Below are 142,603 nucleotides of genomic sequence, written 5' to 3'. Positions count from 1 at the left end.
TTATTATTATTATTTCTTGTTTACACAGTCAGACAGGTGTTATTGACTGGTTTGTTTTATCCAGACATCGAGTCCTTCCCAAGGACCTGGGATGCCAGAATTTTATTGTCGATCGTTATAGATATCGTCGCAGAATATAGGCTGTTCCCAGTAAAGCTGCTTTTTGTAATTGGCTGATGGTGATTTCTGTGGCCCCAATGGTGTTGAGGTGCTCTTCAAGGTCTTTTGGAACTGCACCCAGGGCGCCAATTACCACTAGGATTATTTCTGTCTTTTTCTGCCACAGCCTTTCAATTTCAGTTTGTAGATCTTTGTATTTTATTATTTTTTCTATTTCTTTTTCTTCTATTCTGCTATCCCCTGGTATTGCTATGTCGATTATTTTCACTTGTTTTTCTTTCTTCTCGACTACAGTGATATCTGGTGTATTGTGTGGCAGATGTTTGTCTGTTTGTAGTCGGAAGTCCCATAATATTTTTACATCTTCATTTTCTTCAACTTTTTCAATTTGATGGTCCCACCAATCTTTGGCTACAGGTAGCTTGTATTTTTTGCAGATGTTCCAGTGTATAATCCCTGCTACCTTGTCATGCCTTTGTTTGTAGTCAGTCTGTGCGATCTTCTTACAACAGCTGATCAGGTGGTCCACTGTTTCATCTGCTTCTTTACAAAGGCGGCACTTGGTGTTTGTTGTGGATTTTTCGACTTTGGCTCTTATTGCATTTGTTCTTAGTGCCTGTTCTTGTGCAGCCAGTATTAAACCCTCTGTTTCTTTCTTCAAGTTGCCATTCTTAAGCCATTGCCAGGTCTTGCTGATGTCTGATTTTCCACGTATATTGTGTAAATATTGACCATGCAGGGGCTTATTTCTCCATTTTTCTGCTCGGTTCTTGACTTGTTCTTTCTTGTAGGCCTGTTTTGTTTCATTGGTGTTGAATAGTTGTGCGTTCTTGACCATTTGAAGTGCATCTTCTTCACTGTCCCTTATATATTCTTCAAGGTCTTTTTTCTCCTCCTCTACTGTTTGATGGACTTGCAGCATTCCTCTTCCACCTGAGCTGCGAGGGAGGTAGAGCCTATCTCCATCACTGTGGGGGTGCAGAGCACGATTGATGGTCATGATTTTCCTGGTCTTACGATCTAGCGTCTCCAGCTCTGCCTGGGTCCAGTCTATCATTCCTGTAGTGTATCTAATAACAGGTATAGCCCAGGTGTTTATGGCTTGTATGATGTTCCCGCCATTGAGTATGGACCTGAGGATTTTTCTGACTCTCCTGATGTATTCACTTCCCATTTTTCTTTTAACTTCAGTGTGTGCGATGTTATCAGCCTGGAGAATGCCCAAGTATTTGTAAGGTTCTTTCTCTTCCAGCTTCTTGATCTTGCTTCTATTGGGCAGTTCTATTCCTTCTGTTTTTCTTATTTTCCCTCTGTTCATTATTAATGCAGCACACTTGTCTAGTCCAAACTCCATTGCTATATCGCTACTGAATATACGGACAGTGTTTAGCAGTGATTCGATTTCTGACTGGGACTTTCCATACAGCTTCAGATCGTCCATGTAAAGCAGATGGTTGATTTTACTGGATGTTTTAGATGTTTGGTATCTGAGGCTTGTTTTGTTTAGTATTTGTGAAAGTGGGGTCATGGCGATTACAAACAATAGAGGGGATAGTGAGTCCCCTTGGAAAATGCCTCTTCTAATGCTAACCTGTCCAAGTGCCTCGCCGTTGATTGTTAACTGTGTACTCCACATGCTCATTGCTTTTTAAATAAATATCTGAATGTTTTTGCTGACACCAGTTGTTTCTAAACATTTTAGTATCCATGTGTGAGGCAATGAATCGAAGGCTTTCTTGTAGTCAATCCATGCAACACTTAGATTGGTTTTTCTTCTCTTGCAGTTTTCTAAGATCATTTTGTCAATCAGCAGCTGGTCTTTTGTGCCTCTGGTGTTCGGGCAATTTCCTTTCTGTTCAACTGGAAGCTGTTTGTTAGTTAATAAGTGTTGCATCACTTCATCTGCTATTATTCCAGTTAATAATTTGAACATGGTTGGCAGGCAGGTTATCGGTCTATCATTACTTGGAACTGCACCTTTTGCTGGGTCTTTCATGATGAGATGAGTTTTCCCAGTTGTTAGCCATTGTTCAATATCACCTCCTTGCAAAATGTGATTGAACTGTTTTGATAGTTGTTTATGAAGGCTTGTTAGGTGTTTAAGCCAGAAGCCATGCAGTTCATCGTCGCATGGCGCAGTCCAATTTTTAAATTTCTTTGCTCTTTCACTGATTAATTCTGGTGTTATTATTAGATCTTGCATTTGTTGGTTACATTTTTTGACTTCTTTCATCCAGCCTGCTTTTTTATTGTAATCTATTGGATTGTCCCATAATTTCCGCCAGAATCGCACTGTTTCTTCTTTATTTGGCGTTTCTACATTTCTTGCAGTTTCTCCTTCTATGCTTTGGTAGAAACGTCTCTGATTCGACAGGAATTGGAGATTCTGCCTGTGTTGTGTAATTCTGGCTTCATATCTGCTAATCTTCTTTGACACTGCTGTTATTTGCTGCTTTATTATTTCCAGGACTTCTCTCATTTTCCTTGAATCTAGGTGGTATTTTTGGATCAGATACTGTTTGGTGTTTTCATTCTTCAGCTTCTTGTCTGTCATATCTTTCAATTTACTAGCATCTAATCTAAGCCTGGAGATTTTATTTTCTAATCAAATCTTCCATTTAGGTGATGTACTGCTTTCTTTTTTTACAGGTCCACTGATCTTTGAGCTCTTGTGTTGTTATTGTTGCTGCACTGTACATGAGTTGGTTTGTTTCTTGCAAATTATTGGTTGTTATTTCTGCAAGTGCAGCATTGACATCTTTTAATGCCTGAGCAAGTTGTTTTTTGGCAACTGTTTTTAGAGCGGGAAGTCGAACCCTGGTGGTTGTTTGCTTCATGTGCTCAGTTATTTTTTGCTTTAGTTCTTGTTGCTTTCCTGTTAAATGGCATTTGGGTTTTTGAGGTGAAGGCAAAGGGGAGGTTGCCTGGTTTTAATTTTAAAACAGTTCAGCAACGGTGATATCCTCTATTTCCAACACCTCCTCCATCTGCGCCTGAGCAACTGCTTCAGTTGGTGGTAATTCTTCTTCCATATCTTGAGCCTGTGTTGCTCTTTGCAGTTCTTCCAGCTCAACTCCTGTGAATACTTTATTTCTTATTCTGAATCTTTTCTGGTCTGCTAGCCTTTGTTCTGTTATTTCTGTATCTGGATGCTTCTCTTTCCAAATTTGGTACATTCTTTTTAAATAACCTCTTCTAGTTGGACTAGACTTGTAATAGCACATCATTATTTCCTTCTTGGCATTTTTTGTATTTTTTTTTGGTTAAGCGACGTTTCTTCCAGTAGCTTTGCTGTCTCCAGCCCTGGTTGCTCAACTGAAGATCCTGAGTCCTGTAGCCCACTTGCCACCAGATGTCCAGGGACTATAGCACCTGGCGCGGTCCTTGTTGACCCGGGCGATGACCATTCCGGTATAGATTTATTAAAGTTACGTCTCACCATATTGTTGATGGGAGAGGCACTCTTTGTCTGGCTCCTCTGGTGAGACCTGTCTTGTAATAATAATAATTATTATTATTTTTAATAATTAATAATAATAATGGTATTATTATTATTATTATTATTATTATTATTATTATTATTAACATTTATATCCTGCTCTTCCTCCAAGGAGCCCAAAGCAGTTTACTACATACTTAAGTTTCTCTTCACAACAACCCTGTGAAGTAGGTTAGGCTGAGGGAGAAGCGACTGGCCCAGAGTCACCCAGCTAGTATCATGGCTGAATGGGGATTTGAACTCAAGTCTCCCCGGTCCTAGTCCAGCACTCTAACCACTACACCACACTGGCTCTTCCGATAGCCTTTGAAGTACCCCTAGGGGTACTTGTACCCCCTGTTGGGAACCCCAATCTATCTCAATATTGTCTGTTCTGTCTGGCAGTGGCACTCCAGAGTTTCAGGCAAGAGTTTTCCCCAGCTCTCCCTGTAGATGCCAGGGATTGAACCTGGGACCTTCAGCATCTGTAAGCAGATACTCTACCACTGAAATACAGCCCCATCCCTAACACAGTCCAAGGGACAATAAAATGCTCCTTTAGGGAATCAAGTTTGAAAACTGCATGCAGAAGGTTCCACATTCCCTCCCTGGCAGCATCTCCAAGCCAGGACAAGATTATTATTAATATTTTTTTAGGACAAGATTTTAGGACAAAATTTTTTATTTTATTTTTTAGGACAAGATTTTTTTATTGAACCAACAAACTACGAATGCATATGAAACCCTTGCCTGTAAACTTGGAAAAGCTGCTGCCAGTCTGTGTGGACAATACTGAGCTAGATGGACCAAGGGCCTGACTCAATATAGAGCAGCTTCTGATGTTCCTAAGTTCCTATATTCACAGTGAAGTCCTAAGTGCTTTGAAACGGAGGGGGGAAATATTTAAAACTGAAAACCTGGACATTTTTGATGGAACTGTGAGTCTGGATTTGCTTAAAATGGCAAGAGGGTGGTGGACATTAGGAAGCCAGGAAGGCAGTCTAAATAAATATCATAGGATTTGTCTTACACATAGTCTTACACAATGCTTGCTTGTGGTAAAACTTGTTTTTGTTTTTAAAAAAGCATGTGGTTTCTGCATAGAATAAATGTGTGGTTTTTTTCCTGGGGAAGAGCATGAGCAATACCCTGCTAACTAGGCAAAGAGGCACCTTTTAACGTGGTGATTCTCTTTATTTAGCAGGGGGAGAGTAACTGGCCCTATCCATCCCCAGCACAGCATCCCTCCAGTGACTTTTGCTGGTGTCTATCTTATGTTTCTTTTTAGAGTGTTAGCCCTTCGGGAACAGGGATCCATCTTATTTAGTTATTTATTATTCCTCTGTGTAAACCACCCTGAGCCATTTTTGAAAGGGTGGTATAAAAATCAAATGAATGAATGAATGAATGAATGAATGAAATCTTACTTGCAATCTGAATAGGGGGAGGCGGTCTACAATTCTGAAAATGATGCTAATGCACCAAACTGGCCACGTGGGAAGCTTCGGGGCAGAGAGCGTCCAAGGCAGGAGCGTTCTTAAATTCTTCTTAAATTTGGATTCCCACAAGTTGTTTGAGAAGGAGAGCTGGTCTTGCGGTACTAAGCATCATCATCATCATCATCATCTATTCAACTAGCACTTTGCAGAGTTGTAATAAAGGCCTTGTGAAAGATATTTAGATGCCATGAAGTGTCTATACCTACAGAGATTAGAATAGTTTGGACAATTGTTTTCCCCGTGACACTCTGTGGATGCAAAAGCTGGATTTTTAAGAAGCAAGATAGAAAAAGTATTGACACTTTTGAACTTTGGTGCTAGAGAAGACTTTTGAGGATACCATGGACAGCCAGGAAAATAAACAAATGGATCACAGAACAAACCAATCCAGAATTTTCACTCAAGGCAGAAATGACCAGGCTCAAACTATCATACTTTGGACACATTATGCGAAAACCCAGCTCCCTTGAGAAGTCCATAATGCTGGGGAAAGCTGAAGGCAAGAGAAGAAAATGGCCAGCAGCAAGGTGGATGGACCTGATCACGACAGCAATGGATGCACCACTGAGAGACCTTAAAGGCCATGTTGAAGACAGATCATCCTGGAGAGAATCTATATATGTGGTCGCTAAGAGTCGACACAGACTTGACAGCACTTAATCAATCAATCAATCAATCAATCAATCAATCAATCAGGGAGAGAGAGGGGGATATGTCTCCATCATCTCTCTAGGAGGAAACAAAGAAGATTGACTCACCACAGGAGGTACCTGAGGAGTCAAAGCAGGGTTCATAGAGTAGAGGCAAGCAGGGACAGGTGAGGAGACCCTGACTAGCTCCCTCTGATCCCAATGCCCCTAGTTGCCATTAGGTTAGTTGGTGCAAAAGGTCGATGCACTGGAACTCCATCTCCAACACGTATAGACAATAGTGAGCTAAGCAGACCAATGGTCCGGCTTGGTATAAGACAGCTTCCTATGTTCCTATGTACAACTCCCATAGAATCACAGGATCATAGAATGTCAGAGTTGGAAGGTACCTTAGAGTTCTTCATTCCCCTACTCCGTGCAGGAAACTGCTACAGCAGCTCGGACAGATGCCTGTCCAGCCTCTGTTTGAAAACCTCCAGCAAAGGAAAGCCTACCACTGCATGAGGGAGACTGCTTCGCTGTCGAACAGCTCTTACAATTAAGAAATTCTTCCTAATGCCTAGCCTAAATCTGCTTCCTTGCCATTTCAACCCATGGATTCTAGTAGCCCAGCCCTAAGGAGCAACAGAGAACCAGTCTGTTCCTTCTTCTATAAGGCCATGGTGGCCAGGGATGTTGTAGTTCAGTATCATCTGGAGACCCAAATATGAGGACCCCTGACCTTCGAATGATGAGTTAGTGTTCTAGCATACAGTCGAGATGTGCAACGAAACCAGACCACACCCTTGTGCAGCAACTATAATGTGCCAAGGGAAGGCAGGTAGTTTGCGTAAGAGAAAACACACTCAGAATTGATCATTTCTACAGTCCTTTTTAGTGCTTCACAATGGATATAACATTGCTCCTCTTCCGTTTCTGTTGTGAAATGTCATGATGCATCTCTTGAACTCCTCCCTCCTCCTTCCATGATCTTCTGGGTATTTGAAGACCATCTTTCCAGGCCTTCACAACTCTAGTCCTGCCCCCAGTAGAAACATAGGAAGTTGCCTTATACCAAGTCAGACCCTGGGTCCGCCTGGCTCAGAACTTTCTGGCACAATATTGTCTATTCTGACTGGAAGCAGCTCTCCAAGGTCACAGGCAGCTTTTCTCTGTTGCCCCCGAGGACTGGATTAGAAATTGGATTAAAAATTCCATGGGGTGAAATTGCAAGGAAGCAGATTTAGGAGACGACAGGGATCAAACCTGGGACCTTCTGCGAGCAAAGCAGATGCAATTCCAGCTCCGTGATTTCCAGCTCTCTGCTCTTAACTGATCGTGGTGCGGGTGGGGGCCAGTTCTCTCCTGCGTCTGCTTCCCTCTTCACTGTTCTAGCTATGTTTCTCAGGAAGACGGTTCCCAGAAGCAGTTTAACCCAGGCTGCTCGTCTGCAGCGCAGGCATCCCTATGGATCACAGTGCTGCTGGCCCGCCTAACCCCACTTTGAAGCCTGGCCTTTAGACAAAGTTTAGGGTGCGAGCGTGCCCTTTTGAGCGTGCCCAAAGTTTAGGGTGCGAGCGTGCCCATAGCACCCGTCTCAGAAGAGAGGAGAGCTGGTCTTGTGGTAGCAAGCGTTTCTTCCCCCCTTAGCTGAGCAGTGTCTGCCTTGGTTTCATTTGAATGGGAGATTAGACGTGTGAGCACTATAAGAGATTCCCCATCAGGGGATGGAGCCGCTCTGGGAAGAGCATCTAGGTTCCAGGTTCCCTCCCTGGCAGCATCTCCAAGATAGGACTGAGAGAGATTCCTGCCTGCAACCTTGGAGAAGCTGCTGCCAGTCTGTGTAGGCAATACTGAGCTAGATGGACCTCATTGGCGGCAAACCTTAAGTGGGCTCCTCTGGAGTGATCCAAGCCAATTGTCTGAGTGAGTGCTTCCAAGCAAGAGGCATTTGCATGGACCTGTAGCAGTGTAGCAGCGTCTCCCTCAGCCAAGAGGTGAGCTTGGGAGTCTGTGGGCACAAACGCTCCAAGAGAGACGAGAAGAAAAGAGGAACTCAGACACGACGGTATGTTTTGAACAAAAGGGGCAACTTTATTAATATACTTAAATAGGTTACAAGTCGTCACTTAACTTTCTAACTAAAGGAAACAAAACAGGACAGAATAGAGTAGGCAAAAAAACTTTCCATCTTGGCCAATCTGTTGGAAAGCCAAAAATTCCTACTCGGCCCCCAACAGGGCGACCAGCAAAGCCCATTCTGTCCCTGGGAGGGAGGGGGAGGGAGGAAGGGAAGGAGGGAAGGGAGGAAGCCCAGGGTCACACGGAACAAGGGAATAGCAGGGCAAACAAAATTGGGGGGAGTCCCAGCCAGCCCCCACCCACCCCACTGCTCCTTGCAGGCATGTTCACTTGGTCTCCTCTTCTGGGGCGGATCGACTCCTCCAGCCTCCCAGCAGCAGCACATGCCTGCAAGAAGCACAAAGCAGCGTCAGTGGGGTTGCCCTGCTCCTCCTCCCTTTCCACTCTGGCAGCCCAGCAAGCAGGGATCGGGCAGTGGGGTGGGGGTTGATGGGGGGGCAAGCCAGAGAATTCGGGCTCCCCACTGTGCAGCCACAGCATGGAGCAGGAGGGAGAGGAGGATTCTCTGGCCTGCCACCGGGCAGCACCAGGGGGCGCTGCTGGGGCTGCAGGGGGCCCCCAGAGTCTCCCAGGCTCCTCTGCTGCTGCACCGGTTTGGGAGGAAGGAGGAGGGAGCGGAGGGGGGAGTGAGGCGTGGCTGCGGGAGTGGAGGGGGGGAGGAGCACACCCTCGGCAGGGGAGGGGGCCGATGCCTGGATGGGGCTTCCCCTGCCAGGGGAAGCCAGGCCGCTGGGGAAGGGGAGAAAGGTGGAAGGAGGAGGGGGCGCTCCTTGGCCAGCTGGTGGGAGGCAGTGACCTTGCCCTCCTGCTGGGGCCACACAGCCTCCCCGGACCCAAGGGAAGCCCAAGAATGGTTCCAAAGGGCCACTTGGGGGCAGGGTGGTCCTGTAGCCTCCTCCCACAGCCTGCCAGCAGAAGCAAGGGGAGGGGCTTCTGCACCCCAGAGGCGGGGCTTCCTTGGGCCAGGGGAGTGGAGCCTGCTTCCCCCTCACTCCTCAGACAGAACTGCACTTCCCTGCTGGATGTCTTCTTGTGGACAGATCTTGTGTCCACGCGGTTGGAGGAGGTCTTCTGGGAGGCCCCTGCGCTGCATGGTCTTTCCTGAACCTCCCTTCAGCTGCTGATCTTCAAGGGGAGAGCACGGGGCTGTTGTTCCTGGAAAGAGAGAAGGACATTGGTTCAGAGATGGGGGGTCTTCTCACACTCTCCCCCATGACACCACCAAGCACCAGGGACTCCTGGCAGAATATCTCTGTCCTCATTTCCCAGAGGGAAGAGAGATCTTTCCTCTTTCCCTTTGGCTACTGGTACAACCAGACACAAGGGCCGAAGATGGCATTCCAACACGAGGGAGGGTTGCCCAGATTCCTGCCCACCCTTCCTGCAGCCCCAGCCCCCTCCCTAACCATCGGGGCCCCTTCAAGTGAAGCCCTGCCTTGGTCTGCTCACCAGTCGGTCAGGTGGAGAGATCACCGTACTCTGGCGGGTGTCTCTTCTTCTTACAGCCCGCCCACAAGCGCCGAACGGCAGCCCGCAGCCCGTGCCGGGAGTGGAGGGAAAAGGCCTTCTTCACGATCTTCTCTGTCTTGCAGGCAACTCTCCCGACCTCGGGGTCATGGTCGCCAAGCAAGCTCTCCAGCGCTGGAGGGATGAAGGAGAAGGTTCAGAAATGGCATGAAGAGATCACCCCACCCTTGGCCAAGCCCCACCATTTCCACACCAAGAGGGCGCAAGTCCTGACTCTTTCTCCCCTGCACTCTGGGAAAGCCTACTGCTGAGCATCCCTGAGGATGCAAGCGGGACCTTCCATTTGAGGGGACAGGTGGCCCATTCCAGCTCTGTGGTCCCTAAATCTAGGCCTCTCCCCTCACAGAAACTTCCCCTTCCCACCCAGAAACCGGCACTTACCAGCATGGAAGGTCTCTATGTTCCCTTCAGTGAGGATGCTGCCCTTTTTGTGGACCAGGTGACCTAAAAAACAAGGGTGGAAGGAAATGGGACCACAGTTCAGGACACTGTGCATGGACAACCCGATCATTCAGGAGAGGAAATCCTCCCCTCTCTGCTCCCTCTGGGACTGACAGATTGAGCCATTCCTCCAGGGACTCTTATGTCACCTTGGGTGGAAATTAAGCCAAGAGACCTCGCTAACGCTCACTGGGCCAGTCCTCCTGGGGAGGGAACAGCTCCTGCCCCTCCACACCCTTCTGGCAGTGCCTTCCAAGAGAATGAACCTTTGCCCACCAAGACGACCCACTAAGGGAGACCCAAAAGTCCTGTTTCGCTTACCGATCAGCAGGGCAGCCGTTCTCCTCACTGAAGGCTGCTCGCTGCGGAAGAAGCCCAGGATCTTGGTGGCCTCCATCTCCACGGCGTCCTCTGTGCCGAGCTGCCGAATCTGGGATCAAGAGCAAAGACAAATCCCGAGTGAGCAAAGCATCGCCCAAAGGTCCTTGAGCCATTTGAGCCGAGGGACGGACAGGGAGGGGCTGCCCTTACCAGACGCTTGGCGATCTTGTGGAGCAGCTCCTGCAGGCTGTAAGAATCCCGCGCCAGCAGCTTGCCCTCCAGGTGCCATAGGAGGGCTTCCGCCAGGAGGCTCAGATTGTCCTTCGCAGCCTGCCAAAAGAAAGACCGGAATGGGAGTGAAAAATCCTCCCAAGGGATTCCAAGAAACCTCTTAGGGGGCTTCAAGGAGTAGGGCCTGGATAGGCCAAACCACAGCGGGACAGCTCGTGAATTCACCATCCCGTGAGGCTAACTCTGGGGCCTGCCACTGGGTGGCTGGACTTGGGGAAGCCTAAACACCTTCGTAGGGGTGGCAGGAAGAAGTGGGCTCTCACCTGTGCTACCTCCAGGTCCTCATCCTCCACATGCATCAGCACCGCGATGAGGGTCGTGATGTTCTCCTCTGTACCCTCATGATGGTGGTGGCGGTGCTGCAGGAGATCCAGGTGGGTCCTCATGGCTGCCCTTCGGATCTTAGCCTCCTCCTATAAAGAAGAACAGGGGTTGTTATTAGGGAGGAATTCCTCACCTCCATCACCATGCAGAAGAGCTTGCATGGGTCTCTAGGGGGTTTCTGGTTTCCCTTCTCCAACCCGTTCGGAACCTGCAGGTTGGCCGGCCCTCATAGAGCCGGGGCGGAGGGCTGGCATGTAAGTACTCACGTGGTGGAAGAGAGGGCGGCACAGGGCAGCCAGGACAGCATTCACCGTGGCCTGGTGTTCTGATGGACAGTGCCTCAGCCGCTCCATGAAGGCCAGGACCCCCAAAGTGGCATCCAGACTGGAGGTCCTGAGCCCTCCCAGGATCCCAGCACTAAAATCCTGGGGTTTCTTCGCCTAGGGAGGGAAAAGGTGGATCCTTGAGAACACATGCTAGTCTTCCCCCTGCTAAATGGACCACATAGCTGTCCATGTTTGATGCCGCTTGGCTTCCATCCAAGAGGGGTGAGAAGGCGGCATTGGAGCACGTGGGGAATCAGGGCTCCCACTGAGAGATGCATTCCCTTAAGGATTTCTCCTTCATCCTGTGGCAAGGGTTCCACAGGCTGAATCCTCCCAACTGGAAAAATCTTCCTGTCACACCTGGGAATGCCTAGGAGCACCAGCCTCAGGAAGGGCTCCCCAAAGAGAGGAGTCTCCATGTCTAGGGATGCTCCATGCCCAGGGATGTCACTCACCGCCTTCAGCTTTCCATAAATGTGGAGAAGACCCCTTTCGCTCAGGTAGCGGATGTTCTGGCTGGGGTGGACTAGCCACGCTACCAGGAGCATCCAGGTCTTCTCTAAGGCAGCAAAGTCTTGGTCTTTCAGGAGCAGCTAAAAGAGGGAAAGGAGCAGAAGACCCATCAGCCCCTGGGGCCAAACCCTCCTCTCAGGGAAGCCCAGCTGAGGAAAATGCTTCTCACCTCCACAAAGAAGGCCACCTCTGCAAGGGAATGCTCTTCTGGATCTTTATCGAGGCTGAAGAGGGAAGCCAGGTATGCCTTCAGCCTGGCCACTGTGGAGGATGGTGTCTGGAGGAGAGCCCTGCAACACACAAAGGCCCCTGCTGAGTCCTGGGCGGGAGGCCCAGAAAGAGCAGACCTGACCCAAACCACACCAGCCCCCAGGCCTCCTGAGGAATCTCCTATTCACTCCTACTTACCTCACCAAGAGGGCCACACCCTGGAGGCAGCTCTGCGGAGAGCACAGGGATTCCCAGCAGGTCTTCTCTGGGGTCACCTGTGCCACCCTCTCCAGCAGGGTTCGGACAATCTGCGCGGTCTCCCTGCAGAGAAGAGAAGGTTGCTGTCACCACCATGTCAAGGGTGGAGGCAGTGGACAAGGGAGGGACTCCTTGCGGGGTGGCGTAGTATCAAGGGTGGAGGGACTGAGTTGGACCATGGGAGGGAGACCACAGAGGTGAAGTGACTTTATCCACAGCTGGCTTTTTAACACTGCAGATGCATTTTAAGGCTCTCTGCAGAGCCAAGAGGGCTGCAAATTCTGGGCTCTCCTCTGTGTAGCTGAGGGAGGGGACCTCCGTGCCAGAGTCACCCCAACAGGCCAGAAATGCTGCTCACCCATCAGAGTGGGACATGGGAGAAATGACCCTAGCCTGTCCTCCCAGAGTGCTGGAAGGAAGACTTGCTGGCCCCGCTTTCCCCACCGCCATGACTTACTCAGGAGGCAGGTCTTGGCTGTCTCGGTTCCCGACTCCCTTGGTGGTGTTCTGCAGGCCGGTGAGGATCTTGTTGACCAGGCCCACCAGGAGTTCGGGGAACCTTTCCTCCACCTCACTGGCATACTCCACGCTACGGATGACGTCCCCAATCTTCTTTGTTGCTCTCCCCTGCGAAGAAGAGGAGGGTCAGGCCTCAGCACACAGTCCTAGGGACGGTTATGGGTCAGGAGAATCCCCAGGGCCAGGCCAGTGCCATGGGTGTCTGCACCCACATCTGGCCTGGAGGGTGCTGCCTTTGGCTCAGGGTGCATGAGGTCAACTGCAAGGGAAAGACATCCACAAGGGGAAAGGGCAAGTCCCCACCTCCCGTCTGAACAGTGACTGCCATCCAAGCCGCCATCTTGTGTAGTGCAGGAAAGGAGGGGCAGATGGCTGGAGTCAAGTCACCCTTGGTTTGCGCCCCTTACCTCTCCCAGATGGACCGAGGAGAACCAATCTGGGGCCAGCTGTCCTCTTCTTTCCTCTTCGCCGATGTTCCTGAGAGAGGAGAGGAGAGAGAAAAGCTTCTCAAAGAACTGTCCTGTTGGAGATGGCAGCCAGCTGAAGAAGTACACGGGCACCCAAGGAGATGCTAAGCAAAGATCTAGCCTCCCTTGGGAGGTGGCTGGCAGGGGAACTTCATCAGGCCAGAGATCTCCCAAGTCCAGCCTTTCGTTCCCCACTGAGAAGCCCTGGGAAGTGTTCAAAGGGGGCATCGAGACAGGAGCCCTCCCCTGCTCCTTCTCCCCAACACCCGCTCATGCCAACAGCATGGGGGTCTCAGAGCTCCCTCTGCTAACAGCCAGCAATAGACTTGCTGGTGTCTGTCTTGCACCTGCTGCCAATCGGCCTCCTTGGGTGAACTCCCCCTCCAGATTTCTCAGGGAGCAGGTAGGAGGAAACATCCCTCTATGGGGCTCAGACATGGGGGGGCTGCCCCTGTCCCCTGCAGCCTTCTGCTGGCTACGCTAAAATCCCCCCAGCTCCCTACTGGCTCCTCAGCTGAGACGAGGGTACCTACCTGGCCGAACTGGGGGTCAGCGGAGAGTCCCACACCTCGTCCTCGATGCTGCTGATGTCATGCATCGTATCGTCCTCGTCTGTAGAGGAGCACTGGGGAGGAGAGAGAAGAGAATCGGGAGCGTTTCAGGGCTTGCGTTGACCTTGCGAGGCTTCTGAGAGGAACCAAGCCCAAGGGACGGTTGGGAAGACATCCTGCTCTAAAATAAGACCTGCCTCTTGGTAGAAAAGGCATTTGGCATCTCAGCCCAGAAGAGCCTTTCACCACATTTTTGCCCTCTTTCCAATGCCTCAGCTGCATTTCCTCCCATCCCACCAATCACAATCCCTCCCATCCTGCAGCATCTAGAACTAGAACCATTCCATGTTCAGTCTCCTGCTGGGGAACAGGGCACTCACACACACACACACACACACACAAACACACAAACACAACCTAGAGCCCGTTCACATGAAAAAATCGATGATGAAATGGATCATTTCTCACCTCCGCGGAGGACGAGTCTTCAACCGTGTAGGTGTTCTTCATCATCTTCTTGATGAGCCACTTCTTTGGCTTCTGGACTCTGAGAGGAGAAAGGAGAGACATGGCATAAGAACAGCAATGCATGCCCTGTGGATCAAGTGAAAGACACGTGTAGCCCAGAACCCAACAGTGGACAGCCAGATGCCTATTTAGTTGTTTGTGAACCACTTGAGACCTGGTTACATGTGGCATTAAAGTGTGTTTATTCAGAGAGAGAGAGAGAGAGAGAGATCTCGAGATTCGGAGGTTCCTTGGCTGTCATGGGTAATAGTCTTCAACTGGCTTCTCCTCCATGAACATGTCTAATCAACCAAGGCTCCCAGGGAAGGTGATCCGCCTCTATGATCCCTGGAGCGGCCCTTCAGCTGAGAAAGGTACCTGGGGGAACTGGTGGCATAGTCCTCTTCCGACCCCTCTTCCTCCACGCTGGCATGTGGAGTCTCGGCCCCCGGGAAGGAAGAACTCTGTGAAGGAGAGAAGGGGGAGAAATGGTTGCTCTGGCCCTCGCATTGAGCTTCCTAGGCTTCAGCAGGGAAAAGGCCAGCCTGGCACCTTCCAGCGGTCATCACCGGGTGAGCTGAACGCAGGAAGTGGGCCGGAAGGGGATCGTCCCGTTCTGGACACAACTCTTCCTGCTTTCCTGATTTTCAGTTTTCTTAAAAACCACTTTGGAGCCCAGGCATGCTGGCTGGAGGCTGGCAGGAGAGATGGCAAAAGAGCTCCTCTCTCATGCCCGCCTTCCTCGCAATAAGGTCGGTCGGGCTGATTTCAGGCCTTCGCGCACTCATGCAAATGGCAGAGGGGAAAGGCATCAACTCCCCCCACCCCAAGACATGCTGCGCTCCCTCACTCAACTGGGGCCCCGATGGCTCTGGTGACTGGAAAAGACCACTTCCAGTCCACTTCATGCTTTCAGTCGGCTCCTTAGTGAGGACACTAAAGGCACGTGCAAAAACATGCCAAAACTGGGTCTCCTTTCCTCTTTCTTTCCCATTTCTTTCCCCTTTTTCATTTAGTTCATTTCTCATTGGTTTGGTTGAGTTTGCTTATTGTTTTGTATTTTTATTCATTCTTCATGTATTTGTCACTGTTTTTCAATGGTTGCCATTAAAGCAACAGGATGTTCCACCTTTAACTGTGAGATCTCGACCAGAAGTCAAGGCCATAGCCACCATCTCCTTGCGGCCATATTCTTTAATCCTATCACCCCCACCGTGCCACCATTGTGATGCAGTGTTGTTAAGGGCATGGCTATCCCTTTACCATAGCTTTAAGCAAACAACTGTCAGAAGATGGCCGCCCACCCGGCAGCATCAAAACTGGGGCCATTCCACATGCTCTCTACTCCTGGGCAACACGGGGGACCCACACGCCCAACCCACAGTTCTTCCGAGGGAGGGACTGGATGTTGAGGCTTCCTGACCTCTCCAAGGGATGGCTCTTGGTCAGCGGCGGTGTTTTGCAGCCTCCTCAACACGGTGCTTGGCCTCTGGACGCTAAGAAAAGAAAGAAAGAAGACACATGAGATCAGAACACGAGTGCTTAGAAAGAGCTCTGCTTGATGAGATGAATGAGGCATGCAGCCCAACACCCTGTTTCCAGGAGTGGACAGCCAGATGCCTGCAGGAAGCCCACGGGCTGGGCATGGAGACACCTGCCTCCATGGAAACAACCCTCCATGCTGCTCGGACCTTCTGTCCACCCTTGGCTTCTTGCTAAACTAACCACCTCCACCCCCCAAAAAACTTGCATGGGCTTCTAAGGAAGGTCCTCTACTTCCATGAGCGATGGAGCTGCCCCTCCAGGTGAGAAAAGAGTACCTTGGGGAACTGACAAAGCTCTCCACGTCCAGCTCCTGATCCCTAGTGCTGTCTTCTGGGATCTTGGCCTCTTGGATGTCAGGACTCTGCAAATGAGACAAAGGTTTCCTATGAGTGTACTCACTCTGATCTTCCTAGGGCCCAGGATTCGTAGGGAGTTTTCCCCCTGACATTTTCTTTGAGTTCATTTTTATTTCTTTAAATTATTTTGGTTTTTTTTTAAGACAAAAAAAAAATTATAAAAAAGAAACCATGTGTTCTAATTCTAACTGGTTGGGAGTGCCAGGGCACAGCCACCACATGCTTGTGGCCATTTGGTTTCGTCCTATGTCCAACCATGAACCTCCATTGTGATATGATCTACTGTGGTCAGCAAACTGGCCACCATCCTTCAAAAGGGCCATCAGAATCAGTTGGCTGCACTCTGGAGCTCTAGTCCAAAGACAGCATGACAGGTAGGTCTGTGAAATCTCTTTCTTTCCCTCCCCAAAACCAGCCATTAACAGAAACATCACTGCATGGGAGCTCCAGAATGGAATGCTAACTGCTTGTTGTCATTTCTTGTCATTTCTTCTGCATTCCTTTCATGGGGAATGGAAACCAAGAGGAACGGGACCTGCTGGCATCAATAGTTTGGCCCAGAGAGTCTTCTTGATCCCACCCCTTCATGTCCTCTTCTCTCCTCTCCCCAAGAAACAGGGTTAGCTCAGCCTTTCCAAAGGGAGAGACAAGGTGGGCCCCTGAGTCCGGAGTGAGGGCCATCCCTCCTGCTGTGGGCTGTTTTTACCTGAGGGGACCAGGATTGTCTCTCCAGAAATGCCTCTTCAGTCAAGAGACCTGGAGGATCTCTGCCAGGAAGACCCTCTCCTCTCCTGACCCGTCTCAGGGTCTTGGGAGCCGTTTGATGCCTCCAATCCAAAGCACACCAACCCAGAAAGGTGGCCATTGGAAGGAGAGGCAGAGGGTGGCAGAATCCTTCCCTAGCCACGACATTCCCACTGTAATCCTCTGGCCAACATGCAGCAGCTGGATTTCCTCCCCTTTCAGGATCTGACCCCCCTCTGTCTCCTGACGGTGGAGATGCAATCTCCCCTCACCCCTCCACCAGCCCATCCACAAAAGCGACTGGAATCGTTTCCTCACCTCACAAGACCATTCGGTGTCCACGGTCTGGAGAAACCATCCATCCTCCTCAACCGTGAAGACACTGCAGGAAGAAATACAATGGCCTGAGTACCTCGGAAGAGCCTTGCTGGATCAGACCAAAGATGCATCTGGCCCAGCACTCTGCTTCCAATAGGGGACAGCCATCCGGCAGGCCTCCAGGAAGCTATCCTCTGTGCCCTTCAAGCTAGCGGACATCACCACCACATCTTGGAAGAGTGAATGCTTCTACGCAGGGGCGTAACTACCATGAGGCCGGGGGAGGCCGTCGCCTCGGGGCCCCACTGCCTTGAGGGGCCCCCCAGAGACACCTCCCATGACTCCCCATTGCCCCCTGCCCAGCCCCAAGACCCTTCAGCCACTTGCCCTGTTTGCCCTCCCTCCTGCTGGTCCTCCTGGTCGGCCATCCAAGCAGCAGGCAAGCTGCTTTTCTCCCGGGCGCCTCTCAGCTGATCGGCGGCTGGGCGGGGCTTCCAGGGAGGCCTCCGTGTAGGCCTCCGTGAAGCCTGAATTCGAGTAGGCTGGCCAGCCCCAGGAAGAAGGCTGGCAGTCAGAGTGGCCACTCCAGTTCTCGGCAGCAGACCCTCTTCTTCCCAGGCCAGACAGCTCAGCCGTGGCCAGGTAGAATGTGGATTCCTTTTGGTGGTCACACCCCGCCCCCCGCCCCCTATATCCAGGTAGGGATCTGCTTGCCATAGGGCTTGGATGGGGGGTGGGGAGACTGAGAAGTCTCTGAATATTTCATGGAAGACTGATTGGAAAATCTGCTGGCTTAAAAAAACCTCTAAAAAGTCCTAGAAGTGGCTTGTTTCATGGCAGGAAATTACAAAAACTTCTGGAACAAATTTATTTATGTCTTCATTCATTCATTCATCAATACACTTCTGTTCAAATTGTTTTGCAACCCAGGTCTGAGTGAGAACTGAGACATGAGTGAGAACTGTGACGCATGTGTTGTGCTTTTATATTTTTCCCCCTTAGGGTCAATCTGGCCCACATGTGAATGCAGCACCTCCATTCCAGAGGAGATGTGTGTTAAAGGGCTTTCAAAGCCTCTTGTGAAAAACCTCCTGGAATCAAACTGGACTGAATTTGTTCAGAATTCTGAGAAAACAAACATAGGCTCACCCTGCATGGTTGAAAGTCTCCTTTGCTAATCTGCAGCAAGGGGCCCATTTGAATAATGAGTGTTTCTAGTGTGTTCTAGGCATTAAAAGTAGCACAAAGATATAGTATTCAATGTATATCACTATATATTGTGAAGTGTGTGTGTATTCAGTGAAATGTATTTCTTGGCAGCATACATATTTTGAAATATCAGACTTAAATCCTTGGAAGCCTGGGGTGTGTGGAAGCCCTGGACTTGGGGGGGGGGGCATTTTAAAATCTCTTCTCAGGGCCCACTCCAACCTTGCTACGCCCCTGAGCGCATTTGGGTCCGTTCTTAGAGCTCTACTTCGAAAACGGAGCACAATGCAGAGAGCTTCATGATTGAAAAGGGAGCTGCATCTGCTGTCCACAGAGCCACCACCGGGTATTACTTGCTGGCAGACTGGAAGTCGCTTAGATGAACTTCAAGCTCATATCCTTGGTTTTGTAAATACACCACATGAAAAAGGAATTTTTGACTTGGAAATAGTTGTGCCTGAAAGGTATCCATTTGAGCCTCCAAAGATGCACTTCCTGACTCCTTTTAAAAAAGGTTTTACTCCCATATAATTCTTCTCTTCTCATTTGCTCAATTTTGTACATCTGTTTTTTGTATGTTTTGAATGAGGACAGAAATGTAAGAATAAAAGCCCCCTGCTTACGGGGCAAAGAGGCACCTTTTTCTCTTTGTAAACCGCCCTGAGGCATTTTTGGAAGGGCAGTATAGAAATTGAATTATTATTATTATTATTATTATTATTATTATTATTAAAAAATTTCTCGGCAGGGGGGCCCATTTAAGAATCTTGTCTCAGGGCCCACTCCAACCTAGTTACGCTCCTGCTTCTACACAATGTATGAAGACATCGTTTTTGTCTGCCCTGCACCTCTTGCCAGTCAGCAGCACTGGATCCATCCCAGATCCAGGCTGGCAGGGGGACAGAAAACCTTCCCTACACAAAAGTTCAAGAAGAAACTCTACCTCCTCGGGGAACTGATGGCATGTGCATCTTCCAGGATCTCGTTCCCAGTGTTGACGGTCTGAATCCTGGAGCCCTCTGAGAATGACTTCTGTGGATGAGAATGGAGAGAGGAATGGGTGCTCTGGTGCCCACTTGACCTTTCCAGGGCATCTGGGGTCCAAACGTCAACCCCCCTTCAAGAGGTCCTTCTTAACAGAGGAGCTTAAAGCAGGAGGTGGCTCCTTAGCACCTCAAAACCGTGTCTACCAACGTGTAACTGGGCTCAGAGAGGAAACCAAACCCAAGAATCTACTGAACCTCAGAAACCAGCTTTCCGCTTATTCCTGGGCAGTCGGGTGAGATCATGGGTATTACACAACATTTGGAGTGGCAGGATCCCGAAGAAGAGTCAGGCCTCCTGCTACATGGGACACTATGGTTTCTTTAATGGTGCCTTTAATTAAGGAAAGCCTAGCTAAGTTCTTCTCTTTGCTGGGCAGAGCTATTGGCCACTTGATGCTGCAGACCCGTGTTTTGAGGCCCTTTTCAATGACACCAGAAAGGGGGCCATGTGGAGCCAAGAAGTGGCAGTGGGGGAAGAATGCACCATCTACCCCAAAGAAGACTTTCGCACTCTAGTTCCCCTCCAGACTGCTCCCTTCCTGGACGTGTTTTCTGCTTGGTAGTCCAGAACAAAATCAAAGTCTAGAACCCTGGGGGAGGGAGTGATTTGGGGCAGGAGAGCGGAATGAAGAAGCGAGGTTGGGAGACAGGTATACACACCCCTCTTCCCTCTCAGCACTTCCCATCCCAAAAGTTCCCATGATGCTTCCTCCATAGCGAGGGTCTCCAACCTTTGCCTGAGTCACTTGTAGTTGAGCCCGGATTGTCACTCATCCCACCCACCCAATTCACTGCTACTACCACTGCAAATATCAAGGCATATGGCTTTTCCAGACAAGTTCTCAAAGCATCCCTTCAACTTGCTAAGACAGGATCTCTACCACACGCCCTCTATTCTAGCTCGAAATGGGGTCTCTCCCACCCCCTCCCAGCCCTGCCATGTACAGACTGGGTTTTCATCCCTTACCAGTGACCATTTGCTCGTTTTGGCCACGGAGCACTCTTCATATATCTCCTGTGGCTGGAAGTCACTGAGAGGGGAAAAGGACAAAAGACACAAGTGAGTGAGTGAGTGTGTCAAAGGAACCCAGAGTAGCCAGTTTCCAGCAGTGGGCAGGGGTGCAGGCAAGAACCCTCCAAGCTCCTTGCAACATAAAGGTGACTTTCTTTATTTTATTTTATTTTATTTTATTATTTATATACCCTCCCCGCTCTCCACAACATAAAGGGCTTTCTTTCTTTCTTTCTTTCGTTCCTGATTCATTCATTCATTGGATTTATATATATTTATATAGTGCCTAATTTAAAAACCTCTAAAACAGCTCAGCTCCCTTGGTTGGGGTTTGGAGAGCGGCTACTGGTCAGAGTAGAGCAATGGTCTGACTCAGCATCACCTGTTCCGAGGGGCTGCCACGACCCCCTCCTCTGCCCCCCAGAGGGGCTTCCACTGTTCCCCTCCCAGTTGCTCCCTTTGCCCTGCAACCACTCAAGGAGGCACCAGCAGATCCAGCCCTGAAGGAGCAGCCAGCCACACCCTGGCTCTAGTCTCCTTCTCCCGCTCTGGGTGGCTGCAGGGCTCACCTGGAATCCAGGGCCTGAGAAATAGTGGGCCAGGAACACCAGCCCATGGAGCCCCACAGCCCTTCAGTCCTCAGAGAGCAGACTAGGGGACCGATCCCCCCACCCCACCCATCCTCATTTAAAACCCTAGGGAGCAAAATGTGCACGAGAACCCTCCCTGGCCTCATGTGCCTGAACCCCTGGATCATCTCCCAGAACCCAGCTAGCTCAGACGGATCGGCTCTTCTCCTTTGGAACTCCCTTTGCCTGCCCCTGCTCTCATTCCTTTCTGTCTTTCCCACATTCCAATAGTCAGAACTTAGACTGGGTGCCTCTTGCAAACTGGAACCTCTTGCGGGGTTGGGCTTATTAATGTTGGGGGTCATGACTTCTATGGCAGAGTATTCAGGAGCTAATTCACTCCCATAACAGCAGAAGTCAACAGGTTCTCCGGGGCAACAGCTTGTCCATGATAAGCAGGGAGATTCACACAAGGTTAAACTAATCTGCTTTATTCAGAAGTAGATGCTGAGAGGAAAAGACCTCTATCTGACTTCTGGCTACGTGTTGGTCAGAGAGAGACCTGTCGTGGTCATCAGGGTTACTGGTGCCAAAGGCCGATGGCATCTGGAGCTGGATCTCCAACAATGAAACCCTGGCAGGGGCCATGTTTCTTGAGAGGATCCTAAGTGGTCCTGAAATCCAAGGTGCCATAAATCAAGAATGGGCCCAGATAACCCAGGAGGAGCAGGAGGACGTACCTGAGAGGAGCCACAGGAGTTGCCTCATCAAGGCTGCCCACGCCGCGGAGTGAGGGGCATCCTTCTCCCATGTCCTGTCAAGGAGAGAGGAGAGCAGGATTGAGGATGGGCTGGGCCAGTTCACACCCACCGGGGTCATTCCTAAGCAGCCAGTGGGGACTCCCACCCTAGATTTCTCATCAAACCGCTTTGAGAACTTGGGTGGTCTTTCCCCCACATTGGACCTCTTTGGGGCAGGGTGGTGAACCCTCCCTCTAAACCCCCTGCCGGAGGCCATGTTCAGCGCTCCCACATGGCCCCAAATGGACCAAATTTGGCATGAGCCGCAGGGGAGACAGGTTGCTCTCCCCCTGCTAAATATCAGAGTATGACCACTTTGAAGGGGTCTCTTGGCTCAGTTAGCTGAACTCCCTGGGCCCCGTGGTTGGCATGGGGCACCACCAGCAGGCAGGGTTGCCAACTCTCTCACTAATCCTGCTCCTGTGACTTCAGCAGAAGGCTGGCATGCAGATATCAAGCTGGTGATGCATTTCCCATCTCTTTGGGCTAAGCTGGTCAAGCTTTTGCTCAGAGCAGAGGAGCCAGGCCACATCAAGAGGGGGCAATTCCCATCTTCCATAGAACCTGCGACTCCCCCTTGGCAGAAATGGCCCTTTCGGTCCTCCCTCCATCCCCCTCCTCAACATTTCATTTCTTTTACCGAAGAATGACCAGTGTTGTTTTCTTCACTCCCTCATATGGCCATCCTGCCCCTCTGAAGGGGGAAGCTGCAAGGATCTCGGAGAGACCAGGAACCCCTTCCCTTCCTCTGTGCAGGTGGCTCCACTCTGCAGTTCCTCTCTGGATGAGATCCTGGAGGAGGGAGGGGGCTGACGGGGCTCTGACCCATCGATGGGGGGCTGCTACTCCATGAAGACCCCGTGAAGATGGTCTGGGCCAGTCCCTTCCTGCACTACAAGGTCAGCCCAGAGGGGCCAGGACAGTCTCACTTCCTAAATGTCTCCACCTTGACCCAAATCCAACCCCTGGGGGTCTCCCCACCCCCACCCCCTTCATCGAGAGGGGGCAATTCCCATCCTCCACATAAGTGCCACTTGGCAGATCTTGCCATTTCTATCTTCCCTCCATCCTCCTCCACAACATTTCATTTCTTTTATATCCTACTTTTAGTTTAAAAATATCAAAGAGGCTTACAAGCAATAAAACTTGTATTATTTCATTCTAAGCTACTGAGGAAGAAGCCTTTCAAAACAAGGTCATCATCACCATCAATCCAAAGAGGGAGGGAGGGAGGGAGGGAGGGAGAGCGCCTCTCTGCAGGGGTGTTGCTGGAGACTTAAAATTTTCCCGAGCCTGACCCCTTTTATTTATTTATTTATTTATATCATTTCATTTATATACCGCCCTTCCGAAATGGCTCAGGGCGGTTTACAATTAAAACAGAAAACATTAAAAACAATTAAAACAGAGATACAAATATTAATACCAATTTAAAACAACTTAAAAAACAATTAAACTATCAAAACAATTAAAACCCTGAAAACCAGGTATTAAAACAATTAAAACTGATTAAAAACCCTGAAAGGCCAGGCTCTCTTGAAGGACAGTAAAGAATCAAGATTACGAATTTCCCCTGGGAGTGCATTCCACAGTCCAGGAGCAGCTACAGAGAAGGCCCGCCTTTGAGTCGTCACCAAACGAACCGGTGACAACTGGAGATGGACCTCCCCAGATGACCTTAATGTGCGGTGGGGATCATATAAAAGAAGGCGCTCTCTAAAAGATCTTGGACCCAAGCCGTTCAGAGCTTTAAAGGTAATAACCAGAACTTTGTATTTTGCCCGGAAAAAAATTGGCAGCCAGTGTAACTGTTTTAAAACAGGCTTTTGAGCATCCAATCCAGGCATCTCCAGCTCCCAAGAATGACAAATATTTTTTAAAGCCACCTAATGGCGAAGCAGGGAAGCAACTTGCCTAGAGAGCAAGAGGCTGTTGGTTCGAATGCCTGCTGGTGTGTTTCCCAAACAATGGGAAACTCCTATATCGGGCAGCAGCAATCAAGGAAGGTGCTGAAAGGCCTCATCTCAGACTGCACAGGAGATGGCAATGGTCAACCCCTCCTGTATTCTAGCAAAGATAACCACAGGGCTCTGTGGGCACCAGGAGTCGACACTGACCAACAGCACAATCTTTCCTCTCCTTTAATATGGCCATCCTGCCCCACTGAAGTGGGAAGCTGCAGGGATCTCGGAGAGGCCAGGAGCTCCTTCCCTTCCTCTGTGCAGGTGGCTCCACTCTGCACTTCCTCTCTGGATGAGGTCCTGGAGGAGGGAGGGGGCTGACGGAGCTCTGACCCATCGATGGGGGGCTGCTGCTCCATAAAGACCCTGTGAAGATGGGCTGGGCCAGTCCCTTCCTGCCCACCAGGGTCAGCCCAAAGGGGCCAGGACAGTCTCACTTCCTAAATGTCTCCACCTTGACCCAAATCCAACCCCTGGGGGTCTCCCCCCACCCCCTTCAACAAGAGGGGGCAATTCCCATCCTCCACAGAACCTGCAACTCCCACTTGGCAGAATTCGCCATTTCTATACTCCTTCCTCAGCCCCCCCCCCCACATTCCATTAAATTGATATCTTCCTTTTAATTTAAAAATAATGAAGTGGCTAACAAACAATAGAACTCATATAATCTCATGCAAAGCTACAGAAGAAGAAGCCTTCCAAAAATGGAGGTCATCACCATCTATCCAAAGAGGAAGAGAGAGGGGGAGCCTCGCTGCAGGGGTGTTGCTGGATGCTGAAAGTGCTCCCGAGTTTGGGCTCTTTTCACCATCCATTCCAGTCATGCTCAAATACCAAGAATGACCAGTGTTATGTTCTTCAAGTCCCTCATATGGCCATCCTGCCCCTCTGAAGGGGGAAGCTGCAGGGAGCACGGAGAGGCCAGGAACTCTTTCCCCTGTTCTGTGCGGGTGGCTCCACTTTGTGCTTTCTCGCTGGAAGAGGTCCTGGAGGAGGGAGGGGGCTGGCGGAGCTCTGAGCCATCCATGGGGGGGCTGGTGCTCCATGAAGACCTTGTGAAGGTGTGCTGGGCCAGTGCGTTCACGCCCACCTTGTTCAGCCCAAAGGGGCCAGGACAGTGTTGCTTCCTAAATGTCTCCACCTGGACCCAAATCCAACCCCTCTGGGTCTCACCTGCCCCCACCAAACATTGAACCTATTTGGGGCAGGACAGTGGACACTCACTCTGGACTCCTTGCCCGAGGCCATTTTCTGCACTCCCTCACGGCCAAAATGGGACGGAAATTGGCCGTGAGCAGCAGGAGAGGCCAGAAAGTCTTCCTTTCAACGGTCGAGTCCAGAGAGTTTGATGGCAACAGTGGAACCTCCAGCCCCATCAGCATCCGTTGCAACCGGTAAACACACCCAGCCAGGGACTCCCCCCTCCAGCAACCGCCATGTTTGAATGTACACAAGGATGGTGGAACTCCCAGGCCCAGTGGTGGGCACGAGGAACCAGTAGGCTGGGTTGCCAACTCTTTACCTGCTCCTGCTCCTGTGACTTCAGCAGACACCTGACATGCAGGTCTTAAGCTGGTGAAGCAGTTTCCCATTTCTTTGGGCTAGGAATGGCTTCACCTGCTCAATCTGCTCAAGCTTTTGCTCAAAGCAGAGGAGCCAGGCTACATCAAGAGGGGGCAATTCTCATCCTCCACATAAGTGCCACTTGGCAGATCCTGCCATTTCTATCTTCCCTCCACCCCCCCGCCACCTCAACATTTCATTTCTTTTACCCAAGAAAGATCAGTGTTGTTTTCTTCACTCCCTAATATGGCCATCCTGCCCCTCTGAAGGGGGGAACTGCAGAGAGCTCAGAGAGGCCAGGAACCCCTTCCCTTCCTCTGTGCAGGTGGCTCCACTCTGCACGTTCCTCGCTGGATGTGGTCCTGGAGGAGGGAGGGGGCTGATGGAGCTCTGAGCCATCCATGGAGGGCTGCTGCTCCATGAGGACACCGTGAAGGTGAACTGGGCCACTCCCTTCCTGCCCTACAAGGTCAGCCCAGAGGGGCCAGGACAGTGTCGCTTCCTAAATGTCTCCACCTGGACCCAAATCCAACCCCTGGGGGTCTCCCCCGCCCAAAAAACATTGAAACCATTTGGGGCAGGGCGGTGGACACTCACTCTGGACTCCTTGCCTGAGGCCATGTTCTGCGCTCCCTTCACGATCCAAATTGGACGGAAATTTGCTGTTAGCAGCAGGAGAGGCCAGAAAGTCTTCCTGCCAACGGTCGAGTCCAGAGAGACTGAAGGCAGCAGCGGAACCTCCAGCCCCATCAGGATCCGTCACGACCGGTAAACACTCCCGGCTTGGACCCCCCCCCCAGCAACCGCCATGTTTGAATGTACACAAGGATGGCGGAACTCCCATGCCCAATGCTGGCCACGAGGCACCAGCAAGCAGGGTTGCCAACTCTCTACCTGCTCCTGCTCTTATGCTTTTAGAGGAAACCTGGCATATAGAAATTAAACCGATGAAGATTTCCCCATCTCTTCATTTCCATTGCAGCAAAAGCTTCATCTGCTTAATTTTGGACTGTCAAGCTCTTTTTCAAGGCACAGGAGCCAGGCTAGCAAAAAGGTTGGCAACCCTGCAGGAAAAAGACTGAAGTCCATCCCTGATCACACATGGAGGGGGACAACAGTGATGTGAATTTGGTTCGTCCCTGGGTCCGCCTTTTAGCCAATCAAACAGACACAGTGGGAATCTCTTTTGAGGTGTTTATTGCTACTGCAGATTAGCAAGGTATCCAGTGGGCTTTGTCTCTGCACTGAATACAAATTGGTTATAGGTGCATCTTACATTTATACAAACAATCTGAATGATGCTGACACCCTAGACATAGTATACGTGGCAATAAAGTGGTGTGCTAAGTATCTAGTACGCATGCGAATGATTCATTGTTCATCTGGTGATTACTCCTTATTTGGTTACATCCTGTTTTCTTAATTGTCGGCAAAGAACAGTGAGAATCCTGTGAGAATCAAGTTTCCTCAGATACAATTTAGTGGAGAGAGATAACGACGTTGATCATGAGAGGCCGTGATGGGCCTGAGCTGGGCTGGGGTTACTTTAAGTCAGACTGAGGTTTTCTAAGTAAAATGGAGTTACTTTGGTTTTCTAAAAGACATCAATTCCCCCCTGAAACACTGGATCATCCTGAACCTTCAGGATATATGGGCTTGTAAAGGTACAGCTGTATGTATGGGTCTTACATTATGGCAAGGTTGAAAGGTTCTCATAAACATTTGGATTCAAGCTAGAATGCATTATAAGCAGCAACATGTGATTATCAATAAAAGGAAAATACATACTATAATTAGAATTATCTTCTTTGCCCATAAATCAATAGGCTCTCCATATTAGTTAAATGAAAGTCCTAACTGTTTGGAAATATTAATAATAGCTCTTTCTAACACATAAACTCCTAATCTTGGAAATATAGTTCTGTGTTTTGTGTAGCTAAAGGATTTGGGACATATAGGTGCTGAATGGGCTGTACATATGGCAATAAAACTAGATACATAGCATATAATATCCTAGAGCTACAAACATAATTAGTATAATTCTGATTTGATATAGATAAAAAGTTTTAGACATAGCAGCAAGGTTTACATATAAAGATCATATAACTTATAGCAAGCAACATTGTTTTTATCCCAAATAGTATCAATAACAGTCTTGCATTGTGGAACCAGGTGCTTATGGTGATTAATGGATTATCAGCTTGTGGAAAGCGATAGCAATGACAAGTCATGAACAATCACTTTGCTTAAATACAAGTGTCTACAAACTTAGCAGGTAAATCTTGGGCTAGCTTAATGTCTTAGAGCACAAAGGGACCAGTAACTTGGGGATAGGTGCAGACTTGCAGGTAAATGCTCTGGGAAATGACCGGAGAGCAAGCATGTGAGGTCCATGTCCTTATAGCACAGGAGATAACAAGGTTTTCAACATAATGATAGCACATAGTCACTACAAGAAAGTAATATAAGAAAGTGGTGTAAATCATCAACTCCCACCCCCCTTAGTGTCCTCTAGAGTCTGTCATGGCCAAAAAGGAAGCCATGGAGAGCTTTAGAACTGTGATCTGGCTGCTCACAGTTTCAGTGGCAATTGTCTGCACAAGGAAACACCATCCCCATGATGGCCAGCACTTCTGTGATCAGCAGCATGTATGACCCCCTGAATATAAATATTTGTAGTAGTTGTAGTAGCAGCAGCAGCAGTATAGTATATAAATGTGCTAAAATAAATAAATAAATATGTATGTAATATTTATATTAAACATATGAAAATAACAAAATATGAAATATGAGAAAGAAAGAAAGAAAGAAAGAAAGAAAGAAAGAAAGAAAGAAAGAAAGAAAGAATTAGTTTGTGAGGAGATACAGTGATGAGGAAGCCACTTAATTGTGCAGCAGAGAAATGACTTGATTATCAAGCCAGAGTTTGGCGGTTCAAATCCCCGCAGGTATGTTTTCCCAATATAGGAAGATGCTGAAAGGCATCATCTCATACTTCAGAGGAGGCAATGGTCAACCCCTCCTGTATTCTACCCAAGACAACCACAGGGCTCTGTGGTCACCGGGAGTCAAAACCGACTTCACGGCACACTTTGCCTTTACAGTGATGAGGACAAGTTTCCAGAGGATAGAAAGCAGGGGTGTGAGAGCTGGCTGGGTTCAAGCCGGCTTGGCTTGACAGGTCCAGGGTCAAACTTGGCTGGTCTTGTGTGTTCAAATGGGCACAAAACGGCCGGGATGGGTCCACTCAAATCCAGTTCAAATTTGAACCAAGCCTGCATAACTCGTTTTGTGTACATCCCTAGTAGAAAGTTTGAAAACAACAGTTTATGGAGAGGAAAGGCATAGACAGGTGATGATTCAGCACTTTAATCAGATTCCCTCCTCCTAGTTCTTACGTGACTGTGTGAGAGTGAGACCTGCATGTAGAGAGACTGATCTGCCACTGCCATGTCTAGTTTGGCTCCCAGTCAGACCATTGGTCCAGCTAGCCCAGAACTCCCTGCTCTGACTGGCAGCGGCTCTCCAAGATCCCAGGGGATGGGGCCGTAGCTCAGTGCTACAGTATATGCAGAAGGTCCCAAGTTCTGTCCCTGGCAGCATCTCCAGAGAGAGCTGAGAAAGACTCCTGCCTGCAACCTTGAAGAGCCGCTGCCAGTCAGTGTAGCTAGATGGACCAATGGTCTCACCTGGTATAAGGCAGCTTCCTATGTTCCCAGTCCACTAGGCGGTCACCATGCATCTCATCATGTAGCATCTAGGGCAGTGGTTCCCCAACCAGGGTTCCTCCAGATGTTGCTGAACTACAACTCCCATCACCCCCCAGCCACAATAAATTGTAGCTGGGAATGTCCACTGGTCTAGGGAAGGTACTAAAACAAATGACAGGGAATGCCCACTGAAACGCCCTGGTTCCCTCCAAATGGCCATGGGAATGCATGGGATTTCCGAATGGCCGTTGGGAACCACTGCATTCCAGAGGGCATTCCCTGTCATTTGTTTTAGGATGCCCTGACAGTAGCTCACCATAGGACTTGCACACTGACGGTCCCAGGTTCAATCCCTGGAAACAGCTTCCTGTTGGAGTTCCAGTATATCGACCTTCTGCACTGACTATACTAATGACCATTAGGGGAATTGGGAGTAGAGGTAGCTAGTGAGGGTCTCCTTACCTGTCCCTGCTTGCCTCTACTCTATGGCCCCTGCCTTGACTCCTCAGGTACTTCCTGTGCTGCGTCAGTACTCTTCCTTTCCTCCTAGAGAGAAGATGGAAACATCTCTCCCTCCCTCCCTCCCTCTTCATTACGTGGCTGATAGATAGGATAGGTCTTTCCTATCTCAAAAGTACCTAACCAATAAACCCATTTAGTTTAGATTGCACGACAATCTCCATGTGTATTCTTAAGGTAACTGCAACAGCGAAACTCTGCCCTACTCTGGAGTAACTGGAGTGGGCAGCTGCCTCGTGGTGCTTTGCTAAATAATTAGAAACTCTTAACACTCCCAGCACGGCTGGGAAAGGATCGTGCCTGAAACCTGGGAGAGCCACTGCCGGTGGAGTGAGCCAGAGACCTTCTCCACGCAAAGCCTGTGCTCGTCCGCTGAGCAAAGGGCTTGCTGACTTGCTGTATCAGGATGCGGCTCAGAGGCAGGTGAGGACGCTGAGGTGGACATGAGTCAGTCAAAGGCCGGGGCTGGGCCAAAGGTAACAGCCGCTTCCTCGAGTGACCCAGAAAGCCAGCTGAGTGCAAGAGAGCAAGAATTCGTCATGTGAGGTCATGGCAGTGATGAAACCAAGCACAGAGCAAGAGTAAGGAGGGTGTGGGGCCTGAGCTAATCCATCAGCCAGGCCCACCCATTTTGGCCATCAGCCTGGCTCTGTGGTTGCCAGGAGTCAACTCTGACTTGACAAGGGCGCAACCAAAGATTTGCTACCCCAGGGACAAGAGTAAGGGGGCTTGGTGGGGAGGAAAGCTTCATTCCGTTTTTTACCTTTAAAAAATATTGCTGTGCAGAGGCAGAGGCTCCGTCCACCTCCTAAACCATCACAGGAGGTGAGGTCGGGCACTGGAGGATGGCGGGGAGAGAGCTCTATATTCAAGCCCCCTTGCAAATGACACAGAGTGGCTGATGAAATTGCTGGTCTTGTAGGAGGAGAGCTGGTCTGGTGGTAGCAAGCATGACGTGTCCCCTGAGCTAAGCAGGGTCTGCCCTGGTTGCATATGAATGGGAGACTCGAAGTGTGAGCACTGGAAGAGATTCCCCTCAGGGGATGGAGCTGCTCTGGGAAGAGCATCTAGGTTCCAAGTTCCCTCTCTGGCTTCTTCAAGATAGGGCTGAGAAAGATTCCTGCCTGCAACCTTGGAGAAGCCACTGCCAGTCTGTGAAGACAATACTGAGCTAGATGGACCAGTAGTCTGACTCAGTAGAAGGCAACTTTCTATGTTTCTGTGTTCAGTGTTTCTCTTCCATAGGATCCTATGGGGTTTGGGTTGTACCCTTGTACTTGTACCCTTAGCTAAGCAGGAGTGTGAGAATTGTAAGATATTCCCCTCAGAGGATAGAGCTGCTCTGGGAAGAGTATCTAGGTTCCAAGTTCCCTCCCTGGCAGCATGCTCGGGCTGCTTGTTGTTGTTGTTGTTGTTGCCTGAGTGCACACAGAGATGGGTGCCTAGAGCGCCCGTCTCAGAGGAGAGGAGAGCTGGTCTTGTGGTAGCAAGCGTGTCTTCCCCCCTTAGCTGAGCAGTGTCTGCCTTGGTTTCATTTGAATGGGAGATTAGACGTGTGAGCACTATAAGAGATTCCCCATCAGGGGATGGAGCCGCTCTGGGAAGAGTATCTAGGTTCCAAGTTCCCTCCCTGGCAGCATCTCCAAGATAGGGCTGAGAGAGATTTCTGCCTGCAACCTTGGAGAAGCTGCTGCCAATCTCCTGTGATAGTTTAGGAGGCGGGTGAAGCCTCTGCTGCTACACAGCATCATTTTTAAAGGTTGGGGGGGGGAGAATTAAGTTCCCCTCCAAGATGCTTCTCCCCAAGATTTGGTGCCATAGGCAGTTGGCCTATACTGCCTATGCGGTAACCCACCATTGGGCACAACTTTACTTCACCATCTCAGGGGACAAATGCTCCTAGTGATCCCCCTGAGATGAAGAATGGGTGATGGTATTGCTGCACTGACACCTTTCTCTGTCTCAGCATCACCCTGCTTCTTTATCCCTACCCCCAAACCCTCAGGGTAAAATTGCACTCATTTCTGCACGGAGCAAAGGGTCAAGGTAACAATGAACAACGTGTTGTCCTCTCTCCATGGAGTGGACTTTGGAGGACAGTCCTGCCCATTTCCATTTCCAATCCTCTAAGAACATTGATGAAATTTTGAATGAGCTTTTGTGTTTTTAAAAAACTTCTAAAAACTTTCAGAACTCCATTGCAAATGTGGCCACAGCAGGCTCAATGGTCAGGACAATCAAAGCATGAGCACACACTGGTGGAGAGCTGGTCTTGTGGTAGCAATCATGATTTGTCCCCTTTGCTAAGCAGGGTCTATCCTGGTTTTCATTTGGATGGGAGACTACATGTGAGCATTGTAGGATTTGGGGGCCGCTCTGGGAAGAGCATCTGCATGCTTGCATGCAAAAGGTTCCAAGTTCCCTCTGTAGCTTCTCCAAGACAGGACTGAGAGAGACTCCTGCCTGCAATCTTGGGGAAGCCACTGCCAATCTGGGTAGACAATACTGAGCTAGATGGACCAATGATCTGACTCGGTAGAAAGCAGCTTCCTATGTCCCTATGAAAGCTAAAGTCATGCAATGCTATTACCTATTTTCCTTCTCTAGACCTTGTCCAAAATCTCAATGAGCATTCGCCCCCGCCCCTAGATATTCAGTGGGCAAACATGGTCCTCCAGCTTCTATTGAACTACAACTCCCATCATTCCCAGCCACAATGTATTGTAGCTGGTGGAGCTGGGAGTTGTAGTTCAACAACAGCTGGAGGACCGAGTCTGCTTAGCCCAATCCCAGACGGTACCAATCACCCCAGCCAGCTCATGTACTAATACAGGAGATTGGTGATCATCAGAACTCTCAATGGTTTATTTTTATTTTTATTTTTAAGCAGCTCTGAGAGCTCCAATTTTGATCAAAAGGCAGCATTGGGTGTTGTGCATTCTGCTGTCCCACTCTTTTGAACCAGGAGGTGGTGCTCTTAGATCCAGCTTTCTTGTGTAGGGTTAGGCAGTGGCCGTAGCCAGGGTGCTTTCCAGATTAGGCCCTGCAATGGGGTCACATCGTATCGCAGAAGTTGGTTGCCACACTTCCTGTGTTGTGATACCACCGTCCCTACGTGGACAGCAGGGTGCCATTCACATTTCCAATGCCTTGTTTCAAATTTAATCACTATGCTATAGTGCTATGGAGTTGCATATCCAGTGTTAAAAAGGTGCTGTTTTTTCGGGTTGTTAGTTTCCGTGAGCCTGCTCCCCCTGCTGTTTACATTTTGAATGCGACTTGCCTGGACGGAGGCATTTTGCTGCTGTTGAGCAGCTAGCCTGGAAAGCGCCCAGGAGTGCCTTTGGGTTGCCAGCTGCAGCCTTTCTTGGAAAAAGAAGATCCAACCACAATTGTTAGATATGATTGAATTGTGTAGTGACTCTGTAGATAGGTTTCACTCTAATGGGGTATGTTGAATCTGCCAAACTGTTGTATCTGCTATCTTTACTTGGTATGTTTGTTGCTCCAGGAAAATGCTTTGTTAAGAGCTCTGTGTCTGCCTGGAGTTGTGAATACTACACAATGAGGTGATTCACACAATCAAAAACTGTGTCCTACCCAGGATTAGGAGCTGTGTGTGCTCCCAATTTTCGGTTGTGTGGAAGCAGGGGAAGAGGAAAACTTGGGTAGCTATTCCTCCAACCTTGCTTCCACACAATCACTTCTATCCAGGTTTTCCCTGCTACTTTGCTTCCACACAACCGAAAACTGGGAGCACACACATTGCTCCCAAAACGGGGTAGAACACAGTTTTTGATTGTGTAAATGACCTCAAGATCTTGCAACCATGAGGCAGGTCTCACGATCAGTGAGACCCACTTTGTCCAGTGTAGCAGGGAGAGCAGGCTAAGCCCGCTCTCCCCACAGATGAGCAGGGCGGCAGCCCTGGGCAGCCGGATCGGCCGCCCACATGACTGCCAGTTCTGTGATGGAGCCGGGGGGACACGACTGGGATGATTGGGGGCCGTGCGGCCGCTGGAAGCTCCAGTATGCCCTGTGCGGGCATGCAGGGCATACTGGAGAGACCCCCGAGCCGGGAGGCTGCTTTTGAGCCTCCCGGTTGGGGGTCTCCTCATGAGTAGCCATGGTGCGGAGCTGCACCCCGGCTACTCATGATTTTAAAAACTGGGTTTGCGGAGCGCTGGCTACTTAAGCCGGCTAACCGCTTGTAAGCCACCAGGCTCGCCTGCGAGCTCGGTGGTTTACACGAGCAGCAAAAATCGGGCTAGGCTCTCCTCGCCCGATTTTTACTGCTCGTGGAAATAGCCCCCATCTTGTTTTATAGCTGCTCCCCTCATAAATACAAAGTCACCGTATGTTTGTTTAACTAAGCCTTTATTCCAGAAACAACTCCATTTTCGCTTCTCCTTCCTTCCCCTTTTCTTTCTCACCTCTTTTCTTTTTCACTCTCTACAGGATCTCCACTGGGACAAACGTCTGATCAACAAAAACACAATGGACTGCTAGATAGAATGTAACAAGCTTCTTCTGCCCTGGTCACAATCCTGCTAGACAACTGCAATGTATTCTACATGAGGTTACCTGCAACGGCTGCAATCAGATTGGTGTCCTGCATTTTTAAATTAAGATGCCAAAATATCCATGGCTGTATTAGCACACAATGAAATGCGCTCATTACAGTTGATATGAGTTCTGATCAAACTGGTTTTATGCCACATAGGCACGTGAGGGAGTCGGTCAGAAGAGTACTTAAGGAAGTATGCCGTTGTAATTCCTTTAGCCCTATTCACTGGATGTAAGCAAACCTCTTCATACATTAGAATAAATTACTCAAATAAACAGTCTCATTTGCAACTGATGGGACAGGTTTACTTGTGGGGCAGGTTTACAGAGAAAGTCTCCTTCCTGCAACCTTGGAGAAGCCACTGCCAGTCTGTGTGGACAGTACTGAGCTAGATGGACCAATGTTCTGATAGGCAGCTTCCTACCTTCCTAATTTCAATGGGAGTATCCAGTGCTAATTTTCTGGAGCCTGTCAGTCAGGCTGAGGGGAGGGATTTTCATTCATTCATTCATTCATTCATTCATTCATCTATCTCTATGTAAACCGCTTTGGAAACTTCAGTTGCAAAACAGTATATAAGTATCCGTTGTATTGTATTGTATTGAATAAGCTGAGCTCCAGCTCATAGCCAGCCAGTCAGGAGCAGAGGAGAAGGGTCTTCACCCTCCTCCTTCCCCTTCTGCAGCAGACACATCGCTGAGGATGTGTTGGGTTCAAGCCAACGATCCTCAGATGGGGATCAATAGTGCAGTTGCACCATAGGGGGGCAGGAGGGCTGTGAGTACCCCACCTTCAAGTGCCACTGGGATTCTAGTACCCTCGTTGGGAAGGAACCCCTGCTAGGGATGTGCACGGAACCGGGCAGGGGTGGTTCGAAGGCAGGGGGTGCACCTTTAAGGGTGGAGGAGGGTGCACTTACCCCTCCCTCCGCTTTCCCCCCCACCAGCGGTCCATTTTTTAAAAAGTGCATCGGGGTGGCAGCATACCTCTCCACTGCCCCATTGCCCCCTTTACCGGAAGTAACCAGAATGATCCAACATGCCTGTGCATGCCAGGCATGAGCGCGTGCACATCGCGTGCACATGCATGCCCGATGCACGCCCGTGCCCAACGCATGCAGGTGCATCGGATACTTCCGGTTACTTCTGGTAAAGGGGGCAACCGGGTGGCAGGAAGGTACGCTGCCAGCCCGATGGACTTTTTAAAAATGGAATGCCGGTGGGGGGAAAGTGGAGGGAGGGGTAAGTGCACCCTCCCCTGCCCTTGAAGATGCACCCCCCTGCCAGCAAACCGGCGAACCACTCGCAGTTCGAACCGGTTCGGAGGCTCATAAAGGGCCTCCGAACCAGTTCCGTGCACATCCCTAACCCTTGCTCTGTTCTGACCTTCAGATGAGTGAAGGTGAGACTGAAGGCAAAATCAGACCACCGTGATCCCACCCTTTCCTGCTCATGGAAACAATGTGTGGAAGGGATTAATCAGTTCAGTTCAGTTTCATTTATTATAATCACTGATCAGATCTACACATTTCAATCCAAACCCAAATAAAAAGGAGTAAATATTGGTACATAGACTGTGTAAACACTATTACATAAAAATAAAACAAAACAGAATGAAATGAAACAAACTAAAAAACCTAAATTAACCATTTCTAGCACACCATGTGCGGAACTTAATCGCAGCCATACACAAAATGGACACCTGATACGAGACATCATCGGTGTGTTTATCAGAGAGAAGTATATAAAACTCAACAGAATTGTTTGGGTATCAAGAAACAAGAGGAGTAAAATATCAAAAATGTAAATTGCAGTAAAAAGAACAACAGGGGGGAGAAATGTTACACGTTTACAATGCTGCCTTGAGGTACGTTTCACGAGCAGTTTCTCAGAAAGCACAGTTTTACTGACAGAGCATAACACAAGTCAGAACTTGCCTGGGAGACTTCAGAGAGGAGCATTGACCAATCAGCAATGCAGGAAATGTAGTTGATGTTTAATCCAACCTGGGACTTTTACACAAAGCAGGCTTTACCACGAGTTTACGGGGGGACTTTACTGCGAACTCGAAGTTTTCAAAAAAAACTGGCGCAAATAGTGGGGTTTTTTTAACCCTGGATATAAATCGGGCTACACTCTAATGTGCAGTGAAAAACCTGAATTGTGTGTGAACTGCTCCCTGATAACTCACAGGGACTTCAGGGTAAATCTAGCCGATATATGAATGCATCCCCTCCATTCCAGAGGAGATGCAAGTTAGAGGGCTTCAAAAGCCCCATGTGAAAAGCTTCCTGGTGACTCAAAGCCCAATCATGGCCCTGTCTAGTTTCAGGGGAGGAACATGAATAGAGGCCTTGGATGATTCATAAAAAGGTCATACAATGAAAATGCTAGAAGGGATCCAGTGAGAATCAGCCAGGCCTGGCTCTCTCCTGAGACAGAGTAAGTCCATTTGGGGCAGCAGCAGTAGTGGCCTTTCCTAACAAGCCAGGGGGCACCAAAGGAGACAGCTCGGGTCGTTCTTCTCTCTCTCCTCCCCCACCCGGGATCTGTGCTACTGCAGGCTGGTCAACCACGCATCTCTACCTGATGAATGGCCAGCCTGCAGGCAGCTGCCTCCTTTGGTGCCCCCTCTGGGCACTTTCCAGATTAGCCCCTGCAACAGGGTCACAACATACCTGCGAAGTGTGCTTCCCCACTTCCTGTGTTGCGACACCGCAGTCCCTACGCTGTCAGTAGGGTGCCGCTCACATTTCTGATGCCTTATTCTGGATTTTATCGCTGTAATTTAATGCAATAACGTTGTATGTCCTTTGCAAAAAAAAAAAAAAATAGCTGTAATTTTTCCATTTTAAGAGGGTCACAATTCTGTTTCGGCATTGTAAGTGGTGTGGTGAGGATGGTTACATCTGCGTGGATGGTGATTTATCAATATAAAGCTCCTTTCCGTTTTAGAAATTTATTTCTTTTCTTTTTTTCGATGGGGCTGTGAAGAACTTTACACCTTGATTTTTTTCTCCATGCGGTCTGCAAAAGAAAGCCAACGTTCTGGCAAGGCTGGAAATGTGCTCCCTACAGCAGCAGAAACGTGGAGACCGCCGGGGGCTGCCCTCCTCCTGCTTGGCCGTCCCATTGTTCCCGAAGGCAGCAGCCACAATAAGACGGTTTGTGCACAGAAGTCCCCCCCCCACTGTGAGCTTGCAAGCAAGTTCTGTGGCACAGCCTTCCCCGCCCCCCTCCCCGAGTGCATTTGCATCCCTTTTTCTCGCCCGTTTTTGCGCACAGTTCTAATAAAGCTAATAACAATAATAATGCTAAGGGGGGGGGCCCTCTTGCTTTACATGTGCCACAGCCAGAGAGAGAGAGAGAGAGGAAAGAAAGACGCATCCTTGGGGGCGAAGTTGAACCATGTGTGTGCTTGAACGTGTGAGTGTGTGCACATGCGTCTCTCTTTCAGAAAGCAAAAAGGAGATGCAAACTCCTCAACAGTGGATTGCAACTCTGCAGCTGCCAGTGCAGTTTCTTTTGGGGTGGGTGGGTTGCAGCACACAGTATGAACGGTTCCGCCTGGGGGGGGGGCATTGTTCCATGGACTATGCAACAAACGGCTTACACCATTTCTTTACGTTTCCAATGCGATTGTGCCAAGCCGAAGCATTTTACACCACCCCAACCACTGTAGAGCATGTAATCTGGAAAGCACCCTGGTTCATTCGGACAAGCCACTACTGGACAGCAGAGAGTGACTGGCCCAAACTCACCCTGTGCCATGGACCAGGACCTATTGCCACACCAGGTTGGTCTGTGGAGGGAGAGCTCTGAGGACAAGGTTCCTGGTTTCCAGGAGATACCTGCACAACCTGGGCGCTTTCCAGGTTAGCCGCTCAACAGTGGCACAATGCTTCCCTTCAGGCAAATCCCATTCAAAACGTAAATAGCAAAGCACCCAGCAGGGGGAGCAGTGTCATGCAAACGAACAACCCCAAAAAACAGCAACTTTTTTACGCTGGATATATAACATCACAGCACTAAATCGCAGCGATTCAATTCTAAACAAGGCATTGGAAATGTGAACGGCACCCTGCTGTCAGCGTAGGGACTGCGGTGTCGCAACACAGGAAGTGGGGAAGCACACTTCATAGATACACCGTGTCCCCATTGCAGGGTATAATCTGGAAAGCGCCCTGGCCCCAAAGCTACCCTCGGGGAACCTTCTGTATCCCCAGCCATATCTGGACCTATTGCTGAGAGTTCTGAGGATGAGGAAACTGAAGCGTCACCTTGCTCTGAGGACACCTCATTGCCCCTTTACTACAGTTCGGAGGAGTACGTTGACCCTCCTGCAGAGACTGATCCGTAGGAGTCTGCGATTAAGAAATAGGGCTCAGCCCTTTAACTAGCCATTGGGGCTATTCTCACAATCGGGAAGAATCGGGCTAGGAAAGCCTAGCCCGATTTTCCCCGATCGTAAGAACCACCGGCCTTGGCTGCGAGCCCGGTGGTTCTCCAGCAGGTAACCCGCTTTGGTGGCCCTCCTCTTAGCCCGGGTTTGCGGAGTGAGTGCTCCGCAAACCTGGGCTATCTGGCCGTGAGTAGCCACATGCAGCTCCGTGCTGTGGCTACTCACGAGGAGACCCCCAGAGGGGAGGCGAAAAGCCGCCTCCCGGCTCCGGGGTTCTCACCAGCATGCCCTGCGCGCTCACGCAGGGCATGCTGGAGCTTTCAGGGAGCGATCGGCCCCCGCTCCCCCCAGCCCCCGCCAGCTCCATCACGGAGCCGGCAATTGTGTGGGTGGCCGATCCAGCCGCCCAGGGCTGCTGCCCCGATCGTCTGTGGGGAGAGTGGGCTTAGCCCGCTCTCCCCGCAGTATAATCTAAAACGGGTCTCACTGATCATGAGACCCGCCTCATTGTCTCCGGGATTGTGGGTGGAGTCTAGGCTTATACCCAGCAGCAGGGCTATATAAGAGCTCAGTTTGCAGTATGAGTTGCTGAAGCAACCTGGTTGTACTTTGCTTGTCCAGGAGATTTATCAGACTTTACCGTGACTTAACTTTGGGAGGGTGTGGGTGTGCATTCACATGTTGGCCAGATTTGCCCCTAAGTCCATGAAATGTTTCAGAGAACACTTCACACATGATACGGGTTTTCCCCTCAATATTGGAACCTAGCCTGATTTATGTCTGGGGTTAAAAAAATCTTTTCTTTTTGCGTTGGAGTATCGGTTATGCCCTGAACTCACAGTAAAGCCTCGTGGTAAAGCCACGGAAAAGCCTGCTGTCTGAAAGGCCTCCTGGTTCCTGATCCTCAGCTCCCCTGAATATGCCCTTTGCTTGCTCCTGAGAAGTGCTGTGTATTGACGACAGGCCTTTGACCTCCTGCTCTGTTGACTGTGCTATACGTCTCCTCCTGAACTACAGGACCTGTGGGTCTTCTGAACTACAGAACCTCGCCCTGTGCAGAACATGATCCATGTCTGAAGATCAACCTAGACAAGATGATGTACATTTTCCACAACAGGGCAAGTAGCAGCCGTTTCCATTGGGAAGATGGCAGGGAGGGGTCAGTCAAGCTTCTTTTCCAGTGTTGGTGATCAGAATTCCTCTACAGCTGATTTCTTTAAATATGTAGAGACACCAGCCCTATTCAGTCATTATAAAAATGGTTAGAGATTGTAACTGGGGGGCGGGGGCAGAAGTGGGGTTCCCATTTAAAACTGCCAATGGTAAGGCATCATCTCTTGCTCTGAAGAACACTCTCTGGTGGTTGGGTAGAGAGAGTAACAATAAATCACTGGCTGGTTCCTGGCTGTGATTGCCAAGATGTCCTCTTGTAGTCTGCAGGATGATACCCAGGTCATTTTGATGCTCAATGTCCAAGATCCACGGTTTGAGAATCTTCTTGGCCTGATTCTATCCTAATAGTGACAGATATTTCTTTAGAATTCTTTAGAATTTAGATGCCAAGTGATGAGAGTTTTGCTAGCAGTGTTTGTATCCAGGAAGACTGAAACCTGTCGGCCAGTACAAGGGGAATCAGCCCCCAAGGGGAAAGTTGATCTTGAGACAGTAGTTGAAAATTGAAACTCATGCTTTGGATTCCACCCTTTGAAAACCCATTTCTACCTTAGTGCAGCATTAGAAATACATCTGGGAGCCCAGAATACAGCTCTTATAAACTTAGACTGGACAATCTGCAGTGTTCTGTAGTTGGAATAGTGGCCCAGTTGTTCACCGTACAGACATTGAGCCAGTGGTTTGGCAATGAACAGATTTAGTGCAGCAGAAATAACTTCTCCTTTGGAGCAGAAAAATATCAGAATGGCTGATGTACCTGTTGGGCAGTGTAATCCACATGGGCCTTCCATGACCCTGTGGCATGAAAAACCACACCCAAATATTTAAAACTGTTAACCTGTTCAATCCGATGGCCCTGGATTGACCAATTAAAATTCTTAGGCTTCTTGGCAAGGACCATCACCTTAGATTTCTGAAAATTAATAACCAGGTGGTTATCCTTACAGTAATTGGCCAGGAGCTTAAGAGCCCTCCTAAGATCTACTGGGGTTTGAGAGATAATAGCATCAGCATCCGCTTACAGCAAAATTGGGATTTTTACCCCCGCGATGTCTGGCAGATGTAACCCTGGATCTGAGAGATTTTTGGCTAAGGTGTTTATATGCAGGTTAAACAGAGAGGGTGCCAACCTGCACCCTTGTTTGACTCCTTTGCTGGAAGTTATTGGGTGTGAAAGTGAGCCTCGGGGTTACCTCTCACCCTGACGTTGGTGTTCTCATAAAGCTTTTGAATGAGAAGAAGTAATTGCCTATCAGTGTTGATATCCCTGAGTTTTCCCCACAACCTTGGCCTCGAAATTGAATCTAGCGCTGATTTGAAATCTACAAAGGCCACATACAAAGAGCACTTGGGCTTACGGCTATACTGGATGGCTTTAAGAGGGGTTTGGATAACTTCATGGAGGAGAGGTCTATCAACGGCTACTAGCTGGAGGGCTATACTATAGGCCACCTCCAGCCTCAGAGGCAGGATGCCTCTGAATACCAGTTGCAGTGGAGTAACAGCAGGAGAGAGGGCATGTCCTCACCTCCTGCCTGTAAGCTTCCAGCGGCATCTGATGGGCCACTGTGTGAATCAGGATGCTGGACTAGATGGGCCTTGGGCCTGATCCAGCAGGGCTGTTCTTATGTTCTCAATAAGATGGCGTAGCACTAAGGAATGATCCATAGTTGAGCGCCCCATTCTAAAACCAGCCTCTTCATCCCCCAAGATGTCTTCTTGATGGCACCACTGTGGCAAACCCGCCTAAGTAGCCACCCTTTAAAACAAGGTTAAGGGAGCGAGTGTTCCCTTAACCCTGTTTTTTAAATCGTCTGGCAGCTGCTGATGCTTCCAGCTGCAGATGCCAGACTGCGGGGAGCCCAGAGAGGCCTCATCCCCTAGGAAGCTGCTGTCTACTGAGACTATTGCCCCCCCCCCAGCTCAATATTGTCTACACTGCTTGGCAGCATCTCTCCAGGGTTTCATGTTGGGGTCTTTCCCAACCCTGCCTGGAGATGCTGCCAGGGATTGAACCAGGACCTCCCGCATGCTAAGCAGATGCTCTACCACTAAGCTACAGCAGCACCATTTCCAAGGAAGTTGCCTTCTACCAAATCAGGCCATTGGCCCATCTAGCTCAACACTGGCTGGCAGCAGTTCTCCAGGGTTTCAGGCAGAAGACTTTCCAAGCGTTACCTGAAGATGCCGTGGGTTGAACCTGGGACCTTCTGCATGTAAATCCAATGCTCTACCGCTAAGCTACAGCAATTGCCCCAACAATCTGCTCCCTGAGATGACTACGTCACCTTGCTTCATGGTGGGGCCGCCCCGTCCAAGCCACTAAGCCACACAGACTCTCCAATATTTTCAGCAGCGTGGTGAGTGACCCTTTGGATTTCTATACACTCCTGGCTTGATCCTTTAAAAGGGATTGATGGTCCCAAGTTCCAGTGGCAGGATTCAGACTGGTTCATCTTGATGTACCCCCCATGCTCGCTTAAATACATACATACCGGAAAGAACTAAGAGGACGAACAGCAGCAAGGTGGATGGACTCGATTACGCAGGGGCATAGCAAGGTTGGAGTGGGCCCAGAGACAAGATTTTAAAATGCCCCCCACTCACTGAAGCTCAGCTCATGAAGTAAAGAAATCTTAAAAGAAGCTGAACAGTGGTAACAAAAAGCATCTCTCTCTCTCTCTCTCCTATGTGCCACTATAGAACATCATCCTAAATTATATTTTAAAAGGTTTTGTAAATTGTGGATGATGCAAGTCATTTAATGCATTTCCCAGTCATGTGACTTGCCTCTGGGGGAGGGGGTCCCCAAGGCAGTGGGGCCCCAAACACTGTCTCCCCCTGCCCTATTAAAGTTACACCCCTGCGATTACGACAGCAGTGAATGCACCACTGAGAGACCTAAAAGGCCAAGTTGAAGGCAGATTATCCTGGAAAGAATCTATCTATGTGGTTGCTAAGAGTCGACACCGACTTGACGGCACTTATCAATCAGCAAGAACTAGAAATGTAAGCTTCGGAGGTGCATTTGCATGCATAGTGGTGGGGACATCACTTGCACCCCCCTAAAAAAAAAAAGAATCAGTGCAGGCTGGCATGCAAAATGAAATCTGAACAGACATTCTCAATCCATTGGCTGTTCTTTCTCTCTGCTTTGATCGATATTTTGCTACCAGGTCGGTATTAGGTAGGGCCTTCCTTCCATTGTTTAATTCTATGGCCAGCGGGTTATTAGCTGAACAAACAGGTGGGTGACTGAAGCAGTTGCTGCCCAAGGCGGAGAATTATGTTGGCTGTATGGCTAAAATTCTCTTCCAAGAGCTGAAATGCCTTAGTGATTAGTCCTGCTGCTAGCCTGAGTCCCCGGCTTTTGCCATTTAACCAAGCCTGGTCATTTGTCCTACTGACAGTAATGGGCTTTATTGGGTTACTATTTGTGAAGTTTGTTTTGATGCCTGCCAGAGGTTACTGCACTCTAGGGGTGTGCACGGAACCGCCAACTGCGGTCTGGCACTGGGGTGGGGTGGGGTCGCTTTAAGAGCGGTGGGAGGGTTTACTTACCCCTCCCGCCGCTTTCCCGCTTGCCACCGTAAACATACGAGTAATTGGGGCGGCAGGATACCTCCCTGCCGCCCCTTCCCCGACGTTACTTGCAAAACCTCCCAGGAGTGCATTGCGCGCTTGCGTGCACGTCACAGTGACGTTAAGCGCGCGCTCGTCTCTGTGACGTGCGTGCGGAGTGCACTCCTGGGAGGTTTTGCAAGTAACGTCGGGGAAGGGGCGGCCCAATTACTCGTATGTTTACAGCGGCAAGCGGGAAAGGGGTGGGAGGGGTAAGTAAATCCTCCCGCCACTCTTAAAGCGACCCCCCCAATCCAAACCACCCAGGTCTGGACTGGTCTGGACTGGTCCGGACCGGTCCGGAGGCCTTTTCAATGGCTTCCGGACCGGTCCGGGTCCATCCCTACTGCACTCCTGTGCACTCTTTCTAGGGAATCATGTTCCATCAAACTCCATGACTCTTACTTCTGATCAAATATTTATTTATTTATGTTTATGTTTATGAGTACCCAGAATGTTGGGAGGCAATATGCTAAATTATTGTAAACCGCTTAGAGAGCTTCCAGCTATAGAGCGGTATATAAATATAAGTGCTATTGCTATTGCTATTGCTATTGCTATTATTTATGTTTATTCACCAAACATTTGTCTCTGGGAGGTTAACATAAAACAATTAAAGCACATATAAAAGTTAAAACAAATCAACAATTTAAAATCAACCATAAAATTAAAACAGACATTTTTTTAAAAGCTGAGAAAGCTTTTCAATATGCTTAGGATCCTGCTTAGGAATATGCTTAGGATCTGGCAAGCAAAGTGTGTTACAGATATTTTTATCATAGTTTTTATATACACACATACACACACCATTATACAAGAGAGAGAAAAGGAATAGGGTCAAACAGCCCAATTCAGACACTATGCTGCATGAGTGTACAGATAGATGTCTGTACACTCGTACATGTGTTTGTGTGAATGGCTATACCTGAGTTCATTTTTAAAGTGAACCTGAATGCAGGCCCTTCAAATGCAGGGTACAGATTGGAAGTATACTGCTGTACCTGCAATCAACATAACATGTGAATGACTATACCTGTGTACAGATCTGTACCTGTGTACACTGCACACACGTTCTACAGTGTTGAACATAATGTGTGAATGAACCTATTATCACTACATTTCTTATTCCAATGGACCAAGGGCAGGCAAACTTTGGCCCAGGTGCCAAAGTGCAGACAACGTGATTTTGAGTGGCACTCACACTGACATCTGAGAGGAGGCTCCACCGCTGAATTTAGCAGGAGCCATTGTTGCAGGGGATTATGGGAGCTGTAGTCCAACAACATCTAGGGACCCCAGTTTGAGAGACCTCCTGTTCCATTGGGTTTCTTCTCCTAAGTTGGGAGTGCACACAGTTGCAGCTTGTGAAGGCTATGCAATGTGCTACAGGAAGTCCTCAGACTTATGAGACAATTGCTTCCTGAAAACTATGTCTTCAGTCACAGAACGTCTTAACTCAGAACCCATTTTTCAATAGGAATCAACGTTCTAAGGAGGGGAGTTGGTTCCTTAACCACGGTTACATACCTTATTTCCCCCACCCCGCCCCCCTGCTGCTGGCACAAAACAGCTACAATACAGGAGAAGGAGGAGAGCTGGTTTTGTGGTAGCAAGCACAAATGGTTCCCTTTGATAAGCAGGGTCCACCCTGGTTTGCATTTGGAAGGAAGACTACATGTAGTCTCTCCCAGACTACATGTGATCGGGCTGGGAGAGACTCCTGCCTGCAACCTTGGAGAAGCTGCTGCCAGTCTGTGTAGGCAATACTGAGCTAGAGGGACCAAGGGTCTGACTCGGTAGAAGGCAGCTTCCTCTGTTCCTATCTCCCAGCCTTGTGTTGTCTAGATGAGAGCAATGTGACAGTTTTAACCCCACCACAAAGTCTTAGCAAAGACACACAGCAAAGCCACCACAGGAGAAGAGGCTGGCCTTATTTCTTAGCAGACCTGGTTTAGGCACGAGGCAGAGAGAAGCAGATGTGCGGGCGACTTCCTTGCCCTGGCTTGCAAAGAGTCTTCCGTTCTTGCAGCCAGAAGGAAACTGCAAGTCGAGAGGACGAGACAGATCCGAGGCTGCCCACAGTAGCAGGGGATGTGGCAAGGAGGGTTTCCAGCAAGCCTGTTCCAGGAGAAGATGGGACATTTCTGCTGAGGAGTGGCTGAACTTTGGCCAGTCACTATCTTTGGCCAGTCACAGGGTGATGGTAGACTGACTTTGGACTAGACTGGTAGACTGACTTTGGTAGACTGACTTTGGCCAGTCACAGGGTGATGGTAGCCCTAGCAGAGCCAATAAGGATGAGAAACCCGTTCCCCAGTGCCCAGTTCCTTAAGGAGGGCAGAAACCCCTGCAGCGGAAAGGAGAGCAGCTAGAAAGCAACCGGAGTCTGGCATTCCATCCAAAAAGGAGGAGAGAGGCTTGATGATTTGCTATTCAAAAGCTTTTCCAGCTTCCCTGGGGGGAAAAGGTATCTTCATCATGAAAGCCCCATATTGATCTACCTTTATTTGCACACATTATTTATGCTGAAATTTTGCCTTGCCAAGTGGAAAGGCATTCATACAGATTCACCGTGTTGCTCTTGCCTGCCTCTTTTCTTTCTTCCCTCCTTCCCTCTGCTGTCTTTCTCAGCTAAAAATCGAGATTGCATGCTCCTTGGGACAGGGACCTGTCATTTGGCTCTGTGTAAAGTCCATCAATGGTACTTTATCAGTTGTTTGATTGTTCAGAGAGCGCTTCAGCTGTGTACTTCACACCATGATAGCAAAGTAATGCATGAAGCAGTGTTTAACATGTTGTTGGGAGTGTGTGTGTGTGTGTGTGTGTGTGTGTGAGAGAGAGAGAGAGAGAGAGAGAGAGAGAGAGAGAGAGGTGGTGCAACTGTGGGGAGTCCAGCCAGATTTAACTATTGAACAGAGAGGTGATAAAGCAGGTCAAGCCTTTCTGGAAGTCCTTTTGGAGACGGGACCATAGCTTAGCACAGAGAACATAGCTGCCTTTTGAGGGGAAGGAGGTGTGAAAGATCCAGAGATAGAGCATCTGCTTTGTATGCAGATGGTCCCAAGTTCCATCCCTGGCAGCATCTCCAGGTAGGGCTGGGAGAGACAGATTCCTGCCTGCAACCTCAAAGAGCCGCCGCCAGTCAGTGTTGACAGAACTGAGCTAGATGGACCAAGGGTCTGACTTGGTATAAAGCAGCTTCCTATGTTCCATGTTCTGCCCCTAGGTGCATGGGGCATTCTGCCCCAAAGCATGCCTTTTATACTAGTAGTAGTAGTAGTACTACTAGTAGTAATAGTAATAATGTGCTCCAGGACAGAGCTTTTACAATTAAAACAGTTTCTTGGCTCACATTAAATCCTTTATCCTGTGTAGGACACTCTCTTCTGCATCCCCTATGCCCCTTCCTCTCACAAGACCAAAAACCAGACGCGCACTCTTGCAATGTCCTTCTGCGTGGCGCTTTCCAGACTAGCTGCTCATCATCAGCAAAACGCCTCCGTTCAGGCAAGTTGCATTCGGAATGTAAACAGCAGGGGGAGCAGTCTCATGGAAACTAACCACCCAAAAAAACCAGGAACCTTTTGACGACGGATATACAATGTCCTAGCTCTATATCGCAGAAATTAAATTCGCAACAAGGCATTGGAAATGTGAACGGCACCCTGCTGTCCACGGAGGGATAGCAAGAGTGGCTATCTGGCTGGCTGGCTAGTTGTCTGGCAGCTGGATTTTTAATTTTAAGCCTCCTAGCCGCAGTGGAAGAGAACGTACTTAGGGGTCCAACAAATACTGCAAAAGAGGGGAATATTAAATGCAATTTGCTTGTATTTCGAGACCGACTGCAACTTCTGGCTTGTGTTGGGTTTGTCTCCTCAAAAGACAGCTCTGCATACAGTGCATCACAATTGTCTCTTCAGTGTGGATACTGCTGGTCAGGTTTGTTGCTGGCCCTGTTTGTTGCTGGCCCTGTTCCTAGTCTACACAGCAATCAGGTTGGGTGTTGTTGTTGTTTTGCTATTCTGCTTTGGTTTTTCCTGCTGTTACATAAGAACACAGGAAGCCGCCTTCTACCGAGTCAGACCTTTGGTCCACCTAATTTACTATTGTCTACACTGACTGGCAGCAGCTCTCCGAGGTTTCAGGCAGGAGTCTCCCCCAGATCTACCCCGAGAGATGCTGCCAAGGATTAAACCTAGGATCTCCAGCGCGCCAAGCGGATGCCCTGCCACTGAGCTAAATTCCCATCCTCATAGGATTTCTTACAGCTGACAGTGCCCATATCAGGGGTGTAGCTATGATGGATGGTTCAAAGGACCCAGCCCCCCCCAGCTCCTGAGGGCCCCCCAGCTCCACCCCTCCCTCTTTTCTTCATTATTTCCCTCATTCCAAGGCACCGTCAGAGAGAGGACCAAACACGGGCCCACCTCCCTTAGCTACGCCCCAGGCTCACATGTTGTCACCCATCCAAATGCAAACCAAGATGGACCCTGCTTAGCAAAGGGGATGACTCACACCCTGTGACGTGAAATGTGTCCTGGGTTCCAAACAGCTGACCTTCAAACAAACTTTAGGAAGACAATACAGCCTGTCGGTGAGTTAGGGACTTCCTGTAGTTACCGTACTTGTCTTAACAGAATAAGCAACGCCGTGGAAGGGAAGGAGAGTCGACATGTAATTCCCCCTTCCGCCAGTTCCCTTTCTCTAGGCCAACTTCTGCCTTCCCACCACCCTGAAAGAAGCTAAGGCTCAACAATAAATCAGGAGCAGCTCGTCCTAATGAGTCAGGGGGACACCCAAGGAGGCGGCTCAGGTTTCTCCTCTCTCTCCCACCCTGCCTGCTGCCTGTAGGCTGGACATCCATCAGGTAGAGCACCGTGGTTAGGAAATGCTTGGAAATGCTGGAACACAAGGTGGACACCAGCAGCAGCCGTCGGGAGGGGTGCCGTGCTGGGGTTGGATAGGGCCAGTTGCTCTGTCCAGGAGAGACGCCGGACCCATCCGTTGGGGCCAGCATCTTTAAGAAACTGCGAGGCGCGCCTGCTCAGAGGAGATCATCGCAAGCCCGTGACGTTTAGGCTTGCAACGATCTCTAAACTGCACGGGCGCGTCTGGCAGTTTCTTAAAGATGCAGGCCCCAACAGATGGGTCCAGCATCTCTCTTGGCTGCCGCCGGAGGAGGGGGGAGGGAGGACTGCTCCACTCCCCCCCCCCAGCCACAAGTATTGTTTTAAGCGGAGCTTTGGAGGGGCGGCCCCCCCAAAGGAGATTGGGGGGCCTCATACAGGGTGGCGGGAGGGGTGTCTCATGGCTGGGTGGTCCAGGCACCTGAATTACTTTGGTGCACCCCTGGGAGGGGCTGCTGAGCTCTTGGAGGCATAAAAAGGAGGGAGGTGCACCAGAGGGCCGGCAGACCGCCTCTAGGCGGCCACCAAAGCTGGCCACCAAAGGGGGCCAGCTTTTGGTGCCGGGCCTTCGGGGTGGGACTGAGGTCTAGGAGAAGGTTATATTAGGGTGGGGCTGGAGGTCTGGGCTAGAGTTTGCAGGAGGCTTTACACACAGGGTTTCTGCCCCGAATCTCCTTCAGTAGAGAGCGTGTGCATACACTCACTGGAGCAGGACCTTGCTCCTCTGCAATGCCAGGTCAGTTCAGAAGAAGACCGAAATCATCCACGACTTGATCATGGGTGAGGCAGGGAGCTGACCCGGCTTGTATAAGTCTATAACTGAGACTTGGCTGCGGGAGGAAAGGGGTCCAGTTGGGCCCAGCTTCTCCAATCAGATTACTCTGATGGGGAGCAGGTTAGGGGAAGTGGGTGGGGTGGGGTAGGGTGGGGTGGCTGTGGTCCATAAGAATACCATCTCCCTTACCAGAGCCGCTGTGAGACAGATGACTTATACCAAGTGTATATTTCTGAGGCTGGGAACTAGGGATAGACTGTTGGTGTACCGTCCACCCCGCTGCCCAACGGACTCCCTAACTGAGCTGATGGAACCAGTCACAGAGTTGGTGTTGGAGTCTCCCAGACTTTTGATGTTAGGCGACATCAGTATCCACTTTGGGGCTGGCTTGTCTGGTGCAGCTTGGGAGTTCATAGAGGCCATGAAATCGATGGGCCTATCCCAATTAATTTCAGGACCAACTCATGGTGCCGGAAACACACTCAATTTGGTCTTCTGTTGGGCTCCATCGTCAGGAGATCCTGTGGTTTCCCCATTGTTATGGACGGACCACTGCCTGCTTCACAGCCACAACCCACCCCTGCAGGGGTGGTGGACCTATTAGGATGGCCCACCCGAGAAGGCTGCTGGATCCAGTAGGATTCCAAAAAAGCCTTGGAGGGTTTTAATGTTGGTGCTGCCAGTGAGTCTGTCGAGGCCCTGGTGGGAACCTGGAATATGGAACTCACCAGGGCAAGAGACACGATTGCTCCTAAGCGTCCCTTCCAACCTGCTTCAAAAATGGCCCCTTGGTATACAGAGGAGTTGCGGGGGCTGAAGCATCAGAGTAGGTGTGACTGGAACACACACAAGTGGAGGAAAACCTGGCTCAAATTTGACAGGACACAGCACTGGATCCATTTGAAGGTTTATGTGATAGCGGTGCATGCGGCAAAAAACCAATTTTGGTCTGCATGAATTGTGCATGCAGATTTGCGTTCAGCAGAGCTATCCCAGGTTGTGAGGAGTTTAATTTCTGCTCTTTCTGTTTGGAATCAGTCCCCGGAGAATTTGTTCTGCTGTAAAGCTTTTAATGGGTTCTTTGCGGATAAAATCTCCTGTATTCTGGGCTGACTTGGACTCCACTATTTCTGCAAGGGTTATGAAGGGGGTGTTCAGCAATCCCTCTTGCAGTATTATGCTGGATCAGTTTCAATCTGTGATTTCTGAGGATGTGGACGAGCTGCTTCGGGCGGTGCGGCCTACCACCTGTTCTCTGGAACCTTGCCCGACTAACAGGAGGAGAGCTAGTTTTGTGGTAGCAAGCATGACTTGTCCCCTTAGCTAAGCAGGGTCCACCCTGGTTGCATATGAATGGGAGACTAGAAGTGTGAGCACTGTAAGAGATTCCCCTTAGGAGATGGGGCTGCTCTGGGAAGAGCATCTAGGTTCCAAGTTCCTTCCCTGGCATCTCCAAGATAGGGCTGAGAGATTCCTGACTACAACCTTGGAGATGCCGCTGCCAGTCTGTGTAGACAGTACTGAGCTGGATGGGCCAATGGCCTGACTCAGTATATGGCAGCTTCCTGTGTTCCTACAACTTGGCTGCTTCTATCTAGCAAGGAGATTGTTGGAGGTGGCCTCGTTAATATCATTCATGCATCGCTGAGGGAGTACCCCCTGTTTGGAGGAGGGGCAATAGATAGACCACTTCTTAAGAAACCTTCCCTGGATCCCTTAGCGATGGCTAGTTACAGGCCAGTCTCCAATCTCCCATGGTTGGGCAAGGTGACTGAGAGAGTGGTGGCCTACCAACTCCAGACAGTTTTGGAGAAAACGGATTATCTAGACCCATTTCAAACTGGCTTTAGAGCTGGCTATGGAGTTGAGAGGGCTCCATTCTGTCACCAATGCTTTTTAATATCGACATGAAACCGCTGGGTGAGATCATCAGATTTGGTGCAGGGTGTTATCAGGATGCTTGTCATCTATTTCTCCTTGTCATCACCACCAACACCATCATCAGGAAATGGCATTCATTCCCTAAATGCCTGCCTACAGGCAGTAATGGGGGGAGGTGCTCATTGTAGGCACTCAGAATCTGAAGGATGAGTTAGATCTTCCTGTCCTGGGTGAGGGTTACACTCCCGCAAAAGGAACAGGTATGCCGCTTGGGAGTACCCTTGGACCCAAGCCTCACCCTGGTATCTCAGGTGGAGGCTATGGCCAGGAGTGCCTTCCAACAGCTTTGGTTGATTCACCAGCTGCGTCCATTCCTTGAAGAGAACAATCTCAAAACAGTGGTGCATCAGCTGGTAACCTCCAGGCTTGACTATTGCAATGCGCTCTACGTGGGGCTGCCTTTGTACGCAGTTTGGAAACGTAAGTTAGTTCAAAAACCAGCAGCCAATCTCTCAAAAACCATTGCTTCTCTCCAACCATCAATTTTCTGCTAAACAAGCCTCAAACTAAACCTGCCTGCCTCTGGACCTAAGAGGGAGGGAGAGAGAAAGAGCATCCGAAGGCTGCCTGTTTGCTTAAGGAATCAAGTGGCCAGCTGGATCTTCGATTTTGACAGCCGATGATGATGGCGAGAGGGAAGCCTTCTTGGATTCAATTGGGACAGATGGGACATTCTCCTTTTGTGCTGACCCCCCCCCCAACGCCCCCCCCATGCTCCCAGCAAACGTGATGGTTGTTGGTCCCTGCATTAAACAGCATTCTGTGCAATGCCAGCTCCATCTGTGAGAGCCCTCTTTGACATTTCTTGCCCTGTCTCCAAGGAAGTAGCTTCGATAGTCTATAGAAGACCAGCTAAAAGACACCCCCCCCAACACACACACAGCTCTGGCGCTTGGGGGAGACTATCTGCATGGATGGATAGATAGATAGATAGATAGATAGATAGATAGATAGATAGATAGATAGATAGATAGATAGATAGATAGAACAAGGCTGCATAATCAACCAGAAACAAATCTGGAACTTCACCATTAGTTCCCTGAGATCATAGTTCTGGCAGTGAACTATAGAACTATATAAATTTAGTTTTATTTGTAACGATATATAGTTATAGATATAAATATAACTATATAGTAATAGATATAAATATAACTTTATAAATATTCACCATATTCATATTATTATTTATTTGATTTATATACCGCCCTTCCAAAATGGCTCAGGGCGGTTAGGGGATGTGATACATATAGGGGATGTGAGTGTGAGTGCACTATATATTGTGAAATGTGTAAACCAACCAACCAACCAATCAATCAGCGAGGGGCCCATTGTAAAACCTCGTCTCTGGGCCCACTCCAACCTTGTTATGATCCTGATTTTGCAGTGGCCACTTTGACGGAGCTGCTCCATTCCTTCCCATCCTGCCACGTGCGTTCTCACCAGAGTAGCTGCTTTCACTCCGTAGAAGGGAAAATATTATTATTATTATTATTATTATTATTATTATTATTATTATTATTATTATTATTATTTCTTGTTTACACAGTCAGACAGGTGTTATTGACTGGTTTGTTTTATCCAGACATCGAGTCCTTCCCAAGGACCTGGGATGCCAGAATTTTATTGTCAATCGTTATAGATATCGTCGCAGAATATAGGCTGTTCCCAGTAAAGCTGCTTTTTGTAATTGGCTGATGGTGATTTCTGTGGCCCCTATGGTGTTGAGGTGCTCTTCAAGGTCTTTTGGAACTGCACCCAGGGCGCCAATTACCTCTGGGATTATTTTGGTCTTTTTTATTATTTTTTTTTTCTATTTCTTTTTCTTCTATTCTGCTATCCCCTGGTATTGCTATGTCGATTATTTTCACTTGTTTTTCTTTCTTCTCAACTACAGTGATATGTATTGTGTATTGTGTGGCAGATGTTTGTCTGTTTGTAGTCGGAAGTCCCATAATATTTTTACATCTTCATTTTCTTCAACTTTTTCAATTTGATGGTCCCACCAATCTTTGGCTACAGGTAGCTTGTATTTTTTGCAGATGTTCCAGTGTATCATCCCTGCTACCTTGTCATGCCTTTGTTTGTAGTCAGTCTGTGCGATCTTCTTACAACAGCTGATCAGGTGGTCCACTGTTTCATCTGCTTCTTTACAAAGGCGGCACTTGCTGTTTGTTGTGGATTTTTCGACTTTGGCTCTTATTGCATTTGTTCTTAGTGCCTGTTCTTGTGCAGCCAGTATTAAACCCTCTGTTTCTTTCTTCAAGTTGCCATTCTTAAGCCATTGCCAGGTCTTGGTGATGTCTGATTTTCCACTTATATTGTGTAAATATTGACCATGCAGGGGCTTATTTCTCCATTTTTCTGCTCGGTTCTTGACTTGTTCTTTCTTGTAGGCCTGTTTTGTTTCATTGGTGTTGAATAGTTGTGCGTTCTTGACCATTTGAAGTGCATCTTCTTCACTGTCCCTTATATATTCTTCAAGGTCTCTTTTCTCCTCCTCTACTGTTTGATGGACTTGCAGCATTCCTCTTCCACTTGAGCTGCGAGGGAGGTAGAGCCTATCTACATCACTGTGGGGGTGCAGAGCACGATTGATGGTCATGATTTTCCTGGTCTTACAATCTAGTGTCTCTAGCTCTGCCTGGGTCCAGTCTATCATTCCTGCAGTGTATCTCATAACAGGTATAGCCCAGGTGTTTATGGCTTGTATGATGTTCCTGCCATTGAGTATGGACTTGAGGATTTTTCTGACTCTCCTGATGTATTCACTTCCCATTTTTGTTTTAACTTCAGCGTGTGCGATGTTATCAGCCTGGAGAATGCCCAAGTATTTGTAAGATTCTTTCTCTTCCAGGTTCTTGATCTTGCTTCTATTGGGCAGTTCTATTCCTTCTGTTTTTCTTATTTTCCCTCTGTTCATTATTAGTGCAGCACACTTGTCTAGTCCAAACTCCATTGCTATATCGCTACTGAATATACGGACAGTGCTTAGCAGTGATTCGATTTCTGACTGGGAATTTCCATACAGCTACAGATCGTCCATGTAAAGCAGATGGTTGATTTGACTGGATGTTTTAGATGTTTGGTATCTGAGGCTTGTTTTGTTTAGTATTTGTGAAAGTGGGGTCATGGCGATTACAAACAATAGAGGGGATAGTGAGTCCCCTTGGAAAATGCCTCTTCTAATGCTAACCTGTCCAAGTGCCTCACCATTGATTGTTAACTGTGTACTCCACATGCTCATTGCTTTTTAAATAAATATCTGAATGTTTTTGCTGACACCAGTTGTTTCTAAACATTTTAGTATCCATGTGTGAGGCAATGAATCGAAGGCTTTCTTGTAGTCAATCCATGCAACACTTAGATTGGTTTTTCTTCTCTTGCAGTTTTCTAAGATCATTTCGTCAATCAGCAGCTGGTCTTTTGTGCTTCTGGTGTTCGGGCAATTTCCTTTCTGTTCAACTGGAAGCTGTTTGTTAGTTAATAAGTGTTGCATCACTTCATCTGCTATTATTCCAGTTAATAATTTGAACATGGTTGGCAGGCAGGTTATCGGTCTATAATTACTTGGAACTGCACCTTTTGCTGGGTCTTTCATGAGATGAGTTTTCCCAGTTGTTAGCCATTGTTCAATATCACCTCCTTGCAAAATGTGATTGAACTGTTTTGATAGTTGTTTATGAAGGCTTGTTAGGTGTTTCAGCCTGAAGCCATGCAGTTCATCGTCGCCTGGCGCAGTCCAATTTTTAATTTTCTTTGCTCTTTCACTGATTAATTCTGGTGTTATTATTAGATCTTGCATTTGTTGGTTACATTTTTTGACCTCTTTCATCCTGCCTGCTTTTTTATTATAATCTATTGGATTGTCCCATAATTTCCGCCAGAATTGCACTGTTTCTTCTTTATTTGGCGTTTCTACTTTTCTTGCAGTTTCTCCTTCTATGCTTTGGTAGAAACGTCTCTGATTCGACTGGAATTGGAGATTCTGCCTGTGTTGTGTAATTCTGGCTTCATATCTGCTAATCTTCTTTGACACGGCTGTTATTTGCTGCTTTATTATTTCCAGGACTTCTCTCATTTTCCTTGAATCTAGGTGGTATTTTTGGATCAGATACTGTTTGGTGTTTTCATTCTTCAGCTTCTTGCCTGTCATATCTTTCAATTTACTAGCATCTGATCTAAGCCTGGAGATTGTATTTTCTAATCAAATCTTCCATTTAGGTGATGTACTGCTTTCTTTTTTGACAGGTCCACTGATCTTCTATCCGAGCTCTTGTGTTGTTATTGTTGCTGCACTGTACATGAGTTGGTTTGTTTCTTGCAAATTATTGGTTGTTATTTCTGCAAGTGCAGCATTGACATCTTTTAATGCCTGAGCAAGTTGTTTTTTGGCAACTGTTTTTAGAGCGGGAAGTCGAACCCTGGTGGTTGTTTGCTTCATGTGCTCAGTTATTTTTTGCTTTAGTTCTTGTTGCTTTCCTGTTAAACGGCATTTGGGTTTTTGAGGTGAAGGCAAAGGGGAGGTTGCCTGGTTTTGATTTTGAAACAGTTCAGCAATGGTGGTATCCTCTATTTCCAACACCTCCTCCATCTGCGCCTGAGCAACTGCTTCAGTTGGTGGTAATTCTTCTTCCATATCTTGAGCCTGTGTTGCTCTTTGCAGTTCTTCCAGCTCAACTCCTGTGAATACTTTATTTCTTATTCTGAATCTTCTCTGGTCTGCTAGCCTTTGTTCTGTTATTTCTGTATCTGGATGCTTCTCTTTCCAAATTTGGTACATTCTTTTTAAATAACCGCTTCTAGTTGGACCAGACTTGTAATAGCAGATCATTATTTCCTTGTTGGCATTTTTTGTATATTTTTTTCGGTTAAGCGACGTTTCTTCCAGTAGCTTTTCTGTCTCCAGCCCTGGTTGCTCAACTGAAGATCCTGAGTCCTGTAGCCCACTTGCCACCAGATGTCCAGGGACTATACCACCTGGAACGGTCCTTGTTGACCCAGGCGACGGCCAATCCGATATAGATTTATTAAAGTTATGTCTCACCATATTGTTGATAGGAGAGGTACTCTTTGTCTTGCTCCTCTGGTGAGATCTGTCTTGTAATAATAATAATAATAATTAATGATAATAATGATAATTTATTATTATTATTATTATTATTATTATTATTATTATTATTATCCTGCTCTTCCTCCAAGGAGCCCAAAGCACTGCACTACATACTTAAGTTTCTCTTCACAACATCCCTGTGAAGTAGGTTGGGCTGAGAGAGAAGCGACTGGCCCAGAGTCACCCAGCTCGTCTCCTGGCTGAATGGGGATTTGAACTCAAGTCTCCCTGGTCCTAGTCCAGCACTCTAACCACTACACCACGCTGGCTCTTCCGATAGCCTTTGAAGTACCCCTAGGGGTACTAGTACCCCCTGTTGGGAACCCCAATCTATCTCAATATTGTCTATTCTGTCTAGCAGTGGCACTCCAGAGTTTCAGGCAAGAGTTCTCCCCAGCTCTCCCTGTAGATGCCAGGGATTGAACCTGGGACCTTCAGCATCTTTAAGCAGATACTCTACCACTGAAATACAGCCCCATCCCTAACACAGTCCAAGGGACAATAAAATGCTCCTTTAGGGAATAATGTTTGAAAACTGCATGCAGAAGGTTCCACATTCCCTCCCTGGCAGCATCTCCAAGACAGGACAAGATCATAATTATTATTATTTTTTAGGACAAGATTTTAGGGCTGAGAGAAACCCTTGCCTGTAACCTTGGAAAAGCTGCTGCCAGTCTGTGTAGACAATACTGAGCTAGATGGACCAAGGGCCTGACTCAATATAGAGCAGCTTCCTATGTTCCTAAGTTCCTATATTCACAGTGAAGTCCTAAGTGTTTTGAAACGGAGGGGGGAAATGTTTAAAACTGAACACCTGGACATTTTTGATGAAACTGTGAGTCTAGATTTGCTTAAAATGGCAAGAGGGTGGTGGACAGTAGGAAGCCAGAAAGGCAGTCTAAATAAATATCATAGGATTTGTCTTACACATAGTCTTACACAATGCTTGCTTGTGGTAAAACTTGTTTTTGTTTTTAAAAAAGCATGTGGTTTCTGCATAGAATAAATGTGTGGTTTTTTCCCCTGGGGAAGAGCATGAGCAATACCCTGCTAACTAGGCAAAGAGGCACCTTTTAATGTGGTGATTCTCTTTATTTAGCAGGGGGAGAGTAAATGGCCCTCTCCATCCCCAGCACAGTACATCCAGTGACTTTTGCTGGTGTCTATCTTATGTTTCTTTTTAGATTGTGAGCCCTTCGGGGACAGGGATCCATCTTATTTAGCTAATTATTATTCCTCTGTGTATTATTCCTCTGCGTATTCCTCTGAGCCATTTTTGGAAGGGTGGTATAAAAATCAAATGAATGAATGAATGAATGAAATCTTACCTGCAATCTGAAGAGGGGGAGCCGACCCACAATTCTGAAAATGATGCTAACGCACCAAACTGGCCACATGGGAAGCTTCAGGGCAGAGAGCGTCCAAGGCAGGCGCGTTCTTAAATTCTTCTTAAATATGTATTCCCAGAAGTTGTTTGAGAAGGAGAGCTGGTCTTGCAGTACTAAGCATCATCATCATCATTATTCAACTAGCACTTGACAGAGTTGTAATGAAGGCCTTGGAAAAGATATTTAGATGCCATGACGTGTCGATACCTACAGAGATTAGAATAGTTTGGACAATGGTTCTCCCCGTGACACTCTGTGGATGGAAAAGCTGGATTTTTAAGAAGCAAGATAGAAAAAGTATTGACACTTTTGAACTTTGGTGCTAGAGAAGACTTTTGAGGATACCATGGACAGCCAGGAAAATAAACAAATGGATCACGGAACAAACCAATCCAGAATTTTCACTCAAGGCACAAATGACCAGGCTCAAACTATCATACTTTGGACACATTATGCGAAAACCCAGCTCCCTTGAGAAGTCCATAATGCTGGGGAAAGCTGAAGGCAAGAGAAGAGAATGGCCAGCAGCAAGTGGATGGACCTGATCACGACCGCAATGGATGCACCACTGAGAGACCTTAAAGGCCAAGTTGAAGACAGATCATCCTGGAGAGAATCTATCTATGTGGTCGCTAAAAGTCAACACTGACTTGGCAGCAGGGGTGTAACTATCGGGCGGGCAGGGAGGGCACGTGCCCCAGGCGCCACTTGGCAGGGGGCGCCAAAAAGTGCCCCCACCTATACCCTGCTTTCGACAATAAAAAATTTTTTGGTGATTTTATATTTTTTTATTTTTGCTCAGCAGGAAAAAAAAAAGACCTCTCTTTACGCCCCACAAAGAGCAGTCCCCCTCCACCCCTCCCGGCGCCCCCCCATTGCTCGGCTCCGGTGCTTGGCACCGCGGCACGGGCACCTAAAGGGCTGCTTCAGCGTCGGCAAGGACCTCTTCATCTCTTCTTTCTTTGTCATATCATCACTCCACTCACTGCCCGCCCCGCCCCCAGTCATGTGGTTTGGAAGACAAAAACAAGCAAGCAAGCAAACAAAAGCGCCAGAAATAAAGTTAACTTTATTCAAATTGCTGTTCGATCTGTTTCTGTTTCTGTTTGCTGTGTGCAGCTCTTGCCATCCCGGAGAAAAGAAAGGAAAAGAAGCAGATCTGTTTAGATGCTACCTCTTGTTAAGAAGGGTCAGTCATCCAGCGTCTGAATGGCAAGAAACCTTAAGAGCCTTTGCTTCGGGAGCAGAGAGGCTGTAACCGATTTGCCGAGTCTGCTGAGCTGCTCTGCCAAGCGGCTCTGCTGAGCACAGACAACACGCTTCCCAGATCTCTCTCTCTCTTTCTCCCAGGCTCGGGGTGTCTGGGTCCAACTGCAGTGCACAAACACACAGTCATTAGGCACAGCAAAGAAAGAGAGAAAGGAAAAGGCTCATTAACAAAACCAACCAACCAACAAACAAGGGGGATGGAATGGATTTACTGCATGCACTGCTGAGGTAAATCTTTCTTGGGGTCTTTCTTTTGCTTGGCGGTGGAGGCGGGGTGGGGTGGTGGAGAGACAAGAACAGCTCTGCTTATCTATGCCAATGTTTCCTAGAGATCTCTATCTTGTGTGTACTTTGCAAAAAAGTGTGTGCTTTGCAAAAGGGAGGGAGGCGGGGAGGTGTTGGAAATTCTCTGTGGTGAGATAATCCCTTTTTCAAAATAGCAGAGTGCACAGAGGCACAAACACAGTGGATTTAGTTAGGCATGCATGTGTGCTAAGAGTAAAGTAACTTGGAGCCAATTGCTAGTTTCAAATCAATATAAAAGGTATTTATTAAGGAACTCCATTCTAGATAGGAAAGTGAGGATTTAGGATCTCTAATCTATCTATCTAAATGGATGCAGATGGATTCACCATCTTCTCTGCACATATGGTGCAGGGCAAGAGACTTGCCATGTTGCAAGGTCAACAGCCAGGTAGCAAGAAAGAGAAGGAGGAAGGAAGTTGAATCCCCTAAGATTAGCAATCTACATTTCAAAGGGAGCGCATCAGAGCAGCGGGAAGTGATGACCAAATGTCTTTGACCTTCTAGCCCTCTGACTTACTAGTCTGTCCTCCACTGTCTGAGGCAAAGAGACAGCGCAAAGTCCTTTAACTTTCCAACAGGAGGAGGGTCTGCCACAGAGTAACCCGTAATTATGTAGCATCTCCTGTGCCGGGAGGATCCAATGACTTGTTGCTGTTTTAAACCAATAATGCACCATAACTCCTTCTGTCTCTTGGTTCTTGGATGAGAGGAGGAGTTTGAAGCTGCCATCAGAAGCTGGAAATGGTGAACAAACTTTATTTTAATAGCAGGACTTTCCTCCCCCACCCCCACCCCCTTTGTATTTCCCTTCCTTTCTCCCCGTGTCATTGGCTGGGATACTATTCTCCCCCCACTTGTCTTTAGGCCACTTTTTTTTCTTGCCGTGTGTGTGTGTTTTTGTGTGTGTGTGTGTGTTACCTGCACAAGGGGAAGAGAAGGTAATTTTGAAACGGCATTTGGGAATTGCTTCTCTTCTCAAACATTTGGATCTCACTTAAAAAATAAATCCATATAAACATCAGTTTGCTGGCAGCTTTGCCTGTTGAAATCTAAGCGTTATATACTGAGTGTCTTGGAAATATGATATGCAGTATGCCAGAGAGAGGAATACAGAGAAAAGTATTTAATTTTTTTTTAAAGGAGGGGGATGAGGTGAAGGAGACAAGAAATGAAGCTGCCTGCTTTCCAGTAAGTAATGGAGAAATCCCAGAAGCTGGGGCTAAATGTACTTGGTGATCAATACAGAAATGGCTCATTGTGAATAATTTAACTGCTTGGTGTAGTGAAAGTTTTGAAGCTAAAGGCAAAAGGGAGCTGGGGACTGGAGAAGGGGAAAAAATGAAATTCAATTAATCAACTAACTTTCTTAAGTAAGTTGACCGCCTTATTGAATATTGATGATATAATTATTTCTAGTGGGTTAGGGTAGTAATTTGTTAATTAAAAGATTAATGAGGTTGACTTGTATTTTTGATCTGATATTATGGTAAAGTTATCTGAAAGATGGGTAGCAGATGTTTGGACAGGGGTGCAATTTCGGTGCTTGCCCCAGGCGCTATTTTCCCTAGCCCAAGGCAAGCCGTCCCCCCACCAGCCTTCGGCAGGCAGAGGAATCCCATCTCCTCCTCCTCGTGTGTGTGTGTGTGTGTGTGTGTGTGTGTGTGTGTGTTTTCACCTCCACAGTTGCTTTCCCCAGCTGGGGGGGGGGCGGCGGCCGGGGGGCGCAATTTCAGTGCTTGCCCTGGGCGCCGTTTTCCCTAGTTACGCCTCTGCTTGACAGCACTTAATCAATCAATCAATCAATCAATCAGGGAGAGAGAGGGGGATATGTCTCCATCATCCCTCTAGGAGGAAACAAAGAAGGTTGACTCACCACAGGAGGTACCTGAGGAGTCAAAGCAGGGTTCATAGAGTAGAGGCAAGCAGGGACAGGTGAGGAGACCCTGACTAGCTCCCTCTGATCCCAATGCCCCTAGTTGCCATTAGGTGAGTTGGTGCAAAAGGTCGATGCACTGGAACTCCATCTCCAACACGTATAGACAATAGTGAGCTAAGCAGACCAATGGTCCGGCTTGGTATAAGACAGCTTCCTATGTTCCTATGTACAACTCCCATGGAATCACAGGATCATAGAATGTCAGAGTTGGAAGGTACCTTAGAGTTCTTCTGTCCCCTACTCCGTGGAGGAAACTGCTACAGCAGCTCTGACAGATGCCTGTCCAGCCTCTGTTTGAAAACCTCCAGCAAAGGAAAGCCTACCACTGCATGAGGGAGACTGCTTCGCTGTCGAACAGCTCTTACAATTATTTATTTGTTTATTTATAAATAAATCTTTATAAATCTTTATTACGGTCGTTGACCATCACAAGTTGTAAAACAGTAATACTATACAATAAATGCAATATAAAGAAAGTGTTGCAGTATTACGGAGATTAAAATTGATGTAGCATTAAGACTGAGGGGGAGGGAATCTAAAAATACAAAATTTTAAAACATGATATAAAACAGAAACAGAATAGATAAAATGCATGTAAGCTAAAAAGGACTCAGCCAAACACTTTGTTTCAGTCAAAAAGCAGTATAAAATCGGAACAAATTTAAAAGAGGGGATAATCAGCATTCTATGGGGTCCTGCTCAGCACAGAGTCACTGAAAATGCTAGTAAAATACTAGTGAAATAGATTAAAATAAAAGGGCAGCTTATTCCTGCTTATTGAACAATTACAACTCCAAACACAGCTCAGCTCCCAAACTGGGAGGCGATATACAATTCAGGGGCTCTATAAAGTGTTAGCATTGAATTAGCTACTTTTAAGCTGGCAATACCTATCCCCACATGCCCAGCTACAACTAGCCGAGATATGAGTACAAATTGCTCTGGCATTGTGTCGTTTATTTGTCCGTTTTTAGGCTCTTCCGAAAGCGAAGGGCTGCACTGCAAAATTTGGCTACCTGTCTAGTGGAAGAGGAATTACTTCCTTCCAGGAGCCTGGCAGTCATCTGAGGTAGATCGAGACCTGGGAATTTGACTGTCAGAGGGTGAATGAAATCCCGGCGCAGGTCTCTGTAGAGCAGGCATTCCAATAGTACATGGGTAACTGTTTCAACTTGACCCTCGCCGCATGGGCAAAGCCTCTCCCCATAGGGGATCCCTCTATATCGTCCCTCTAAAAGGGCTGAAGGCAAGGCATTACATCTTGCCAAGGTGAAAGCTTTTCTAAGAGGGGGCACCTCCAGGGCAGTAAGATAGGGTGCTGGGGCCAAGCAATACCTAACTGATTCCTGGCACTGAAAATCAGGTACCCTTGCCATGTCTGTCTGTCTCTCAATACCCTCAATTCTCTGTTTGATGGACTTCCTAGCTGTGTCCAAACTTTGCGTGAGCAGGGCGGACTGATCGAGGCCCAAAGAAGTCATCTTTTGGTTCAGTGAACGCTTCCAAGTCGACTGGTATGAGTCCGCTAAGACTAGGTGGCTCAGCCCTATTTCTGAGGAATGGACTCTCAGCCAATAAAACAGCGCCATTTGCCAACATCTGGCCTCAACTCTAACGAGGCCCGCCTCCAGTCTGAGCCTCACATTGGAGGTGCATTTAGGGGTTTGAAATAATGCTCTCAGAAACTTGGACTGCACCACTTCTAAGGGGAACAGATCTGTATAGGGACCCAGTTGGGCACCGTATAATAACTGTGCCAATGGTTTCGCCTGAAAAAGTTTTATGGCCGCGGGGATAAGATGCCCACCCCTGGATCTATAGAACTGCAGAATAGCTCGGGCGCTGTTTTGCGCGGCCTGGGCCACGTGCAAGGCATGGGCTCGTCTTGAACCAGATGAGTGAACAGCTACCCCCAAATATACAAAGTTTTGGACCTGCTCTATCCTTTGTCCATCAATTTTCCAGACCCGTCTCTTGGGTCTCCTAGCAAAGGAGAGCACCTTTGTTTTCTGGTAGTTGATACTCAGCTGTTCAGTCTTACAATAGACTGCCAGTGCCCCTAAGGCCCTCCTAAGCCCAACTGGGGTTCCAGCCAAAATGGCCGCTTATCTGCATACAGTAGCACTGAGATTCTTCTTCCAGCTAGCTTCGGGGGATGGAATTCACAACTATCTAGCTGGGTCACCATATCATTGATGTATAAATTAAACAGCAAGGGCGCCAGCACGCATCCTTGCCGGACCCCCTTTCCAATTGGAATAGCTCTAGTTAATCCTCCTTGTGGGTTGTATGGTGATGCGTGTAAAGCTCTAATTAGGGCTAAGAGTCGCCGATCAATAGAGGAAACTCTCAGTTTATCCCAGAGCCTGTCCCGAGGAATTGAATCAAAAGCGAACCTAAGATCGACAAAGGCAACATGCAAGGACTGAGCGTATTTCTGTGCTAGATGATGCAGAACAAAACAATGGCCTACAGTAGACCTCTCGTCTCTAAACCCCGCTTGCTCATCTGCGAGAATGTTGTCCTGAGCCATCCAGTCCCTCAGCTTCCCATAGAGATGTTTAGCATAAAGCTTACTAACTGTACTCAGAAGACTAATCGGCTGATAGTTGCCTGGGTCGCTTCTGCACCCCTTCTTGTAAATTGGTACAATGATGGCCAGGCCCCAGTCTTTCGGTATACACCCTGAGCTATCAATAGCAGTAAACAACGATGCAAGCACCGGCGCCCACCAGTCTATATTAGACAAGAACAGCTCTGGCGGGACCAAGTCCGCGCCAGGGGCCTTGCCAGGCTTCAATTGATGTATTCAGTCAGAGACTTCTGCTATGGAAACGGGCGGCCAGTCTGGTAGTGGCTCCTCATTGAAAATGAAGGGGCCTGAAAGGGTCCCTTCCTCCCAGAACAATTTTCGAAAATGCCTCTCCCAGAGCTCTGGATGTATGTGAGCATCAGGCGTTAGATGTCTTCCGAGGGGAATCCCTGCCACAGCTCGCCAGAAAAGGGACAGCTGTCTTGATTGAATTGAGTGCAATAACAGATCCCAGGAAGATTTCATATAGATTCGCTTTTTCTGTTTAATCAGCTGTTTATATTGCTTTTTCTGGAGCAATAGTTCTTGGGCTGATGTTGCAATAGGATCTAGCTTATAGGATTGGTATCTTTCTAAAAGATGGTGTCTGCACTCCACACACTCTTGGTCAAACCATGGTTTAGAAGGTCTCCATTGACCTTTGGGGGATTCGCGCTGTTTAGAAATGAGATGTTTCTGCAGTTCCAAGGTAATGGAGTTATAAACTTGTAAAGTTTGAACCGGGTCCAAGGGATCAAGCATATCTTGGCTCAACTTCTGTAAATGTTGCGACTGAAGAAGAGTGGAGATTGTCTGAGCCAGACACTGAGACCATCTGATACAACAGCAGTTTTCCTTTATCTTCATAGAAGGGACTGACTCCAGCTGTTTGAGGCCCGGCAGGTTTTGCAGGAGCAGAGTAACTGGATGGTGATCACTTTCCACTTGTGGGACCACCTCCAGACTAGGGGAGTACTGGGCCAGGCACCTCGAGATAATAAAATAGTCAATGACACTCGCTCTCCTCCCTGCCCAGAATGTCAACTCTGCCGGATGGTCATTATCTACTGAGCCATTTAAAACGAATAAGTCTAAGCCATAGGTCATTTGAGCCAAACAATATCCACTCAGATTTGAGACGTTATCCTTAGAGAGGCGCGGGTACGGGAGCACGTACTCTTCCCAAATAGGGGGACTTCTCTTATATCGTACATAAAGAAATTCATCACTGGGGCCCATTCTTGCGTTAAAGTCACCTCCCAAAATTATACTTGCATTGGGAGATTCCTCTGTAAGGGCAAGGATGTAACCTTCCAACTTTCCCCAAGTGTCCTTAATTTCCTGGGCCCTACCTTTCGGTGGGAGATATACATTGACTATCAGCACTACAGTCTGATTATGAGCAACTTCCACAGTCAGTGCTATGTTATCCAAAGAAGAAACCCATTTTGCTGAGGCCCATAGCTTGGTTGAAATAAAAGTCCCGAGTCCTCCGCTGGGTCTGCCCTTTTTCTTGCTCTTGGCAGCCGGTAAAGAAAATATGTAAAAGCCGTTAAGTACCGGGTCAGAGAGTGCCCAGGTTTCTTGCATCAATATGATGTCAAAACTGTCCAGAAAACTCAAACATGAAGGGTCCTTGGATCTAGCTTCCCAGCCCCCTACGTTCCAGGATACCAGAACAAGCCCGTGCTGGTCAGCCTCCCTTCAATGAGTGGATGGGGCCTCTTTGCCCCTGGAAATAAACTGGGTCAATGTTTCTTGGCCTGTTTCTAGGGAGGGGATCTCTTGCTTTTCCTGCGGGACCATTGGATTGATATCTATATGAGGAGCTGGAGTTTGTATTGGAACAATAAGGGTATTTGTGTTCATCGTAGCAACTTGGGATTCCAAGGAGGTGCTTTTAGTTGAAGAATCTGGGGTGTTAGGGCAATCTTGTCCTGACTTCAAAAGTGGCATAGCAGCTGCAAAGTGGGGATCAGCCAGTAAATTAAACCACCGATCTTTCTTAGGGGAAATTTCTGGCTGGTTAAATGCTTCTGCAAGGTGTGCCAAAAGTGGGAGATCTGTCTTAATTAGTTCCAGCTCATGCTGCAGGTCCACCCCCATCTGGCCCTGTGAAAAGGGCATGTAATTACTAGTCTTAATTGGTGAGGAGGAGAGAAAATCTATCTTTTTATCTAACCTCTCCTCAGACTTCCTCCAGGTAGGCTGGTTACTTGCAACAGTCAGCTCTTCTGTCATTGAGGAAGTGCTAATTACCAGAGGATTCGATTCGTTGGTTGTACCATTGATATCCTCTGTGAACTGCATGAAGAGGGAGTCAACTGAGTGAAATTCCATAGGCGAAAGTGATTTCAGGACATGAGGTACCGTCTCAACATAATTGCGATGCCCTTGTTCATTCGACTGCTCTGGTGTTTTCCTGAGAGGCTTTGGAATTAGAGGCTCCAAGATGGTGTTGGCAAAACAGCGATTAGGAAAAATCTCAAAGCCTTCAAGCCAAGATTTCCTTTGTAGAATCCTATTCGGGATCCAGGGCGAATAGAAGTCTAGCATAAGCCTACTTTGGAAATGGTTAGATGGTAGCCTCTCAAAGCGTTTAAGGTCAACATCTCTCAAACTGCAATTCAAGAGCTGACTTAAAGAACATCTGATAGAATAAAAATTATACCACTTATTGTAGTTTGCCCTGTTCAGATAAACTACAAGGGAGATGCGGTTTGGTTGCAATGTTCTGTTAACTGAACAGCTTCCTCCTGGAATCACATTGGAGTTGTAATAGGTCTGGTGAGTACCACAGCGATAGCCGCGCTTCTTATCCCCACTAATATCATTATCGGGCCTCCCCCTCTTAGTCTGCCCTTTATATAAATCATGCAGAAGCATCTTAACGGTATCCACTTTCCTCTCTAGTTGAGAGAGTCTATCGAATACCTCTTTAAGCGTTTCAGCTACCAGCTGACAAGATGATAGATCAGGAGGCTGTTGGAGCTGGAGCTTTTTTGTCTTGGTTTTGAAGGCCGATGATTTGCCCATCCCCTCATTGCGGTTAGGATACTGGGGGTTGTGGGAGGATGCTTGAAAAGGTCTCCGTTCCCTCCCCTTGGCATTCGGGGTAGGCTGCTCTATTGGGGTTAATATATCATTTCCTGTGCATAACAGCTTCTGGGAGACTCCATTTCTCACTGTAGTATGCTTAAGCTGTGTAAGATCTTGCTCTGGTGCACCTGGGAGCTGCGTATGACCCTGCACCACCTGCTTAATATTTAGAGAGCCTGGATCCAAAGAACTTAGGCTATCTGCAGTTGGCAAAAAGTGACGAATTGAAGCTTGTTTGCTTACTTGCTTTGAAGCTTGCTTTGCACGCTTGTTGGGCTCCGTGGTCGAATTACATGGACTGATTCTTGACCGCTTTCTTCCCATTGTAGCCAGCTGAGGTCTGACTCAAGCTGAGTCAACAAACACGGAAAGCAGGTGGGGGCTGCGGGCTCATATCTTCTGTTCCGAGTGCTGACCTTGAAATACTTTTGCTGACCAGCTCGGTGTTGGCAGTAAAAAGGAAGAAGTGCAGGGAGGAAAAAGAAAACCCAAACCTCAGAAGATTAAAACAAGGAAAGTAATGGAATTAAAAACTGACCTGAGAGGAGCTAAGAAGGATGCTGCCCTCCCTTCAGAAACCGAAACCGGAACCTTATTTATTGATTGATTTGATTTGATTTGATTTGATTTGAATTGATTTTTATACCGCCCTTCCGAAATGGCTCAGGGCGGTTTACAATTAAAACAGAAAACATTAAAAACAATTAAAACAGAGATATAAATATAATTACCAATTTTAAACAACTTAAAAAACAATTAAACTATCAAAACAATTAAAACCCTGAAAACCAGGTTAACATTAAAACAATTAAAAACTGATTAAAAACCCTGAAAGGCCAGGCCAAACAGATGGGTTTTAAGGGCTCTCTTGAAGGTCAGCAAAGAATCAAGATTACCAATTTCTGCTGGGAGTGCATTCCACAGTCCAGGAGCAGCTACAGAGAAGGCCCGCCTCTGAGTTGTCACCAAACGAACCGGTGACAACTGGAGACGGACCTCCCCAGATGACCTTAACGTGCGGTGGGGATCATGTAAAAGAAGGTGCTCTCTAAGATATCTTGGACCCAAGCCATTCAGGGCTTTAAAGGTAATAACCAGCACTTTGTATTTTGCCTGGAAACATATTGGCAGCCAATGTAACTGTTTCAAAACAGGCATCATATGGTCTCTCCGGGTTGCCCCAAAGACCAATCTGGCAGCCGCATTCTGAACTAACTGAAGTTTCCGGACTACATACAAAGGCAGAATTAAGAAATTCTTCCTAATGCCTAGCCTAAATCTGCTTCCTTGCCATTTCAACCCATGGATTCTAGTAGCCCAGCCCTCAGGAGCAACAGAGAACCAGTCTGTTCCTTCTTCTATAAGGCCATGGAGGCCAGGGATGTTGTAGTTCAGTATCATCTGGAGACCCAAATATGAGGACCCCTGACCTTAGAATGATGAGTTAGTGTTCTAGCATACAGTCGAGATGTGCAACGAAACCAGACCACACCCTTGTGCAGCAACTATAATGTGCCAAGGGAAGGCAGGTAGTTTGCGTAAGAGAAAACACACTCAGAATTGATCATTTCTACAGTCCTTTTTAGTGCTTCACAATGGATATCACATTGCTCCTCTTCCGTTTCTGTTGTGAAATGTCATGATGCATCTCTTGAACTCCTCCCTCCTCCTTCCATGATCTTCTGGGTATTTGAAGACCATCTTTCCAGGCCTTCACAACTCTGGTCCTGCCCCCAGTAGAAACATAGGAAGTTGCCTTATACCAAGTCAGACCCTGGGTCCGCCTGGCTCAGAACTTTCTGGCACAATATTGTCTATTCTGACTGGAAGCAGCTCTCCAAGGTCACAGGCAGCTTTTCTCTGTTGCCCCCGAGGACTGGATTAGAAATTGGATTAGAAATTCCATGGGGTGAAATTGCAAGGAAGCAGATTTAGGAGACGACAGGGATCAAACCTGGGACCTTCTGCGAGCAAAGCAGATGCAATTCCAGCTCCGTGATTTCCAGCTCTCTGCTCTTAACTGCTCGGGGTGCGGGTGGGGGGCAGTTCTCTCCTGCGTCTGCTTCCCTCTTCACTGTTCTAGCTATGTTTCTCAGGAAGACGGTTCCCAGAAGCAGTTTAACCCAGGCTGCTCGTCTGCAGCGCTGGCATCCCTATGGCTCACGGTGCTGCTGGCCCGCCTAACCCCACTTTGAAGCCCGGCCTTTAGACAAAGTTTAGGGTGCGAGCGTGCCCTTTACCCTGGCACTGGGATCAGATGGGTGCTCAGGCTGCTTGTTGCCTGAGTGCACACAGAGATGGGTGCCTAGAGCGCCCATCTCAGAGGAGAGGAGAGCTGGTCTTGTGGTAGCAAGCGTGTCTTCCCCCTTTAGCTGAGCAGTGTCTGCCTTGGTTTCATTTGAATGGGAGATTAGACGTGTGAGCACTATAAGAGATTCCCCATCAGGGGATGGAGCCGCTCTGGGAAGAGCATCTAGGTTCCAGGTTCCCTCCCTGGCAGCATCTCCAAGATAGGACTGAGAGAGATTCCTGCCTGCAACCTTGGAGAAGCTGCTGCCAGTCTGTGTAGGCAATACTGAGCTAGATGGACCAATGGTCTGACTGGCAGCTTCGTATGTTCCTATCCCCCAATGCACCACGCTCGACACACTATGCATTGTGGGATATCCAACGGCTGGGATGTGTCATCCCAGCCTCCAAAGATCCACACTGCTGGGAGCAGTGAGGATCATGTGAGCACATGGTAGTATACCTGAAGAAAAGCAGAAGAATCATCTGGAGGAAAGATGAGTTGGACTCTGCCTACTCCACTGCCCGCCCTCCGCATCCCAGCACTATCATGTGAATAGCCTCAGGGTCTTACTCCTAGTCAGCTCTAATTCCAGCTTTAGCGCCAACTTTAAACTCTTCCTCCAGCTTTCACTAACTTTCTGCTGCAGGCGAGCCTCCTTTTATTCTCTTCCCCCCCTCCAATTTTCCAAAACTAACCGATTTAAAATTTACTGCATGTGATGCTTTAAAAGAAAATTATTACAAAATGATGTATAGATGGTATCTGACACCCAAAAAATTGGCATTAATGTATAAAAATGTATCAAACAAATGTTGGAAGTGTGGACAGTCTGAAGGCACTTTTTTTCCTATGTGGTGGAGCTGTGGGAAGGCTAAAGCATATTGGGAGATGATATATAATGAGTTAAAGAAAATATTTAAAATGACATTTCCTAAGAGGCCAGAATCCTTCCTGCTGGGAATAATAGAAGGTGCAATTTCTACAACTAATTCAACGCTTTTTATGTATGCTTCGACGGCGGCTAGAATTATATATGCACAGAAATGGAAGAGTAATGAAGTGCCTTCAAAAGAAGATTGGCTGATAAAATTTTTGGAATATGCGGAGATGGCAAAACTTACAACACTAATAAGAAACCAAAATTTGGAATGCTTCAAAGAAGATTGGAAACCATTCTTGTTGTATCTAAAGAACTATTTTCCTACTATGGACTTTACAGCAGGGTTCGAAATTTAATTAAAAAAACCTGCAAGTTGGGTAGATTAGCTGTGTTTGTAAGGATTTAAATTTATGTTTTGAACTATTATTATAGCAAGGGTGAACTTTATAGCTGATGATTCACGAAGAGATGTGTGCGGGAAGTCCACTTTTGTCTATTCGTAATCAATGACATATTAATATTGTTAAAAATAATAAAAATTGAATTTGGAAAAAAAACCAAACCAACCAATCAAAATAAATGCGAGCTCCCCCCATTAAAAAAAAACACCAAACCAATCCAATCCAACCCTCTCCTCCCTCCAAAAACCAAACAGCAGGACTCTTTCCCCAACCAGACCAAACTGCCAAACGGGAGCTGTGAACTCTTGATCCCTGCCAGCTTCTTATTACAGAGCACAGGAAGGAAGCAAATACGCATTCAAAACAGAAATGTGAAGAGCACAAGAGGAGGTCAAGGCCTTGTTCCTGCACAAATGGCATTTCATACTTGGCAGGACTTTTTAATCACTGGAATGGAATCACATTTCATATTTGGCTGTATTGGAGGGAGTCAGTGTTGGTTTGTAAGCTTGCCAGGCCTTGCCAAGGCTGTGCTTTCCGGGCACTCGATTGGAAGGTGCAGCTTGCTCCCAGGATCCTGTGCTCAGCAAACCTCATTGGCGGCAAACCTCAAGTGGGCTCCTCTGGAGTGATCCAAGCCAATTGTCTGAGTGAGTGCTTCCAAGCAAGAGGCATTTGCATGGACCTGTAGCAGTGTAGCAGCATCTCCCTCAGCCAAGAGGTGAGCTTGGGAGTCTGTGGGCACAAACGCTCCAAGGGAGACGAGAAGAAAAGAGGAACTCAGAAACGATGGTATGGTTTTCAACAGAAGGGGCAACTTTATTAATATACTTAATTAGGATACAAGTCATCACTTAACTTTCTAACTAAAGGAAACAAAACAGGACAGAATGGAGTAGGCAAAAAAACTTTCCATCTCGGCCAATCTGTTGGAAAGCCAAAAATTCCTACTCGGCCCCCAACAGGGCGACCAGCAAAGCCCATTCTGCCCCTGGGAGGGAGGGGGAGGGTGGGAGGGAAGGAGGGAAGGGAGGAAGCCCAGGGTCACACAGAAGAAGGGAATGGCAGGGCAAACAAAATTGGGGGGAGTCCCAGCCAGCCCCCAACCCCACCCCACCCCCGCTCCTTGCAGGCACGTTCACTTGGTCTTCTCTTCTGGGGCGGATCGACTCCTCCAGCCGCCCAGCAGCAGCACAAGCCTGCAAGAAGCACAAAGCAGCGTCAGTGGGGTTGCCCTGCTCCTCCGCCCTTTCCACTCCGGCAGCCCAGCAAGTGGGGATTGGCCAGGGGGCTGGGGGTTGAGGGGGGGGCAAGCCAGAGAATTCTGCTTGACCTCGGGCTCCCCACTGTGCAGCCACAGCATGGAGCAGGAGGGAGAGGAGGATTCTCTGGCCTGCCACCGGGCAGCACCAGGGGGCGCTACTGGGGCTGCAGGGGGGCCCCAGAGTCTCCCAGGCTCCTCTGCTGCTGCACCGGTTTGGGAGGAAGGAGGAGGGAGCGGAGGGGGGAGTGAGGCGTGGCTGCGGGAGTGGAGGGGGGGAGGAGCACACCCTTGGCAGGGGAGGGGGCGGATGCCTGGATGGGGCTTCCCCTGCCAGGGGAAGCCAGGCCGCTGGGGAAGGGGAGAAAGGTGGAAGGAGGAGGGGGAGCTCCCTGGCCAGCTGGTGGGAATGGAGGGAGGCGGTGACCTTGCCCTCCTGCTGGGGCCACACAGCCTCCCCGGACCCAAGGGAAGCCCAAGAATGGTTCCAAAGGGCCACTTGGGGGCAGGGTGGTCCTGTAGCCTCCTCCCACAGCCTGCCAGCAGAAGCAAGGGGAGGGGCTTCCGCACCCCAGAGGCGGGGCTTCCTTGGGCCAGGGGAGTGGAGCCTGCTTCCCCCTCACTCCTCAGACAGAACTGCACTTCCCTGCTGGATGTCTTCTTGTGGACAGATCTTGTGTCCACGCGCTTGGAGGAGGTCTTCTGGGAGGCTCCTGCGCTGCACGGTCTTTCCTGCACCTCCCTTCAGCTGCTGATCTTCAAGGGGAGAGCACGGGGCTGTTGTTCCTGGAAAGAGAGAAGGACATTGGTTCAGAGATGGGAGGTCTTCTCACACTCTCCCCCATGACACCACCAAGCACCAGGGACTCCTGGCAGAATATCCGTGTCCTCATTTCCCAGAGGGAAGAGAGAGATTTCCTCTTTCCCTTTGGCTACTGGTACAACCAGCCACAAGGGCCGAAGTTGGCATTCCAACACGAGGGAGGGTTGCCCAGATTCCTGCCCACCCTTCCTGCAGCCCCAGCCCCCTCCCTAACCATCGGGGCCCCTTCAAGTGAAGCCCTGCCTTGGTCTGCTCACCAGTCGGTCAGGTGGAGAGATCACCGTACTCTGGCGGGTGTCTCTTCTTCTTACAGCCCGCCCACAAGCGCCGAACGGCAGCCCGCAGCCCGTGCCGGGAGTGGAGGGAAAAGGCCTTCTTCACGATCTTCTCTGTCTTGCAGGCAACTCTCCCGACCTCGGGGTCATGGTCGCCAAGCAAGCTCTCCAGCGCTGGAGGGATGAAGGAGAAGGTTCAGAAATGGCATGAAGAGATCACCCCACCCTTGGCCAAGCCCCACCATTTCCACACCAAGAGGGCGCAAGTCCTGACTCTTTCTCCCCTGCACTCTGGGAAAGCCTACTGCTGAGCATCCCTGAGGATGCAAGCGGGACCTTCCATTTGAGGGGACAGGTGGCCCATTCCAGCTCTGTGGTCCCTAAATCTAGGCCTCTCCCCTCACAGAAACTTCCCCTTCCCACCCAGAAACCGGCACTTACCAGCATGGAAGGTCTCTATGTTCCCTTCAGTGAGGATGCTGCCCTTTTTGTGGACCAGGTGACCTAAAAACAAGGGTGGAAGGAAATGAGACCACAGTTCAGGACCCTGCGCATGGACAGCCCACTTCCCATCATTCAGGAGAGGAAGTCCTCCCCTCTCTGCTCCCTCTGGGACTGACAGATTGAGCCATTCCTGCAGGGACTCTTACGTCACCTTGGAAGGAAATCAAACCAAGAGACCTCGCTAACGCTCACTGGGCCAGTCCTCCTGGGGAGGGAACAGCTCCTGCCCCTCCACACCCTTCTGGCAGTGCCTTCCAAGAGAATGAACCTTTGCCCACCAAGACGACCCACTAAGGGAGACCCCAAAGTCTTGTTTCGCTTACCGATCAGCAGGGCAGCCGTTCTCCTCACTGAAGGCTGCTCGCTGCGGAAGAAGCCCAGGATCTTGGTGGCCTCCATCTCCACGGCGATCTCTGTGCTGAGCTGCCGAATCTGGGATCAAGAGCAAAGACAAATCCCGAGTGAGCAAAGCATCGCCCAAAGGTCCTTGAGCCATTTGAGCCGAGGGACAGACAGGGAGGGGCTGCCCTTACCAGACGCTTGGCGATCTTGTGGAGCAGCTCCTGCAGGCTGTAAGAATCCCGCGCCAGCAGCTTGCCCTCCAGGTGCCATAGGAGGGATTCCGCCAGGAGGCTCAGATTGTCCTTCGCAGCCTGCCAAAAGAAAGACCGGAATTGGAGTGAAAAAGGCTGCCAAGGGATTCCAAGAAACCTCTTAGGGGGCTTCAAGGAGTAGGGCCTGGATGGGCCAAACCACAGCAGGACAGCTCATGGATTCACCACCCCGTGAGGCTAACTCTGGGGCCTGCCACTGGGTGGCTGGACTTGGGGAAGCCTAAACACCTTCATAGGGGTGGCAGGAAGAAGGGGGCCCTCACCTGTGCTACCTCCAGGTCTTCATCCTCCACATGCATCAGCACCGCGATGAGGGTCGTGATGTTCTCCTCTGTACCCTTGTGGTGGTGGTGGCGGTGCTGCAGGAGATCCAGGTGGGTCCTCATGGCTGCCCTTCGGATCTTAACCTCCTCCTACAAAGAAGAACAGGGCTTGTTATTAGGGAGGAATTCCTCACCTCCATAATTGATGAAGAGCTTGCATGGGTCTCTAGGGGGTGTCTGGTTTCCCTTCTCCAACCCAGTCAGAACCTGCAGGTTGGCCGGACCTCATAGAGCCGGGGCGGAGGGCTGGCGTGCAAGTACTCACGTGGTGGAAGAGAGGGCGGCACAGGGCAGCCAGGACAGCATTCACCGTGGCCTGGTGTTCTGATGGACAGTGCCTCAGCCGCTCCATGAAGGCCAGGACCCTCAAAGTGGCTTCCAGACTGGAGGTCCTGAGCCCTCCCAGGATCCCGGCACTAAAATCCTGGGGTTTCTTGGCCTAGGGTGGGAAAAGGTGGATCCTTGAAAACACATGCTAGTCCACCCGCTGCTAAACGCACCACAGAGCTGTCCGTGTTTGATGCTGCTTGGCCACCATGCACTGCCTTGGGGAGGAGATGACTCAAGCCATCCCAGAGGCACAAAGAGCGGGGAGAATGCGGCATTGGAGCACGTGGGGAAATCAGGCTCCTACTGAGAGATGCATTCCTGTGCCTTCCCTTAAGGATTTCTCCTTCGTCCTGTGGCAAGGGTTCCACAGACTGAATCCACCCAACTGGAGAAATCTCCCCATCACACCTGGGGATGCCTAGGAGCACCAGCCTCAGGAAGGGCTCCCCAAAGAGAGGAGTCTCCATGCCTAGGGATGCTCCATGCCCAGGGATGTCACTCACCGCCTTCAGGGTGCCATAAATTTGGAGAAGTCCCCTTTCGCTCAGGTAGCGGATGTTCTGGCTGGGGTGGACTAGCCACGCTACCAGGAGCGTCCAGGTCTTCTCTAAGGCAGCAAAGTCTTGGTCTTTCAGGAGCAGCTAAAAGAGGGAAAGGAGGAAAACATCCATCAGCCTCTGGGGCCAGACCCTTCTCTCAGAGAAGCCCACCCTGAGGAAGACGCTGCTTACCTCCACAAAGAAGGCCACCTCTGCGAGGGAATGCTCTTCTGGATCTTTGTCCAGGCTGAAGAGGGAAGCCAGGTATGCCTTCAGCCTGGCCACTGTGGAGGACCGTGTCTGGAGGAGAGCCCTGCAAAACACCAAAAGACCCTGCTGAGTCCTGGGCCGAAGGCCCAGAAAGAGCAGACCTGACCCAAACCACACCAGCCCCCAGGCCTCCTGAGAGATCTCCTATTCACTCCTACTTACCTCACCAAGAGGGCCACACCCTGGAGGCAGCTCTGCGTAGAGCACAGGGATTGCCAGCAGGTCTTCTCCGGGGTCACCTGTGCCACCCTCTCCAGCAGGGTTCGGACAATCTGCGCGGTCTCCCTGCAGAGAAGAGAAGGTTGCTGTCACCAAAGTGTGTGTCTCCTTGCGGGGTGGTGTAGTGTCAAGGGTGGATGGACTGTGTTGGACCATGGGAGGGAGACCACAGGGGTGAAGTGACTTTCCCCACAGCTGGTTTTTTAACACTGCAGACGCATTTTAAGGCTCTCTGCAGAGCCAAGAGGGCTGCAAATTCTGGGATCTCCCCTGTGGAGCTGAGGGAAGGGACCACCGTGCCAGAGTCACCCCAAGAGGCCAGAAATGCTCCTCACCCATCAGAGTGGGACATGGGAGAAATGACCCTAGCCTGTCCTCCCAGAGTGCTGGAAGGAGGACTTGCTGGCCCCGCTTTCCCCACCGCCATGACTTACTCAGGAGGCAGGTCTTGGCTGTCTCGGTTCCCGACTCCCGCGGTGGTGTTCTGCAGGCCGGTGAGGATCTTGTTGACCAGGCCCACCAGGAGTTCGGGGAACCTCTCCTCCACCTCACTGGCATACTCCACACACCGGACGACATCCCTGATCTTCTTTGTTGCTCTCCCCTGCGAAGAAGTGGAGGGTCAGGCCTCAGCACTCAGTCCGAGGGACGGTTATGGGTCAGGAGAATCCCCAGGGCCAGGCCAGTGCCATGCGTGTCTGCACCCACATCTTGGCCTGAAGGGTGCTGCCTCTGGCTCAGGGTGCATGAGGTCAACTGGAAGGGAAAGACATCCACAAGGGGAAAGGGCAAGTCCCCACCTCCCATGTGAACAGTGACTGCCATCCAAGCCGCCATCCTGTATAGTGAAAGAAAGGTGAGGCAGAGGGGTGGAGTCAAGTCACCCTTGGTTTGCACCCCTTACCTCTCCCAGATGGACCGAGGAGAACCAATCTGGGGCCAGCTGTCCTCTTCTTTCCTCTTCGCCGATGTTCCTGAGAGAGGAGAGGAGAGAGAAAAGCTTCTCAAAGAACTGTCCTGTTGGAGATGGCAGCCAGCTGAAGAAGAACACGGGCACCCAAAGAGATGCTAAGCAAAGATCTCGCCTCCCTTGGGAGGTGGCTGGCAGGGGAACTTCATCAGGCCAGAGATCTCCCAAGTCCAGCCTTTCGTTCCCCACTGAGAAGCCCTGGGAAGTGTTCAAAGGGGGCATCGAGACAGGAGCCCGCCCCTGCTCCTTCTCCCCAACACCCGCTCATGCCAACAGCATGGGGGTCTCAGAGCTCCCTCTGCTAACAGCCAGCAATAGACTTGCTGGTGTCTGTCTTGCACCTGCTGCCAATCGGCCTCCTTGGGTGAACTCCCCCTCCAGATTTCTCAGGGAGCAGGTAGGAGGAAACATCCCTCTATGGGGCTCAGACATGGGGAGCTGCCCCTGTCCCCTGCAGCCATCTGCTGGCTACGCTAAAAGCCCCCCAGCTCCCTACTGGCTCCTCAGCTGAGACGAGGGTACCTACCTGGCCGAAATGGGGGTCAGCGGAGAGTCCCACACCTCATCCTCGATGCTGCTGATGTCATGCATCGTGTCGTCCTCGTCCGTCGAAGAGCACTGGGGAGGAGAGAGAAGAGAAACGGGAGTGTTCCGGGGCTTGCATTGACCTTGCGAGGCTTCTGAGAGGAACCAAGCCCAAGGGACGGTTGGGAAGACATCCTGCTCTAAAATAAGACATGCCTCTTGGTAGAAAAGGCATTTGGCATCTCAGCCCAGAAGAGCCTTTCACCACATTTTTGCCCCCTTTAGAATGCCTCAGATGCATTTCCTCCCATCCCACCAATCACAATCCCTCCCATCCTGCAGCATCTAGAACTAGAACCATTCCATGTTCTGTCTCCTGCTGGGGAACAGGGCGCACACACACACACACACACACACACACACACACACACACACAACCTAGAACCCGTTCACATGAAAAAATGGATGATGAAATGGATCAGTTCTGACCTCCGCGGAGGACGAGTCTTCCACCGTGTAGGTGTTCTTCATCATCTTCTTGATGAGCCACTTCTTTGGCTTCTGGACTCTGAGAGGAGAAAGGAGAGACATGGCATAAGAACAGCAATGCATGCCCTGTGGATCAATTGAAAGACACGTGTAGCCCAGAACCCAACAGTGGACAGCCAGATGCCTATTTAGTTGTTTGTGAACCACTTGAGACCTGGTTACATGTGGCATTAAAGTGTGTTTATTCAGAGAGAGAAAGAGAGAGAGAGAGAGAGAGAGAGAGAGAGAGAGAGAGAGAGAGATTCGGAGGTTCCTTGGCTGTCATGGGTAATAGTCTTCAACTGGCTTCTCCTCCATGAACATGTCTAATCAACCAAGGCTCCCAGGGAAGGTGATCCACCTCTATGATCCCTGGAGCGGCCCTTCAGCTGAGAAAGGTACCTGGGGGAACTGGTGGCATAGTCCTCTTCCGACCCCTCTTCCTCCACGCTGGCATGTGGAGTCTCGGCCCCCGGGAAGGAAGAACTCTGTGAAGGAGAGAAGGGGGAGAAATGGTTGCTCTGGCCCTCGCATTGAGCTTCCTAGGCTTCAGCAGGGAAAAGGCCAGCCTGGCACCTTCCAGCGGTCAACACCGGGCGAGCTGAACGCAGGAAGTGGGCCGGAAGGGGATCGTCCCGTTCTGGACACAACTCTTCCCGCTTTCCTGATTTTCAGTTTTCTTAAAAACCACTTTGTAGCCCAGGCATGCTGGCTGGAGGCGGGTGGGAGAGATGGCAAAAGAGCTCTTCTCTCGTGCCCGCCTTCCTCACAATGAGGTCGGTCGGGCTGATTTCAGGCCTTCGCGCACTCATGCAAATGGCAGAGGGGAAAGGCATCAACTCCCCCCACCCCAAGACATGCTGCGCTCCCTCACTCAGCTGGGGCCCCGATGGCTCTGGTGACTGGAAAAGACCACTTCCAGTCCACTTTATGCTTTCAGTCGGCTCCTTAGTGGGGACACTAAAGGCACGTGCAAAAACATGCCAAAACTGGGTCTCCTTTCCTCTTTCTTTCCCATTTCTTTCCCCTTTTTCATTTAGTTCATTTCTGATTGGTTTGGTTTAGTTTGCTTATTGTTTTGTATTTTTATTCATTCTTCATTTATTTGTCACTTGTTTTCAATGGTTGCCATTAAAGCAACAGGATGTTCCACCTTTAACTGTGAGATCTCGACCAGAAGTCAAGGCCATAGCCACCATCTCCTTGCGGCCATCTTCTTTAATCCTATCACCCCCACGGTGCCACCATTGTGATGCAGTGTTGTTAAGGGCATGGCTGTCCCTTTACCATAGCTTTAAGCAAACAACTGTCAGAAGATGGCCGCCCACCCGGCAGCATCAAAAACTGGGGCCATTCCACATGCTCTCTACTCCTGGGCAACACGGGGGACCCACACGCCCAACCCACAGTTCTTCCAAGGGAGTTACTGGATGTTGAGGCTTCCTGACCTCTCCAAGGGATGGCTCTTGGTCAGCGGCGGTGTTTTGCAGCCTCCTCAACACGGTGCTTGGCCTCTGGACGCTAAGAAAAGAAAGAAAGAAGACACATGAGATCAGAACACGAGTGCTTAGAAAGAGCTCTGCTTGATGAGATGAATGAGGCATGCAGCCCAACACCCTGTTTCCAGGAGTGGACAGCCAGATGCCTGAAGGAAGCCCACGGGCTGGGCATGGAGACACCTGTCTCCATGGAAACAACCCTCCATGCTGCTTGGAGCTTCTCTCCACCCTTAGCTTCTTGCTAAACTAACCACCTCCACCCCCAAAAAAACTTGCATGGGCTCCTAAGGAAGGTACTCTACTTCCATGAGCCATGGAGCTGCCCCTCCAGGTGAGAAAAGAGTACCTCGGGGAACTGACAAAGCTCCCCACGTCCAGCTCCTGATCCCTAGTGTTGTCTTCTGGGATCTTGGCCTCTTGGATGTCAGGACTCTGCAAATGAGACAAAGGTTTCCAATGTGTGTACTCACTCTGATCTTCCTAGGGCCTAGGATTCGTAGCGAGTTTTTCCCCTGACATTTTCTTTGAGTTCATTTTTATTTCTTTAAATTATTTTGATTTTTTTTTTAAAGACAAAAAAACCTTATTAAAAAGCAACCATGTGTTCTAATTCTAACTGGTTGGGAGTGCCAGGGCACAGCCACCACATGCTTGTGGCCATTTGGTTTCATCCTATGTCCAACCATGAACCTCCATTGTGATATGATCTACTGTGTCATTTCTTGTCATTTTTTCTGCATTCCTTTCATGGGGAATGGAAACAAAGAGGAACGGGACCCACTGGCATCAATAGTTTGGCCCAGAGAGTCTTCTTGATCCCACCCCTTCATGTCCTCTTCTCTCCTCTCCCCAAGAAACAGGGTTAGCTCAGCCTTTCCAAAGGGAGAGACAAGGTGGGCCCCTGAGTCCGGAGTGAGGGCCATCCCTCCTGCTGTGGGCTGTTTTTACCTGAGGGGACCAGGATTGTCTCTACAGAAATGCCTCTTCAGTCAAGAGACCTGGAGGATCTCTGCCAGGAAGACCCTCTCCTCTCCTGACCCGTCTCAGGGTCTTGGGAGCCGTTTGATGCCTCAAATCCAAAGCACACCAACCCAGAAAGGTGGCCATTGGAAGGAGAGGCAGAGGGTTGCAGAATCCTTCCCTAGCCGCGACGTTCCCACTGTAATCCTCTGGCCAACATGCAGCAGCTGGATTTCCTCCCCTTTCAGGATCTGACCCCGCTCTGTCTCCTGACGGTGGAGATGCAATCTCCCCTCACTCCTCCACCAGCCCATCCACAAAAGCGACTGGAATTGTTTCCTTACCTCACAAGACCATTCGGTGTCCACAGTCTGGAGAAACCATCCATCCTCCTCAACCGTGAAGACACTGCAGGAAGAAATACAATGGCCTGAGTACCTCGGAAGAGCCTTGCTGGATCCGACCAAAGATGCATCTGGCCCAGCACTCTGCTTCCAATAGGGGACAGCCATCCGGCAGGCCTCCAGGAAGCTATCCTCTGTGCCCTTCAAGCTAGCGGACATCACCACCACATCTTGGAAGAGTGAATGCTTCTACGCAGGGGCGTAACTACCATGAGGCCGGGGGAGGCCGTCGCCTCGGGGCCCCACTGCCTTGAGGGGCCCCCCAGAGACACCTCCCATGACTCCCCATTGCCCCCTGCCCAGCCCCAAGACCCTTCAGCCACTTGCCCTGTTTGCCCTCCCTCCTGCTGGTCCTCCTGGTCGGCCATCCAAGCAGCAGGCAAGCTGCTTTTCTCCCGGGCGCCTCTCAGCTGATCGGCGGCTGGGCGGGGCTTCCAGGGAGGCCTCCGTGTAGGCCTCCGTGAAGCCTGAATTCGAGTAGGCTGGCCAGCCCCAGGAAGAAGGCTGGCAGTCAGAGTGGCCACTCCAGTTCTCTGCAGCAGACCCTCTTCTTCCCAGGCCAGACAGCTCAGCCGTGGCCAGGTAGAATGTGGATTCCTTTTGGTGGTCACACCCCGCCCCCCGCCCCCTATATCCAGGTAGGGATCTGCTTGCCATAGGGCTTGGATGGGGGGTGGGGAGACCGAGAAGTCTCTGAATATTTCATTGAAGACTGATTGGAAAATTAGCTGGCTTAAAAAAACCCTCTAAAAAGTCCTATAAGTGGCTTGTTTCATGGCAGGAAATTACAAAAACTTCTGGAACAAATTTATGTATTAATTAATTAATTAATTAATTAATTCATAAATACACTTCTGTTCAAGTTGTTTTGCAACCCAAGTCTGAGTGAGAACTGAGACATGAGTGAGAACTGTGACGCATGTGTTGTGCTTTTATGTTTTTTCCCCTTAGGGTCAATCTGGCCCACATGTGAATGCAGCACCTCCATTCCAGAGGAGATGTGTGTTAAAGGGCTTTCAAAGCCTGTTGTGAAAAACCTCCTGGAATCAAACTTGTCTAAATTTGTTCAGAATTCAGAGAAAACAAACATAGGCTCACCCTGCATGGTTGAAAGTCTCCTTTGCTAATCTGCAGCAAGGGGCCCATTTTAATAATTAGTGTTTCTAGTGTGTTCTAGGCATTAAAAGTAGCACAAATATATAGTATTCAATGTATATCACTATATATTGTGAAGTGTGTGTTTATTCAATGAAATGTATTTCTTGGCAGCATACATATTTTGAAATATCAGACTTAAATCCTTGGAAGCCTGGGGTGTGTGGAAGCCCTGGACTTGGGGGGGGGGCATTTTAAAATCTCTTCTCAGGGCCCACTCCAACCTTGCTACGCCCCTGAGCGCATTTGGCTCCGTTCTTAGAGCTCTACTTCGAAAACGGAGCACAATGCAGAGAGCTTCACGATTGAAAAGGGAGCTGCATCTGCTGTCCACAGAGCCACCACCGGGTATTACTTGCTGGCAGACTGGAAGTCGCTTAGATGAACTTCAAGCTCAAATCCTTGGTTTTGCAAATACACCACATGAAAAAGGAATTTTTGACTTGGAAATAGTTGTGCCTGAAAGGTATCCATTTGAGCCTCCAAAGATGCACTTCCTGACTCCTTTTGAAAAAGGTTTTACTCCCATATAATTCTTCTTTTCTCATTTGCTCAATTTTGTACATCTGTTTTTTGTATGTTTTGAATGAGGACAGAAATGTGAGAATAAAAGCCCCCTGCTTACGGGGCAAAGAGGCACCTTTTTCTCTTTGTAAACTGCCCTGAGGCATTTTTGGAAGGGCGGTATATAAATCGAATTATTATTATTATTATTATTATTATTATTATTATTATTATTATTATTATTATTATTAAAAATTTCTCGGCGGGGGGGCCCATTTAAGAATCTTGTCTCAGGGCCCACTCCAACCTAGTTACGCCCCTGCTTCTACACAATGTATGAAGACATCGTTTTTGTCTGCCCTGCACCTCTTGCCAGTCAGCGGCACTGGATCCATCCCAGATCCAGGCTGGCAGGGGGACAGAAAACCTTCCCTACACAAAAGTTCAAGAAGAAACTCTACCTCCTCGGGGAACTGATGGCATGTGCGTCTTCCAGGATCTCGTTCCCAGTGTTGACGGTCTGAATCCTGGAGCCATCCGAGAATGACTTCTGTGGATGAGAATGGAGAGAGGAATGGGTGCTCTGGTGCCCACTTGACCTTTCCAGGGCATCTGGGGTCCAAACGTCAACCCTCCTTCAAGAGGTCCTTCTTAACAGAGGAGCTTAAAGCAGGAGGTGGCTCCTTAGCACCTCAAAACCGTGTCTACCAACGTGTCACTGGGCTCAGAGAGGAAACCAAACCCAAGAATCTACTGAACCTCAGAAACCAGCTTTCCGCTTATTCCTGGGCAGTCGGGTGAGATCATGGGTATTACACAACATTTGGAGTGGCAGGATCCTGAAGAAGAGTCAGGCCTCCTGCTACATGGGACACTGTGGTTTCTTGAATGGTGCCTTTAATTAAGGAAAGCCTAGCTAAGTTCTTCTCTTTGCTGGGCAGAGCTATTGGCCACTTGATGCTGCAGACCCGTGTTTTGAGGCCCTTTTCAATGACACCAGAAAGGGGGCCATGAGGAGGCAAGAAGTGGCAGTGGGGGAAGAATGCACCATCTACCCCAAAGAAGACTTTCCCACTCTAGTTCCCCTCCAGACTGCTCCCTTCCTGGACGTGTTTTCTGCTTGGTAGTCCAGAACAAAATCAAAGTCTAGAACCCTGGGGGAGGGAGTGATTTGGGGCAGGAGAACGGAATGAAGAAGCGAGGTTGGAAGATAGGTAGACACACCCCTCTTCCCTCTCAGCACTTCCCATCCCAAAAGTTCCCATGATGCTTCCTCCATAGCGAGGGTCTCCAACCTTTGCCTGAGTCATTTATAGTTGGGCCCGGATTGTCACTCATCCCACCCACCCAATTCACTGCTACTACCACTGCAAAGATCGATGCATATGGCTTTTCCAGACAAGTTCTCAAAGCATCCCTTCAACTTGCTAAGACTGGATCTCTACCACACGCCCTCTATTCTAGCTCAAAATGGGGTCTCTCCCACCCCCTCCCAGCCCTGCCATGTACAGACTGGGTTTTCATCTCTTACCAGTGACCATTTGCTCGTTTTGGCTACGGAGCACTCTTCATATATCTCCTGTGGCTGGAAGTCACTGAGAGGGGAAAAGGACAAAAGACACAAGTGAGTGAGTGTGTCAAAGGAACCCAGAGTAGCCAGTTTCCAGCAGTGGGCAGGGGTGAAGGCAATAACCCTCCAAGCTCCTTGCAACATAAAGGTTACTTTCTTTATTTTATTTTATTTTATTTTATTTTATTTTTTTATTTATATACCCTCCCCGCTCTCCACAACAAAAAGGGCTTTCTTTCTTTCTTTCTTTCTTTCTTTCTTTCTTTCTTTCTTTCTTTCTTTCCTGATTCATTCATTCATTGGATTTATATATATTTTTATACTGCCTAATTTAAAAACCTCTAAAACAGCTCAGCTCCCTTGGTTGGGGTTTGGAGAGCGGCTACTGGTCAGAGTAGAGCAATGGTCTGACTCAGCATCACCTGTTCCGAGGGGCTGCCACGACCCCCTCCTCTGCCCCCCAGAGGGGCTTCCACTGTTCCCCTCCCAGTTGCTCCCTTTGCCCTGCAACCACTCAAGGAGGCACCAGCAGATCCAGCCCTGAAGGAGCAGCCAGCCACACCCTGGCTCTAGTCTCCTTCTCCCGCTCTGGGTGGCTGCAGGGCTCACCTGGAATCCAGGGCCTGAGAAATAGTGGGCCAGGCACACCAGCCCATGGAGCCCCACAGCCCTTCAGTCCTCAGAGAGCAGACTAGGGAACCGATCCCCCCACCCCACCCATCCTCATTTAAAACCCTAGGGAGCAAAATGTGCACGAGAACCCTCCCTGGCCTCCTGTGCCTGAACCCCTGGATCCTCTCCCAGAACCCAGCTAGCTCAGACGGATCGGCTCTTCTCCTTTGGAACTCCCTTTACCTGCCCCTGCTCTCATTCCTTTCTGTCTTCCCCACATTCCAATAGTCAGAACTTAGACTGGGTGCCTCTTGCAAACTGGGACCTCTTGGGGGTTGGGCTTATTAATGTTGGGGGTCATGACTTCTATGGCAGAGTATTCAGCAGCTATTTCACTCCCATTACAGCAGAAGTCAACAGGGTCTCCGGGGCAACAGCTTGTCCATGATAAGCAGGGAGATTCACACAAGGTTAAACTAATCTGCTTTATTCAGAAGAAGATGCTGAGAGGAAAAGACCTCTATCTGACTTCTGGCTACGTGTTGGTCAGAGAGAGACCTGTCGTGGTCATCAGGGTTACTGGTGCCAAAGGCCGATGGCATCTGGAGCTGGATCTCCAACAATGAAACCCTGGCAGGGGCCAGGTTTCTTGAGAGGATCCCAAGTGGTCCTGAAATCCAAGGTGCCATAAATCAAGAATGGGCCCAGATAACCCAGGAGGAGCAGGAGGACGTACCTGAGAGGAGCCACAGGAGTTGCCTCATCAAGGCTGCCCACTCCGCGTAGTGAGGGGCATCCTTCTCCCATGTCCTGTCAAGGAGAGAGGAGAGCAGGAGTGAGGATGGGCTGGGCCAGTTCACACCCACCGGGGTCATTCCTAAGCAGCCAGTGGGGACTCCCACCCTAGATTTCTCATCAAATTGCTTTGAGAACTTTGGTGTTCTTTCCCCACATTGGACCTCTTTGGGGCAGGGTGGCGAACCCTCCCTCTAAACCCCCTGCCGGAGGCCATGTTCAGCGCTCCCACATGGCCCCAAATGGACAAAATTTGGCGTGAGCCGCAGGGGAGACAGGTTGCTCTCCCCCTGCTAAATATCAGAGGATGACCACTTTGAAGGGGTCTCTTGGCTCAGTTAGCTGAATTCCCTGGGCCCCGTGGTTGGCATGGGGCACCACCAGCAGGCAGGGTTGCCAACTCTCTCACTTATCCTGCTCCTGTGACTTCAGCAGAAGGCTGGCATGCAGATATCAAGCTGGTGATGCATTTCCCATCTCTTTGGGCTAAGCTGGTCAAGCTTTTGCTCAGAGCAGAGGAGCCAGGCCACAGCAAGAGGGGGCAATTCCCATCTTCCATAGAACCTGTGACTCCCCCTTGGCAGAAATGTCCCTTTCGGACCTCCCTCCATCCCCCTCCTCAACATTTCATTTCTTTTACCGAAGAATGACCAGTGTTGTTTTCTTCACTCCCTCATATGGCCATCCTGCCCCTCTGAAGGGGGAAGCTGCAAGGATCTCGGAGAGACCAGGAACCCCTTCCCTTCCTCTGTGCAGGTGGCTCCACTCTGCAGTTCCTCTCTGGATGAGATCCTGGAGGAGGGAGGGGGCTGACGGGGCTCTGACCCATCGATGGGGGGCTGCTACTCCATGAAGACCCCGTGAAGATGGTCTGGGCCAGTCCCTTCCTGCCCTACAAGGTCAGCCCAGAGGGGCCACGACAATCTCACTTCCTAAATGTCTCCACCTTGACCCAAATCCAACCCCTGGGGGTCTCCCCACCCCCACCCCCTTCATCGAGAGGGGGCAATTCCCGTCCTCCACATAAGTGCCACTTGGCAGATCTTGCCATTTCTATCTTTCCTCCCTACTCCTCCACAACATTTCATTTCTTTTATATCCTACTTTTAGTTTAAAAATATCAAAGAGGCTTACAAGCAATAAAACTTGTATTATTTCATTCTAAGCTACTGAGGAAGAAGCCTTTCAAAACAAGGTCATCATCACCATCAATCCAAAGAGGGCGGGAGGGAGGGAGGGATCTAGGGAGGGAGAGTGCCTCTCCGCAGGGGTGTTGCTGGAGACTTAAAATGTTCCCGAGCCTGACCACTTTTATTTATTTATTTCATTTATATACCTCCCTTCCGAAATGGCTCAGGGAGGTTTACAATTAAAACAGAAAACATTAAAAACAATTAAAACAGAGATACAAATATAAATACCAATTTAAAACTACTTAAAAAACAATTAAACTATCAAAACAATTAAAACCCTGAAAACCTGGTATTAAAACAATTAAAACTGATTAAAAACCCTGAAAGGCCAGGCTCCCTTGAAGGACAGTAAAGAATCAAGATTACGAATTTCCGCTGGGAGTGCATTCCACAGTCCAGGAGCAGCTACAGAGAAGGCCCGCCTCTGAGTCATCACCAAACGAACCGGTGACAACTGGAGATGGACCTCCCCAGATGACCTTAATGTGCGGTGGGGATCATATAAAAGAAGGCGCTCTCTAAGATATCTTGAACCCAAGCCGTTCAGGGCTTTAAAGGTAATAACCAGCACTTTGTATTTTGAACGGAAAAAAATTGACAGCCAGTGTAACTGTTTTAAAACAGGCTGTTGAGCATCCAGCTCCCAAGAATGACAATTATTTTTTTAAATCCACCTAATGGCGAAGCAGGGAAGCAACTTGCCTAGAGAGCAGGAGACTGTTGGTTCGAATCCCTGCTGGTGTGTTTCCCAAACAATGGGAAACTCCTATATCGGGCAGCAGCAATCAAGGAAGGTGCTGAAAGGCCTCATCTCAGAATGCACAGGAGATGGCAATGGTCAACCCCTCCTGTATTCTAGCAAAGATAACCACAGGGCTCTGTGGGGACCAGGAGTCGACAATTTCTATCCTCCTTCCTCCCCCCCCACATTCCATTAAATTGATATCTTCCTTTTAATTTAATTTAAAAATAATGAAGTGGCTAACAAACAATAGAACTCATATAATCCCATGCAAAGCTACAGAGGAAGAAGCCTTCCAAAAAATGGAGGTCATCACCATCTATCCAAAGAGGAAGAGAGAGGGGGAGCCTCACTGTAGGGGTGTTGCTGGATGCTGAAAGTGCTCCCGAGTTTGGGCTCTTTTCACCATCCATTCCAGTCATGCTCAAATACCAAGAATGACCAGTGTTATGTTCTTCAAGTCCCTCATATGGCCATCCTGCCCCTCTGAAGGGGGAAGCTGCAGGGAGCACGGAGAGGCCAGGAACTCTTTCCCCTGTTCTGTGCGGGTGGCTCCACTTTGTGCTTTCTCGCTGGAAGAGGTCCCAGAGGAGGGAGGGGGCTGGCGGAGCTCTGAGCCATCCATGGGGGGGCTGGTGCTCCATGAAGACCTTGTGAAGGTGTGCTGGGCCAGTTCGTTCACGCCCACCTTGTTCAGCCCAAAGGGGCCAGAACAGTGTTGCTTCCTAAATGTCTCCACCGGGACCCAAATCCAACCCCTCTGGGTCTCACCTGCCCCCACCAAACACTGAACCTATTTGGGGCAGGACGGTGGACACTCACTCTGGACTCCTTGCCCGAGGCCATTTTCTGCACTCCCTCACGGCCAAAATGGGACGGAAATTGGCCGTGAGCAGCAGGAGAGGCCAGAAAGTCTTCCTTTCAACGGTCGAGTCCAGAGAGGCAACAGTGGAACCTCCAGCCCCATCAGGATCCGTTGCGACCGGTAAACACACCCAGCTGGGGACTCCCCCCTCCAGCAACCGCCATGTTTAAATGTACACAAGGATGGTGGAACTCCCAGGCCCAGTGGTGGGCACGAGGCACCAGTAGGCTGGGTTGCCAACTCTTTACCTGCTCCTGCTCCTGTGACTTCAGCAGACGCCTGACATGCAGATCTTAAGCTGGTGAAGCAGTTTCCCATTTCTTTAGGCTAGGAATGGCTTCACCTGCTCAATCTGCTCAAGCTTTTGCTCAAAGCAGAGGAGCCAGGCTACATCAAGAGGGGGCAGTTCTCATCCTCCACATAAATGCCATTTGGCAGATCCTGCCATTTCTATCTTCCCTCCATCCCCCCCCACCTCAACATTTCATTTCTTTTAGCCAAGAAAGACCAGTGTTGTTTTCTTCACTCCCTAATATGGCCATCCTGCCCCTCTGAAGGGGGGAACTGCAGAGAGCTCAGAGAGGCCAGGAACCCCTTCCCTTCCTCTGTGCAGGTGGCTCCACTCTGCACGTTCCTCGCTGGATGAGGTCCTGGAGGAGGGAGGGGGCTGATGGAGCTCTGAGCCATCCATGGAGGGCTGCTGCTCCATGAGGACCCCGTGAAGGTGCACTGGACCACTCCCTTCCTGCCCTACAAGGTCAGCCTAGAGGGGCCAGGACAGTGTCGCTTCCTAAATGTCTCCACCTGGACCCAAATCCAACCCCTGGGGGTCTCCCCCGCCCAAAAAACATTGAAACCATTTGGGGCAGGGCGGTGGACACTCACTCTGGACTCCTTGCCTGAGGCCATGTTCTGCGCTCCCTTCACGATCCAAATTGGATGGAAATTTGCTGTTAGCAGCAGGAGAGGCCAGAAAGTCTTCCTGCCAACGGTCGAGTCCAGAGAGACTGAAGGCAGCAGCGGAACCTCCAGCTCCATCAGGATCCGTCGCGACCGGTAAACACTCCCGGCTGGGGACCCCCCTCCCAGCAACCGCCATGTTTGAATGTACACAAGGATGGCGGAACTCCCATGCCCAATGCTGGGCACGAGGCACAAGGAGGCAGGGTTGCCAACTCTCTACCTGCTCCTGCTCTTATGCTTTTAGAAGAAACCTGGCATATAGAAATTAAACCGATGAAGATTTCCTCATCTCTTCATTTCTATTGCAGCAAAAGCTTCATCTGCTTAATTTTGGACTGTCAAGCTCTTTTTCAAGGCACAGGAGCCAGGCTAGCAAAAAGGTTGGCAACCCTGCAGGATAAAGACTGAAGTCCATACCTGATCACACATGGAGGGAGACAACAGTGTTGTGAATTCGGTTCGTCCCTGGGTCCGCCTTTTAGCCAATCAAACAGACACAGTGGGAATCTCTTTTGAGGCGTTTATTGCTACTGCAGATTAGCAGTGGGCTTTGGCTCTGCACTGAATGTAAATTGGTTATAGGTGCATCTTACATTTATACAAACAATCTGAATGATGCTGACACCCTAGACATAGTATATGTGGCAATAAAATGGTGGGCTAAGTATCTAGTACGCATGCGAATGATTCATTGTTCATCTGGTGATTACTCCTTATTTGGTTACATCCTGTTTTCTTAATTGTCAGCAAAGAACAGTGAGAATCCTGTGAGAACCAAGTTTCCTTAGATACAATTTAGTGGAGAGAGATAACGACGTTGATCATGAGAGGCGTGATGGGCCTGAGCTGGGCTGGGGTTACTTTAAGTCAGACTGAGGTTTTCTAAGTAAAATGGAGTTACTTTGGTTTTCTAAAAGACATCAGTTCCCCCCTGAAACACTGGATCATCCTGAATCTTCAGGATATATGGGCTTGTAAAGGTACAGCTGTATGTATGGGTCTTACATTATGGCAAGGTTGAAAGGTTCTCATAAACATTTGGATTCAAGCTAGAATGCATTATAAGCAGCAACATGTGATTATCAATAAAAGGAAAATACATACTATAATTAGAATTATCTTCTTTGCCCATAAATCAATAGGCTCTCCATATTAGTTAAATGAAAGTCCTAACTGTTTGGAAATATTAATAATAGCTCTTTCTAACACATAAACTCCTAATCTTGGAAATATAGTTCTGTGTTTTGTGTAGCTAAAGGATTTGGGACATATAGGTGCTGAATGGGCTGTACATATGGCAATAAAACTAGATACATAGCATATAATATCCTAGAGCTACAAACATAATTAGTATAGTTCTGATTTGTTATAGATAAAAAGTTTTAGACATAGCAGCAAGGTTTACATATAGAGATCATATAACTTATAGCAAGCAACATTGTTTTTATCCCAATTAAAGTATCAATAACAGTCTTGCATTGTGGAACCAGGTGCTTCTAGTGATTAATGGATTATCAGCTTGTGGAAAGCGATAGCAATGACAAGTCATGAACAATCACTTTGCTTAAATACAAGTGTCTACAAACTTAGCAGGTAAATCTTGGGCTAGCACATAGGGACCAGTAACTTGGGGATAGGTGCAGACTTGCAGGTAAATGCTCTGGGAAATGACCGGAGAGCAAGCATGTGAGGTCCATGTCCTTACAGCACAGGAGATAGCATGGTTTTCAACATAATGATAGCACATAGTCACTACAAGAAAGTAATATAAGAAAGTGGTGTAAATCATCAACTCCCACCCCCCTTAGTGTCCTCTAGAGTCTGTCATGGCCAAAAAGGAAGCCATGGAGAGCTTTAGAATTAAAATTTAAAAAACCCTATGAGTCCTTGGTAAAAAAAAAATTTTAGTCCTTCAGTTGAGAACCAAATGCTCTTGTACAACGTTGCAGGATTTTGGCTATCCTGGATGTTCTCTGATCCGTGTTGTTTTGGCTTGTTTGGCTAGTGTCCATAGACAAGCTCGAATGTTCATGTGTTTGGGAGCCTTGACTCCCCCCCTTGTGGGCAATCTGAAATAGTGTCTTTGGCAGAATTTGAAATAGTGTCTTTGGCAAGGTATCTTACCCAGGTAGGATGGTTCCAGGGCTTTACAGCTTGGGGAGATGCTGTTGCATGTATGACTCCAGAGAAAAGTGACAGTCTTCAGGCAGTTGTTGTCTATCCCTCTCCTATAGCACTTAGGAGCAGGAAGATTAACTTTGCATTAGGCCTTCTTCTTCAAACACAGGACAGGGTAGCAGATGGACGTTCTGTCACCATTGGGTTGGATTGGAAGTGCAGATAGGGACTGCCCTCGGGTAGCTGCTGCTGCTGCTGGTTAGTTTTCCTGGGTCAGTGTTGATGTCCTCTGGAGACTCCCTTGGGATCACGTTCTGGCGTTGGATCCAGGTATTCCTTCAATCTGGGGAGGACCAATCCTTCTTGGAAAGACAATTCAAGGCACTGTTGGTTGCAAACCTGTTTACTTGAGAGAAAGACAGGCAAGTGAGTTGCCAATTCCCTCCCCCCATGTAGGGACAGCGTCCTGAGACTAAGTCTCTGGGTGCCAACCATCAACACAAAAGGAAAAGTCAAGTATTCAAGGCAAATAATACAAAGGATGGATAAAACCCGAGGCTATTTTCAATTTGGTCTTTTGGCATTTTTTCTTTTGTTCCTATGTTCATGGAGCCGCTCTGGGAAGAGCATCTGAAGGTTCCAAGTTCCCTCCTTGGCTTCCCCAAGATAGGGCTGAGAGAGATTCCTGTCTGCAGCCCTGGAGAAGCCGCTGCCAGCCCGTAAAACAATACTGAGCTAGATAGATCAGTGGTCTGACTCAGTATATGGCAGATTCCTAGGTTCCTATGTTCAAATGATCTGGCTGCTCACAGTTACAGTGGCAATTGTCTGCACAAGGAAACACCGTCCCCATGATGGCCAGCACTTCTGTGATCAGCAGTATGTATGACCCCCTGAATATAAATATTTGTAGTAGTTGTAGCAGCAGCAGCAGCAGTATAGTATATAAATGTGATAAAATAAATAAATAAATATGTAATATTTATATTAAACATATGAAAATAACAAAATATGAAATATGAGAAAGAAAGAAAGAAAGAAAGAAAGAAAGAAAGAAAGAAAGAAAGAAAGAAAGAAAGAATTAGTTTGTGAGGAGATACAGTGATGAGGAAGCCACTTAACTGTGCAGCAGAGAAATGACTTGATTATCAAGCCAGAGCTTGGCGGTTCAAATCCCCGCAGGTATGTTTTCCCAATATAGGAAGATGCTGAAAGGCATCATCTCATGCTTCAGAGGAGGCAATGGTCAACCCCTCCTGTATTCTACCCAAGACAACCACAGGGCTCTGTGGTCACCGGGTGTCAAAACCGACTTCACGGCACACTTTGCCTTTACAGTGATGAGGACAAGTTTCCAGAGGATAGAAAGCAGGGGTGTGAGAGCTGGCTGGGTTCAAGCCGGCTTGGCTTGACGGGTCCAGGGTCAAACTTGGCTGGTCTTGTGTGTTCAAATGGGCACAAAACGGGCGGGATGGGTCCACTCACTCCAGTTCAAATTTGAACCAAGCCTGCATAACTCGTTTTGTGTACATCCCTAGTAGAAAGTTTGAAAACAACAGTTTATGGAGAGGAAAGGCATAGACAGGAGATGATTCAGCACTTTAATCAGATTCCCTCCTCCTAGTTCTTACGTGACTGTGTGAGAGTGAGACCTGCATGTAGAGAGACTGATCTGCCACTGCCATGTCTAGTTTGGCTCCCAGTCAGTCCATTGGTCCAGCTAGCCCAGAACTCCCTGCTCTGACTGGCAGTGGCTCTCCAAGATCCCAGGGCAATGGGCTGTAGCTCAGTGCTAGAGTATCTGCTTTGCATGCAGAAGGTCCCAAGTTCTGTCCCTGGCAGCATCTCCAGAGAGAGCTGAGAAAGACTCCTGCCTGCAACCTTGAAGAGCCGCTGCCAGTCATTGTATTTAGATGGACCAGTGGTCTCACCTGGTGTAAGGCAGCTTCCTATGTTCCCAGTCCACTAGGCGGTCACCATGCATCTCATCATGTAGCATCTAGGGCAGTGGTTCCCCAACCAGGGTTCCTCCAGATGTTGCTGAACTACAACTCCCACCACCCCCCAGCCACAATAAATTGTAGCTCGGAATGTCCACTGGTCTAGGGAAGGTACTAAAACAAATGACAGGGAATGCCCACTGAAACGCACTGGTTCCCTCCAAATGGCCATGGGAATGCATGGGATTTCCGAATGGCCGTTGGGAACCACTGCATTCCAGAGGGCATTCCCTGTCATTTGTTTTAGGATGCCCTGACAGTAGCTCACCATAGGACTTGCACACTGACGGTCCCAGGTTCAATCCCTGGCAACAGCTTCCTGTTGGAGTTCCAGTATATCGACCTTCTGCACTGACTATACTAATGACCATTAGGGGAATTGGGAGTAGAGGTAACTAGTGAGGGTCTCCTTACCTGTCCCTGCTTGCCTCTACTCTATGGCCCCTGCCTTGACTCCTCAGGTATTTCCTGTGCTGCGTCAGTACTCTTCCTTTCCTCCTAGAGAGAAGATGGAAACATCTCTCCCTCCCTCCCTCCCTCCCTCTTCATTACGTGGCTGATAGATAGGATAGGTCTTTCCTATCTCAAAAGTACCTAACCAATAAACCCATTTAGTTTAGATTGCACGACAATCTCCATGTGTATTCTTAAGGTAACTGCAACAGCGAAACTCTGCCCTACTCTGGAGTAACTGGAGTGGGCAGCTGCCTCGTGGTGCTTTGCTAAATAATTAGAAACTCTTAACACTCCCAGCACGGCTGGGAAAGTATCATGCCTGAATCCTGGGAGAGCCACTGCCGGTGGAGTGATCCGGAGACCTTCTCCACGCAAAGCCTGTGCTCGTCCGCTGAGCAAAGGGCTTGCTGACTCGCTGTATCAGGATGCGGCTCAGAGGAAGGTGAGGACGCTGGGGTGGACATGAGTCAGTCAAAGGCCGGGGCTGGGCCAAAGGTAACAGCCGCTTCCTCGAGTGACCCAGAAAGCCAGCTGAGTGCAAGAGAGCAAGAATTCGTCATGTGAGGTCATGGCAGTGATGAAACCAAGCACAGAGCAAGATTAAGGAGGGTGTGGGGCCTGAGCTAATCCATCAGCCAGGCCCACCCATTTTGGCCATCAGCCTGGTTCTGTGGTTGCCAGGAGTCAACTCTGACTTGACGAGGGCGCAACCAAAGATTTGCTACCCCAGGGACAAGAGTAAGGGGGCTTGGTGGGGAGGAAAGCTTCATTCCATTTTTTACCTTTAAAAAATATTGCTGTGCAGAGGCAGAGGCTCCGTCCACCTCCTAAACCATCACAGAAGGTGAGGTAGGGCACTGGAGGACGGCGGGGAGAGAGCTCTATATTCAAGCCCCCTTGCAAATGACACAGAGTGGCTGATGAAATTGCTGGTCTTGTAGGAGGAGAGCTGGTCTGGTGGTAGCAAGCATGACGTGTCCCCTGAGCTAAGCAGGGTCTGCCCTGGTTGCATATGAATGGGAGACTCGAAGTGTGAGCACTGGAAAAGATTCCCCTCAGGGGATGGAGCTGCTCTGGGAAGAGCATCTAGGTTCCAAGTTCCCTCTCTGGCTTCTTCAAGATAGGGCTGAGAAAGATTCCTGCCTGCAACCTTGGAGAAGCCACTGCCAGTCTGTGAAGACAATACTGAGCTAGATGGACCAGTAGTCTGACTCAGTAGAAGGCAACTTTCTATGTTTCTGTGTTCAGTGTTTCTCTTCCATAGGATCCTATGGGGTTTGGGTTGTACCCTTGTACTTGAACCCTTAGCTAAGCAGGAGTGTGAACATTGTAAGATATTCCCCTCAGAGGATAGAGCCGCTCTGGGAAGAGTATCTAGGTTCCAAGTTCCCTCCCTGGCAGCATCTCCAAGATAGGGCTGAGAGAGATTCCTGCCTGCAACCTTGGAGAAGCTGCTGCCAGTCTCCTGTGATAGTTTAGGAAGCGGGTGAAGCCTCTGCTGCTACACAGCATCATTTTTAAAGGTTGGGGGGGGGAGAATTAAGTTCCCCTCCAAGATGCTGCTCCCCAAGATTTGGTGCCATAGGCAGTGGCCTATACTGCCTATGCGGTAACCCACCATTGGGCACAACTTTACTTCACCATCTCAGGGGACAAGTGCTCCTAGTGATCCCCCTGAGATGAAGAATGGGTGATGGTATTGCTGCACTGACAGCTTTCTCTGTCTCAGCATCACCCTGCTTCTTTATCCCTACCCCCAAACCCTCAGGGTAAAATTGCACTCATTTCTGCACGGAGCAAAGGGTCAAGGTAACAATGAACAACGTGTTGTCCTCTCTCCATGGAGTGGACTTTGGAGGACAGTCCTGCCCATTTCCATTTCCATTCCTCTAACAACATTGAAGAAATTTTGAATGAGCTTTTGTGTTTTTAAAAAACTTCTAAAAACTTTCAGAACTCCATTGCAAATGTGGCCACAGCAGGCTCAATGGTCAGGACAATCAAAGCATGAGCACACACTGGATGAGAGCTGGTCTTGTGGTAGCAATCATGATTTGTCCCCTTTGCTAAGCAGGGTCTATCCTGGTTTTCATTTGGATGGGAGACTACATGTGAGCATTGTAGGATTTGGGGGCCGCTCTGGGAAGAGCATCTGCATGCTTGCATGCAAAAGGTTCCAAGTTCCCTCCGTAGCTTCTCCAAGACAGGACTGAGAGAGACTCCTGCCTGCAATCTTGGGGAAGCCACTGCCAGTCTGCGTAGACAATACTGAGCTAGATGGACCAATGATCTGACTCGGTAGAAAGCAGCTTCCTATGTCCCTATGAAAGCTAAAGTCATGCAATGCTATTACCTATTTTCCTTCTCTAGACCTTGTCCAAAATCTCAATGAGCATTCGCCCCCGCCCCTAGATATTCAGTGGGCAAACATGGTCCTCCAGCTGCTATTGAACTACAACTCCCATCATTCCCAGCCACAATGTATTGTAGCTGGTGGAGCTGGGAGTTGTAGTTCAACAACAGCTGGAGGACCGAGTCTGCTTAGCCCAATCCCAGACGGTACCAATCACCCCAGCCAGCTCATGTACTAATACAGGAGATTGGTGATCATCAGAACTCTCAATGGTTTATTTTTATTTTTATTTTTAAGCAGCTCTGAGAGCTCCAATTTTGATCAAAGTGGCAGCATTGGGTGTTGTGCATTCTGCTGTCCCACTCTTTTGAACCAGGAGGTGGTGCTCTTAGATCCAGCTTTCTTGTGTAGGGTTAGGCAGTGGCCGTAGCCAGGGTGCTTTCCAGATTAGGCCCTGCAATGGGGTCACATCGTATTGCAGAAGTGTGTTTCCACACTTCCTGTGTTGTGATACCACCGTCCCTACGTGGACAGCAGGGTGCCATTCACATTTCCAATGCCTTGTTTCAAATTTAATCACTATGCTATAGTGCTATGGAGATGCTTATCCAGTGTTAAAAAGTTGCTGTTTTTTCGGGTTGCTAGTTTCCGCAAGAGTACTCCCCCTGCTGTTTACATTTTGAATGCGACTTGCCTGAACGGAGGCATTTTGCTGCTGTTGAGCAGCTAGTCTGGAAAGCGCCCAGGAGTGCCTTTGGGTTGCCAGCTGCAGCCTTTCTTGGAAAAAGAAGATCCAACCACAATTGTTAGATATGATTGAATTGTGTGGTGACTCTGTAGATAGGTTTCACTCTAATGGGGTATGTTGAATCTGCCAAACTGTTGTATCTGCTATCTTTACTTGGTATGTTTGTTGCTCCAGGAAAATGCTTTGTTAAGAGCTCTGTGTCTGCCTGGAGTTGTGAATACTACACAATGAGGTGATTCACACAATCAAAAACTGTGTCCTACCCAGGATTAGGAGCTGTGTGTGCTCCCAATTTTCGGTTGTGTGGAAGCAGGGGAAGAGGAAAACTTGGGTCGCTATTCCTCCAACCCAGTGGCTGAAAGAATTTTTGCATAGGGAATATGCACTTGAGCCACCGGCGGCTCTGAGTTTGCCTACTACTAGTCAAGCTGCCCTAATTCCTCATGGGGCCCCACCTCAAACTCTCCCCACCACAGTGAACTGCGCATGCCCGAGACAGAACTAGACCATGTGACTTGATTGTAGGCGGTCCCGCCTCCTAGTCCCAGTTCCAGGACTGTATTGCGAGGAAAGGTAAGGTCCAGATAGGAAGAGCTCCGTGTGTGCAAGTCTAGGAGACAGAAGTCTGTAGGAATGGAGAGAAGAAGGCTAGAACAAGGGTCAGTCAAACAGAGCAAAGTAAGGAAGTCAGAACACTAATATAACCCTGAGAACCGGCTTACTATAATGTAAGTAGCTACCCCTCCCTACCAAAACCCCAGAATGCTATATGTCCTGCAGAACATCCGGGTGGGCCTGAGGCTCTCCTACTTCAGGGAAAAAGAACGCTTCACGGTAGGACCAATGTTCCTTTTTCCCCTGAGTAGGAGAGCCTCAGTAAGGGACATGCCCAAGCTGACAGACAACGTCCCTGGGAGGGTTAGGATGAATCTAGAGAACTTGCTGCAGGACCGTACGCCCAAATGCTGCCTGAGGCTCTGAGAATCCGGAAATTTTGTAATGGCGGATGAAGGGCGTTACGGAGGACCAAGTAGCGGCCCTACAGATTTCAGCTAGTGGCACGTGAGCGGAGAAGGCAGCCGAAGTGGCCGCACTTCTGGTAGAGTGGGCCATGATCCTGCCTGGAGGGGGGAGACGTAGAGCCTCATACGCGAGAAGGATACAGGCCCTGATCCAGCCGGCTAAGGTGGGCTTGGATACTTTGTTTCCGAGGAAGGGAGGGTAAAAGGAAACGAAGAGGGAGTCGGACTTCCGAATTTCCTTAGTCCGTCTTAAGTACATTCGGATCGTCCTACGGACGTCTAAGTTGTGCCACAACTTTTCCGTGGGATGAGAGGGGTTAGGGCAGAAGGAGGGAAGGACGATCACTTGAGACCTGTGAAAAGGAGAATTGACCTTGGGAAGAAAAGTGGGATCCAAGTGCAAGGTAACTGAGTCAGATTGAAAAATGCAAAATTCTTTCTTTGCTGACAGGGCATGTAGCTCAGAAATTCTACGGGCCGAGGTGATGGCGACCAGAAAAAGAGCCTTGTAGGTCAAGATCTTCAGCGGAATGGAATCAATGGGTTCAAATGGAGGTTTGGTGAGGGCAGTGAGGACGCGGTTGAGATTCCAGGATGGGAAGCGTTGAATGGGTGCTGGGGTGATATTAGATGCCCCCCTCATGTTGGGAGTTGTATGCGAAGCAGAGGTGACGCCAATCCGGAACTCTGATGGGAACGTGTAAGTATGCCTCTGAGAGATCGATGGATGCCAGAAAGTCCCCGGGACGGACCGCTTCCTTGATTGTATGAAGAGACTCCATGCGGAATTTTTTCTTTTTGACATGACTGCCAGCACTGTGACGAAGCTGGGGGGGGGGGGGCTGGAAGCTCCAGTATGCCCTGTGCGGGCATGCAGGGCATACTGGAGAGACCCCTGAGCCGGGAGGCTGCTTTTGAGCCTCCCAGTTGGGGGATCTCCTCATGAGTAGCCACGGCGCGGAGCCGCACCCCGGCTACTCACGATTTTAAAAACCGGGTTTGCGGAGTGCTCGCTCCACAAACCCGGTTTAAGGGACTGGCTCCCTAAGCTGGCTAACCACTTGTAAGCCACCGGGCTAGCCTGTGAGCTCGGTGGTTTACACGAGCAGCAAAAATCGGGCTAGGCTCTCCTAGCCCAATTTTTACTGCTCGTGGAAATAGCCCCCATCTTGTTTTATAGCTGCTCCCCTCATAAATACAAAGTCACCGTATGTTTGTTTAACTAAGCCTTTATTCCAGAAACAACTCCATTTTCGCTTCTTCTTCCTTCCCCTTTTCTTTCTCACCTCTTTTCTTTTTCACTCTCTACAGGATCTCCACTGGGACAAACGTCTGATCAACAAAAACACAATGGACTGCTAGATAGAATGTAACAAGCTTCTTCTGCCCTGGTCACAATCCTGCTAGACAACTGCAGTGTATTCTACATGAGGTTACCTGCAATGGCTGCAATCAGATCGGTGTCCAAAAGCACTGCATTTTTCAATTAAGATGCCAAAATAGCCATGGCTGTATTAGCACACAATGAAATGTGCTCATTACAGTTGATATGAGTTCTGATCAAACTGGTTTTATGCCACATAGGCACGTGAGGGAGTCGGTCAGAAGAGTACTTAAGGAAGTATGCCGTTGTAATTCCTTTAGCCCTATTCACTGGATGTAAGCAAACCTCTTCATACATTAGAATAAATTACTCAAATAAACAGTCTCATTGCAATTGATGGGACAGGTTTACTTGTGGGGCAGGTTTAGAGAGAAAGTCTCCTTCCTGCAACCTTGGAGAAGCCACTGCCAGTCTGTGTGGACAGTACTGAGCTAGATGGACCAATGTTCTGATAGGCAGCTTCCTACCTTCCTAATTTCAATGGGAGTATCCAGTGCTAATTTTCTGGAGCCTGTCAGTCAAGCTCGAGGGAGAGATTTTCATTCATTCATTCATTCATTCATCTATCTCTATGTAAACCGCTTTGGAAACTTCAGCTGAAAAGCGGTATATAAATATTCGTTGTATTGTATTGTATTGAATAAGCTGAGCTCCAGCTCATAGCCAGCCAGTCAGGAGCAGAGGAGAAGGGTCTTCACCCTCCTCCTTCCCCTTCTGCAGCAGACACATCGCTGAGGATGTGTTGGGTTCAAGCCGACGATCCTCAGATAGGGATCAATAGTGCAGTTGCACCATAGAGGGGCAGGAGGGCTGTGAGTACCCCACCTTCAAGTGCCACTGGGATTCTAGTACCCTCGTTGGGAAGGAACCCCTGCTAGGGATGTGCACGGAACCAGGCAGGGGTGGTTCGAAGGCAGGGGGTGCACCTTTAAGGGTGGAGGAGGGTGCACTTACCCCTCCTTCCGCTTTCCCCCCACCAGCGGTCCATTTTTTAAAAAGTGCATCGGGGTGGCAGCATACCTCTCCACTGCCCCATTGCCCCCTTTACCGGAAGTAACCAGAATGATCCAACATGCCTGTGCATGCCAGGCATGAGCACATGCACATCGCGTGAACATGCATGCCCGATGCACGCCCGTGCCCGACGCATGCAGGTGCATCGGATACTTCCGGTTACTTCTGGTAAAGGGGGCAACGGGGTAGCAGGAAGGTACGCTGCCAGCCCGATGGACTTTTTAAAAATGGAATGCCGGCGGGGGGAAAGTGGAGGGAGGGGTAAGTGCACCCTCCCCTGCCCTTGAAGATGCACCCCCCCCGCCAGCGAACCGGCGAACCACTCGCAGTTTGAACCGGTTCGGAGGCTCATAAAGGGCCTCCGAACCAGTTCCGTGCACATCCCTAACCCTTGCTCTGTTCTGACCTTCAGATGAGTGAAGGTGAGACTGAAGGCAAAATCAGACCACCGTGATCCCGCTCCTTTCCTGTTCATGGAAACAATGTGTGGAAGGGATTAATCAGTTCCGTTCAGTTTCATTTATTATAATCACTGATCAGATCTACACATTTCAATCCAAACCCAAATAAAAAGGAGTAAATATTGGTACATAGACTGTGTAAACACTATTACATAAAAATAAAACAAAACAGAATGAAATGAAACAAACTAAAAAACCTAAATTAACCATTTCTAGCACACCATGTGCGGAACTTAATCCCAGCCATACACAAAATGGACACCTGATACGAGACATCATCGGTGTGTTTATCAGAGAGAAGTATATAAAACTCAACAGAATTGTTTGGGTATCTAGAAACAAGAGGAGTAAAATATCTAAAATGTAAATTGCAGTAAAAAGAACAACGGGGGCGGGGGGGGAGAAATGCTACACGTTTACAATGCTGCCTTGAGGTACGTTTCACGAGCAGTTTCTCAGAAAGCACAGTTTTACTGCCAGCGCATAACACAAGTCAGAACTTGCCTGGGAGACTTCAGAGAGGAGCATTGACCAATCAGCAATGCAGGAAATGTAGTTGATGTTTAATCCAACCTGGGACTTTTACACACAGCAGGCTTTACCACGAGTTTACGGGGGGACTTTACTGCGAACTCGAAGTTTTCCAAAAAACCTGCCGCAAATAGTGGGGTTTATAAAACCCTGGATATAAATTGGGCTACACTCTAATGTGCAGTGAAAAACCTGAATTGTGTGTGAACTGCTCCCTGATAACTCACAGGGACTTCGGGGTAAATCTAGCCGATATATGAATGCATCCCCTCTATTCCAGAGGAGATGCAAGTTAGAGGGCTTCAAAAGCCCCGTGTGAAAAGCTTCCTGGTGACTCAAAGCCCAATCATGGCCCTGTCTAGTTTCAGGGGAGGAACATGAATAGAGGCCTTGGATGATTCATAAAAAGGTCATACAATGAAAATGCTAGAAGGGATCCAGTGAGAATCAGCCAGGGCTGGCTCTACCATGAGACAGAGTAAGTCCATTTGGGGCAGCAGCAGCAGTGGCCTTTCCTAACAAGCCAGGGGGCACCAAAGGAGACAGCTCGGGCCGTTCTTCTCTCTCTCCTCCCCCACCCGGGATCTGTGCTACTGCAGGCTGGTCAACCACGCATCTCTACCTGATGAATGGCCAGCCTGCAGGCAGCTGCCTCCTTTGGTGCCCCCTCTGGGCGCTTTCCAGATTAACCCCTGCAACAGGGTCACAACATACCTGCGAAGTGTGCTTCCACACTTCCTGTGTTGCGACACTGCAGTCCCTACGCTGTCAGTAGGGTGCCGCTCACATTTCTGATGCCTTATTCTGGATTTTATCGCTGTAATTTAATGCAATAACGTTGTATGTCCTTTGCAAAAAAAAAGTAGCTGTAATTTTTCCATTTTAAGAGGGTCACAATTCTGTTTCGGCATTGTAAGTGGTGTGGTGAGGATGGTTACATCTGCGTGGATGGTGATTTATCAATATAAATCTCCTTTCCGTTTTAGAAATTTATTTCTTTTCTTTTTTTCGATGGGGTTGTGAAGAACTTTACACCTTGATTTTTTTCTCCAAGCGGTCTGCAAAAGAAAGCCAACCTTCTGGCAAGGCTGGAAATGTGCTCCCTACAGCAGCAGAAACGTGGAGACCGCTGGGGGCTGCCCTCCTCCTGCTTGGCCGTCCCATTGTTCCTGAAGGCAGCAGCCACAATAAGAAGGTTTGTGCACAGAAGTCCCCCCCCCCACTGTGAGCTTGCAAGCAAGTTCTGTGGCACAGCCTTCCCCGCCCCCCTCCCCGAGTGCATTTGCATCCCTTTTTCTCACCCGTTTTTGCACACAGTTCTAATAAAGCTAATAACAATAATAATGCTAGGGGGGGGGACCCTCTTGCTTTACATGTGCCGCAGCCAGAGAGAGAGAGAGAGGAAACAAAGACGCATCCTTGGGGGCGAAGTTGAACCATGTGTGTGCTTAAACGTGTGAGTGTGTGCACGTGCGTCTCTCTTTCAGAAAGCAAAAAGGAGACGCAAACTCCTCAACAGCGGATTGCAACTCTGCAGCTGCCAGTGCAGTTTCTTTTGGGGTGGGTGGGTTGCAGCACACAGTATGAACGGTTCCGCCTGGGGGGGGGCATTGTTCCATGGACTATGCAACAAACAGCTTACACCCTTTCTTTACGTTTCCAATGCGATCGTGCCAAGCCGAAGCATTTCACACCACCCCAACCACTGTAGAGCGTGTAATCTGGAAAGCACCCTGGTTCATTCGGACAAGCCACTACTGGACAGCAGAGAGTGACTGGCCCAAACTCAGCCTGTGCCATGGACCAGGACCTATTGCCACACCAGGTTGGTCTGGGGAGGGAGAGCTCTGAGGACAAGGTTCCTGGTTTCCAGGAGATACCTGCACAACCTGGGCGCTTTCCAGGTTAGCCGCTCAACAGTGGCACAATGCTTCCCTTCAGGCAAATCCCATTCAAAACGTAAATAGCAAAGCACCCAGCAGGGGGAGCAGTGTCATGCAAACGAACAACCCAAAAAACCAGCAACTTTTTTACGCTGGATATATAACATCACAGCACTAAATCGCATCGATTCAATTCTAAACAAGGCATTGGAAATGTGAACGGCACCCTGCTGTCAGCGTAGGGACTGCGGTGTCGCAACACAGGAAGTGTGGAAGCACACTTCATAGATACACCGTGTCCCCATTGCAGGGTATAATCTGGAAAGCGCCCTGGCCCCAAAGCTACCCTCGGGGAACCTTCTGTATCCCCAGCCATATATGGACCTATTGCTGAGAGTTCTGAGGCTGAGGAAACTGAAGCGTCACCTTACTCTGAGGACACATCATTGCCCCTTTACCACAGTTCGGAGGAGGACGTTGACCCTCCTCCAGACACTGATCCGTAGGAGTCTGCGATTAAGAAATAGGGCTCAGCCCTTTAACTACCCATTGGGGCTATTCTCACAATCGGGAAGAATCGGGCTAGGAAAGCCTAGCCCAATTTTTCCCGATCATAAGAACCACCGGCCTCGGCTGCGAGCCTGGTGGTTCTCCAGCGGGTAACCCGCTTTGGTGGCCCTCCTCTTAGCCCGGGTTTGCGGAGTGAGTGCTCTGCAAACCTGGGCTCTCTGGTCATGAGTAGCCACACGCAGCTCCGCGCTGTGGCTACTCATGAGGAGACCCCCAGAGGGGAGGCGAAAAGTCGCCTCCTGGCTCCGGGGTTCTCACCAGCATGCCCTGCGCGCTCACGCAGGGCATGCTGGAGCTTGCAGGGAGCGATCAGCCCCTGCTCCCCCCCAGCCCCCGCCAGCTCCATCACGGAGCCGGCAATTGTGTGGGTGGCCGATCCGGCCGCCCAGGGCTGCTGCCCCGATTGTCTGTGGGGAGAGTGGGCTTAGCCCACTCTCCCCGCAGTATAATCTAAAACAGGTCTCACTGATCATGAGACCCGCCTCATTGTCTCTGGGATTGTGGGTGGAGTCTAGGCTTATACCCAGCAGCAGGGCTATATAAGAGCTCAGTTTGCAGTATGAGTTGCTGAAGCAACCTGGTTGTACTTTGCTTGTCTTGACTCCAGGAGATTTATGAGACTTTACCGTGACTTAACTTTGGGAGGGTGTGGGTGTGCATTCACATGTTGGCCAGATTTGCCCCTAAGTCCATGAAATATTTCAGAGAACACTTCACACATGATTCGGGTTTCCCCCTCAATATTGGAACCTAGCCTGATTTTTTAATCTGGGGTTAAAAAAAAAATTTCTTTTTGCGTTGGAGTATCGGTTATGCCCTGAACTCACAGTAAAGCTTTGTGGTAAAGCCACGGAAAAGCCTGCTGTCTGAAAAACCTCCTGGTTCCTGATCCTCAGCTCCCCTGAATATGCCCTTTGCTTGCTCCTGAGAAGTGCTGTGTATTGACGACAGGCCTTTGGCCTCCTGCTCTGTTGACTGTGCTATACGTCTCCTCCTGAACTACAGGACCCGTGGGTCTTCTGAACTACAGAACCTCGCCCTGTGCAGAACACGATCCATGTCTGAAGAGCAACCTAGACAAGATGATGTACATTTTCCACAACAGGGCAAGTAGCAGCCGTTTCCATTGGGAAGATGGCAGGGAGGGGTCAGTCAAGCTTCTTTTCCAGTGTTGGTGATCAGAATTCCTCTACCTCTGATTTCTTTAAATATGTAGAGAGCCCTATTCAGTCATTATAAAAATGGTTAGAGATTGTAACTGGGGGGCGGGGGCAGAAGTGGGGTTCCCATTTAAAACTGCCAATGGTAAGGCATCATCTCTTGCTCTGAAGAACACTCTCTGGTGGCTGGGTAGAGAGAGTAACAATAAATCACTGGCTGGTTCCCGGCTGTGATTGCCAAGACGCCCTCTTGTGGTCTGCAGGATGATACCCAGGTCATTTTGATGCTCAGTGTCCAAGATCCTCTGTTTGAGAATCTTCTTGGAATGATTCTATCCTAATAGTGACAGATATTTCTTTAGAATTCTTTATAATTTAGATGCCAAGTGATGAGAGTTTTGCTAGCAGTGCTTGTATCCAGGAAGACTGAAACCTGTCGGCCAGTACAAGGGGAATCAGCCCCAAAGGGGAAAGTTGATCTTGAGACATTAGTTGAAAATTGAAACTCATGCTTTGGATTCCACCCTTTGAAAACCCATTTCTACCTTACTGCAGCATTAGAAATACATCTGGGAGCCGAGAATACAGCTCTTATAAACTTAGATTGGACAACCTGCAGTGTTCTGTAGTTGGAATAGTGGCCCAGTTTTTCACCGTACAGACATTGAGCCAGTGGTTTGGCAATGAACAGCTTTAGTGCGGCAGAAATAACTTCTCCTTTGGAGCAGAAAAATATCAGAATGGCTGATGTGCCTGTTGGGCAGTGTAATCCACATGGGCCTTCCATGACCCTGTGGCATGAAAAACCACACCCAAATATTTAAAACTGTTAACCTGTTCAATCCGATGGCCCTTGATTGACCAATTAAAATTCTTAGGCTTCTTGGCAAGGACCATCACCTTAGATTTCTGAAAATTAATAACCAGGTAAATTAATAACCAACCACTCTTACTTCTGATCAAATATTTATTTATTTATGTTTATGTTCATGAGTACCCAGAATGTTGGGGGGCAATATGCTAAATTATTGTAAACCGCTTAGAGAGCTTCCAGCTATAAAGCGTTATATAAATGTAAGTGCTATTGCTATTGCTATTATTTATGTTTATTCATCAAACTTATATACCGCCCAAACATTCGTCTCTGGGTGGTTAACATAAAACAATTAAAGCACATATAAAAGTTAAAACAAATCAACAGTTTAAAATCAACCATCAAATTAAAACAGACATTTTTTAAAAAGCTGAGAAAGCTTTTCAATATGCTTAGGATCTGGCTTAGGAATATGCTTAGGATCTGGCAAGCAAAGTGTGTTACAGATATTTTTTATCATACTTTTTATATACACACACCATTATACAAGAGAGAGAAAAGGAATAGGGACAAACAGCCCAATTCAGACATTATGCTGTATGAGTGTACAGATAGATGTCTGTACACTCGTACATATGTTTTTGTGAATGGCTATACCTGAGTTCATTTTTAAAGTAAACCTGAATGCAGGCCCTTCAAATGCAGGGTACAGATTGGAAGTATACTGCTGTACCTGCATTCAACATAACATGTGAATGACTATACCTGTGTACAGATCTGTACCTGTGTACACTGTACACACGTTCTACAGTGTTGAACATAATGTGTGAATGAACCTATTATCACTGCATTTCTTATTCCAATGGACCAAGAGCAGGCAAACTTTGGCCCAGGTGCCAAAGTGCCTACAAAGTGATTTTGAGTGGCACTCACACTGACATCTGAGAGGAGGCTCCACCGCTGAATTTAGCAGGAGCCATTGTTGCAGGGGATGATGGGAGCTGTAGTCCAACAACATCTGGGGACCCCAGTTTGAGAGACCTCCTGTTCCATTGGGTTTCTTCTCCTAAGTTGGGAGTGCACACGGTTGCAGCCTGTGAAGGCTCTGCAATGTGCTACAGGAAGTCCTCAGACTTACGACACAATTGCTTCCTGAAAACTATGTCTTCAGTCACAGAACGTCTTAACTCAGAACCTATTTTTCAATAGGAATCAACGTTCTAAGGAGGGGAGTTGGTTCCTTAACCACGGTTACATACCTTATTCCCCCCCCCCCGCCCCCCCTGCAGCTGGCACAAAACAGCTACAATACAGGAGAAGGAGGAGAGCTGGTTTTGTGGTAGCAAGCACAAATTGTTCCCTTTGATAAGCAGGGTCCACCCTGGTTTGCATTTGGAAGGAAGAGTACATGTAGTCTCTCCCAGACTACATGTGATCGGGCTGGGAGAGACTCCTGCCTGCAACCTTGGAGAAGCTGCTGCCAGTCTGTGTAGGCAATACTGAGCTAGAGGGACCAAGGGTCTGACTCGGTAGAAGGCAGCTTCCTCTGTTCCTATCTCCCAGCCTTGTGTTGTCTAGATGAGAGCATTGCGACAGTTTTAATCCCACCACAAAGTCTTAGCAAAGACACACAGCAAAGCCACCACAGGAGAAGAGGCTGGCCTTATTTCTTAGCAGACCTGGTTTATGCACGAGGCAGAGAGAAGCAGATGTACGGGCGACTTCCTTGCCCTGGCTTGCAAAGAGTCTTCAGTTCTTGCAGCCAGAAGGAAACTGCAAGTCGAGAGGACGAGACAGATCCGAGGCTGCCCACAGTAGCAGGGGATGTGGCAAGGAGGGTTTCCAGCAAGCCTGTTCCAGGAGAAGATGGGACATTTCTGCTGAGGAGTGGCAGAAGTTTGGCCAGTCACTATCTTTGGCCAGTCACAGGGTGATGGTAGCCTGACTTTGGACTAGACTGGTAGACTGACTTTGGTAGACAGACTTTGGCCAGTCACAGGGTGATGGTAGCCCTAGCAGAGCCAATAAGGATGAGAAACCCGTTCCCCAGTGCCCAGTTCCTCAAGGAGGGCAGAAACCCCTGCAGCGGAAAGGAGAGCAGCTAGAAAGCAACCGGAGTCTGGCATTCCATCCAAAAAGGAGGAGAGAGGCTTGATGATTTGCTATTCAAAAGCTTTTCCAGCTTCCCTGGGGGGAAAAGGTATCTTCATCATGAAAGCCCCATATTGATCTACCTTTATTTGCACACATTATTTATGCTGAAATTTTGCCTTGCCAGGTGGAAAGGCATTCATACAGATTCGCTGTGTTGCTCTTGCCTGCCTCTTTTCTTCCTTCCCTCCTTCCCTCTGCTGTCTTTCTCTGCTAAAAATCAAGATTGCATGCTCCTTGGGACAGGGACCTGTCATTTGGCTCTGTGTAAAGTCCACCAATGGTACTTTATCAGTTGTTTGATTGTTCAGAGAGCGCTTCAGCTGTGTACTTCACACCATGATTGCAAAGTAATGCATGAAGCAGTGTTTAACATGTTGTTGGGAGTGTGTGTGTGTGTGTGTGTGTGTGTGTGTGAGAGAGAGAGAGAGAGAGAGAGAGAGAGAGAGAGAGAGAGAGAGAGAGAGAGAGAGAGTTGGGGTGCAACTGTGGGGAGTCCAGCGAGATTTAATTATGGAACAGAGAGGTGATAAAGCAGGTCAAGCCTTTCTGGAAGTCCTGTTGGAGACGGAACCATAGCTTAGCCCAGAGAACATAGCTGCCTTTTGAGGGGAAGGAGGTGTGAAGGATCCAGAGGTTTGAGAGAGAGCATCTGCTTTGTATGCAGACAGTCCCAAGTTCCATCCCTGGCAGCATCTCCAGGTAGGGCTGGGAGAGACTCCTGCCTGCAACCTCAAAGAGCCGCCGCCAGTCAGTGTTGACAGTACTGAGCTAGATGGACCAAGGGTCTGACTCAGTATAAAGCAGCTTCCTATGTTCCATGTTCTGCCCCTAGGTGCATGGGGCATTCTGCCCCAAAGCATACCTTTTATACTACTACTACTACTACTACTACTACTAGTAGTAGTAGTAGTAGTAGTAGTAATAGTAATAATGTGCTCCAGGACAGAGCTTTTACAATTCAAACAGCTTCTTGGCTCACATTAAATCCTTTACCCTGTGTAGGACACTCTCTTCTGCATCCCCTATGCCCCTTCCTCTCACAAAACCAAAAACCAGATGCGCACTCTTGCAATGTCCTTCTGCATGGCGCTTTCCAGCTAGCTGCTCATCAGCAGCAAAACGCCTCCATTCAGGCAAGTTCCATTCGAAATATAAACAGCAGGGGGAGCAGTCTCGCGGAAACTAACCACCCAAAAAAGCAGCAACCTTTTGACGATGGATATACAATGTCCTAGCTCTATATTGCAGCAATTAAATTCGCAACAAGGCATGGGAAATGTGAACGGCGCCCTGCTGTCCATGGAGGGATAGCAAGACTGGCTATCTGGCTGGCTGGCTAGCTGTCGGGCAGCTGGATTTTTTAATTTTAAGCCTCCTAGCCGCAGTGGAAGAGAAAGTACTTAGGGGTCCAACAAATACTGCAGAAGAGGGGAATATTAAATGCAATTTGCTTGTATTTCAAGACCGACTGCAACTTCTGGCTTGCGTTGGGTTTGTCTCCTCAAAAGACAGCTCTGCATACAGTGCATCACAATGGTCTCCTCAGTGTGGATAGCAGTGGTCAGGTTCGTTGCTGGCCCTGTTCCTAGTCTACACAGTCTAAGCAATTGGGTTGGGTGTTGTTGTTTTGCTCTTCTGCTTTGGTTTTTCCTGCTGTTACATAAGAACACAGGAAGCCGCCTCCTACCGAGTCAGACCTTTGGTCCACCTAGTTTACTATTGTCTACACTGATTGGCAGCAGCTCTCCAAGGTTTCAGGTAGGAGTCTCCCCCAGATCTACCCCGAGAGATGCTGCCAAGGATTAAACCTAGGATCTCCAGCATGCCAAGCGGATGCCCTGCCACTGAGCTAAATCCCCATCCTCCTAGGATTTCTTACAGCTGACAGTGCTCACATCAGGGGTGTAGCTATGATGGATGCTTCAAAGGACCCAGCCCCTCCCCAGCTCCTGAGGGGCACCGCCAGCTCCACCCCTCCCTATTTTCTTCATTATTTCCCTCATTCCAAGGCACCGTCAGAGAGAGGGCCAACCACGGGCCCACCTCCCTTAGCTACGCCCCAGGCTCACATGTCGTCACCCATCCAAATGCAAACCAAGATGGAACCCGCTTAGCAAAGGGGATGACTCATGCCCTGTGACGTGAAATGTGTCCCGGGTTCCAAACAGCTGACCTTCAAACAAATTTTAGGAAGACAATACAGCCTGTCGGTGAGTTAGGGACTTCCTGTAGTTACCGTACTTGTCATAACAGAATAAGCAACGCCGTGGAAGGGAAGGAGAGTCGACATGTAATTCCTCCTTCCGCCAGTTCCCTTTCTCTAGGCCAACTTCTGCCTTCCCACCACCCTGAAAAAAGCTAAGGCTCAACAATAGATCAGGAGCAGCTCGTCCTAATGAGTCAGGGGGACACCAAGGAGGCGGCTCAGGTTTCTCCTCTCTCTCCCACCCTGCCTGCTGCCTGTAGGCTGGACATCCATCAGGTAGAGCGGTGTGGTTAGGAAATGCTTGGAAATGCTGGAACACAAGGTGGACACACGCAGCAGCCGTCAGGAGGGGTGCCGTGCTGGGGTTGGACAGGGCCAGTTGGTCTGTCCAGGAGAGACGCCGGACCCATCAGTTGGGGCCAGCATCTTTAAGAAACTGCGAGGCACGCCTGCTCAGAGGAGATCATCGCAAGCCCGTGACGTTTAGGCTTGCAACGATCTCTAAACTGCACGGGCGCGTCTGGCAGTTTCTTAAAGATGCTGGCCCCAACAGATGGGTCCAGCATCTCTCTTGGCTGCCGCCGGAGGAGGGGGGAGGGAGGACTGTTCCACTCCCCCCCCCAGCCACAAGTATTTTTTTAAGCGGAGCTTTGGAGGGGCGGCCCACCCCAATGAGATTGGGGGGGCCTCATACAGGGCGGGGGTAGGGGTGTCTCATGGCTGGGTGGTCCAGGCACCTGAATTACTTTGGTGCACCCCTGGGAGGGGCTGCTGAGCTCTTGGAGGCATAAAAAGGAGGGAGGTGCACCAGAGGGCCGGCAGACCGCCTCTAGGCGGCCACCAAAGCTGGCCTCCAAAGGGGGCCAGCTTTTGGTGCCGGGCCTTCGGGGTGGGACTGAGGTCTAGGAGAAGGTTATATTAGGGTGGGGCTGGAGGTCTGGGCTAGAGTTTGCAGGAGGCTTTACACACAGGGTTTCTGCCCCGAATCTCCTTCAGTAGAGAGCGTGTGCATACACTCACTGGAGCAGGACCTTGCTCCTCTGCAATGCCAGGTCAGTTCAGAAGAAGACCGAAATCATCCACGACTTGATCATGGGTGAGGCAGGGAGCTGACCCGGCTTGTATAAGTCTATAACTGAGACTTGGCTGCGGGAGGAAAGGGGTCCAGTTGGGCCCAGCTTCTCCAATCAGATTACTCTGATGGGGAGCAGGTTAGGGGAAGAGGGTGGGGTGGGGTAGGGTGGGGTGGCTGTGGTCCATAAGAATACCATCTCCCTTACCAGAGCCTCTGTGAGACAGATGACTTCTACCAAGTGTATATTTTTGAGGCTGGGAACTAGGGATAGACACTTGGTGTACCGTCCACCCCGCTGCCCAACGGACTCCCTAACTGAGCTGATGGAACCAGTCACAGAGTTGGTGTTGGAGTCTCCCAGACTTTTGATGTTAGGCGACATCAGTATCCACTTTGGGGCTGGCTTGTCTGGTGCAGCTTGGGAGTTCATAGAGGCCATGAAATCGATGGGCCTATCCCAATTAATTTCAGGACCAACTCATGGTGCCGGAAACACACTCAATTTGGTCTTCTGTTGGGCTCCATCGTCAGGAGATCCTGTGGTTTCCCCATTGTTATGGACGGACCACTGCCTGCTTCACAGCCACAACCCACCCCTGCAGGGGTGGTGGACCTATTAGGATGGCCCACCCCAGAAGGCTGCTGGATCCAGTAGGATTCCAAAAAAGCCTTGGAGGGTTTTAATGTTGGTGCTGCCAGTGAGTCTGTCGAGGCCCTGGTGGGAACCTGGAATATGGAACTCACCAGGGCAAGAGACACGATTGCTCCTAAGCGTCCCTTCCAACCTGCTTCAAAAATGGCCCCTTGGTATACAGAGGAGTTGCGGGGGCTGAAGCATCAGAGTAGGTGTGACTGGAACACAAGTGGAGGAAAACCTGGCTCAAATTTGACAGGACACAGCACTGGATCCATTTGAAGGTTTATGTGATAGCGGTGCATGCGGCAAAAAACCAATTTTGGTCTGCATGAATTGTGCATGCAGATTTGCGTTCAGCAGAGCTATCCCAGGTTGTGAGGAGTTTAATTTCTGCTCTTTCTGTTTGGAATCAGTCCCCGGAGAATTTGTTCTGCTGTAAAGCTTTTAATGGGTTCTTTGCGGATAAAATCTCCTGTATTCTGGGCTGACTTGGACTCCACTATTTCTGCAAGGGTTATGAAGGGGGTGTTCAGCAATCCCTCTTGCAGTATTATGCTGGATCAGTTTCAATCTGTGATTTCTGAGGATGTGGACGAGCTGCTTCGGGCGGTGCGGCCTACCACCTGTTCTCTGGAACCTTGCCCGACTAACAGGAGGAGAGCTAGTTTTGTGGTAGCAAGCATGACTTGTCCCCTTAGCTAAGCAGGGTCCACCCTGGTTGCATATGAATGGGAGACTAGAAGTGTGAGCACTGTAAGATATTCCCCTTAGGAGATGGGGCTGCTCTGGGAAGAGCATCTAGGTTCCAAGTTCCTTCCCTGGCATCTCCAAGATAGGGCTGAGAGATTCCTGACTACAACCTTGGAGATGCCGCTGCCAGTCTGTGTAGACAGTACTGAGCTGGATGGGACAATGGCCTGACTCAGTATATGGCAGCTTCCTGTGTTCCTACAACTTGGCTGCTTCTATCTAGCAAGGAGATTGTTGGAGGTGGCCTCGTTAATATCATTCATGCATCGCTGAGGGAGTACCCCCTGTTTGGAGGAGGGGCAATAGATAGACCACTTCTTAAGAAACCTTCCCTGGATCCCTTAGCGATGGCTAGTTACAGGCCAGTCTCCAATCTCCCATGGTTGGGCAAGGTGACTGAGAGAGTGGTGGCCTACCAACTCCAGACAGTTTTGGAGAAAACGGATTATCTAGACCCATTTCAAACTGGCTTTAGAGCTGGCTATGGAGTTGAGAGGGCTCCATTCTGTCACCAATGCTTTTTAATATCGACATGAAACCGCTGGGTGAGATCATCAGATTTGGTGCAGGGTGTTATCAGGATGCTTGTCATCTATTTCTCCTTGTCATCACCACCAACACCACCATCATCAGGAAATGGCATTCATTCCCTAAATGCCTGCCTACAGGCAGTAATGGGCGGAGGTGCTCATTGTAGGCACTCAGAATCTGAAGGATGAGTTAGATCTTCCTGTCCTGGGTGAGGGTTACACTCCCCCAAAAGGAACAGGTATGCAGCTTGGGAGTACCCTTGGACCCAAGCCTCACCCTGGTATCTCAGGTGGAGGCTATGGCCAGGAGTGCCTTCCAACAGCTTTGGTTGATTCACCAGCTGCGTCCATTCCTTCAAGAGAACAATCTCAAAACAGTGGTGCATCAGCTGGTAACCTCCAGGCTTGACTATTGCAATGCGCTCTACGTGGGGCTGCCTTTGTACGCAGTTTGGAAACTTAAGTTAGTTCAAAAACCAGCAGCCAATCTCTCAAAAACCATTGCTTCTCTCCAACCATCCATTTTCTGCTAAACCTGCCTGCCTCTGGACCTAAGAGGGAGGGAGAGAGAAAGAGCATCCGAAGGCTGCCTGTTTGCTTAAGGAATCAAGTGGCCAGCTGGATCTTCGATTTTGACAGCCGATGATGATGGCGAGAGGGAAGCCTTCTTGGATACAATTGGGACAGATGGGACATTCTCCTTTTGTGCTGACCCCCCCCAACGCCCCCCCCCACGCTCCCAGCAAACGTGATGGTTGTTGGTCCCTGCATTAAACAGCATTCTGTGCAATGCCCGCTCCATCTGTGAGAGCCCTCTTTGACATTTCTTTCCCTGTCTCCAAGGAAGTAGCTTCGATAGCCTATAGAAGACCAGCTAAAAGACACACACACCCCAACACACACACAGCTCTGGCGCTTGGGGGAGACTATCTGCATAGATGGATGGATGGATGGATGGATAGATAGATAGATAGATAGATAGAACAAGGCTGCATAATCAACCAGAAACAAATCTGGAACTTCACCATTAGTTCCCTGACATCATAGTTCTGGCAGTGAACTATAGAACTATATAAATTTAGTTATATTTGTAACTATATATAGTTATAGATATAAATATAACTATATAGTAATAGATATAAATATAACTTTATAAATATTCACCATATTCATATTATTATTTATTTGATTTCTATACCGCCCTTCCAAAATGGCTCAGGGCGGTTAGGGGATGTGATACATATAGGGGATGTGAGTGTGAGTGCACTATATATTGTGAAATGTGTAAACCAACCAACCAACCAATCAATCAGCGAGGGGCCCATTGTAAAACCTCGTCTCTGGGCCCACTCCAACCTTGTTATGCTCCTGCTTTTGCAGTGGCCACTTGGACGGAGCTGCTCCATTCCTTGCCATCCTGCCACCTGCGTTCTCACCAGAGTAGCTGCTTTCACTCCGTAGAAGGGAAATTATTATTATTATTATTATTATTATTATTATTATTATTATTATTATTATTATTTCTTGTTTACACAGTCAGACAGGTGTTATTGACTGGTTTGTTTTATCCAGACATCGAGTCCTTCCCAAGGACCTGGGATGCCAGAATTTTATTGTCAATCGTTATAGATATCATCGCAGAATATAGGCTGTTCCCAGTAAAGCTGCTTTTTGTAATTGGCTGATGGTGATTTCTGTGGCCCCTATGGTGTTGAGGTGCTCTTCAAGGTCTTTTGGAACTGCACCCAGGGCGCCAATTACCTCTGGGATTATTTTGGTCTTTTTCTGCCACAGCCTTTCCATTTCAGTTTGTAGATCTTTGTATTTTATTATTTTATTTTTTTCTATTTCTTTTTCTTCTATTCTGCTATCCCCTGGTATTGCTGTGTCGATTATTTTCACTTGTTTTTCTTTCTTCTCGACTACAGTGATATGTATTGTGTATTGTGTGGCAGATGTTTGTCTGTTTGTAGTCGGAAGTCCCATAATATTTTTACATCTTCATTTTCTTCAACTTTTTCAATTTGATGGTCCCACCAATCTTTGGCTACAGGTAGCTTGTATTTTTTGCAGATGTTCCAGTGTATCATCCCTGCTACCTTGTCATGCCTTTGTTTGTAGTCAGTCTGTGCGATCTTCTTACAACAGCTGATCAGGTGGTCCACTGTTTCATCTGCTTCTTTACAAAGGCGGCACTTGCTGTTTGTTGTGGATTTTTCGACTTTGGCTCTTATTGCATTTGTTCTTAGTGCCTGTTCTTGTGCAGCCAGTATTAAACCCTCTGTTTCTTTCTTCAAGTTGCCATTCTTAAGCCATTGCCAGGTCTTGGTGATGTCTGATTTTCCACTTATATTGTGTAAATATTGACCATGCAGGGGCTGATTTCTCCATTTTTCTGCTCGGTTCTTGACTTGTTCTTTCTTGTAGGCCTGTTTTGTTTCATTGGTGTTGAACAGTTGTGCGTTCTTGACCATTTGAAGTGCATCTTCTTCACTGTCCCTTATATATTCTTCAAGGTCTTTTTTCTCCTCCTCTACTGTTTGATGGACTTGCAGCATTCCTCTTCCACTTGAGCTGCGAGGGAGGTAGAGCCTATCTACATCACTGTGGGGGTGCAGAGCACGATTGATGGTCATGATTTTCCTGGTCTTACGATCTAGCGTCTCCAGCTCTGCCTGGGTCCAGTCTATCATTCCTGCAGTGTATCTAATAACAGGTATAGCCCAGGTGTTTATGGCTTGTATGATGTTCCCGCCATTGAGTTTGGACCTGAGGATTTTTCTGACTCTCATGATGTATTCACTTCCCATTTTTCTTTTAACTTCAGTGTGTGCGATGTTATCAGCCTGGAGAATGCCCAAGTATTTGTAAGGTTCTTTCTCTTCCAGGTTCTTGATCTTGCTTCTATTGGGAAATTCTATTCCTTCTGTTTTTCTTATTTTCCCTCTGTTCATTATTAGTGCAGCACACTTGTCTAGTCCAAACTCCATTGCTATATCGCTACTGAATATACGGACAGTGTTTAGCAGTGATTCGATTTCTGACTGGGACTTTCCATACAGCTTCAGATCGTCCATGTACAGCAGATGGTTGATTTTACTGGATGTTTTAGATGTTTGGTATCTGAGGCTTGTTTTGTTTAGTATTTGTGAAAGTGGGGTCATGGCGATTACAAACAATAGCGGGGATAGTGAGTCCCCTTGGAAAATGCCTCTTCCAATGCTAACCTGTCCAAGTGCCTCACCATTGATTGTTAACTGTGTACTCCACATGCTCATTGCTTATTAAATAAATATCTGAATGTTTTTGCTGACACCAGTTGTTTCTAAACAATTTAGTATCCATGTGTGAGGCAATGAATCGAAGGCTTTCTTGTAGTCAATCCATGCAACACTTAGATTGGTTTTTCTTCTCTTGCAGTTTTCTAAGATCATTTTGTTAATCAGCAGCTGGTCTTTTGTGCTTCTGGTGTTCGGGCAATTTCCTTTCTGTTCAACTGGAAGCTGTTTGTTAGTTAATAAGTGTTGCATCACTTCATCTGCTATTATTCCAGTTAATAATTTGAACATGGTTGGCAGGCAGGTTATCGGTCTATAATTACTTGGAACTGCACCTTTTGCTGGGTCTTTCATGAGATGAGTTTTCCCAGTTGTTAGCCATTGTTCAATATCACCTCCTTGCAAAATGTGATTGAACTGTTTTGATAGTTGTTTATGAAGGCTTGTTAGGTGTTTCAGCCTGAAGCCATGCAGTTCATCATCGCCTGGCGCAGTCCAATTTTTAATTTTCTTTGCTCTTTCACTGATTAATTCTGGTGTTATTATTAGATCTTGCATTTGTTGGTTACATTTTTGACTTCTTTCATCCAGCCTGCTTTTTTATTATAATCTATTGGATTGTCCCATAATTTCCGCCAGAATTGCACTGTTTCTTCTTTATTTGGCGTTTCTACATTTCTTGCAGTTTCTCCTTCTATGCTTTGGTAGAAACGTCTCTGATTCGACTGGAATTGGAGATTCTGCCTGTGTTGTGTAATTCTGGCTTCATATCTGATAATCTTCTTTGATACTGCTGTTATTTGCTGCTTTATTATTTCCAGGACTTCTCTCATTTTCCTTGAATCTAGGTGGTATTTTTGGATGAGATACTGTTTGGTGTTTTCTTTCTTCAGCTTCTTGTCTGTCATATCTTTCAATTTACTAGCATCTGATCTAAGCCTGGAGATTTTATTTTCTAATCAAATCTTCCATTTAGGTGATGTACTGCTTTCTTTTTTGACAGGTCCACTGATCTTCTATCCGAGCTCTTGTGTTGTTATTGTTGCTGCACTGTACATGAGTTGGTTTGTTTCTTGCAAATTATTGGTTGTTATTTCTGCAAGTGCAGCATTGACATCTTTTAATGCCTGAGCAAGTTGTTTTTTGGCAACTGTTTTTAGAGCGGGAAGTCGAACCCTGGTGGTTGTTTGCTTCATGTGCTCAGTTATTTTTTGCTTTAGTTCTTCTTGCTTTTCTGTTAAACGGCATTTGGGTTTTTGAGGTGAAGGCAAAGGGGAGGTTGCCTGGTTTTGATTTTGAAATACTTCAGCAACAGTGGTATCCTCTATCTTCAACACCTCCTCCATCTGTGCCTGAGCAACTGCTTCAGTTGGTGGTAATTCTTCTTCCATATCTTGAGCCTGTGTTGCTCTTTGCAGTTCTTCCAGCTCAACTCCTGTGAATACTTTATTTCTTATTCTGAATCTTCTCTGGTCTGCTAGCCTTTGTTCTGTTATTTCTGTATCTGGATGCTTCTCTTTCCAAATTTGGTACATTCTTTTTAAATAACCTTTAAATAGCCTTTGTTCTGTTATTTCTGTATCTGGATGCTTCTCTTTCCAAATTTGGTACATTCTTTTTAAATAAATAGACTTGTAATAGCAGATCATTATTTCCTTCTTGGCATTTTTTGTATATTTTTTTCGGTTAAGCGACGTTTCTTCCAGTAGCTTTGCTGTCTCCAGCCCTGGTTGCTCAACTGAAGATCCTGTGTCCTGTAGCCCACTTGCCACCAGATGTCCAGGGACTATAGCACCTGGCACGGTCCTTGTTGACCCGGGCGACGACCAATCCGGTATAGATTTATTAAAGTTACGTCTCACCATATTGTTGACAGAAGAGGCACTCTTTGTCTGGCTCCTCTGGTGAGACCTGTCTTGTAATAATAATAATAATAATAATAATAAATGATGATGATGATGATGATGATGATGATGATTAACATTTATATCCTTCTCTTCCTCCAAGGAGCCCAAAGCAGTGTACTACATACTTAAGTTTCTCTTCGCAACAACCATGTGAAGTAAGTTAGGCTGAGGGAGAAGCGACTGGCCCAGAGTCACCCAGCTAGTCTCCTGGCTGAATGGGGATTTGAACTCAAGTCTCCCTGGTCCTAGTCCAGCACTCTAACCACTACACCACGCTGGCTCTTCCGATAGCCTTTGTTGTACCCCCTGTTGGGAACCCCAATCTATCTCAATATTGTCTGTTCTGTCTGGCAGTGGCACTCCAGAGTTTCAGGCAAGAGTTTTCCCCAGCTCTCCCTGTAGATGCCAGGGATTGAACCTGGGACCTTCAGCATCTTTAAGCAGATACTCTACCACTGAAATACAGCCCCATCCCTAACACAGTCCAAGGGACAATAAAATGCTCCTTTAGGGAATCATGTTTGAAAACTGCATGCAGAAGGTTCCATATTCCCTCCCTGGCAGCATCTCCAAGACAGGACAAGATTTTTTTTTATTTTTAGGACAAGATTTTAGGACAAGATTTTTTATTTTATTTTTTAGGACAAGATTTTTTTATTGAACCAACAAACTACCAAAGCATACGAAACCCTTGCCTGTAACCTTGGAAAAGCTGCTGCCAGTCTGTGTAGACAATACTGAGCTAGATGGACCAAGGGCCTGACTCAATATAGAGCAGCTTCCGATGTTCCTAAGTTCCTATATTCACAGTGAAGTCCTAAGTGTTTTGAAACGGAGGGGGGAAATGTTTAAAACTGAACACCTGGACATTTTTGATGAAACTGTGAGTCTGGATTTGCTTAAAATGGCAAGAGGGTGGTGGACAGTAGGAAGGCAGGAAGGCAGTCTAAATAAATATCATAGGATTTGTCTTACACATAGTCTTACACAATGCTTGCTTGTGGTAAAACTTGTTTTTGTTTTTAAAAAAGCATGTGGTTTCTGCATAGAATAAATGTGTGGTTTTTTCCCCTGGGGAAGAGCATGAGCAATACCCTGCTAACTAGGCAAAGAGGCACCTTTTAACGTGGTGATTCTCTTTATTTAGCAGGGGGAGAGTAAATGGCCCTCTCCATCCCCAGCACAGCATCCCTCCAGTGACTTTTGCTGGTGTCTATCTTATGTTTCTTTTTAGATTGTGAGCCCTTCGGGGACAGGGATCCATCTTATTTAGTTATTTATTATTCCTCTGTGTAAACCACCCTGAGCCATTTTTGGAAGGGTGGTATAAAAATCAAATGAATGAATGAATGAATGAATGAATGAAATCTTACCTGCAATCTGAAGAGGGGGAGGCGGCCCACAATACCGAAAATGATGCTAATACACCAAACTGTCCACGTGGGAAGTTTCAGGGCAGAGAGCGTCCAAGTTAGGTGCGTTCTTAAATTCTTCTTAAATTTGGATTCCCAGAAGTTGTTTGAGAAGGAGACCTGGTCTTGCGGTACTAAGCATCATCATCATCATCATCATCATCATCATCATCATCATCATCATCATCATCATTTATTCAACTAGCACTTGGCAGAGTTGTAATAAAGGCCTTGGGAAAGATATTTAGATGCCATGACGTGTCTATACCTACAGAGATTAGAATAGTTTGGACAATTGTTTTCCCCGTGACACTCTGTGGATGCAAAAGCTGGATTTTTAAGAAGCAAGATAGAAAAAGTATTGACACTTTTGAACTTTGGTGCTGGAGAAGACTTTTGAGGATACCATGGACAGCCAGGAAAATAAACAAATGGATCACAGAACAAACCAATCCAGAATTTTCACTCAAGGCAGAAATGACCAGGCTCAAACTATCATACTTTGGACACATTATGCGAAAACCCAGCTCCCTTGAGAAGTCCATAATGCTGGGGAAAGCTGAAGGCAAGAGAAGAAAATGGCCAGCAGCAAGGTGGATGGACCTGATCACGACAGCAATGGATGCACCACTGAGAGACCTTAAAGGCCAAGTTGAAGACAGATCATCCTGGAGAGAATCTATCTATGTGGTCGCTAAGAGTCGACACTGACTTGACAGCACTTAATCAATCAATCAATCAATCAATCAGGGAGAGAGAGGGGGATATGTCTCCATCATCTCTCTTGGAGGAAACAAAGAAGATTGACTCAACACAGGAGGTACCTGAGGAGTCAAAGCAGTGTTCATAGAGTAGAGGCAAGCAGAGACTGGTGAGGAGACCCTGACTAGCTCCCTCTGATCCCAATGCCCCTAGTTGCCATTAGGTTAGTTGGTGCAAAAGGTCAATGCACTGGAACTCCATCTCCAACACGTATAGACAATAGTGAGCTAAGCAGACCAATGGTCCGGCTTGGTATAAGACAGCTTCCTATGTTCCTATGTACAACTCCCATGGAATCACAGGATCATAGAATGTCAGAGCTGGAAGGTACCTTAGAGTTCTTCATTCCCCTACTCCGTGCAGGAAACTGCTACAGCAGCTCTGACAGATGCCTGTCCAGCCTCTGTTTGAAAACCTCCAGCAAAGGAAAGCCTACCACTGCATGAGGGAGACTGCTTCGCTGTCGAACAGCTCTTACAATTATTTATTTGTTTATTGATTGATTTGATTTGATTTGATTTGATTTTTATACCGCCCTTCCGAAATGGCTCAGGGCGGTTTACAATTAAAACAGAAAACATTAAAAACAATTAAAACAGAGATACAAATATAATTACCAATTTAAAACAACTTAAAAAACAATTAAACTATCAAAACAATTAAAACCCTGAAAACCAGGTTAACATTAAAACAATTAAAAACTGATTAAAATCCCTGAAAGGCCAGGCCAAACAGATGGGTTTTAAGGGCTCTCTTGAAGGTCAGCAAAGAATCAAGATTACCAATTTCTGCTGGGAGTGTATTCCACAGTCCAGGAGCAGCTACAGAGAAGGCCCGCCTCTGAGTCGTCACCAAACGAACCGGTGACAACTGGAGACGGACCTCCCCAGATGACCTTAACGTGCGGTGGGGATCATGTAAAAGAAGGCGCTCTCTAAGATATCTTGGACCCAAGCCGTTCAGGGCTTTAAAGGTAATAACCAGCACTTTGTATTTTGCCCGGAAACATATTGGCAGCCAATGTAACTGTTTCAAAACAGGCATCATATGGTCTCTCCGGGTTGCCCCAGAGACCAATCTGGCAGCCGCATTCTAAACTAACTGAAGTTTCCGGACTACATACAAAGGCAGAATGAAGAAATTCTTCCTAATGCCTAGCCTAAATCTGCTTCCTTGCCATTTCAACCCATGGATTGTAGTAGCCCAGCCCTCAGGAGCAACAGAGAACCAGTCTGTTCCTTCTTCTATAAGGCCATGGTGGCCAGGGATGTTGTAGTTCAGTATCATCTGGAGACCCAAATATGAGGACCCCTGACCTTCGAATGATGAGTTAGTGTTCTAGCATACAGTCGAGATGTGCAACGAAACCAGACCACACCCTTGTGCAGCAACTATAATGTGCCAAGGGAAGGCAGGTAGTTTGCGTAAGAGAAAACACACTCAGAATTGATCATTTCTACAGTCCTTTTTAGTGCTTCACAATGGATATAACATTGCTCCTCTTCCGTTTCTGTTGTGAAATGTCATGATGCATCTCTTGAACTCCTCCCTCCTCCTTCCATGATCTTCTGGGTATTTGAAGACCATCCTTCCAGGCCTTCACAACTCTGGTCCTGCCCCCAGTAGAAACATAGGAAGTTGCCTTATACCAAGTCAGACCCTGGGTCCGCCTGGCTCAGAACTTTCTGGCACAATATTGTCTATTCTGACTGGAAGCAGCTCTCCAAGGTCACAGGCAGCTTTTCTCTGTTGCCCCCGAGGACTGGATTAGAAATTGGATTAGAAATTCCATGGGGTGAAATTGCAAGGAAGCAGATTTAGGAGACGACAGGGATCAAACCTGGGACCTTCTGCGAGCAAAGCAGATGCAATTCCAGCTCCGTGATTTCCAGCTCTCTGCTCTAAACTGATCGGGGTGGGGTGGGGGCCAGTTTTCTCCTGCGTCTGCTTCCCTCTTCACTGTTCTAGCTATGTTTCTCAGGAAGAGGGTTCCCAGAAGCAGTTTAACCCAGGCTGCTCGTCTGCAGAGCAGGCATCCCTATGGCTCACGGTGCTGCTGGCCCGCCTAACCCCACTTTGAAGCCCGGCCTTTAGACAAAGTTTAGGGTGCGAGCGTGCCCTTTACCCCGGCACTGGGATCAGATGGGTGCTCGGGCTGCTTGTTGCCTGAGTGCACACAGAGATGGGTGCCTAGAGCGCCCGTCTCAGAGGAGAGGAGAGCTGGTCTTGTGGTAGCAAGCGTGTCTTCCCCCCTTAGCTGAGCAGTGTCTGCCTTGGTTTCATTTGAATGGGAGATTAGATGTGTGAGCACTATAAGAGATTCCCCATCAGGGGATGGAGCCGTTCTGGGAAGAGCATCGAGGTTCCAGGTTCCCCCCCTGGCAGCATCTCCAAGATAGGACTGAGAGAGATTCCTGCCTGCAACCTTGGAGAAGCTGCTGCCAGTCTGTGTAGGCAATACTGAGCTAGATGGACCAATGGTCTGACTGGCAGCTTCATATGTTCCTATCCCCCAATGCACCACGCTCGACACACTATGCATTGTGGGATATCCAAAGGTTGGGATGTGTCATCCCAGCCTCCAAAGATCCACACTGCTGGGAGCAGTGAGGATCATGTGAGCGCATGGTAGTATACCTGAAGAAAAGCAGAAGAATCATCTGGGGGAAAGATGAATTGGACTCTGCCTACCCCACTGCCCGCCCTCCGCATCCCAGGACTATCATGTGAATAGCCTCAGGGTCTTACTCCTAATCAGCTCTAATTCCAGCTTTAGCGCCAACTTTAAACTCTTCCTCCAGCTTTCACTAACTTTCTGCTGCAGGCGAGCCTCCTTTTATTCTCTTCCCCCCCTCCAATTTTCTGAAACTAACCAATTTAAAATTGACTGCATGTTATGCTTTAAAAGAAAATTATTACAAAATGATGTATAGATGGTATATGACACCCAAAAAATTGGCATTAATGTATAAAAATGTATCAAACAAATGTTGGAAGTGTGGACAGTCTGAAGGCACTTTTTTTCCTATGTGGTGGACCTGTGGGAAGGCTAAAGCATATTGGGAGATGATATATAATGAGTTAAAGAAAATATTTAAAATGACATTTCCTAAGAGGCCAGAATCCTTCCTGCTGGGAATAATAGAAGGTGCAATTTCTACAAGTAATTCAACGCTTTTTATGTACGCTTCGGCGGCGGCTAGAATTATATATGCACAGAAATGGAAGAGTAATGAAGTGCCTTCAAAAGAAGATTGGCTGATAAAATTTTTGGAATATGCGGAGATGGCAAAACTTACAACATTAATAAGAGACCAAAATTTGGAAAGCTTCAAAGAAGGTTGGAAACCATTCTTGTTGTATCTAAAGAACTATTTTCCTACTATGGACTTTACAGTAGGGTTCGAAATTTAGTAAAAAAACCTGCAGGTTGGGTGGATTAGCTGTGTTTGTAAGGATTTAAATTTATGTTTTGAACTATTATTATAGCAAGGGTAAACTTTATAGCTGATGATTCACGAAGAGATGTGTGCGGGAAGTCCACTTTGTCTATTCGTAATCAATGACATATTAATATTGTTAAAAATAATAAAAATTGAATTTGAAAAAAAAAACCAAACCAACCAATCAAAATAAATGCGAGCTCCCCTCCTTAAAAAAAAACACCAAACCAATCCAATCCAACCCTCTCCTCCCTCCAAAAACCAAACAGCAGGACTCTTTCCCCAACCAGACCAAACTGTCAAAGGGGAGCTGTGAACTCTTGATCCCTGCCAGCTTCTTATTACAGAGCACAGGAAGGAAGCAAATACGCATTCAAAACAGAAATGTGAAGAGCACAAGAGTAGGTCAAGGCCTTGTTCCTGCACAAATGGCATTTCATACTTGGCAGGACTTTTTAATCACTGGAATGGAATCACATTTCATATTTGGCTGTGTTGGAGGCAGTCAGTGTTGGTTTGTAAGCTTGCCAAGCCTTGCCAAGGCTGTGCTTTCCGGGCGCTCGATTGGAAGGTGCAGCTTGCTCCCAGGATCCTGTGCTCAGCAAACCTCATTGGCGGCAAACCTCAAGTGGGCTCCTCTGGAGTGATCCAAGCCAATTGTCTGAGTGAGTGCTTCCAAGCAAGAGGCATTTGCATGGACCTGTAGCAGTGTAGCAGCGTCTCCCTCAGCCAAGAGGTGAGCTTGGGAGTCTGTGGGAACAAACGCTCCAAGGGAGACGAGAAGAAAAGAAGATCTCAGAAAGGACTGGCTGTTAACAAAGTGGCAACTTTATTAATATATTTAAATAGGTTACAAGTCGTCACTTAACTTTCTAACTAAAGGAAACAAAACAGGACAGAATGGAGTAGGCAAAAAAACTTTCCATCTCGGCCAATCTGTTGGAAAGCCAAAAATTCCTACTCGGCCCCCAACAGGGCGACCAGCAAAGCCCATTCTGCCCCTGGGAGGGAGAAGGAGGGAGGGAGGGAAGGAGGGAAGGGAGGAAGCCCAGGGTCACACAGAAGAAGGGAATGGCAGGGCAAACAAAATTGGGGGGAGTCCCAGCCAGCCCCCAACCCCACCCCACCCCCGCTCCTTGCAGGCACGTTCACGTGGTCTCCTCTTCTGGGGCGGATCGACTCCTCCAGCTGCCCAGCAGCAGCACAAGCCTGCAAGAAGCACAAAGCAGCGTCAGTGGGGTTGCCCTGCTCCTCCTCCCTTTCCACTCCGGCAGCCCAGCAAGTGGGGATTGGGCAGGGGGCTGGGGGTTGAGGGGGGGGCAAGCCAGAGAATTCTGCTTGACCTCGGGCTCCCCACTGTGCAGCCACAGCATGGAGCAGGAGGGAGAGGAGGATTCTCTGGCCTGCCACCGTGCAGCACCCGGGGGCGCTACTGGGGCTGCAGGAGGCCCCCAGAGTCTCCTAGGCTCCTCTGCTGCTGCACCGGTTTGGGAGGAAGGAGGAGGGAGCGGAGGGGGGAGTGAGGCGTGGCTGCGGGAGTGGAGGGGGGGAGGAGCACACCCTCGGCAGGGGAGGGGGCGGATGCCTGGATGGGGCTTCCCCTGCCAGGGGAAGCCAGGCCGCTGGGGAAGGGGAGAAAGGTGGAAGGAGGAGGGGGCGCTCCTTGGCCAGCTGGTGGGAATGGAGGGAGGCGGTGACCTTGCCCTCCTGCTGGGGCCACACAGCCTCACCGGGCCCAAGGGAAGCCCAAGAATGGTTCCAAAGGGCCACTTGGGGGCAGGGTGGTCCTGTAGCCTCCTCCCACAGCCTGCCAGCAGAAGCAAGGGGAGGGGCTTCTGCACCCCAGAGGCGGGGCTTCCTTGGGCCAGGGGAGTGGAGCCTGCTTCCCCCTCACTCCTCAGACAGAACGGCACTTCCCTGCTGTCTTCTTGTGGACAGATCTTGTGTCCACGCGGTTGGAGGAGGTCTTCTGGGAGGCCACTGCACTGCACGGTCTTTCCTGAGCCTCCCTTCAGCTTCCGATCTTCAAGGGGAGAGCGCAGGGATGTTGTTCCTGGAAAAAGAGAAGGACATTGGTTCAGAGATGGGGGGTCTTCTCACACTCTCCCCCATGAAACCACCAAGCACCAGAGACTCCTGGCAGAATATTTGTGTCCTCATTTCCCAGAGGGAAGAGAGATCTTTCCTCTTTCCCTTTGGCTACTGGTACAACCAGACACAAGGGCCGAAGATGGCATTCCAACACGAGGGAGGGTTGCCCAGATTCCTGCCCACCCTTCCTGCAGCCCCAGCCCCCTCCCTAACCATCGGGGCCCCTTCAAGTGAAGCCCTGCCTTGGTCTACTCACCAGTCGGTCAGGTGGAGAGATCACAGTACTCTGGCGGGTGTCTCTTCTTCTTACAGCCCGCCCACAAGCGCCGAACGGCAGCCCGCAGCCCGTGCTGGGAGTGGAGGGTAAAGGCCTTCTTCACGATCTTCTCTGTCTTGCAGGCAACTCTCCCGACCTCGGGGTCATGGTCGCCAAGCAAGCTCTCCAGCGCTGGAGGGATGAAGGAGAAGGTTCAGAAATGGCATGAAGAGATCACCCCACCCTTCACCAAGCCCCACCATTTGCACACCAAGAGGGAGCAAGTCCTGACTCTTTCTCCCCTGCACTCTGGGAAACCCTACTGCTGAGCATCCCTGAGGATGCAAGCGGGACCTTCCATTTGAGGGGACAGGTGGCCCATTCCAGCTCTGTGGTCCCTAAACCTAGGCATCTCCCCTCATTGAAACTGCCCCTTCCCACCCAGAAACCCACACTTACCAGCATGGAAGGTCTCTATGTTCCCTTCAGTGAGGATGCTGCCCTTTTTGTGGACCAGGTGACCTAAAAAACAAGGGTGGAAGGAAATGGGACCACAGTTCAGGACACTGTGCATGGACAACCCACTTCCGATCATTCAGGAGAGGAAGTCCTCCCCTCTCTGCTCCCTCTGGGACTGACAGTTTGAGCCATTCCTCCAGGGACTCTTATGTCACCTTGGGAGGAAATTAAGCCAAGAGACCTCGCTAACACGCACTGGGCCAGTCCTCCTGGGGATTGAACAGCTCCTGCCCCTCCACACCCTTCTGGCAGTGCCTTCCAAGAGAATGAACCTTTGCCCACCAAGACGACCCACTAAGGGAGACCCAGAAGACTTGTTTCGGTTACCGATCAGCAGGGCTGCCGTTCTTCTCACTGAAGGCTGCTTGCTGCGGAAGAAGCCCAGGATCTTGGTGGCCTCCATCTCCACCGCGTCCTCTGTGCCGAGCTGCCGAATCTGGGATCAAGAGCAAAGACAAATCCCGAGTGAGCAAAGCATCGCCCAAAGGTCCTTGAGCCATTTGAGCCGAGGGATGGACAGGGAGGGGCTGCCCTTACCAGACGCTTGGCGATCTTGTGGAGCAGCTCCTGCAGGCTGTAAGAGTCCCGCGCCAGCAGCTTGCCCTCCAGGTGCCATAGGAGGGCTTCCGTCAGGAGGCTCAGATTGTCCTTTGCAGCCTGCCAAAAGAAACCCGGAATGGGAGTGAAAAAGGCTGCCAAGGGATTCCAAGAAACCTCTTAGGGGGTTTCAAGGAGTAGGGCCTGGATAGGCCAAACCACAGCGGGACAGCTCGTGGATTCACCACCCCGTGAGGCTAACTCTGGGGCCTGCCACTGGGTGGCTGGACTTGGGGAAGCCTAAACACCTTCGTAGGGGTGGCAGGAAGAAGTGGGCCCTCACCTGTGCTACCTCCAGGTCCTCATCCTCCACATGCATCAGCACCGCGATGAGGGTTGTGATGTTCTCCTCTGTACCCTTGTGGTGGTGGTGGCGGTGCTGCAGGAGATCCAGGTGGGTCCTCATGGCTGCCCTTCGGATCTTAGCCTCCTCCTACAAAGAAGAACAGGGCTTGTTATTAGGGAGGAATTCCTCATCTCCATCACCATGCAGAAGAGCTTGCATGGGTCTCTAGGGGGTGTCTGGTTTCCCGTCTCCAACCCAGTCGGAACCTGCAGGTTGGCCGGCCCTCATAGAGCCGGGGCGGAGGGCTGGCGTGCAAGTACTCACGTGGTGGAAGAGAGGGCGGCACAGGGCAGCCAGGACAGCATTCACCGTGGCCTGGTGTTCTGATGGACAGTGCCTCAGCCGCTCCATGAAGGCCAGGACCCCCAAAGTGACTTCCAGACTGGAGGTCCTGAGCCCTGCCAGGATCCCGGCACTAAAATCCTGGGGTTTTTTCGCCTAGGGAGGGAAAAGGTGGATCCTTGAAAACACATGCTAGTCTACCCCCTGCTAAATGGACCACAGAGCTGTCCATGTTTGATGCCGCTTGGCCTCCATCCAAGAGGGGTGAGAAGGCGGCATTGGAGCACGTGGGGAATCAGGGCTCCCACTGAGAGATGCATTCCCTTAAGGATTTCTCCTTCATCCTGTGGCAAGGGTTCCACAGGCTGAATCCTCCCAACTGGAGAAATCTTCATATCACACCTGGGGATGCCTAGGAGCACCAGCCTCAGGAAGGGCTCCCCAAAGAGAGGAGTATCCATGTCTAGGGATGCTCCATGCCCAGGGATGTCACTCACCGCCTTCAGCTTTCCATAAATGTGGAGAAGACCCCTTTCGCTCAGGTAGCGGATGTTCTGGCTGGGGTGGACTAGCCACGCTACCAGGAGCATCCAGGTCTTCTCTAAGGCAGCAAAGTCTTGGTCTTTCAGGAGCAGCTAAAAGAGGGAAAGGAGCAGAAGACCCATCAGCCCCTGGGGCCAGACCCTCCTCTCAGGGAAGCCCACCTGAGGAAAATGCTTCTCACCTCCACAAAGAAGGCCACCTCTGCGAGGGAATGCTCTTCTGGATCTTTATCGAGGCTGAAGAGGGAAGCCAGGTATGCCTTCAGCCTGGCCACTGTGGAGGACCGTGTCTGGAGGAGAGCCCTGCAAAACACCAAAAGACCCTGCTGAGTCCTGGGCGGAAGCTTCAGAACGAGCAGACCTGACCCAAACCACCCCAGCCCCCAGGCCTCCTGAGGAATCTCCTCTTCACTCCTACTTACCTCACCAAGAGGGCCACACCCTGGAGGCAGCTCTGCGGAGAGCACAGGGATTCCCAGCAGGTCTTCTCTGGGGTCACCTGTGCCACCCTCTGCAGCAGGGTCCGGACAATCTGCGTGGTCTCCCTGCAGAGAAGAGAAGGTTGCTGTCACCACCATGTTAAGGGTGGATGCAGTGGACAAGGGAGGGACTCCTTGCGGGGTGGCATAGTGTCAAGGGTGGAGGGAATGAGTTGGACCATGGGAGGGAGACCACAGGGGTGAACTGACTTTCCCCACAGCTGGCTTTTTAACACTGCAGATGCATTTTAAGGCTCTCTGTAGAGCCAAGAGGGCTGCAAATTCTGGGGTCTCCCCTGTGGAGCTGAGGGAAGGGACCACCGTGCCAGAGTCACCCCAAGAGGCCAGAAATGCTCCTCACCCATCAGAGTGGGACATGGGAGAAATGACCCTAGCCTGTCCTCCCAGAGTGCTGGAAGGAGGAGTTGCTGGCCCCGCTTTCCCCACCGCCATGACTTACTCAGGAGGCAGGTAATGGCTGTCTCGGTTCCCAACTCCACCTCACTGGCATACTCCACGCACCGGAAGACATCCCCGATCTTCTTTGTTGCTCTCCCCTGCGAAGAAGAGGAGGGTCAGGCCTCAGCACTCAGTCCGAGGGACGGTTATGGGTCAGGAGAATCCCCAGGGCCATGCCAGTGCCGTGGGTGTCTGCACCCACATCTTGGCCTGGAGGGTGCTGCCTCTGGCTCAGGGTGCATGAGGTCAACTGCAAGGGAAAGACATCCACAAGGGGAAAAGGGAAGTCCCCACCTCCCGTCTGAACAGTGACTGCCATCCAAGCCGCCATCCTGTGAAGTGCAAGAAAGGTGGGGCAGAGGGGTGGAGTCAAGCCACCCTTGGTTTGCACCCCTTACCTCTCCCAGATGGACCGAGGAGAACCAATCTGGGGCCAGCTGTCCTCTTCTTTCCTCTTCGCCGATGTTCCTGAGAGAGGAGAGGAGAGAGAAAAGCTGGTCCAAGAACTGTCCTGTTGGAGATGGCAGCCAGCTGAAGAAGAACACGGGCACCCAAAGAGATGCTAAGCAAGGATCTCGCCTCCCTTGGGAGGTGGCTGGCAGGGGAACTTCATCAGGCCAGAGATCTCCCAAGTCCAGCCTTTCGTTCCCCACTGAGAAGCCCTGGGAAGTGTTCAAAGGGGGCATCGAGACAGGAGCCCTCCCCCGCTCCTTCTCCCCAACACTCGCTCATGCCAAGAGCATGGGGGTCTCAGAGCTCCCTCTGCTAACAGCCAGCAATAGACTTGCTGGTGTCTGTCTTGCACCGGCTGCCAATAGGCCTTCTTGGGTGAACTCCCCCTCCAGATTTCTCAGGGAGCAGGTAGGAGGATACATCCCTCTATGGGGCTCAGACATGGGGGGGCTGCCCATGTCGCCTGCAGCCTTCTGCTGGCTACGCTAAAAGCCCCCCAGCTCCCTACTGGCTCCTCAGCTGAGACGAGGGTACCTACCTGGCCGAACTGGGGGTCAGCGGAGAGTCCCAGACCTCGTCCTCGATGCTGCTGATCTCATGCATCGTGTCGTCCTCGTCCGTCGAGGAGCACTGGGGAGGAGAGAGAAGAGAAACGGAAGCATTTCAGGGCTTGCGTTGACCTTGCGAGGCTTCTGAGAGGAACCAAGCCCAAGGGACGGTTGGGAAGACATCCTGCTCTAAAATAAGACCTGCCTCTTGGTAGAAAAGGCATTTGGCATCTCAGCCCAGAAGAGCCTTTCACCACATTTTTGCCCCCTTTCCAATGCCTCAGATGAATTTCCTCCCATCCCACCAATCACAATCCCTCCCATCCTGCAGCATCTAGAACTAGAACCATTCCATGTTCTGTCTCCTGCTGGGGAACAGGGCACTCACACACACACACACACACACACACAACCTAGAGCCCGTTCACATGAAAAAATGGATGATGAAATGGATCAGTTCTGACCTCCGCGGAGGACGAGTCTTCCACCGTGTAGGTGTTCTTCATCATCTTCTTGATGAGCCACTTCTTTGGCTTCGGGACTCTGAGAGGAGAAAGGAGAGACATGGCATAAGAACAGCAATGCATGCCCTGTGGATCAAGTGAAAGACACGTGTAGCCCAGAACCCAACAGTGGACAGCCAGATGCCTATTTAGTTGTTTGTGAACCACTTGAGACCTGGTTACATGTGGCATTAAAGTGTGTTTATTCAGAGAGAGAGAGAGAGATCTCGAGATTCGGAGGTTCCTTGGCTGTCATGGGTTATAATCTTCAACTGGATTCTCCTCCATGAACATGTCTAATCAACCAAGGCTCCCTGGGAAGGTGATCCGCCTCTATGATCCCTGGAGCGGCCCTTCAGCTGAGAAAGATACCTGGGGGAACTGGTGGCATAGTCCTCTTCCGACCCCTCTTCCTCCATGCTGGCATGTGGAGTCTCAGCCCCCGGGAAGGAAGAACTCTGTGAAGGAGAGAAGATGGAGAAATGGTTGCTCTGGCCCTCACATTGAGCTTCCTAGGCTTCAGCAGGGAAAAGGCCAGCCTGGCACCTTCCAGCGGTCATCACCGGGTGAGCTGAACGCAGGAAGTGGGCCGGAAGGGGATCGTCCCATTCTGGACACAATTCTTCCCGCTTTCCTGATTTTCAACTTTCTTAAAAACCACTTTGGAGCCCAGGCATGCTGGCTGGGGGCGGGCGGGAGAGATGACGAAAGAGCTCCTCTCTCGTGCCCGCCTTCCTCGCAATGAGGTCGGTCGGGCTGATTTCAGGCCTTCGCGCACGCATGCAAATGGCAGAGGGGAAAGGCATCAACTCCCCCCACTCCAAGACATGCTGCGCTCCCTCACTCAGCTGGGGCCCCGATGGCTCTGGTGACTGGAAAAGACCACTTCCAGTCCACTTCATGCTTTCAGTCGGCTCCTTAGTGAGGACACTAAAGGCACGTGCAAAAACATGCCAAAACTGGGTCTCCTTTCCTCTTTCTTTCCCATTTCTTTCCCCTTTTTCATTTAGTTCATTTCTCATTGGTTTGGTTTAGTTTGCTTATTGTTTTGTATTTTTATTCATTCTTCATGTATTTGTCACTGTTTTTCAATGGTTGCCATTAAAGCAACAGGATGTTCCACCTTTAACTGTGAGATCTCGACCAGAAGTCAAGGCCATAGCCACCATCTCCTTGCGGCCATATTCTTTAATCCTATCACCCCCACCGTGCCACCATTGTGATGCAGTGTTGTTAAGGGCATGGCTGTCCCTTTACCATAGCTTTAAGCAAACACCTGTCAGAAGACGGCCGCCCACCCGGCAGCATCAAAACTGGGGCCATTCCACATGCTCTCTACTCCTGGGCAACACGGGGGACCCACACGCCCAACCCACAGTTCTTCCGAGGGAAGGACTGGATGTTGAGGCTTCCTGACCTCTCCAAGGGATGGCTCTTGGTCAGCGGCGGTGTTTTGCAGCCTCCTCAACACGGTGCTTGGCCTCTGGACGCTAAGAAAAGAAAGAAAGAAGACACATGAGATCAGAACACGAGTGCTTAGAAAGAGCTCTGCTTGATGAGATGAATGAGGCATGCAGCCCAACACCCTGTTTCCAGGAGTGGACAGCCAGATGCCTGCAGGAAGCCCACGGGCTGGGCATGGAGACACCTGCCTCCATGGAAACAACCCTCCATGCTGCTCGGACCTTCTGTCCACCCTTGGCTTCTTGCTAAACTAACCACCTCCACCCCCCAAAAAATTGCATGGGCTCCTAAGGAAGGTCCTCTACTTCAATGAGCAATGGAGCTGCCCCTCCAGGTGAGAAAAGAGTACGTCGGGGAACTGACAAAGCTCTCCACGTCCAGCTCCTGATCCCTAGTGTTGTCTTCTGGGATCTTGGCCTCTTGGATGTCAGGACTCTGCATATGAGACAAAGGTTTCCAATGAGTGTACTCACTCTGATCTTCCTAGGGCCCAGGATTCGTAGGAAGTTTCCCCCCTGACATTTTCTTTGCGTTCATTTTTATTTCTTTAAATTATTTTGTTTTGTTTTTAAGACAAAAAAAAATTATAAAAAAGAAACCATGTGTTCTAATTCTAACTGTGGTGGGAGTGCCAGGGCACAGCCACCACATGCTTGTGGCCATTTGGTTTCATCCTATGTCCAACCATGAACCTCCATTGTGATATGATCTACTGTGGTCAGCAAACTGGCCACCATCCTTCAAAAGGGCCATCAGAATCAGTTGGCTGCACTCTGCAGCTCTAGTCCAAAGACAGCATGACAGGTAGGTCTGTGAAATCTCTTTCTTTCCCTCCCCAAAACCTGCCATTAACAGAAACATCACTGCATGGGAGCTCCAGAATGGAATGCTAACTGCTTGTTGTCATTTCTTGTCATTTTTTCTGCATTCCTTTCATGGGGAATGGAAACCAAGAGGAACGGGACCCACTGGCATCAATAGTTTGGCCCAGAGAGTCTTCTTGATCCCACCCCTTCATGTCCTCTTCTCTCCTCTCCCCAATAAACAGGGTTAGCTCAGCCTTTCCAAAGGGAGAGACAAGGTGGGCCCCTGAGTCCGGAGTGAGGGCCATCCCTCCTGCTGTGGGCTGTTTTTTCCTGAGGGGACCATGATTGTCTCTACAGAAATGCCTCTTCAGTCAAGAGACCTGGAGGATCTCTGCCAGGAAGACCCTCTCCTCTCCTGACCCGTCTCAGGGTCTTGGGAGCCGTTTGATGCCTCCAATCCAAAGCACACAAACCCAGAAAGGTGGCCATTGGAAGGAGAGGCAGAGGGTTGCAGAATCCTTCCCTAGCCACGACGTTCCCACTGTAATCCTCTGGCCAACATGCAGCAGCTGGATTTCCTCCCCTTTCAGGATCTGACCCCGCTCTGTCTCCTGACGGTGGAGATGCAATCTCCCCTCACCCCTCCACCAGCCCATCCACAAAAGCGACTGGAATCGTTTCCTTACCTCACAAGACCATTCGGTGTCCACGGTCTGGAGAAACCATCCATCCTCCTCAACCGTGAAGACACTGCAGGAAGAAATACAATGGCCTGAGTACCTCGGAAGAGCCTTGCTGGATCAGACCAAAGATGCATCTGGCCCAGCACTCTGCTTCCAATAGGGGACAGCCATCCGGCAGGCCTCCAGGAAGCTATCCTCTGTGCCCTTCAAGCTAGCGGACATCACCACCACATCTTGGAAGAGTGAATGCTTCTATGCAGGGGCGTAACTACCATGAGGCCGGGGGAGGCCGTCGCCTCGGGGCCCCACTGCCTTGAGGGGCCCCCCAGAGACACCTCCCATGACTCCCCATTGCCCCCTGCCCAGCCCCAAGACCCTTCAGCCACTTGCCCTGTTTGCCCTCCCTCCTGCTTGTCCTCCTGGTCGGCCATCCAAGCAGCAGGCAAGCTGCTTTTCTCCCGGGCGCCTCTCAGCTGATCGGCGGCTGGGCGGGGCTTCCAGGGAGGCCTCCGTGTAGGCCTCCGTGAAGCCTGAATTCGAGTAGGCTGGCCAGCCCCAGGAAGAAGGCTGGCAGTCAGAGTGGCCACTCCAGTTCTCTGCAGCAGACCCTCTTCTTCCCAGGCCAGACAGCTCAGCCGTGGCCAGGTAGAATGTGGATTCCTTTTGGTGGTCACACCCCGCCCCCCGCCCCCTATATCCAGGTAGGGATCTGCTTGCCATAGGGCTTGGATGGGGGGTGGGGAGACTGAGAAGTCTCTGAATATTTCATTGAAGACTGATTGGAAAATTAGCTGGCTTAAAAAAACCCTCTAAAAAGTCCTATAAGTGGCTTGTTTCATGGCAGGAAATTACAAAAACTTCTGGAACAAATTTATTTATGTCTTCATTCATTCATTCATCAATACACTTCTGTTCAAGTTGTTTTGCAACCCAGGTCTGAGTGAGAACAGACATGAGTGAGAACTGTGACGCATGTGTTGTGCTTTTATATTTTTCCCCCTTAGGGTCAATCTGGCCCACATGTGAATGCAGCACCTCCATTCCAGAGGAGATGTGTGTTAAAGGGCTTTCAAAGCCTCTTGTGAAAAACCTCCTGGAATCAAACTTGACTGAATTTGTTCAGAATTCTGAGAAAACAAACATAGGCTCACCCTGCATGGTTGAAAGTCTCCTTTGCTAATCTGCAGCAAGGGGCCCATCTTAATAATTATAGGGGTGTGCAATTCGGGTTTTCGGGTGATTCGGCTCGGACCCGAGCCGAATCACCCCTGTTCTGTTTTGTGCCCGAATCTGGGTCACCCGAATCACTCTTGATTCGGTTCGGATTCGGATTTAATCCGAATCCGAATCGATTCGGGGGGGTAAAAAGGGGCCCAGGGGCAAAATTTTGGGGTGGGGTGGTAGTGCCCAATGGGTAGAGTCTACCACCCCAATTTCAGGGGGATTGGCCAAAATCCTGATTTTTGGTGAATTTTTAAAGTTTTAGTGACTTTGGGGCAGTTTGGGGGTGTGAACTTCTAAGGTGTGAATTCTCATTCTATCATAGCAAATGAGATTTTTTTCAATTAAACAGCTCTCATGACCCCACTTTCACTTTTTCACACTTTCCTTTACTATGAATAATATGAGGAAGTAATCAATTTAGCACACTTCACCTTATAGCAATAGCACTTACATTTATATACCGCTCTATAGCCGAAGCTCTCTAAGCGGTTTACAATGATTTAGCATATTGCCCCCAACATTCTGGGTACTCATTTTACCGACCTCGGAAGGATGGAAGGCTGAGTCAACCTGAGCCCCTGGTCAGGATCGAACTTGCAACCTTCTGGTTACAGGGCGGCAGTTTTACCACTGCGCCACCAGGGGCTCTTATGAAGACAAACCTCATAAAAATAAATTCACCAAAATTCACCCCCTGCCCATTCACTCTTAAATTGGGCATGGGTGGTAGCCTCCACCCATTAGACACTATCGACCAGCCCACCCCACTCCTTTGGGGCAGATCCACTTTCTGCCCTCAATCTGCCCCAAAGACACCCACACTTCAAAAATTCTCAAAAAATCAGCTCTCTGCCCAATCCCCCTGAAATTGGGGTGGTAGCCTCCATCCATGAGGCACTACCACCCCACCCCACTATTTTGGGGCAGATCCACTTTCTGCCCCCAAACTGCCCCAAAGTCACTAAAACTTCAAAAATTCTCAAAAAATCACCCCTTTGTCCAAACCCCCTGAAATTGGGGTGGTAGCCTCCACCCATGAGGCACTACCACCCCACCCCACTATTCTGCCCCAGGCCCCACTTTTTGCCCCAATATGCCCCAATCTGCCCCAAAGACATGAAAATTTCAGAAATTTACCAAAAATCAGCCCTTTGCCCAATCCCATTGAAATTGGGGTGGTAGCCTGCACCCATTATGCACTACCACCCCACCCCATTCCTTTTGCCCAGATCCCATGCTATGCCCCCAAACTGCCCCAAAGTCACTAAAATTTAAAAAAATTACCCAAAATCAGCCATGAACCGAATCACCCGAATTTTTCAGGTCCGAAATTCGGGTGATTCGGCTCGTGCCAGAAAAATATGGGGGGACATCGGGGGTGATTCGGTTCGGCCCCAAATCACCCGAAATTGTTCGTTTCAGGCACAGATCGTTCTGTGCCTGAAATTTTTTGCACATCCCTAAATAATTAGTGTTTCTAGTGTGTTCTAGGCATTAAAAGTAGCACAAATATATAGTATTCAATGAATATCACTATATATTGTGAAGTGTGTGTGTATTCAGTGAAATGTATTTCTTGGCAGCATACATATTTTGAAATATCAGACTTAAATCCTTGGAAGCCTGGGGTGTGTGGAAGCCCTGGACTTTGGGGGGGGGCATTTTAAAATCTCTTCTCAGGGCCCACTCCAACCTTGCTACGCCCCTGAGCGCATTTGGGTCCGTTCTTAGAGCTCTACTTCGAAAACGGAGCACAATGCAGAGAGCTTCACGATTGAAAAGGGAGCTGCATCTGCTGTCCACAGAGCCACCACCGGGTATTACTTGCTGGCAGACTGGAAGTCGCTTAGATGAACTTCAAGCTCAAATCCTTGGTTTTGTAAATACACCACATGAAAAAGGAATTTTTGACTTGGAAATAGTTGTGCCTGAAAGGTATCCATTTGAGCCTCCAAAGATGCACTTCCTGACTCCATTTTAAAAAGGTTTTACTCCCATATAATTCTTCTCTTCTCATTTGCTCAATTTTGTACATCTGTTTTTTGTATGTTTTGAATGAGGACAGAAATGTGAGAATAAAAGCCCCCTGCTTACGGGGCAAAGAGGCACCTTTTTCTCTTTGTAAACCGCCCCGAGGCATTTTTGGAAGGGCGGAATAGAAATCGAATTATTATTATTATTATTATTATTATTATTATTATTATTATTATTATTATTATTATTATTATTATTATTAAAAAATTTCTCGGTGGGGGGGCCCATTTAAGAATCTTGTCTCAGGGCCCACTCCAACCTAGTTACGCCCCTGCTTCTACACAATGTATGAAGACGTCGTTTTTGACTGTCTGCCCTGCAACTCTTGCCAGTCAGCGGCACTGGATCCATCCCAGATCCAGGCTGGCAGGGGGACAGAAAACCTTCCCTACACAAAAGTTCAAGAAGAAACTCTACCTCCTCGGGGAACTGATGGCATGTGCGTCTTCCAGGATCTCGTTCCCAGTGTTGACCGTCTGAATCCTGGAGCTGTCCAAGAATGACTTCTGTGGATGAGAATGGAGAGAGGAATGGGTGCTCTGGGGCCCACTTGACCTTTCCAGGGCATCTGGGGTCCAAACATCAACCCTCCTTCAAGAGGTCCTTCTTAACAGAGGAGCTTAAAGCAGGAGGTGGCTCCTTAGCACCTCAAAACCGTGTCTACCAACGTGTAACTGGGCTCAGAGAGGAACCAAACCCAAGAATCTACTGAACCTCAGAAACCAGCTTTCTGCCCATTCCTGGGCAGTCGGGAGAGATCATGGGTATTACACAACATTTGGAGTGGCAGGATCCCGAAGAAGAGTCAGGCCTCCTGCTACATGGGACACTGTGGTTTCTTGAATGGTGCCTTTAATTAAGGAAAGCCTAGCTAAGTTCTAGGGGTGTGCAATTCGGATTTTTGGGTGATTCGGCTCGGACCCGAGCCGAATCACCCCCGTTCTGTTTTGTGCCCGAATCTGGGTCACCCGAATCACCCTTGATTCGGTTCGGATTCGGATTTAATCCGAATCCGAATCCGAATCGATTCGGGGGGGTAAAAAGGGGCCCAGGGGCACAATTTTGGGGTGGTGTGGTAGTGCCCAATGGGTAGAGTCTACCACCCCAATTTCAGGTCGATTGGGCAAAGTCCTGATTTTTTGTGAATTTTTAAAGTTTTAGTGTCTTTGGGGCAGTTCGGGGGCATAGCATGGGATTTGGGCAAAAGGAGTGGGGTGGGGTGGTAGTGCATAATGGGTGCAGGCTACCACCCCAATTTCAGGGGGATTGGGCAAAGGGCTGATTTTTGGTAAATTTCTGAAAATTTCATGTCTTTGGGGCAGATTGGGGCATATTGGGGCAGAAAGTGGGGCCTGGGGCAGAATAGTGGGGTGGGGTGGTAGTGCCTCATGGGTGCAGGCTACCACCCCAATTTCAGGGGGCTTGGACAAAGGGGTGATTTTTTGAGAATTTTTGAAGTTTTGGTGACTTTGGGGCAGTTTGGGGGCAGAAAGTGGATCTGCCCCAAAATAGTGGGGTGGGGTGGTAGTGCCTCATGGGTGGAGGCTACCACACCAATTTCAGGGGGATTGGGCAGAGGGCTGATTTTTTGAGAATTTTTGAAGTGTGGGTGTCTTTGGGGCAGATTGGGGGCAGAAAGTGGATCTGCCCCAAAGGAGTGGGGTGGGCTGGTAGATAGTGCCTGATGGCTGGAGGCTACCACCCATCCCCAATTTAAGAGTGATTGGGCAGAGGGGTGAATTATGGTGAATTTATTTGTATGAGGTTTGTCTTCATAAGGTGAAGTGTGCTAAATTGATTACTTCCTCATATTATTCATAGTAAAGGAAAGTGTGAAAAAGTGAAAGTGGGGTCATGAGAGTTGTTTAATTGAAAAAAATCTCATTTGCTATGATAGAATGAGAATTCACACCTCAGAAGTTTTTTCTGAGGTGTGAATTCTCATTCTATCATAGCAAATGAGATTTTTTTCAATTAAACAACTCTCATGACCCCACTTTCACTTTTTCACACTTTCCTTTACTATGAATAATATGAGGAAGTAATCAATTTAGCACACTTCACCTTATGAAGACAAACCTCATACAAATAAATTCACCATAATTCACCCCTCTGCCCAATCACTCTTAAATTGGGGATGGGTGGTAGCCTCCAGCCATCAGGCACTATCTACCAGCCCACCCCACTCCTTTGGGGCAGATCCACTTTCTGCCCCCAATCTGCCCCAAAGACACCCAAACTTCAAAAATTCTCAAAAAATCAGCCCTCTGCCCAATCCCCCTGAAATTGGTGTGGTAGCCTCCACCCATGAGGCACTACCACCCCACCCCACTATTTTGGGGCAGATCCACTTTCTGCCCCCAAACTGCCCCAAAGTCACCAAAACTTCAAAAATTCTCAAAAAATCACCCCTTTGTCCAAACCCCCTGAAATTGGGGTGGTAGCCTGCACCCATGAGGCACTACCACCCCACCCCACTATTCTGCCCCAGCCCCCACTTTCTGCCCCAATATGCCCCAATCTGCCCCAAAGACATGAAATTTTCAGAAATTTACCAAAAATCAGCCCTTTGCCCAATCCCCCTGAAATTGGGGTGGTAGCCTGCACCCATTAGGCACTACCACCCCACCCCACTACTTTTGCCCAAATCCCATGCTATGCCCCCGAACTGCCCCAAAGTCACTAAAAGTTTAAAAAATCGCCAAAAATCAATCATGAACCGAATCACCCGAATTTTTGTGCCCGAAATTCGGGTGATACGGCTCGTGCCTGAAAAAATTCGGCGGGCATCGGGGGTGATTCGGTTTGGCCCCGAATCACCCGAAATTGTTCATTTCGGGCACAGATCGTTCTGTGCCCGAAATTTTTTGCACATCCCTACTAAGTTCTTCTCTTTGCTGGGCAGAGCTCTTGGCCACTTGATGCTGCAGACCCGTGTTTTGAGGCCCTTTTCAATGACACCAGAAAGGGGGCCATGTGGAGCCAAGAAGTGGCAGGGGGGAAAGAGTGCACCATCTACCCCAAAGAAGACTTTCCCACTCTAGTTCCCCTCCAGACTGCTCCCTTCCTGGATGTGTTTTCTGCTTGGTAGTCCAGAACAAAATCAAAGTCTAGAACCCTGGGGGAGGGAGTGATTTGGGGCAGGAGAGCGGAATGAAGGAGCCAGGTTGGAAGATAGGTAGACACACCCCTCTTCCCTCTCAGCACTTCCCATCCCAAAAGTTCCCATGATGCTTCCTCCATAGCGAGGGTCTCCAACCTTTGCCTGAGTCACTTGTAGTTGAGCCCGGATTGTCACTCATCCCACCCACCCAATTCACTGCTACTACCACTGCAAATATCAAGGCATATGGCTTTTCCAGACAAGTTCTCAAAGCATCCCTTCAACTTGCTAAGACAGGATCTCTACCACACGCCCTCTATTCTAGCTCGAAATGGGGTCTCTCCCACCCCCTCCCAGCCCTGCCATGTACAGACTGGGTTTTCATCCCTTACCAGTGACCATTTGCTCGTTTTGGCTACGGAGCACTCTTCATATATCTCCTGTGGCTGGAAGTCACTGAGATGGGAAAAGGACAAAAGACACAAGTGAGTGAGTGTTTCAAAGGAACCCAGAGTAGTCAGTTTCCAGAAGTGGGCAGGGGTGAAGGCAAGAACCCTCCAAGCTCCTTGCAACATAAAGGTTACTTTCTTTATTTTATTTTATTTTATTTTATTTTTTTATTTATATACCCTCCCCGCTCTCCACAATATAAAGAGCTAGCTTTCTTTCTTTCTTTCTTTCTTTCTTTCTTTCTTTCTTTCTTTCTTTCTTTCTTTCTTTCTTTCTTTCTTTCTTTCTTTCTTTCTTTCTTTCCTGATTCATTCATTCATTGGATTTATATATATTTTTATACTGCCTAATTTAAAAACCTCTAAAACAGCTCAGCTCCCTTGGTTGGGGTTTGGAGAGCGGCTACTGGTCAGAGTAGAGCAATGGTCTGACTCAGCATCACCTGTTCCGAGGGGCTGCCACGACCCCCTCCTCTGCCCCCCAGAGGGGCTTCCACTGTTCCCCTCCCAGTTGCTCCCTTTGCCCTGCAACCACTCAAGGAGGCACCAGCAGATCCAGCCCTGAAGGAGCAGCCAGCCACACCCTGGCTCTAGTCTCCTTCTCCCGCTCTGGGTGGCTGCAGGGCTCACCTGGAATCCAGGGCCTGAGAAATAGTGGGCCAGGCACACCAGCCCATGGAGCCCCACAGCCCTTCAGTCCTCAGAGAGCAGACTAGGGAACCGATCCCCCCACCCCACCCATCCTCATTTAAAACCCTAGGGAGCAAAATGTGCACGAGAACCCTCCCTGGCCTCCTGTGCCTGAACCCCTGGATCCTCTCCCAGAACCCAGCTAGCTCAGACGGATCGGCTCTTCTCCTTTGGAACTCCCTTTACCTGCCCCTGCTCTCATTCCTTTCTGTCTTCCCCACATTCCAATAGTCAGAACTTAGACTGGGTGCCTCTTGCAAACTGGGACCTCTTGGGGGTTGGGCTTATTAATGTTGGGGGTCATGACTTCTATGGCAGAGTATTCAGCAGCTATTTCACTCCCATTACAGCAGAAGTCAACAGGGTCTCCGGGGCAACAGCTTGTCCATGATAAGCAGGGAGATTCACACAAGGTTAAACTAATCTGCTTTATTCAGAAGAAGATGCTGAGAGGAAAAGACCTCTATCTGACTTCTGGCTACGTGTTGGTCAGAGAGAGACCTGTCGTGGTCATCAGGGTTACTGGTGCCAAAGGCCGATGGCATCTGGAGCTGGATCTCCAACAATGAAACCCTGGCAGGGGCCAGGTTTCTTGAGAGGATCCCAAGTGGTCCTGAAATCCAAGGTGCCATAAATCAAGAATGGGCCCAGATAACCCAGGAGGAGCAGGAGGACGTACCTGAGAGGAGCCACAGGAGTTGCCTCATCAAGGCTGCCCACTCCGCGTAGTGAGGGGCATCCTTCTCCCATGTCCTGTCAAGGAGAGAGGAGAGCAGGAGTGAGGATGGGCTGGGCCAGCTCACACCCACCGGGGTCATTCCTAAGCAGCCAGTGGGGACTCCCACCCTAGATTTCTCATCAAGCCGCTTTGAGAACTTGGGTGGTCTTTCCCCCACATTGGACCTCTTTGGGGCAGGATGGTGAACCCTTCCTCTAAACTCCCTGCCGGAGGCCATGTTCAGCACTCCCACATGGCCCCAAATGGACCAAATTTGGCGTGAGCCGCAGGGGAGACAGGTTGCTCTCCCCCTGCTAAATATCAGAGTATGACCACTTTGAAGGGGTCTCTTGGCTCAGTTAGCTGAACTCCCTGGGCCCCGTGGTTGGCATGGGGCACCACCAGCCAGCAGGGTTGCCAACTCTCTCACTAATCCTGCTCCTGTGACTTCAGCAGAAGGCTGGCATGCAGATATCAAGCTGGTGATGCATTTCCCATCTCTTTGGGCTAAGCTGGTCAAGCTTTTGCTCAGAGCAGAGGAGCCAGGCCACATCAAGAGGGGGCAATTCCCATCTTCCATAGAACCTGTGACTCCCCCTTGGCAGAAATGGCCCTTTCGGTCCTCCCTCCATCCCCCTCCTCAACATTTCATTTCTTTTACCGAAGAATGACCAGTGTTGTTTTCTTCACTCCCTCATATGGCCATCCTGCCCCTCTGAAGGGGGAAGCTGCAAGGATCTCGGAGAGACCAGGAACCCCTTCCCTTCCTCTGTGCAGGTGGCTCCACTCTGCAGTTCCTCTCTGGATGAGATCCTGGAGGAGGGAGGGGGCTGACGGGGCTCTGACCCATCGATGGGGGGCTGCTACTCCATGAAGACCCCGTGAAGATGGTCTGGGCCAGTCCCTTCCTGCACTACAAGGTCAGCCCAGAGGGGCCAGGACAGTCTCACTTCCTAAATGTCTCCACCTTGACCCAAATCCAACCCCTGGGGGTCTCCCATCCCCACCCCCTTCATCAAGAGGGGGCAATTCCCATCCTCCACATAAGTGCCACTTGGCAGATCTTGCCATTTCTATCTTTCCTCCATCCTCCTCCACAACATTTCATTTCTTTTATATCCTACTTTTAGTT

At 48.9% G+C, this 142,603-nt stretch overlaps 2 protein-coding genes and 1 non-coding gene across 3 annotated transcripts; all 3 read right to left on the bottom strand.

Moving 5' to 3' along the window:
- Positions 1-41,611: 41,611 nt before the first annotated feature.
- On the bottom strand, positions 41,612-41,682 carry TRNAA-AGC (transfer RNA alanine (anticodon AGC)). Its single transcript has one exon. It is a non-coding gene; the product is annotated as a tRNA-Ala (tRNA).
- A 29,557-nt stretch (positions 41,683-71,239) lies between these two features.
- LOC128332445 (uncharacterized) lies at positions 71,240-74,336 on the bottom strand. The gene is made up of 7 exons (XM_053266720.1): positions 74,180-74,336; positions 73,855-74,004; positions 73,511-73,630; positions 73,301-73,409; positions 72,915-72,977; positions 72,456-72,647; positions 71,240-72,161 (listed from the first exon to the last, which is right to left on the bottom strand). Exons 1-6 carry the CDS (start codon positions 74,264-74,266, stop codon positions 72,463-72,465), a joined length of 714 nt encoding a protein of 237 aa, XP_053122695.1. The 5' UTR covers positions 74,267-74,336; the 3' UTR covers positions 71,240-72,161; positions 72,456-72,462.
- Positions 74,337-74,404: 68 nt separating this feature from the next.
- On the bottom strand, positions 74,405-133,866 carry LOC128332784 (uncharacterized). Its single transcript, XM_053267513.1, has 13 exons — positions 133,644-133,866; positions 133,257-133,320; positions 132,128-132,199; positions 131,718-131,790; positions 130,673-130,758; positions 77,257-77,335; positions 76,769-76,860; positions 76,177-76,246; positions 75,707-75,876; positions 75,216-75,338; positions 74,976-75,096; positions 74,762-74,885; positions 74,405-74,421 (listed from the first exon to the last, which is right to left on the bottom strand). The coding sequence occupies exons 2-13, from the start codon at positions 133,298-133,300 to the stop codon at positions 74,405-74,407; spliced, it is 1,071 nt and encodes a 356-aa protein (XP_053123488.1). The 5' UTR covers positions 133,301-133,320; positions 133,644-133,866.
- Positions 133,867-142,603: the final 8,737 nt, after the last annotated feature.

This window comes from Hemicordylus capensis, chromosome 7 (assembly GCF_027244095.1).
Source record: "Hemicordylus capensis ecotype Gifberg chromosome 7, rHemCap1.1.pri, whole genome shotgun sequence".
In the NCBI taxonomy this organism is placed as follows: Eukaryota; Metazoa; Chordata; class Lepidosauria; order Squamata; family Cordylidae; genus Hemicordylus; species Hemicordylus capensis.
Note: the sequence above shows the minus strand (reverse complement) of the source record. Positions and strands in the feature narration are given on the sequence as shown.

What these genes read in the sequence shown, in the direction of transcription:
- LOC128332445 (XM_053266720.1), bottom strand. Translation starts at nt 74,266, where the DNA reads ATGGAGCGGCTGAGGCACTGTCCATCAGAACACCAGGCCACGGTGAAT. An exon ending in ACAAGATCGCCAAGCGTCTG is followed by an intron (nt 73,410 to 73,510) that starts GTAAGGGCAGCC and finishes TCTTGATCCCAG; the next exon opens with ATTCGGCAGCTCAGCACAGA. An exon ending in AACGGCTGCCCTGCTGATCG is followed by an intron (nt 72,978 to 73,300) that starts GTAAGCGAAACA and finishes CCTTGTTTTTAG; the next exon opens with GTCACCTGGTCCACAAAAAG.
- LOC128332784 (XM_053267513.1), bottom strand. Translation starts at nt 133,300, where the DNA reads ATGGATGGTTTCTCCAGACCGTGGACACCGAATGGTCTTGTGAG. An exon ending in TATGCCACCAGTTCCCCCAG is followed by an intron (nt 77,336 to 130,672) that starts GTATCTTTCTCA and finishes TTCTCCTCTCAG; the next exon opens with AGTCCAGAAGCCAAAGAAGT. An exon ending in CTGACCCCCATTTCGGCCAG is followed by an intron (nt 76,247 to 76,768) that starts GTAGGTACCCTC and finishes CTCCTCTCTCAG; the next exon opens with GAACATCGGCGAAGAGGAAA.